General features: G+C 40.8%; 2 protein-coding genes and 1 long non-coding RNA gene across 6 annotated transcripts; 2 read left to right on the forward strand and 1 right to left on the reverse strand.

The window, feature by feature from the left end:
- Window positions 1-34,755: 34,755 nt before the first annotated feature.
- Window positions 34,756-68,446, reverse strand: LOC143885377 (MAG2-interacting protein 2-like). 2 transcript variants are annotated; one of them, XM_077389524.1, is made up of 12 exons: window positions 68,068-68,446; window positions 67,905-67,953; window positions 67,535-67,708; window positions 65,392-65,596; window positions 64,949-65,172; window positions 63,808-64,759; window positions 58,249-59,485; window positions 55,272-55,631; window positions 53,382-53,853; window positions 52,349-52,948; window positions 41,708-41,973; window positions 34,756-37,644 (listed from the first exon to the last, which is right to left on the reverse strand). In XM_077389524.1, exons 1-12 carry the CDS (start codon window positions 68,149-68,151, stop codon window positions 35,011-35,013), a joined length of 7,257 nt encoding a protein of 2,418 aa, XP_077245639.1. In that variant the 5' UTR covers window positions 68,152-68,446; the 3' UTR covers window positions 34,756-35,010. The 2 variants fall into 2 exon arrangements, with proteins under 2 accessions (XP_077245639.1, XP_077245638.1); XM_077389523.1 differs by having other exon boundaries at window positions 53,205-53,853.
- A 21,231-nt stretch (window positions 68,447-89,677) lies between these two features.
- LOC143883652 (uncharacterized) lies at window positions 89,678-102,923 on the forward strand. 3 transcript variants are annotated; one of them, XR_013252465.1, is made up of 4 exons: window positions 89,678-90,380; window positions 100,687-100,730; window positions 101,151-101,242; window positions 102,733-102,923. It is a non-coding gene; the product is annotated as an uncharacterized LOC143883652 (long non-coding RNA). The 3 variants fall into 3 exon arrangements; XR_013252466.1 differs by lacking the exon at window positions 89,678-90,380 and adding an exon at window positions 99,244-99,344; XR_013252464.1 differs by lacking the exon at window positions 89,678-90,380 and adding an exon at window positions 99,336-99,423.
- An 8,874-nt stretch (window positions 102,924-111,797) lies between these two features.
- Window positions 111,798-112,678, forward strand: LOC143883653 (putative F-box protein At1g19160). Its single transcript, XM_077386987.1, has one exon. It carries the CDS (start codon window positions 111,798-111,800, stop codon window positions 112,536-112,538), a length of 741 nt encoding a protein of 246 aa, XP_077243102.1. The 3' UTR covers window positions 112,539-112,678.
- Window positions 112,679-118,951: the final 6,273 nt, after the last annotated feature.

Consider the following 118,951-nt stretch of genomic DNA (forward strand, 5'->3'; position numbering starts at 1 on the left):
CTAAAATCTTGGTGATGATTTTGTACAGATAGTTGCAGAGGGATATCGGGCGGTACATATCCGGGGAGGACGCTTCATGGGATTTTGGAATTAGGGAGATATAAGTAGAGTTCAGACCAAATGGCATTTTCCCAGCGTGGAAAAAGTAGGAGATAGCATCAGATATATCATCCCCTATCAGGTATCAGAAAGCTTTGAAAAAATTTCCATTAAACCCATCAGGCCCGGGGGCCTTACTACCATCAGTGCATCGAATGGTCTCTTCAATTTCTTCACGAGAAACTTGCCTTGAAAGGGAAGAAGCTTGATCAGAAGTGAGGAACCTTTTAGGATCAGGGGTGATAGGCTCCAATAGCACTCTCTACTTGTTGAGAAGAGCATCGTAATACTGAACCAGAGTGTCTTTAATGGATTCTGGATCAGTGGATATGAAACCTTCAGAGTTGGCTAGAGCATGGATGCCATTGCAATTTCTTCTGGACTTCATGGCTGAGTGGAAAAAGGAAGAGTTTGTGTCACCAAGGTTTAGCCAGGATATTCTGGCCTTCTGCCTGTAAAGAGATTCCTCGTACTTTGCTATCTGAAAGTAGTTTTCAGTAGCTTTTTTCTCTTCAGCTCTTAACTCTGGATTTGTGGGGTCTTCTATTAGCTTGGATTGGATGCTGTTAAGATTATTTTTTGCTAGAGGAAGTTGAATACCAACCCGGCCAAAGACATTTGCATTCCAAATCTTGATGCACCGTTTAACTTCTTTCAGCTTTCTGGTAACCCTGAATAACGGATTTCCTTTGAACTTGGAGGCCCAAGCTTTCTCCACCACTTCGTACAAGGACAGATCTTCCAGCCACATATCATGAAACTTGAATGGTTTTAGGTCATGGGAGTTTGGTTCGAGAGTTTGAATGATAATGGGGCAATGATCAGATAACCCAGGATTTTTAAAATTTGCCAAAGAGAGGGGGTAACTGCATAGCCATTCTTCATTAACCAAAGCACGATCCAGCTTCCTAAGTTTCAGATTTTCCGGGGCAGATTTGTTTGTCCAGGAGAAGGTGTGCCCCAGGGCCTTGAGATCCGAAAGATGGCAATCAAAGATACAAGAGTTGAAATCTTCGATGTCGCCTTGTATCGGACCAGACCCACCATATCTTTCTTCGCAGAATCGAACAATATTAAAGTCACCTGCTACCACCCAGGGCTTGTTTATTGAAGAGGCTACAACTCTCAGGTCATCCCAGAGGATTCTTCTGTCGCTTCCAGCATTTTTAGCATAAACCATGGTAACAGAGATTCTGATACCCGAATGAAAGTAAACAATGTCCCCATGGATATGTTGAAGGGAGTCATTATGAACTATGAAATTAATTTGAGATGGATTCCACAGAATCCAGATACGGCCTCTATCAGTGTGGTGATAGTTGGCATACCTGGACCATCCCTCTGCAATTTCATTTGAGTATTCTTCGAACATGTCTTCTGTGGCTTTGGTTTCTAGAAGGCAAATGAAGGAGAGCCTTTCTTCATGCAAAAGACTTTTGATGTCTCCTCTTCTTCTCTTCGAGCAGAGCCCCCTAACATTCCAACATCCTATCTTGATCATTGGGAATGGTTGATGCAATGGGGGCATTCTGAGATGCAGAGACAGAATCCTTCAAGTTAGAGCTTTCAGATTGCAAGCTGTGATCCTTGGAAGAGTTTTTTTGATTTGTGATTAGGCCTGGGGACCAGTTTTTTCGTAAATTTTTGAATCTTTGAGAATCTTTCAAAACAGAATCCTCTTCTGAATTTTCCATTTCTCCTTTGCCAGATTTCTCTCCTTCATCCTCACTAATCACTAGTTCATCTACTTCCCCTTCGTCAGGAAGCATAATTTCATTTTCTTCGTCCTCTTCCGATTCTAATTCTTCATCACCTTCATCCTCTTCTAATTGTAAAGCAGAGAACGGGTTGTGGGTGGTCATCTCTTGAAGAACAATGGCTTTTTCAGGATTGACACTCTGGGTGGGATTAGGGTTATTCATTGAAACAGAATTTTTGGAGGGAGAGGCTTGATTTTGGGTGATTTTTTGTATGGGCCTCCATTTTTTTTTCTCTACAACGGCCTTCTTTAAATTGGGAACTTGTTGGGGGCAGGATGAAGGGGTGTGGCTAAAAGTTTTGCACAGGAAACAGGATTGGGGTTTCCAGTCATACTCGATTGGCTGAGAGGTGAGATCAAAAGAAGTTTTGATGGGAATGGAATCAGGTAAAGGAGCTCCAGCTTCAACCTCGACGCACATTCTTGCAAAACTTAGCCTAGATTCGTCTGCTGTTTGGCTATCCATGAAGAGGGGAGTTCCTATGCCGCTGGCGATTTTGCTTAAAATTCTGGGAGTCCAGAATTTAAGATGAAGGCCTGGCAACCTGATCCAGATAGGGATGGATTTCAGGTTTTCTTTTTCTATTAGCATGTCCTTTGCCCATTTCCGGAGAATCAGAGGCCTTCCTCCATAGGAATGAGACGGAGCTTCAAGAACTTGAGAGCAGTCTTCCTGGTTGGAGAATATAAAGAGGAAAAAACCATTACTCATAGCAAAAAGCAGCAAATCTCCTTTCAAACTTCATTTCCGCGCTAAATGATCCCTCAGCGCCAGATAGTAAGGTCTTCTTCCCAAGAAATATCCCACAAGACAATTTTCCCATTTTATTTCAGCTTCTTCGACTTCCTGGTCTTCAACTTCAATGACTATCTTTCCTTCTTCATTTTGATTTGGGGGTAGGAGATTTAGTTTAATGGGTTTTGTTATGCCCAAAATCGGTTAACAGATATGGCAGTGACGTAAGAGCCGAGCTGGGGGGAAGTAGAGTCCGGATGAGCTGTGTGCTGCACAGGAGCACGAGGTCAGAATGACTGACCCGGAGTGTACTCCGGACAGGCCCTTCGACACTCAAGTCAGTATGAGCCGGAGTGAAGAGGGTGTTTTTAAGAGTGGTGGGTGAGAATTTCAATACCCGATTTATGAGCTTTGGAAGCCTTTTTATAAGGAAGGTTTGGGGTAGGTAGGGAGTTAATGCCTCCAACGCAGGTGTCGACCAGCTATAGGTTCGGGTTCACCTACCCCGAGGGAATTACCAAACTACCCCTGCTGGCGAGGGTCCTGCGGTGGGCCCTCCTCTAGCCACGTGTTGGAAGCTAACAGGCTGCTGCGCTGTCGCACCCCATCAGTTGCCCCCCAGTTCTCCAAGTTATTATGGTGACTTGGGGAAATATGGTGGGGTACGCTTCTGATTGAGAGTGGTCGAGGCTTGTCCTGTGCCAGTCCTGAATCTGGAGCAGTCCGGATTTTGGAGCAGCCCGGAATCTGGGGGCAGTCCGGATTCAGGAGCAGTCCGAAAGTTGGGGCAGTCCGGGTTCCGGAGCAGTCCGGAAATTGGGGCAGTCCGGAAATCGGAGGCAGTCCGGAATCTGGAGGCAGTCCGGAAATTGGGGCAGTCCGGGTTCCGGAGCAGTCCGGAAATTGGGGCAGTCCGGAAATTGGGGCAGTCCGGAAATCGGAGGCAGTCCGAAATCTGGAGGCAGCCCGGAATCTGAAGCAGTCCGGAAATCGGAGGCAGTCCGGATTTTGAAGGCAGTCCGGAATCTGGTGGTAGTCCGGAATCTGGAGGCAGTCCGGAGTTTGAATCAGTCCGGAAATTGGGGCAGTCCGGAAATTGGGGCAGTCCGGAAATCGGAGGCAGTCCGGAATCTGGAGGCAGTCCGGAAATTGGGGCAGTCCGGAATCTAGAGGCAGTCCGGAATCTGGAGGGAGTCCGGAAAATGGAGGCAGTCCGGAGTCTGAATCAGTCCGGAAATTGGGGCAGCCCGGACTAATCTTTGTCGTTTAGCGACCCAGTCCAGCTTGGGCCGGACTGATTTTTGTCGTTTTGCGAAACGCGTCATATCCAGTCCGGCTTGGGCCGGACTGCCTTTTGTCGTTTAGCGACCCAGTCCGGCTTGGGCCGGACTGATTTTTGTCGTTTTGCGAAACGCGTCATATCCAGTCCGGCTTGGGCCGGACTGCCTTTTGTCGTTTAGCGACCCAGTCCGGCTTGGGCCGGACTGCTTTTTGTCGTTTTGCGAAAAGCGTCATATCCAGTCCGGCTTGGACCGGACTGCCTTTTGTCGTTTAGCGACCCAATCCGGCTTGGGCCGGACTGCTTTTTGTCGTTTTGCGAAAAGCGTCATATCCAGTCCGGCTTGGACCGGACTGCCTTTTGTCGTTTAGCGACCCAGTCCGGCTTGGGCCGGACTGATTTTTGTCCTTTTGCGAAACGCGTTGTATCCAGTCCGGCTTGGGCCGGACTGCCTTTTGTCGCTTAGCGAAACGCGTCATATCCAGTCCGGCTTGGGCCGGACTGCTTTTGTCGTTTAGCGACTCAGTCCGGCTTGGTCCGGACTGATTTTTGTCCTTTTGCGAAACGCGTCATATCCAGTTCGGCTTGGGCCGGACTGCCTTTTGTCGTTTAGCGAAACGCGTCATATCCAGTCCGGCTTGGGCCGGACTGCCTTTTGTCGTTTAGCGAAACGCGTCATATCCAGTCCGGCTTGGGCCGGACTGCTTGGAACTTGTCTCGAAGTTTGTGCCCGCCATTAATACAAGACACGTGGCACCCCTCGGGCATCCTCGAGACGTGCGCCCTTCATTTAATGCACACCGCCTCAGAGAAATCTATATAAGAGTGGGTTTTGCCTTCTCACTTTCACTTTTTACTTCTCCTCCTTCTCCCCTCTTTTTCCTCTGTCGGTTCGGCGAAGTCCAGTTCGGCGAAGGTCAGTTCGGGCCGTGTAGTTTTTGTGAACGGCGGTGGATTCGGGAGCATTCAGTGTGATCCGGTAATTTTTCTTGAGCGCGTCTCATTCATTTCTTTTCCTGCTTTCATGTCTAGTAGCTCTAGTTCTGAGTCCGGTTCGGGGGAGTCGTCTTCTAGTAGTTCAGGGTCTAGATCGTTGATTAGGATCGAGGATAGGCCTACTTGGTCACCGGCCCCGAAAATGGCGAGTGTGACTGTTATAGGTAGTGATGAGGAGGGGGAGGACGAGGCGATATTAGACCTGAACACCACTCCGCTTCTAACGGATAGTTACGTCCCACAATGGGGGAGTGTTGGTAGTGACGCCGGCGAGGCGTCCACAACGTTTCAACCAGGCCGGGCCGTTGAGGTCGTAGCATGGGCCCGTATGGATGCCAACCCTACCTACAACATACAGGCTCTCAATGAGGAGAACTACCTGGATGAGTCCGCCATGGCAGTGATTAGGGATAAGTACTGCATCCCATCCAGGTTTGGACTGAGGGAGGCGACGGAGGGAGATAGAGCCTGTAACGAGAGCTCCGACATTTGCATATATGACGAGTCACTGAGGGCCGGACTCCGATTTCCTCTACACCCCTTCTTCGCTTCGGTGCTTCAGCATTACGGGCTAGCTCCGGCCCAAGTGGCGCCGAACTCGTGGAGGCTGCTCACGGGGTTTGTATACCTCATTCGGGGCCGGCTTCGGAGGGACTTGTCAGTACCGTTGTTCCGCGCGTGTGCGCAATTGAAGAAGCACAAGGGTGGGGGTTGGATTTACATTAGCCAGCGTCCGGAGATAAAAATGATCACTGGCATTCCCACCTCCATACACCTGTGGAGGAACAGGTTCTTTTATGTCGAGGACACGGAGTCCAGCGAGCCTTGGCCGGTCCCTTTGAAATGGGGAACCCCGGATACAGTCGCGATGAGTCGCAAACCGTTTCTCGAGGGTGAAGATGCGAGAACCCTCGCTCTACTTCGGGAGGTGCTGGACCATGAGGGGCCTGTTGATTGTTCAGACTTCCAAGGGGAAGAGGTTTTGGTTGGGTTGGGCCTTAGTACTGCGACCCGGGCACGTACGTAGATAGCCTCCTTTAAAATTCGTCTCTCCACCCCTTTTTTTTTTTTTTTTTAATTTCTTTTGTCTCTGACTGGTTTCGTTTTCACCTATCTTTCAGAGATGCAGCAGCAGTCGTTAGTGGATAAGATGAGGAAGGGGGCCTTCGGGACGGTCCGTCAGGGCCAGAAAAGGAAGGCCCCAGAGACGGCGAGTCCGGCTCCGACTCAGGACGCACCGCCCCAGCCCAAGCCCAAGAGTTCGGTGAAACTGGTGAGTTCATCCGGCCGGGGCGCAGGGTCCTCGAAGACCGTGGCGACGTCTGCTGGCACCCTTCCGCCCCCGTCGAGGCACGGTGATAACGTTTTTCGGCCGAACTGGGCCGTCCAAAAGACTGATTCCGGCCTTGGAGAGAGCCGGGTGGCTGTAGAGATTCAAACTAAATGTATTCTTGACAAAGACAAGCAACAGGTTCTCCACGAGCCGCCGGCTACGGCCGAAGAGGCCGTATTCTCTTCTCTTTATCAGGTAAGATGGCTGACGAGTACGCTTACTCTTTGCTCGTCTTCTGCTTTGTTTGCTTGTGTTAACACTTGCTCCTCTGTATTTTTACAGATCGGAGTGTACTTCAATGATCTGCGGGGGAAGAGTAAGAAATTCTCTGATGCTATAACTAAGTCTGAGGAGGAGAATGGGAAGTTGAAGAAGGAGGCGAAGGAGCTGAAGAAGTCCGTAGAAAAATCTGCCGAAGAGATCAAGCGGCTGAGAGAAGAGTTTGCCGCTCAGCTGGCCGCGCAGAAGGAGGAGGCGACAGAAGCCCTCAACGCTCAGAGGGAGAGAGCCCTATCGAGGCAGGCGACTGCCGTTCAGGAGAAGGAGGACGAACTCCTTCTTCTATCTAGTGAGGCCTACAAGATAGGGTTCTTTGACTGCCTTGGGCAGGTCAAGGATTCCAATCCGGGCGTTGACCTGTCGAGGATGGTTATACCTGATCCACCGACGCTCACTGGCGAGGAGCCGGCCGCAGCTGACGCACTCTTGCCCCCGGGGGCAGATCCAGCGCGGGATGGGGGCGATGAGGCGCCCTGAGTTCTTTTCCTCCCCTTTTTTGGCGATTTCTTGATTCCTTTTTGTAATGGCCCCTTGGAGGCCCAACTCCCTTTTGTAATGGTCCTCTGAGGCCCCAACATATGAATGGAAAGAACTTTTGTTTGTCTAACTCTTCAATGCTTGTCCGTCTCTAGTTTATACTGCTTTTTTGTATGATGCGTAACTATCGCTCCAGGTAGGAGTCATGGACTTAGGAGTGGACTCCCGGTTCTTTGCGGAGACGAACCGTGGCGAACCAAACGTCGAGTACCCTAGTTTTAGTGAACTGGGTTTCGAAGGAGCTTTGGTTTTTTGCATCCGGGCTGGTTCCGGACCAGGAGTGGGCTCCCGGTCTTTGCGGAGACGAGCCGTGGCGAACCAAACGTTGAGTACCCTAGTTTTAGTGAACTGGGTTTCGAAGGAGCTTTGGTTTTTACATCCGGGCTGGTTCCGGACCAGGAGTGGGCTCCCGGTCTTTGCGGAGACGAGCCGTGGCGAACCAAACGTTGAGTACCCTAGTTTTAGTGAACTGAGTTTCGAAGGAGCTTTGGTTTTTGCATCCGGGCTGGTTCCGGACCAGGAGTGGGCTCCCGGTCTTTGCGGAGACGAGCCGTGGCGAACCAAACGTTGAGTACCCTAGTTTTAGTGAACTGGGTTTCGAAATCTGACGGACACGAAGGCATTTGCAAAAAGAAAAGGTTCTTTCATTCACATTCAGGAGATATTTACAAAGTTTTTTTTTTTGTGTGTGTCGGCTACTTTGCTACTGATGATATTTGCGAAGGTTCTTCGAGTTCCAGGCATGAGGTAATAGTTGTTCCTCGAGTGTTTCCAGTCTATAACTTCCCGGGCGAATCACCTCTTTTACTCGGTAAGGCCCTTCCCAGGTTGGGGAAAGTTTTCCGGCCTTCTTGGGTTGGGAGATAGCAGCTTTCCTTAAGACAAGATCTCTAACTCGAAACTCTCTAGGGCGTATCTTCGAGTCATGGTAGCAAGATACTTTCTGCTTGTAGGCGGCGACTCTTATTCGGGATTCTTCTCTGGCCTCCTCTAATAAGTCAAGATTCGCGCGGAGCCCGTCACCGTTGAGCTGTTCGTTGAAGTTGGAAATTCTAGCGGACGGGGTGCCTACATCGACAGGTATTACCGCCTCTGTTCCGAAGGACAGGTTGAATGGGGACTCACCCGTTGGTGTGCGCGGGGTGGTGCGATAGGCCCATAGGACGTGATACAGCTCATCTGACCATCGACCAACTTTTTCGTCCAGTCTTTTCTTGATCCCTTGCAGCAGGATTCGGTTTGTGACTTCTGTCTGCCCGTTGGTCTGTGGGTGTGCTACGGAGGTGAACCGCTGCTCAATTTTCAGGTCGGAGCAAAACTTCCGAAAGTTTCGGCAGTCGAACTGTTTGCCGTTGTCTGTTATCAGGGCGCGAGGAATCCCGAATCTACAGACTACTGATTTCCAGAAGAAGTTCTATACATTCTGTTCGGTGATCTGGGCTAGAGGTTCAGCCTCCACCCATTTGGTAAAGTAATCAATAGCCACCACTACGAAGGTGCGCCTTCCGGAGGCCGGTGGGAAGGGGCCCAAGATATCCATTCCCCAAATAGCGAAGGGTAGCGGGCTGACAATTGGGGCCATAGACACGGCGGGCTGATGAATGGTGGGGGAGAACTTTTGGCATTTCTCGCATCTCTTTACCAGGGTCAGCGCGTCTTGTCTCAACGTTGGCCAGTACAGGCCTCTAAGGAGGACTTTGATCGCCAGGGCTTTGCCCCCCAAGTGCTCCCCGCAAATACCTTCGTGTGTCTCCTGCAGGGCATACGTGGCGTCGCTGGGCCGGAGACACTTTAAGTATGGGAGAGTATAGGATCTTTTGAACAAGTTCTCGCCATCAAGTGAAAAACGGGCTGCTCTTTGGATCACCTTGCGCGCTTCTCTCTTGGCCTCAGGCAGTTTCCCACTACGCAGGTAGTCGACGATCTCATCCATCCAGCAGGGCTCGTGTTCCACCTGCATTATCTCAGCAGCCTTTCTTTCGATAGTGGAGGCCTGTAGGAACTCCATGCATATATTCCCGAGAGTCGTGTATCCGGATGCGGCCAGCTTGGACAGTACATCTGCCTTTGTGTTGTCCGTTCTGGGGATTCTGACAACCTCAAAACTTCTGAACTTGGAGGATAGTTGCCGGACCTGGGAGAGGTATTTAATCATTCGCTCGTCGCGGGCTTCATATATACCTTGGATTTGGTTGGCGACCAACTGGGAGTCACAGTAAGCTTTCAATCTCTGGGCTCCGGTCTGGACTGCAAGATTCATTCCGGCGAGGAGTGCTTCATACTCAGCCTCATTGTTGGAAGCGCGAAAGCCGAACCTCAAGGCGTAGTCTAGTGTGAAACCGTCCGGCCCGGTTAAAACCAGACCGGCTCCGCAACCAGCCTTGTTTGAGGATCCGTCCACGTGCACTTCCCAAAGTGCTTCGGCGATTGAAGGATCATGCTCAACTGGTGGCATGGGGATGGTTCCTGCTCTGGCTTCATCTTCTGCTGGTTCTCCGGCTGTAGTAGCACCTTTCGCTGCTGGGGCTTGGGCGATTTCAGGTTCGGCGATCTGCTGGGGGATGGAGCACTCAGCTACGAAATCTGCCAATACTTGAGCCTTGATCGCGGGCCTGGGCATGTACCGGATGTCAAATTCACTCAATTCCACGGCCCATTTAACCAATCGTCCTGAAGTATCTGGCTTGTGGAGGACTTGTCTAAGCGGCTGGTCAGTTAGGACCTTTATCGTGTGAGCTTGGAAATACGGTCTCAACTTCCTGGCCGCCATTACCAGCGCGTAAGCCAATTTCTCGACCCGCCGGTACCTTATTTCGGCGTCGTGCAAGGCTTTGCTAACGTAGTAGACCGGTTTTTGTTGGCTGCGCTCTTCACGAACTAGGACCGCAGCCAGAGCCAGGGGGCTTATAGATAGATACAAGATTAGCTCCTCACCGGGCTCCGGTTTTGTCAATAGCGGTGGAGAGGACAAATATTGCTTCAGCTCCTCGAAGGAGGTTTGACATTCCTCTGTCCAGGGCGAGGTTTTGAGGCCTTTGACTGCGTTGAAAAAAGGGAGACACCTCTCTGCAGATTTTGAGACGAAGCGCCCTAGCGCGGCTATCATCCCTGTCAGTCGCTGCACTTCTCTGATGGTTTTCGGCGGAGCGAGCTCCACCACGGCCTTGATTTTTTCTGGATTGGCCTCTATCCCTCTCTGGCTGACCATAAACCCCAGAAACTTCCCCGAGCTGACCCCAAAAGTGCACTTGGTGGGATTGAGTTTCATCTTATTGTCTCTCAGGACTTGAAACGTTTCTTCTAGATCGGAGACATGATCTTGCGAGCTTAGGCTTTTCACCAGCATGTCGTCAACGTATACTTCCATGTTGCGGCCAATCTGATTCCGGAAGAGTTTCTTTACAAGCCTCTGATACGTGGCCCCAGCATTCTTCAGGCCAAAGGGCATGACACGGTAGCAGTAAGTCTCCTGATCCGTTACGAAGGAGGTCTTCGGGATATCTGACTCATACATTCTGATCTGGTTATATCCAGAGAAGGCGTCCATGAAACTGAGCACTTCGTGACCTGCGGTGGCATCGATGAGCTGATCGATTTTTGGGAGCGGGTAGCTGTCCTTTGGACAGGCTTTATTCAAATCCGTGAAGTCGACGCAGGTTCTCCATTTCCCATTGGCCTTTTTCACCAGGACTACGCTTGCCAGCCAGTCCGGGTACTGGATTTCTCGGATGAAGTCAGCTCTTAGGAGTCTCTCCACCTCTTCTCTGATCGCCATCTGCCTTTAGAGAGCGAAGTGTCTCTTCTTCTGCTTCACCGGCCTGCAGGTCGGGTCGACACCTAATATGTGCGAACTGACCTCCGGGTTGAAGCCGGGCATGTCCGTGGGGGCCCATGCGAAGACATCCACATTGTCCTGGAGGAACTGGGTGAGGTTGTGCCGGACGCCGTCGTCAAGAGAGGAGCCGATCTGGACTACCTTTTCGTCATCTTTCTCGCACAGGGGGACGGGGACAAGGTCTTCGGCGGGCTGAGTTCCCTGAGCTTCGTCCCTCAAGTCCAGTAGCTCGATTGGCAACGACTCCGTCGCATTTCTGCCCTTAAGCGCCATTGCATAACATTCCCGAGATTACGGCTGGTCTCCTCGAACTTCTCCCACGCCATTGGGCGTTATGAACTTCATCTTCTGGTGATAAGCGGACGCGACGGCGCGGATCAGGTTCTGGCCAGGCCGTCCTAAAATAGCGTTATAGACCGAGGTGGCCCTCACTACTAGGAAGTTGACCATGGCGAAGGCCTGGCAGGGCGGTTCTCCGACGAGGACAGGGAGCTCGATTTGTCCCTCAACCTTGACTACTTCTCCTGAAAAGCCGAAAAGATCTGAGTTTGCGGGCTTTAAGCGGTCGTCACCTATCATCATTCTTTCGAAGGCGTGATAGTACAGAATGTCGGCTGAGCTCCCGTTGTCTACCAGGATTTTCCTCAGCTCCCAGTTTGCGACGAGCATAGTCAGGACTAGGGCGTCGTCATGTGGTAATATCAGGCCGTCAAGGTCCGCGTCCGAGAAGGAGATCTCATTCTCCGTCTTCGCTTTCTTGCTGCATGTATGCACGGCATTGACCCGGCGCGCATATGCTTTCCGAGCAGCGGAGGAGGTGCCTCCAGCCGCCGGGCCGCCCATGATTGTGCCAATGACTCCTCTTGGTTGGGAGCCGTGTGCTTCTGGCGGTGGACTGGGCGGCGATGGAGACTGTCTTCGGACTGGGGGCGGTTGAGACCGCCGAGGGCTTCGGCCCTGGGGACCCTTCTCCTTGGGGTCACTCCCGCGGGTGTCACTCCGGACATATTTTTTCAAGTAGCCTCTGCTGATTAACTGCTCGATCTCCTCCTTCAGCTGTCGGCAATCGTCTGTATCGTGTCCGTGGTCCCTGTGGAACCGGCAGTACTTCGATTTGTCTCTCCTGTTTCCCTTGGAGATCATTGGAGTTGGCCATTTTATGAACTCTTCTCCGCTGATGGCCGCCAGTATATGCCTCCGGGAGGTGTTGAGAGGGGTGAAGTTTTCTTCCCTCCTGTGCGGGGATTTGTCCCTTCTAACGACCTTGTCGTCCCTGCGCTGCTTAGCATGGGGCTTGTCTTGGTTCCTGTCATCAGAGGTTCTCCTCCGACTCGAATCCAGAGCTGCCAGTGTCTCTTCTACAGATATGTACTCCTCTGCCCCGGACATTAGGTCTGCCAGGGAGTGAGGATTCTGGCGGGCCACTGCTCGGCGGAAATCATTCGATCTAGCACCCGCGAGAAGCGCGTTCGTAGCGGCCGAGGGGTCCAAATCTGGCACTTGGAGTGCCTCCCTGTTGAAGCGGCTGACGAAGGCTTTGAGAGGTTCATTATCCTCCTGCCGCAAGGTCATCAGGGATGCTGCTGTTTTCCTTGGCCTGCGGCTGCTCATGAAGTGACGAACTAGGTCTTCTCCGAAGTCCTCGAAGTTATTGATGGAGTTCGGTCGGATCCTTGAGTACCAATCCCTAGCTGTACCTGTGAGGGTTGTCGGGAATGCTCTACAGAGGAAACCGTCTGACGCACCGTGGAGGAGCATCAATGTCCGGAACGTCTCCAAATGGTCGACGGGGTCAGTGGTCCCATCATACTGCGGGATAGCTGGCATTTTAAACCCCATTGGTGCTGGGGCACTCATCACATCGTCGGTGAACGGCGTTCTGCTCGAGAACGCCCTAGACACAGGCCGGCCTTGATCCTTAGCCAGCTCTTCGATTCTGTGGCCCATCTCTTCTATCCTTCGCATCACCGGGTCGTCTTTATGTTCTGGTGACCTGTTTCTCCCCACGGATTGGCCTGCGGCAGAGCCGGAGTGGCTCTCCGGGCTCCGACGACGGGACCCTGATTTCGCCTGTGGCGCGCGCTCCTTATGAGCTCGGCGCCTTTGCGCAGAGCGAGACCTAGACCTCCTACGGCGGTGCGGCTCTGTCTGCGCATGCCTGGCTATGGGGTGACGGACTTGTCCGGGGGAATGGTGAGTCCGGTCTTCACTACGACGCGACGACCCTCCCCTGTGGATTTCTGGCCTTTCGAGGACAGGTTGTGGAGCTTCCGGAGGAGGTTGGGGAGGCGCCTGGAGCAGCTGCTGATACTGACCAACGAGAGCGGTCATCTGTTGGAAGAGAGCTTGGACTTGCTCTGGAGTCGGCATGGAGTTAGGATTTACGGAGCGAGGCTGGTTTTGTTCAGCCGTGGCGGAGGCTGCCACTACCAGCGAGGCGAGTCGCTCACTCCGAGTCCTGCCGGGTAGCACGGCTCGGGTGGTCCGTGCGGTTGGCACCCGCGCACTCTTGCGTCCTGCCATTTTTGTGAAGTGGTTGGAACAGCATTTAGTTCAGTGGTCCCACGGATGGCGCCAATCTGTTATGCCCAAAATCGGTTAACAGATATGGCAGTGACGTAAGAGCCGAGCTGGGGGAAGTAGAGTCCGGATGAGTTGTGTGCTGCACAGGAGCAAACGAGGTCAGAATGACCGACCCGGAGTGTACTCCGGACAGGCCCTTCGACACTCAAGTCAGTATGAGCCGGAGTGAAGAGGGTGTTTTTAAGAGTGGTGGGTGAGAATTTCAATACCCGATTTATGAGCTTTGGAAGCCTTTTTATAAGGAAGGTTTGGGGTAGGTAGGGAGTTAATGCCTCCAACGCAGGTGTCGACCAGCTATAGGTTCGGGTTCACCTACCCCGAGGGAATTACCAAACTACCCCTGCTGGCGAGGGTCCTGCGGTGGGCCCTCCTCTAGCCACGTGTTGGAAGCTAACAGGCTGCTGCGCTGTCGCACCCCATCAGGTTTGCAGGATTTTGGTTTGGAGAAAAGAGTATTCCAGGGTTTGGATGGAACATTTGATTCCTGATTTGGGAAAGATTGATTTTGAGAGGGCATCTTAGAACGATTTTGAAATGAGGGGTCCCTCCCAGAACGGGAAGCCTTAATGGAAGCAGATCCTACAACTTCGCCAAAAGCATCTAGAGGAGAGGAGGGATTTTTTCTGTGGGTCCCACTTTTTATGGGAGCGGAAACCAAGGATTCAAAATTTGATTTATGCGGGCTTTGGGATCTAGATTGGCGCCTTTCCCCAGGAGATGATCTATTGACCGGATACATTTGATTCTCCTGGATATTACCCAATGACTCTTTCTCTGGGCTAGGTAGAACCGCTGGATCTCGCCGGAGGCTTGGTTTTGCCGGGTTAGATGGGTTCAACAGAAATTGATTTACAGTAGGGGCTGGCGGAGGGAGGAATTCAACGGTGGTTTCAGGATCTCGATCAGAAGGTGGAAAGCTCGAAAGAGAGAGGGAGGGGTTGCGAGATTTACCCGTCTTTTTGCTAGACATTTTTCCCACAGGAGACATCTTGGGGAGAATTTTATGAATCCTAGTTCCAGATTTGAAATGGGTGGATGGATCAAAATCCACAGAGGTATCTGCTTCATTGCCGTCTCTGAGATTTGCTATATTTTGGAACAGATTCTTTTCAGATTTCTTGAGATTTTTAGATGAATCTCCCTCTTTTAGAGCATCAATATGCTGGAAAAAACCTGGGGCTGGGTGTGCTTGCTTTGGCCACCCATCTCCCTTACCAACGGAGGGTTTTCCACGATCAGTCTGGTCCATGGCCGAGAGAAGTTGCAAGAAAGATGCTCCTTCGTCTTTATTTGGATGGATACTAGAAGGGCTTGGGCCCTCAACGCCTGGATCATTTTTTGGCCCGTAGAAGGCTTCCAACTTTAAGCTTTCTTGCTCAGAACTTCCATCATGCTTCTTAAGGAGAGTTTCTAAATCAGATTGAGATAGGAGGGAGGAGCATTTTTTGTTGCTGGTTTCAACCTCTGTTGTTGGAGCCCAAAATCTCCCTTCTATTTTATCGGCAGAACCCTTGAGATTTGCGAACCTGAACTCTTCCTCAAGCTCAGCTTGAGGAATAATTTTTTGAGAAAAAAGGGGGTTGCCTGGGTCAGGGGGTTTAGAGGGTTCGGTCATATCCATTAAAGGGTCTAACCTTTGCACAAAGACTAAAGAAAATATGGGATGGTGAAGAGAACAAGAGGATTCGTTGTGAAGCTTACTGGTTGGTGGAGGAGTTTTCGCCTGTCAGGGAGATCTTCTCTTTTCCATTAGGGAATGTATAAGAAGCTTCCAAAGAGGGTTTCAGCAAGGATGAGGTGATACAGGAGTACCAGGCTCTTATATGGAGCAAATCTAATTAAAATATAACGAAGAACACTCCCACGACGGTGAGTTCGCCTTCCGAACAAACATCGTCAAGCATGTGCAAGGGCGTGAGGCATGCACAATCTGAAATCCCGGTACAATCTGAGGCGTTGACAGAGATTTCTGCTCAAGCGCCGATGGTTGCATGTAAAGATGAGATGCACACGCAGGTAAAACCTTCGACTCAATCGTCAAACATGGAAAATGAGCACCATGAAGGAATTGAAGGGATTAACCCTCTGAGCACCGAAATTCTGATCTGTTCAGGGGAATCATTAACAGTGGATACATTGGACAGAGAATTACATGAAAAAAAATCGAAGATTGCCTACGGAGTGGCGAGATAGAATGTGATGTTGGGGAAACATCAGTCGTGAATAATCTTTTTGGTGGAGGAAATTGAGGCCATTGAAGATATGGAGAGAGACTTGGGAATTCTCTTCGACGAAAATACCACGTAATCTCGCAAACTGGTTACGGAAGTGATAAGAAGGGACAAGGTAGGATCATCATCCTCTAGGGGAAATGTGAGGGGGATGAGGTAATTGAAGAGGCTGCGATGAAGATTGCAGCTGGGAGAGTATCTATCAAGTATTTCCAATGAAGACAATATTTTGGAATATCAGGGGACTGGGCTCCGAAAGAAAGAGGCTGGCGGTAAAAGATCTATGTTGTCTGAGAAGGCCGGACATACTTGTGCTTATTGAATAAAAAATAATGGGCACTACGGATAACCTAGTTAACGAGTTATGGGGAAGAACTAACCGGGAATGGTTGGCCAAGGAGCATTGGATCGGAGCGCACATGGTTACGATCAGATTCTCCAACCGGGCTTCGAATTTGCGCTTCACCATGACTGTGGTTTACGGTCCGGCGAGGGCCAGGGAGAGAAGAACTCTGTGGCCTGAGTTTCAATACATCAGACAAAGATTTACGGATCCATGGATTGTAGGTGGTGATTTTAACACTATCAGATTCCCGGAAGAGAAGAATCCAGTTGGGAGAATCACCACCAGTATGCGGACACGATCAGATTTCATCCTTGATCAAGATGTGACAGATGTGCCATTAGAGGGGGACAAATATACCTGGTCAAATAATCAGGAGCATCCGGTCCTTTGCAGATTGGATCACGTGCTCGTCTCCAGGGAGTGGGAGGAGCAGTTTCCGCTAATCTGGCAACGTGCACTGCCAAGTCCGATTTCTAACCATAACCCTATACTATTTGAAACCTCAGAATTCTCGGGTGGACCCCATCCTTTCGGAATGGACATGGAGCTATGTGATTCACAAACCTTTGACACTCAGGTACATGGATGGTGGAACGAGAAGGCATTCGCTGGTTGGAGCGGTTTCGTGGTATGCTGAAAGCTCAAGCACCTAGAAAACCAAATCCGCGAATGGTCAAAGCAGGAGCGCATACCTAGGTCACTGAAGAAAGAAGAAACTTTAGTGACACTTGCTGAATTGGATAGAAAGGAGGAGGAAGATGATCTGGGACCCGACGATAGTCAATTACGGATGACTTAAGGTCGAATACGGAGAAATCATCTGCAGGGAGGAGATTTCCTGGCGCCAGAAATCTCGGGCTATTTGGCTTAAAGAGGGAGATAATAATACTCAATTCTTCCATAGGGTGGCCAGTGCTCAGAGATGCACCAACCACATTGGCAGTCTAACGGTGGTGTTGGGGGGGAGGGGGGCGAACTTGTTGAAGACCAAATACGCATCCGGGACACGGTGGGGATGTATTATCAGAACCTCTACACTCGAACCAAAACATGGAGGCCAAAGATTGAAGGGTTAGAGTTCAAATCGATCTAGAGAGAGAAAGATCTGGTTAGAAAGAAGTTTTTCTATGGACGAAATCGAGACAACGCTCCAAACAATGAACAGGGACGAAGCACCCGGACCAGACGGGTTCCCAGTGGCCTTCTACTACCGTCACTGGAATATTATTAAAGAGGATTTCCTGAGGTTCATGAATGAATTTCACGACAGGGGCATTATCAATAAAGGTAACAACTTGACATTCATAACTCTTATACCGAAAAAGATGTATGAAGATGGGCTTTGGTGAACGATGGAGGGGCTGGATGAAGGCATGTATATCCACTGCTACTTTCTCTATCCTCATCAACGGCACTCCTGCGGGTTACTTCACCAGCTCCCATGGTCTACGGCAAGGTGACCCGCTCTCTCCGTACTTATTCATAACGGTTACTAAAGCCTTAAGTCTACTTATTAGTAAGGCTGAGTCGTGTGGTTACTTATGCGGACTCAGAGCATCAGATCAATCTATCTCTATTCACATGTGCAATTTGTTGATGACATGCTTCTGCTGCTTGAGGAGAACATCAACTGGGTTAAAAATGTCAAATACATGTTTTGGTGGTTTGAGATCATATCGGGTCTTAAGATTAATTTCACTAAAAGCTTGGTGGCTGGAATTAATCTCAAGGATAAATAGAATCCTATGATTTGAGCACACTGACGAATTTTGATGATGAATATCCCTTGATGTTATAATATCCTGATGTTGTTGATGAAACGCCGCTTGTTGATATGCCGTCAAGAGAGCTTATAAAAGCCAATGGATCATAGATCCTAGAGAAGACTCAAGCTTCGATGGACGAGTAGTAATGAGTCACTACGGACCAATGCCGAAATAGGCAAGAAATGGTGGGTCACTATGGACCGATGCCGGAATGGGCAAGAAAATGGTGAGTCACTATGGACCGATGCCAGAATTGGCAAGAAAATGGTCACTATGGACCAATGCAAGAATGGGCAAGATTGCCGGAATGGGCAAGAAATTGGTCACTATGGACCAATACCGAAATGGGCAAGAAATGGGTCCTTATGGACCAATGCCAGCAGGAAATTCTTTGGCGTTGAATCAGGGTATTCAGGAAGAACAGGTTGTTCCAGCTTGATACCGTCAAGAATTCTTGACTATTGCATGGGAACAGATTCTCTTTTGATTCATCCTATTGGCTTTGCTCATCCGAAATGGATATCTTCCAAATTGGGGAATATCAATGAAGCCCCTTTAGTAGCCCATTCATAATACTGAGATGAGAGTCCAGTTTACTTCCACATATTACGGGTAACGTAGGAGACATCTCTATTTTTCCCCGGGGGATCTTTAGAATTACCACTGCTTAGCTTTCAATTCGCCTCTGACCATCAAATGAAATGTGAAATGGGCAACAAATAAGAGAAAAAAAAAAGATTGGTGGTAATTAATGGCTTGCGGCAAATACGAAACTTTGCAAAAGAAAATTTGGGACATTGGAAGAATTTTTATTTTTATTTTTTTATCAAGAGGATGTGTGCATATCAAATATGGGGGTATGCATTTTTCGCATATGATAAGGCAAGAGGAAAGTAGCAAAAGAAAAGGAATTGGAATAGGTGCCACCATCAAAATCATATGGATTGGAAAAAAGTAAATGATAAGGGAAGGGGGTGCCATCACCAAATCAAGGTTTATTGCGTAAAAGCTGTGAGTGAAAATACCAGCTGTCAAACCCACTCATTTCTGTGGGAAGTTGCGGATTTCTTTTTTAGCATCTAAATGATTTCCGTCCCCTTCTCTTTTCACATGCCTCGTATCATCATTTCTCAAACAAAAAAAATTTGAGGGTTTGCAACGATGGTGGCGGAGAAAGATGGACTTGAAGGAAGAGATCATGCCATGAGAAGCAGTCCTATCAATTGTTTTCATTTTTTTTTTTTTGGTACAACACTTGGTCCTCTAAGACAGAGAATAGGTGTGCATGCTCTTCTGGGTTTGGGATTCGAAGAAGAATTGTTGAGGTCAACAAGGGCTGATGGTGTTTTAGGGTGCAGGATAAAATAAAGAAATAAAGCAATGGTTGAATTAAAGTTAAAGAAAAATCAATGAGATCGAACGAGACCAGGCGGACAGCTGACAGCTATAGCGGCCGTCTGCCGGAGAACGAAATCAATATTGTTGTGGTCAGGCCCGGATTGGATTTTCTTGCTCTGATACCATGAAGAATTTTGGAGATTTTCACTAATCTTGGATGATTTACAATAGAGCTCAAGGTGTGCTTATATTGAGCACATACATGATAAACATAGAAAGAGATCAAGCAGACTATGGAAAGAGATAATGATGGAATATTCTAATCTAATCTACTTACTAATTAAATCTAGCTGCCTATTCTAGTGGGTTGCCTCATTAACCAACTTGCCTAATCTCCCACAAGAAGATCTAACGGTGAGATCTACACCTAATCTAACGGTGGATCTCACATATTCTAACAAAATCTATGTCGAAACTTGCCAAAATGCTTAGATGTACAGAATCAAAACTAGTAATTTCTGGAAGAGACATGGGTGCTTTTAGAACATATATGGTGTTTCATCTGAAGGGTAAATGGTCATAGAATGTGCAGGAGTGATAGTCTCAATGCTACTTTCGTAAGTCAAGGTATGCCCTGACTTGACCTTATAGATGCTATTTAATGTTACTAAGGACTTCTTGTCCCTTTTGTATCTTTCATGGTATTAATAAGGGAAAATGACCAAATAGAAGGGGATTCTTCTGACTATGACATTTCAAGAGGGCTGTTTTCTAAATCACCAATCAAGAGTGCATATGACTAAAATGCCCTTGACTCTCTCTCTCTCTCTCTCTCTCTCTCTCTCTCTCTCTTTCCCCCTATCAAATCACCTATTTGAAATGATTACATTTAGGAGAAAACAAATCCCAAAACCCACCTTTTTCCCTCTTCTTCTTCTTCCTCCCACCTACCAAAAAAACGTACGTATGAAAAATCCAAAAACCTCCATTTTTGAAACCCAAAAACCTCCATTGTTAGATGCCAAAAGCTCCATTCTAATGCTAAAAACCTCATTTTTAGATGTGAAAGCCTTCCTAACCCTTCATTGCATTGCACAACGCCTCCATTTTCAACAAATATTGGAAAAAAACGTTATTGGATTTGGAAATCTTAAAAATCTTCACTAGAAACCACCATTCCATTGCAGAAAGCTTCCATTGAATGGAAATGTGTGTATTTTTACCCCTCTCCCTTCTCTTTCCATTATAAGGCATGTTTATAAACTTGAATGAAAGTTTTTCATGTTAAACTACTGTCTTCCATTGCAGAAAGCCTTCAATCACTATTTAATCTTATTTAAATTACTTTAAACATTTTATAATCATTGTTATTTTACTGTAATCCACTAATTTCTTAAGTTAAACCAGTATTTCACTACCATAAACCAGTACTCAAGTGGGTGTTTATAAGTGGTTTATATAGGTTCTTTGGGTAAGATTCCTCCGTAGTGGTTTATAATCGTAAGTAGTGGTTTATTAAAGGTTACCAGTGATTTAGAATGTTTATAATTGGTTTATAAGGATTAACAATGGTTTAAAGTGTTTATAAATGATTTATACAGGGTAAGAAGTAGTTTATAGTGTTTATAAGTGGTTTATATAGGCCTATCAGTGGTTTAGAGTGTTTACAACTGGTTTATATAGGGTAAACAGTGGTTTATATAAGCCTATCAGTGGTTTAGACTGTTTATAAGTGGTTTACGTAGGCTTATCAGTGGTTTAGAGTATTTATACATGGTTTATACAGGGTAAGAAGTAGTTTATACTGTTTATAAGTGGTTTATATAGGTTTATCAGTGGTTTAGAGTTTTTACAACTGCTTTATATAAGGTAAACAGTGGTTTATATAGGCCTATCAGTGGTTTAGACTGTTTATAAGTGGTTTATATAGGCTTATCAGTGGTTTAGAGTGTTTATAGATGGTTTATACAGGGTAAGAAGTAGTTTATAGTGTTTATAAGTGGTTTATATAGGTTTATCAGTGGTTTAGAGTTTTTACAACTGGTTTATATAAGGTAAACAGTGGTTTATATAAGCCTATCAGTGGTTTAGACTGTTTATAGGTGGTTTATGTAGGCTTATCAGTGGTTTAGAGTGTTTATACATGGTTTATACAGGGTAAGAAGTAGTTTATACTGTTTATAAGTGGTTTATATAGGTTTATCAGTGGTTTAGAGTTTTTACAACTGGTTTATATAGGGTAAACAGTGGTTTATATAAGCCTATCAGTGGTTTAGACTGTTTATAAGTAGTTTATGTAGGCTTATCAGTGGTTTAGAATGTTTATACATGGTTTATACAAGGTAAGAAGTAGTTTATAATGTTTATAAGTGGTTTATATAGGTTTATCAGTGGTTTAGAGTTTTTACAACTGGTTTATATAAGGTAAACAATGGTTTATATAAGCCTATCAGTGGTTTAGACTGTTTATAAGTGGTTTATGTAGGCTTATCAGTGGTTTAGAGTGTTTATACATGGTTTATACAAGGTAAGAAGTAGTTTATACTGTTTATAAGTGGTTTATATAGGTTTATCAGTGGTTTAGAGTTTTTACAACTGGTTTATATAGGGTAAACAGTGGTTTATATAACCCTATCAGTGGTTTAGAGTGTTTATAAGTAGTTTATATAGAGTTACCAGTGGTTTTAGAGTGTTTATAAGTTGTTTATTTAGGATAACCATTGGTTTAAAGTGTTTATAAGTGGTTTATATTGGCTTAACAGTGGTTTATAGTATTTCTAAGTGCTTTATATGGGGTAAGTAGTGGTTCATATTTCCTTGTCATGACTTAGTAGGTCTTAGTAGTGGTTTATGTTGTTTTATGGAGACTTAGCAATGGTTGAAGTTGTGCATAATTCAAAAATGGGTGCTTTACTTGTTAATTGGAATGGTTTTTTTTTATTGGTTATTTTGACAATGGTTTAATTTTGTGTAAACAGGAGAACAGTAGAACGAAGAGCTTCTTTTATCTTACACGTCGACGGCTTTGTAAAGGATGCGGTATCATTTGAATACGTAGGAGGGAAGAAGTTGCCATTAATTGTGGGTCAGAAAATAAAATTTAGAGAATTTGACACTCTAATTCACAGGAAAATTGGGACTAATCGAAGTCATGTTTCTTTATCCATCAAGGGTCGATATATTTTAGACCCATATCAGATCATCTTATATGATATTCGAGATGATAACGACCTTGATCTGGTGATGATGCTTTTTGATAGTACGGTTATTAATTCTCTGAGCTTGTATGTAACTAAAGAGTACAATTTTGGAGGAAACAATTCTCCTCACCCTACGGATGTCGGTCTGCTGTATCGGTGTGGAGATCCTCCTGATGAAGGAAGATAACATACATCGGTAAATTATAGTAGAGAGCAATTGTTGAGTGCTATTCATATTCCTTCCTTTCATTTATGAATCAATTATTTTATCTCTAATTGCTACCCGATGTGCAGCTACGAAGTGGACTTGAATCAGGATTTTGATGATCCCAATTTTAATGAGACCGACACCACTGAGACCGAGTTTGAGACAACCCACCCAAGCCAATACGTGGAGGAGTTGTCTAGGAATTTTGGAGGTGATGTTCATGCTAATGAATTGATTAGACCGAACGATGGCAGTAATAACGATGATGATGACTTTGGTGATGATGAAGGGGACTTCAGTGACGGTGAGGACATGGGTGATGAGCAGGATGAACCTACTAATTATCTAGGCAATGCTTTGGGAAATACGTATGAAAGGCAGCCGATGGAAGCAGATGAAATGGTTGTAGGGGCTGATGAAGTAAATGAGATTGTGCGACTTGAGGAGTTCACGGTTGGGGCAATGTTCCCAAATCTTAAAGTCTTTGAAAAGAAAGTCAGAGACTATGCAATCCAGCATCACTTTGTGTTTGTCCCACAGGAGAAAAATCCCACAAAGTATGGCGTTAGATGCAAGGAGCGTAGTTGCCCGTGGCGTATCACAGGGACCACTTACACAGATTATGTTAAGGTAAAAACATTTATCCCCCAGCACACATGCTCAGGCACAGTGAAAGGGAACGATCATCCCATGGCCACTGCAAAATGGGCTGCTGAAAATTGTGTAGCCTTATTCCCCCGACCAGAAGACGTGAAGGCTACTTTGATAAGAGAGTACATCAAGGTCCAGTGGGGTATAACATTGTCCTATCGAAAAGCCCACATGGCGAAGGAGCTTATACACGAAATTAAGTGCGGAAATGCCGAGGCGTCTTACCGCATCCTGTCTGCGTATACTGAGGAGTTGGTAAGAAGGAATCCTGGCACAATAATACGGTTGTGCCGATCCCGAGAGTTACGGCCAAGAGGGGATGATACTTTCGCCCGTTTATTTTGGTCATTTGGCCCTAGCATACGTGCATTCAACCGAACAGTTATGCCCCTCGCCCTAATTGACGGGACCCATTTGCGGGGGAAGTACAGGGGGACTCTACTAGCCGCAACTGGGATAGACGGCAACGGTGGGTTATTCCCGCTAGCATTTGCAGTAGTCGAGGCTGAGACGTATGAAAGCTGGGTATGGTTTCTGCATTTGTTCCGTCATAATTTCATTTCAGCGGGCCGAGATGTCATCACGATTGGGTCGGACCGGATGAAGGGGTTGCCTAGAGCCGTAGCTGAAGCTTTGCCCAGGTCACACCATAGCTATTGCATCCATCACCTCAGTGCCAACTTCCATTCAACCTTTAAAAATGAAAAGCTCCGGAAACTCTTTATGACAGCTGCATATTCCCTAAGGGATGGTGCTTTTAAGGATGCGATGGAGAGTATTAAAAGTCAGAGTAAAAGAGCACACCAATGGATATCGGACATTCCTAAAGAAAATTGGGCGAGCGCGTATTTTGAAGGATGCAGATATAACATGTTGACAACTAACGCAGCTGAGTGCTTCAATGCCGTTTTAAAGGGAGCAAGGGAGTTGCCAATTACAGCACTTGTCGAGCACACAAGATGGAAAGTTTGTGACTTCTTTCAGTTCCGTCAGAAGACATGTAGCAAATGGACGACTCGTTTGACACCAAAAGCGGAATCCTGGTTGGCGGAAGCACGTAAAGAAGCAGGTGCTTATACGCCGTGGCAGTGTAGTTGGACCGAATTTCAAGTAACGTCCAGGTATCACGTTGACCAGGTGGACTTAGCTAAGCAAACATGTACGTGTCGTATGTTCCAAACGATGGGAATTCCGTGCGGGCATGCGATAGCAGCCATGGAACTAAACCACCAAGATCCATACTGTTACTGCCAGGATTGGTATCTGGCCGATGCATATCGGAAGACTTATGATGGAGTAGTTTATCCCACGTTAGATCGATCGCAATGGCCAGATCCTTCCCATACTTTGCCGTTGGTATTGCCGCCAAAAGTAAGACGACAGCCAGGGCGACCAAAAAAAGTCAGAGTGGAGAGGGGACTGCAAAGAGGAGTGCATCATAAGTGCGGTACCTGCGGGCAACTTGGACATAATAAGAGATCGTGCAAGAATCCTCCCATCGTAAATCGTCAGCAAAACGAGGCTCCAATCGGGCCTTCCGCACCAATGGAGAACAGGTATGATCAATCTAACATGTTTTTTTTACTAGTCCTCGATACAACCCGTGCTGGCGTTAATCGATTCGTGCAAATTTTATTGCAGGCCTGGTCTATCCTGCCTGCCTCCGTTTTTTCTGTAAGTATGAATTGCAGGCCCGGCATTTTTTGGAATACATAAACATTTTTTGGAATAATTGTATGTTTTTTTGGAGTACATGTATGTTTTCTGTAATGGGGTGCTATAATTAATGAGAAATTTTTTTTTTACGAAGCAAAGGAGCACTTAGAATTGTCAAAACCTGAAAGCGACTGATCATAGAATCTACCTATCAGGTGCTTGGCCAGCATACAAACTACATTATCCAAATTATCATCCAAGAAGATAAGCTTAATACATCATATGTCAGTATATATAAAGCGTCTGAGCAAAAAAGTATCCATCATCATCAGAGAACTGAAGCCATCTACTGCTCTGGAGGTGGTGGTGGAGGATATGAGGAACTGGCAGGCTGCTGACCCCACTGACCACCGGAGAGGTACTGGTAATAGGTGGTCCACTGTTCATCAATGTGTGTAGTAAGAGTCTGAAAGCGACTAGCCATCTCCGTGTCAACGTGAGTAGTGAGCGCCTGGAAGCGACTGGCCATCTCCGTGTCAACGTGAGTAGTGAGCGTTTCGAAGCGACTGGTCATCTCCCTGTCAACGTGAGTAGTGAGCTTCTCAAACTGAGAAGCCATGGATAGCTGAAGGGCCTCCTGCATAGCGGTGAAATCCTGAGATGCCCGTGGTGCCACAGGTGCCTCAGTATCCTGATCCGCCTCTTCTTCTTCATCTTCTTCTTCTTCTTCTTCTTCTTCCTCTCCTTCTTCGTCTTCTTCTCCAGCTGCAACTTCAACTACTTCTTTGTTTAGAGCCATGCGTCGGAAAGACTTATCATCAAATGGAGCGGTAGGAATGATGGTCGCCTCACTATCCAGAGCAATGCCAAAGTTGTGGAAGATACACGTAAGGAGCATGCCATATGGCAAGGAGGCTCTGGACCGCTTAAGTGTTTGGAACATAAAACGGAAGATGATATAGGGTAGGCAAACCTTGCGACGCTCAAGAATACAATAGATGAGGTAGGCCTCTAAGGGCCTTAGAGCATCGGTCATGCCCCCGCGAGGAGTGAAGTTGCTGAACATGAAGTTGTGAAGCATCTTAGCTTCAGGAATGAGATGGGAGGCTTTCACTATCATGTTGGATCTATAACTCCGGGTAATCCGACCATACACAGTGTCGTGATCAAGATCATTAAGTGAATGGATCTCATTTCCAGGCCAAAAGTAATGCTCAAAACCATCGGGACTAATCTGAAGCATCTCAGCAAGTTCATGATAATTGAGTCGTATCGTTGTTTTCTTGACGCGAGACTCAATTTCGAAGTACGAAGGACTGATTGTGAGATTGGCATAGAAAAGACGTACCAATCTAGGATAGATAAGCTCATCAAGATGAAGAAATTGTGTCAATCCAAGAGCGTCAAACCGAGCTTGAAGGTCGAAGTGTTTGAGGACATCGGGCTCTATGAAGCGTCCGGTGCGGACACCACGATTAGCCATTTTCGGCCATGCCTTCTTCGCTTGTGCAGAGGAGAAGTAGGAATTTGGAATAAGCTCCGGTTCGGGAGCCGGAGCCGTAGCTTTCTTAGACCGCTTCCTCGATGGTCCTTCATCGTCCTGGCGTTGGGTAGAACCTCTAATTTGGACATTTTTGGTTCGAGGCATCTTGAGAACAGTTAGGGAATAAGAGAAGTTGTAATGGAGGGTAAAACGGAAGATGGGAAACCTTATATTTCTGAAAATGGAGAAAATGAAAGAAAATGGAAGAGAAATTGATTATAATGGAAGAGATGACGAAGAAAATGAGGAATGTGGAAGAAAAATAAGAGAAAATGGAAGGAGAAGGAGTGTGAATGGAAGAAAATGGACAAAAGGAGGAGGAAATGGAGGAATAGGAAGAGAAATTGGGAGTTTTAGCAGGGATGACGCATTTTATCGGTTTTTGGGTAAAAAACAGGGTTGTGGAGGATGAAGATGATGAATTAGGGTTAGATTTGAAGGGATTGTAAGGGAGAATGGTTAATGGAGTTAGGGTTTGGAAATGGTTTTCAGAGAGAACGGAAAACGAAGGAAAATTAGAAGAGGGAAATGAAAAAAAAATGCACGTTCGACGGTTTAAAAGCGGTTAGATAAGTGTCGGAATTCTGAGACTATGTCTTGGAATTTCGAAATTTTTTTTTAAAACCGTCAGAGTCGCTGCGGAATTCCGAGACATAATTCTCGGAGTTCCGACCACATAGGTTTAACATTTTCAAAAAATTCGAAGTTTACTGCGGAATTCTGAGAAAAAATTCTCGGAATTCCGACCAGAATTGTGAAAAAACAAAACATTTTGATATAGTATCTGCGGAATTCCGAAATAAATTCTCGGAATTCCGACAAATTTATTTTTTCCTACGGAATTCCGACTAAATCTCGGAGTTCCGACCAGTACTAATTTTTTTTTTTTTCCTAAGATAAATATCATATGTACCCTAATGTGCTATATTGGATTTGATTGACCGCCTCCATTATGTCCATTATTTTGGAGCCTTTTCCATCCATCCTATCCCCATGAAAACAAATAAATTGAATTTGTTTCGAATAGTGTATCTCACTGCAAGCAGCATATGTGAACTCATGACCATGCGCAACAATGAAATCCTAATCCAACTAATTATTAGATGCCAAGGTCTTGAAAGTTACATTCGATTTGAACCTGCATTGGAGTTGGAAAATGGAAGAGACTGTCTGATCCTTACACAATGGACAAATTTACACACATTAGAATTTGGAACTGAAGAAATGGAATAAGTGGTCTGACAATCACCATAATACATTACAATTTACAGAGGTTACAATTTCGAAATGATATGTCTCGAGAGCGTCGACCCACCATAAGCACTCGGCCTCACAATCAGCATAACAATCACTATCACTGCCTTCTAAAAGTGGAACATAAGGTGCCTAACCCTTCAATGGTTCCCTCCGTAACAATCACCTGCAACACCACCACCACAGCCCCTACAAGTTGACAATCGTGCCACACCGGCCATCTAAAAAATCCTCCAGTAGTTGTCTTCTCATGACCATGATCTCTGCCTGACTGAACTTTGGCGGCACATCACGTGCCAGGCAATCCATCTCCTTCAGCACAAACAACCTACAATCATTGCTGGAAAAGAAGAAGACATCATCAACCAAGCTCGTGGAGCGCAAATAAGAGGCACAATGAATTTAAGTTTCCTAACCCCTGATTCTAATGAAATTTAGTACCTATTTCTCTGTATGGGCCTCTTGTCAAATTCTTCCACTAGAAACTTACTTACATCCACCTTCCACTTTTCTAAGTATAGCCCCTCGAGGTATCGAACCTATGAAACAATCATTATAGGGTAACAGTTTTATATACTTACAAATTTAAGGAAGGAAGGTCAGACTCGAACTCACCAATGGTAGAACCTCTGTCCAGTACTTCACATCTTTCAAGGAGTTGTAGATGTAGAACTTTTCGTCCACCATATCAAGGACCAGAAGAATCCAATGCTGAGGGACATGCACCGGGAAGAGGACTCTTTTTAGGCTATCCGGCGGGCATTGATTCAAGCGCCAAACGTACTTCTCAACGAAGTCGAGGCCGGCGTAGCCCTTGTCAGTTAAACAATCCTACAGAAGCAATACAAGCAAAGTGATTCGTGAGCAAAATACATTCAAAGCTTCCTAAAAAATTATAAAAAGCAAGTTTGGGAATGAAAAACGATTTATTCTTACGTAGAGGTAGGTGCTGATGGAAACACAGGCTCTTTCTCCAGGTTTTCTATTCCGTTCATCCCGGACGTTCAGATACTCGGCGTATACGTTCATAAGCTACGTAAGATAACATATAGATATTAGAGACGAATATCACTAGTGAAAGAAGTCAGTATTACAAAAAATAACCAAAACACTTACTGGAGAAGTTAACCACGCTACGGGATCGTTAAGAATAACCAAGTCTTCCGCACACATGTACTCGTTGTTGATCTCTATGACTCGGTGGCTGCAAAACTCTGGATTGTTTAGCATTTACAAAGGCTAGATAACTATATTACAGAAGAGCTTCAATCCAATTTACCTTTTGGGAAGTGCAAGAAGCGGTCCGAGCAACCGATGGTTTTGCGGCTCTGTCACCGTCTGTTTATTGTTCGTCTTCTTACGCCCAATACCTCTATACGACGAACTAGTGTATTGAGAGGCTTTCTTCCTTCTTAAACCCAGCTTCACTACTCTCTCAATACTCCAAACTTTCGGACCCATAGGTTTTACTGGAGTGTCGTGGATGGAAATTACTACCGGCTCTATTCCCTCCCGTCGGTCTTGGCTTCCAAACACGACCAACTGCTGGTCGTCCCCTCCATCCGGACCTTCACCTTCAACCACCTCCGGTGTATCCTGGCTGGGAATGATGACCAACTGTCGGTCATCCCCTCCTTTCATCACCTCCCCCCCTCCTTCATCTCCATCCTGGCCTTCGGCCTCCTGCTCCCCTTCAGCCTCCTGGTCCCCTTCAGCCAGCTTCCTCTTCAACTCAGCTACTTCATCTTCCAACTCAGCTACTTCATCTTCAAGTTGTCTTAACCTCCCCACTATGAAATTTAATTCAGCCCTGCTTATAGGCTTCTCTTCTCCATCCACTTTATTCTTTTCCTTATCAGTTTCTTTTTTTGTCCATCTTCTTCTCTTAACAGCTACGTTGCTCTGAAAATGTAAATGTGAAGTTAATAACATATGAAATATATAGTTATTGAAAATTAACTATAAAGACCGTACCAGTAGACTCAGAGACGCTATCGTTTCTTCCTCTGAAAAGTGAATGTCTTGGAGACGATCCTTGTCTCCAACACCTTTTCTCTTATAAACCTACGAAGATTAAAGGAAATTTAGATAACTTGAATACAATGACCCCATGTAAGCAAGAGAGTGATGTTCCTTACCACTGATATCGGAGTAGAACGTTTTGCGATCAAAACATTGTCGACATCTAAGACATCATCTTCTACGACGGACTGCCGCTGTCCCTCTTCTCGAGGAAGAAGAGGATCGTCGAGATTGTCTACATCATCTGCTACAATGGATAAGAGACTCTCTTCTTCAGGAATAGGTAGTAGGCACTTCAGAACCTGAAATCGAATAGTTAATTTCGGTTAGAATAAGTGAGACCTAGAGGAGTACATAAGCTTTAGGTCTCACCTCCTTCTTCTTTAGCTTCCTATCACGGATCAGGGTAATGAGAGTTGTCTGCTCCTTCATCCGTGTATTGATCCTCGCGGTCCACTTCAATAGGCGTGGACGCGCATCTGGAACTGAAGGTTCCCACAGGGTAGTATGCTCGAATAGCCACACCTGGAATGAAGACGTACGATGATTAGAGAACAAAAATTTAACTTACATATCGCTTATATGGTACATACTATATGTACTCTTTACATGTAGCAGAATAGCACAACCGTTGATATATCCCATCCCCTTCTTCGAATATGAATCCAATGACTCTATGAGGAAGTCATAGACAGGGTATGCCCAACCAATTCTTCTGATGGTCTCTGCTTCTAAGTAGGAGAAAATGCAAGATTTCGTCTTATGATCCGTGGAGTCGGCATGTGCAAAAAGCACAGAGCAGCAGAGGAGTAGCAAGACATGTCTGACTGTCGCCTGGATCGATAAAATCTCGTCCGACATAGACTCTGCCCTAATAACCTTCGCAATCTCAGCGAATCTTGTCGTTGGACTGCCAAACCTCCAACCTTCGACCTCTTCTGTCGAATGCCAGTCTATCCTTATTCTCTCCCCTATAAGGCTTAGACCTAATGCTAATGCTACATCCTTAACCTCAAAGGGGACTACGATGCCGCCTACTCTAAATGCCCTGGACTTGGGTATCCAGGATCGCACGAGGGTGGTCAAAATTGCCTTGTGCAATTTTACACCTTCTAGGTTAAGCAAGCCTCCAAATGGGCTTCTACTTAGGATATCAGTATGTACATTCCCCAACTGCAGGGACTGGAAGAAGTCGTAAAACTTGGAGGGGCAGCATCTTGACGTAACATAAGACGGCTGGAAATAAAGCATTATTAGATATATAGCACATTAGCAGAAATACAACACTTAAAAGAATAACAGGAGGCATTACCATGATTTCACGAGATGATTACTATATGCAAAAGATGAATATGAATCCAAATAATCAGATGTGGACCTGTTCAAACACAATGTGAGGAAACAAATTAACAAATATCCATTTAATTTCTTAGAAGCCTATTAAGGTGTTGAGCAAATCTCTAAGGAGAATTAAACCCCTAATTTATCTATTAAACCACTGTTAACTTGAAAAATTAGGGGTTTAAACACCTGATTGCTTGCAAACTCAAACCCAATATAGCAGTGAAATGTCTATTGTATTTTTTAATAGCCTAGTAGGGTGCTGACCAAATCACCACGGAGAATAAACCCCTAATTTATCAATTAAATCACTGTTAACATAAAAAAGTAAGGGTTTAAACAACTGATTTGTAACAAATTCAGCCCCTATAGAGCAATGACATGTCCATTCATTTTATTACAAGCCTATTAGGGTGTTGAGCAAATCACTATGGAGAATAAACGTGTAATTTCTCAATTAAACCACTAATTTCTCCTAAATTAGGGTTTTAAACCATCAATAGTTAGTTAAAACACCTTATTTATCAATTAAACGACTGATTTCTCACAAATTAGGTGTTTCAACAAATAATTTCTCAGAAATTAGGAGTTTAAACCACCGATTTCTCAGAAATTAGGTGTTTAAACCACTGCTTTCTAGCAAATTAGGGGATTATAACCATCAATAGTTACTTAAAATCCCTCATTTATCAATTAAATCACTTAGATTGGTTTAAACCACTGATTTTTCATAACCCTAACTGAGAAAACGACTAAATCACTGACTTATCAAAACCCTAAATGACAAAACCACATAGAGACTGAGAGGGAGAGAGTGACACTGAGAGAGATGGGTTACCAACCTGTGAGATTTGCCGTTGAGATTTGCCGCTCAAATTTACCTAGAGAGAGATAGAGAGAGGTCGAGAGATAGAGAGAGAGAGAGAGAGCGAGAGAGAGAGAGAGAGAGAGAGAGAGACTTGCCGGAATTTTTCCGTCCGCCGGCGACGGTATTTGCAGCGACAAAGAGAGACAGAGAGAGAGAGTAAACAGTGGTTTAAAGTAAAAATAAAATAAACAGAGTAAAAACAGAGAGAGAGAGAGAGAAAGAGAGTAAAACTGTTTTTTTTTTTTTTTACTAAGGGTATTTTTGTCACATACGCATCCAAACCAGTCAACATCACTTCTGTTTTGTGATTTAGAAAACACCCCTCTTGAAATGTCATACTCAGTATAAACCCCTTCGATTTGGTCATTTTCCCTATTAATAAATACATGTCGCCTTTCAAAAAAAAAACTAGCCATTTCTTATTTGGGTTTGCCCCTTGGTCATGGAATTCCGAAAGCTCCATAGTGGGATACAGTAATTGAATGTGTGAAACTGAAATTAGCCACACGGAAAAAATATTATCTATCCTTCTGCGGCAGAATCACTCTCATCATGTTTAACATCCCGGTGAAGGTGGCCAAGCGAGTCAATAAACTCCAACGGGATTTCCTATGGGAGAGTAGGGGGCAAGGCAAAAGAAGTAGCCATCTGCTAACATGGGAAAAGGTTTGCAAAGCACATAAAAAGCATGGGCTGGGTATTGGGACGATTCGGCTAGGTAACATTTCGTTACTGGGAAAGTGGTTATGGCGGTTCACGGTAGAGAAGAATGCACTATGGCACCAGTTAATACGCGACAAGTATGGGTGCGGTTGGGGCGAATGGGAGAGCGGATCTCGAACAAGAGGTAAAGGATCTGGCGTCTGGAAATCTGAGTGCACGATCATTATTCTCTCTCAATCTGCAATTTAAAGCAGGAAAGAGGGATATGATATAATTTTGGGTGGACTTATGGTTGGGAAACATCCACTAATGGAAGCCTACCCAACTCTACATAGGATGGCACGCAATCCGGAAGCACGAATATCGGATTACCTTTCTACGGGCCCTAGACACGGAAATCAGGTGTGGGATATCAAGCTTCGCCGCAATCTCAAGGATGACGAAATTCCCACTACATTATTGTTATAGAAATTATATGAAAGCTATCCATCGCCAAATACCAATGATAAATGGGTCTGGAAACGAATTCCCAAGGTGAATTCTCTGCACGTTCATTCTTCCGACAGAAAACAGGTGGGAATGGCTCTGGTTCTCGGCGGGCAAAGGTTAGGAGTAATATTGCACCCCCTCCATTAAAAAAAACGATTCCCAAGGTGAATTTTCTGCACGTTCATTCTTTCGACAAATAACAGTTGGGAATGGCTCTGCTTCTTGGTGGGCAAATGTTTGGAGTAATATTGCGGGCCCCCCGGGGCGCGAGGGTCTCGAGGTTCGCATGGACCGTGGTCCACAGATGCATCAACACGGGAGAGCGTTTGCAAAGTCGCGGGTTTCACATGCAAAGACGCAGGAATGATGAGGAATACTTGGATCACTCGCTAGCTCCTTGCCCCTACACTTTCTGGATCTGGATGGCTGTCTGTAAATCCATTGGGGTGCATTGGGTTATTCAGAACAGCATATCAAGAATCATACTAAAACCTTTTCTCCAATATCACTGTGTTCCAATGGCGTAGCATTTCCCCCACTGAATAAGGTAGTCCTTTCTTGGATCGATTCCACACGATAATTGACAATTTGACATCCAACAGGAGGTGCTGCCATGATCTACACGTTTTGAAATACACGACAATTCCGCTCCAGCCATATATGCCATATTATCACATAGGGAATGGCCATATTATTGCATAGGGAATGGCCGTCCACAGTGATTCCCCAAGGCATCCAGTGAAAGCTCCTCTCTGGTAGTATGCCAACGGATAATGCCTAATTGGATACCTCCTCCCGACGGCTGGTTTAAACTAACTTCAATGGTTGTTCTTTCAGAAATCCTGGGCGGGCATGTATTGGCGGAGTCCAGGAACAGTGAAGGACATATTCTCATGTCGTACTCCAGATCCATGGGGGAATGTGAAGCGAATGAGGTGGAGGCGAGAGCACTCCTCTTTGAGCTGCAATGTAACGATCACAACAACCTTAGATCTCTGGTGATTGAGGGCGATTCTACAAACACCATAGCCTGGGCTACTAGTCGCTGATGTGGTCCATGGAGACTTCATCACATTCTTGATGCAATCCGCTATCTGATCCATATTATTCACCCTCAGATCACTCACAGGGGGGAATAATTCCCGTATTTGTGCCCCGGGGACAACGTAAGGTGTGTTGGTTGTTTTGGGGACAACTTGTCCCCTCTATGTACCTCACTTATTTAATGGAATAAAATTTGTTATCTTTAAAAGAAAAACCTACTCAAAATGACCAAAAAAAGATCTTAAATCTACTCAAAGTGACATAAGAACAAACAAACTCCCCTTTCTCCCATTGCACAACGTATGTAGGACCTAATACAGTCCAATGGCCGGTCCAATTCAAAATGGATAATAACCCAGATTAAAAAGCAGGATCCCACAAAAAAAAAAATGCCCACTTCAAAAAAAAAAAAACTGAAAAGGGTCCGACTGGAAAGAGATCAAGTGCTAGCAGGACACCAAGACATCTAGGCAGAAAGAAAAAAGATTCATCTACTATGAACTTCAACTACTGTGGAGCTGAAATGAAAAAACATTACCAATAGGCGGAGCACACACGGTCTGGCATTCCGTTTGGGGTAGTATGATTCTTTGATGGTGGGCTTCAGCCAATTCTGATATGTACATGTAAGTTCCGAGTTCTTAAAGATTGGATACTCTCAATGAGTATCTCCATACTAATGGTGAGAGTCATGACCTGTTTTTCTACATAAAGAATCTAGATAAGCTTGAATCCATTCTTAAAACAAGGTATTTGAACAATTAACAGTTGTAAGATTGTACAACTGGTGAAAGGTGGACAGTTAATAAAATGTACTGCTCAGCTTACTGTCATTGTGGCATCTGATCAACTTATGCAGGATGCCTGTGGCCGACGTAAACTGAAACCCACGCACCCATTTCCTAAATAGCATCATTCAACAAACTCTTTAGTTATCTAGCCCACGCCTCCTACTTACCACTGAGTTCCATTTGTCACCAAATCATATTGAGGTTTCAACTGTGGCATTTGTGTCCCTGTGAGGGCTGACAGAGCAGATTGAAGCAAAGTACCCAACTTAACTCGTAAGCTGGAAATAGTGTTTACTAAGGATCTACATGAATCCATCTCTGAAAGACCCAGCTCACTATTCTGTTGTTTGCGAACCTCTCCTTCAAAATACCTTCTAAGACTAGCCTCTGCAACATTGATGAGACTGAGAGATGCGTGCGTGTGCATGAACTGGCAAACAAGAAACCCTGCTAAAAGGAAATGTCTTGCAATCACAAGCTCAGATACAAAACATGGAAAGAGAGTTCTGCCAAAAAAATTGCACCCATTTCTGTCTATTACACTTCCTTTTGTCCCTCTGTGCTTGAGCAAAGATAACAGACTTTCCTGATATAGATGCGAGAGATGCCCTGCTGAGTGGCACAAATAAGAAAAAGTCGAGCTGTAGGAAGGATCAGTAGCAATGGTGGATACAACTCCTGATGATAACATAAGAGCTAAAAGCTCGTAATCTCCACTTATTGTGTCCAAATTGCCTACGAGTTTCAGTTTGGCCTCTACTGAACCTAAGCACTTAAACCAAATAACTTCATAAGGCAGTAGCAACATTATTTTCAGAGCCATGAAGGAGTCAATCCCGATAATAAGCTCACACAAGCTCTGGGCATCATCCTCGGCCAGCAAGACGCCTTTGGATTTACACAATGAGCCGTCAATCAATTTCATCACAGCAGAAAATTGGGACAGACCCGCAATTTTTTTGATAATCTCCGCCCAACATAGATGGAGGGGATGGATAGAAATGGGTTCCACTTTCTTTTTTTCATTCTCGACTGGTTCTTCTTCTTCTTGAAAGTGTTCCCATCCCTCGTCCCAGTCATCACTACTAAAATTATTGCTACTAAAAAGCTCTTCCTCTTTTGTGCTAGTAAAAAGCTCCTCCCACTCTTCTAAAATGGCTCGCAGAGAGTCAAAATGTGGTTCAGAGGTAGCAGATGCAGATAAACGAAAAAAGCAAGATACTGCCGAGTCAAGGGTCGAAAGATCATCTGGGGTAATTTCTATGCTGGGTGAAATAGTTGTGACCAGTTGAGTTGATTTAAGGGCAACCAAAGTATTCGTAAATTTACTAGACATATCGGGTTGTGTCACCCCACCCTGAGCTGTCTCACGGCTTTCAGTACATTGTGACTCATCCCAACCTTCCCATGGTTGAACATCAGATAGAATTTCAGCAGGAAGACCTCCGAGATTTCTCCCTGCAATACATTGCATAAGCTCCAAGATATAGACCCGTGTGTGACTCTGCAGTTGCATGTTACCAAAAAATTTGCTCAACCTTTCCCAAACCGCAAACCTAACCACTTTGAGATCATCTAAATTGCTCTCCAACTTACTAAGCGACGAGAGCAAATGATGTAAATTGTGATGGTCATTGGAATCAGCGCCCAATTCTAACAATGCTGACTCTAGTGTACTCAAATAAAGACGGGAGAGACTCTGAGAACCATCAGGATTTCCGGTGCTGTCCACTTCTTCAGAAAATACCACAGCAATGGCCCTAAACCCACAACCAGAAAAGGCCATGGCCCTGCAGAAAGTTGAAATGTCCGCAGTAAGTCCACCCATAACCCCAAGTTTGATATAGTTCAAAACAGTAGCCCAACCCTGATTTGCTGAGACTTGATCCTCCACTACCAGCTTTCTAAAATCCTTCAGACATTTTGATAGGCTTTCTGGATTAAACAAGCTATGTTTTTCTTCAGCTTTTTGATGACCTACAAACTCCTGGATATCATCGGCCAGTCGGATCCAGAAATTTAAAACCAAGAGGAGACAATCCAGCCATTCTGATTCACTTGATGGATCTCCACAACTAAGTTGAGGAACACTTAATTTATAGTACTTTCCCATAGTATCCAACATATCTGGTTCTGACATGGCTCTTATATAAATCCTGCAGGAGTCATAGTTCTGCTCAAGTTCACTTACAAAGGCACTGACATCGTTAGGGTTTATGTCATGGGGCTTCGTTTTGATTTCAGTCGCTAAAGTTGTCAACAAACTTTGAACGTGATGTTTGTAAACAGCCTGCCAAGATATAAGACCCTCGGCCTCCGAATCTTTACAAATACCAACAAGGGTCTCGACCATTTTTGCTACAGCATCAACACAAGATTCATGCATTTGATTGTAAACTTCATCATTGAAATGCTCAAAGTTCAAACCACCTAATCCAGCAATATTTTTGAAGTTCAACATTTTGATAAAAGAAACTCTTCTGCACTCTTGCTCGAGAACCTTGTAAAATTGAGATGACTCTAAAGCATAGGTACGTCCTGGATTGTAGGGTATCTTTAGTTCTAGCTCTTCAACTCCTTTCAATTGAGAGTAGCAGTCGGAGAGTATGCTATATATGTAAGCAAGACGCTGCTTGTTACACCCATCAATTGCAGGGTAGACATTTGATGAAATCATATTAATGATTTCCACAGCGCAGCTAAGAACTTCCTCTCTATAATCTGAAATTTCTGCTTGTATATCGTCATTTCCCCAAAGCTCAGAAACAAGAACAGAACCAATGAACCGCAGTAGCACCTACAAAAGAAAAACAATGGGGACATGTCAACTGATAGTTCAAATTAATTGTGTGGATGGGTGTGCGGTGTGTGTGTGTGTGTGTGTGTGTGTGTGTGTGTTTTTGAGTGGGGGTGGTGGGGTCCTATATGAAATGGTGGAAAATTTTTAATCTTGAAACTTGCGGGTGTCAATACCAATTTCATAAGATATGGGACTCAGTCCTATATAAGTCAGTAAAACGTGATTTTCCTATTGGATGCTTCTTAGCCATAATGTGACATACTTTCACCCGAGATAATTCACAACTTGGAAACTAAAAGTTTATTGCCATGTAAGGTAGATACACTGTTCTGATACCACCAACAAAAAGGGTGAACTGCCTAATCAACCATTACACAGATGATGTGATGGCTAGCAGGAACCAAACTTTTTGGTAGGTGGTAAATGATAGAAAAAACCCAATCTTTATATAGCATCTGTGGTTGTAACCAATGATTGGGAATTTCCTTGCGCAGTTTATGGGCCAAATATACAACAAATTGGTATTGCCAATCCTATCCTAAATTTAGACATTTGTTTTTTGAAAAGTGATATTTCATTGATATTAGAATAACACTGGGACCAGGAGTCCCGTCCTGTATTACAAAATATCATATGGAGGATGGAACGGGTATACCAAGACCAAGTAGAGGAAAACATTAAAGCAAGACAAGATACAATAGCATATCTTTTTCTTCCCTCATTAAATCCACAAAGGTCATCTAGCTGCCATAGGATCCCAGGGCCGCCCCAACACAGGGATGCACATCTAGAAAGCGCATTTCTCCAGCTCCTCCAGAGTTTGTTGGAGGTGGGAAACCGGCAAACCTGTGTCCAAAAAAACAGGGTTTTTTCGGATAGAGATTCTTTCTTCCATGTGTCTAATAGCCACCTCCCTGGTGAGCTCCCAAATCCGTTTCCTCGCAGCCCTTTCCTCACTCATGAGTAACTTGAAGAAAGGGTGTTTATACAAAGGCGAGTGGGTCTCTTCCACTGAGGCGAAGCCGCAAAGTCTGTAGAACGTGAAAGGGCAATCTTTAGCGTCTTACTTAAAAAATTTCCAATATTTCCTAAGCAGATCCCCTGAGAGCTCTTTACGGGTGGGATCGTTAATGGACGCCCTCTCTTCGTCATAAGTCATCATTCTCATCCTGTAAAGGATTCTTTCCAAAACCAAAATCTCCATGAATAGATTCCTACTTGGAGCCCCTGGGCATGAGTGAGATCCCTGCTGCGGAGAATTTTGGTTGTCCATTTCTACCTACTCAAAGTTGAAGATGAATCTCCCAAGAGACCAGAGGATCCCAAACGTCTCACCTGATTTTCTAAACTCCTGGGATTAAACCCCTTTTTTCACTAGCAAGTAAGAAGGCTCCTTTGTTAAGGTAATCCTCACTTTTTCAGTTTGAGTGCTTTAATTCTGCCACGCGCAAAAGCGGGGTGAGAAATACCAACATAGATATTACATAGCACACCCCACCATCCAAAAGGCTATGATACCAAATTTCTACAAAATACAAAATACTTCTTTAGACCCAATCCTAGCAAAAATTGGGGAAGGGCCCCCCACCCCCAGGACAGCTACTATTCCAAGGGCAGGGGTTTAAGAGATATCCTATTCTTAGAATCCAACCGTCCAAGTTTTCTCAATTTCCGCTTAAGGGCAAGGAGGTCAAACTTCCGAAGGCCAAAGCCAGCAGGTGAAAGATATCTCTGACCAAGAACCTTTTTCTCTGATCCCCGCCCACCTACCGACAGGGTTGTTTTAAATTTCGGCCGCAACGTTTCGTTTCGGCCGAAATATTTCGGTTTCGTTGGAAAACGAAACGAAATCCACATTGAGTCGGAAAAGTACCAAACTTCGCCGAAACGTTTCGGAAATTTCGGCCGAAACGTTTCGTTTCGGTGAAATTTCGGAAATTGCAGTGAAACATTTTGGTGAAGTACAAAATTTCACCCGAAATTTCGGTGAAATTTTTACAAGATTTCGTACCGAAACCGAAACCAAGATTTAAAACCTTGCCTACTGACAATCCAATCTTGGGCAACACGCCATTGTTTGATTGGACAAAATCAGGATTTGAATTTGGCAGGGGGCCCAACGGTTCACCGGGCAACACGCCATTGTTTGATTGGACAAAACCAACAAAATCCTTTGTGGGATAATTTAATGCAACCGGCCACCCCTTATGGCCGGGGGGCTTGAGACTAACTGAGCATTCCACAGGATCCTCTAGTATTTCAAATCCAACTGGGTAATAAGATCAAAGATCCGGATATTAACAAGAGTACCTGATAGACGCCAATGGGAGGTTAGGATTTTAGCCGATACGAAATTCATACAGTGTTGGTGATTACCTTCCATTTTTTTCTCCAGAACCGTACCGAACAAACTCCCTAAGGCCTCCACCGTTGAAGTGGCCCAAGCATGTAAAGGGATACCATAAAAGTTGACGCAAAGAGCTTCCTCACCCTGGGTATAATCCTTATGCCACGCTAAGAGAGACAAGAGATGATCTCCCAGAGCCTCGGGGCCCCTGGATAGGATTTTATGGGCCTGCTTTTCCGATTCAAACATAAAGAGGAACTCATCCTTAGCCAAAGTACTGGGCCAGTATAGCGATGGAATTTCCCAGTGCTTTCATGCACAGAGCCACAGATCCTCTAGGGTCCCTTTAGTATCTCTTTTTCTCCCTATCAGACATGACTTTAAAGAATCCATTCGAGCATCCACCTTGCCACCTGAGATAGATAAGGATGAACCCCCCTCGCTCCACATGTAATAGGGCATCACCACTATCAGGCCACCTCCCGCTCTCGCTATCCGCCTTAAGGGAGGTTGGTCGACTAACAACGGTCACCTGATTTGGAGTTTTTTTTTTTAACTGCGAACACCAACGGCATTTATCCCGCCACTTAAAATTAACATAATCACATGAAGGGCAAAACCAGTCTTCCTGTCGCCTACCCACTCCCTTCTTAGCTTCCCATTTACGGTTTACCCCCCTCACATGTAGATTTGACCTGATTTTATCATGAAGGGAAGGGGGATGGAGAGAGTGATTTCTTCTTTTTGTGTTGGCATCGACGGCATCTACTTCTCCACCTGAAGTTACAGTAGTTACAAAGGGAACAAAGCCAATCCCCTGGACGTTCCTCCCACATTTTTCCAGGCAACTCTCAAGTCTAAATTTAGACATTTTTGACCGTTTATCTTATTTGATTTGTTTTTAATTTCTACATATAGAACAAACCGACAAGGGTGCCAGCCTACATAACGACAGCTTTTTGTCTCGATGTTTTCTCATCCAATGTATATCTCATGAGATTTATTATTATTTTTCGGTTATCAGGAAAAAACTGAAAAATTAAAATATTAAATATATGAACTTTATAAAAAAATTTAAAAAAATTACAAAATTATTATAAGGTATTTTTTGCAATAAATAATAGAAAATGAAAATGTCGTGATATTTCTTAAAATTTGAGATAAATTCAAGGTTTTTTTTCAAATTATCAAAATTTTGAGAAAATTAAAATATTTCAAAATATTAGGAGATATTTGTGATAAGCCTAATATTTGTGATGAGTACACCGGTCCCTAAATATGTGCGTGTGTGTGTGTGTTGCAAAATTATTATAAGGTATTTTTTTGCAATTGTCAAACAACCAATTTACTCCAAAAGCTTAAGCTGTTAGAGAAGGCGTTATTTAATCTTTTATACTTTAACACCCCCTCATGTGTGGCCCATCTTTTTAGGGTCGGCCTACACGTGGTACATGTGGCCCCTCTTTTGGGTTGGCCATTAGATGTGAATTTTTAATATCAAGGAGTTTTGATCTCATGACCTTTGCTCTTATACCATGTCACACAACCAATTTACTCCAAAAGCTTAAGCTGTGACAAGCCTAATATTAGTGATACCAGCTCCTAAATATGTGTGTATCCCAAAATTATGTATGTGCGCCTACATATGCACATATGTAGGCACACACACACACAGAGAGAGAGAGAGAGAGAGAGAGAGAGAGAGAGAGAGACCTCATTGCAGTTCAAGCCATAGGTATTGGCTAGATTTAGCATTTCCTTCAAAATGGACTTCTTCTGCAGCTTTGCCGAATCAATAAGGGAGAAAACGACACTTTCAATGTAGCTGCGATCTCCAGATAAAAACCGTGCAGTTTCCACCCCTGGGATTATTTGCTCAAGCGCCATTGCCTGATCTGCTAACCTTTTTTGCTCTTCTAATTTTGATTTCCATTGTCTCCAAAATGTGGGTTGTACTTTGTCCATTCTTTCTATTGCATCTGACCAGTATGTGAAAAAATTAAGAGAATGTTAGCTCGGTAGATATCCACAACGGAAATATGAAAAGGTTGGATTCCTAGAATACTATAAGCATCTATGAATTTTCATGAAAACGTACCATCATAAAATCATTAATGACCTGCTTTTGGCTCTAGAGAAAATATAGGCATTTACATGCATCATTTCAGTTAACTAGATGTCAGTATGAAATTGACGGACATCAAGGGCCCCGTCAGACCCAAAAATCTCACAAACAAGAGTTCTTATTGATGTAATATAAAATTAATGATGTGAAAATTGAGCCCTATCCATGTTGGTTTTTTCTTCCATTTTTCAAGAAACAAGAGTTCTGATGCGCTTCCCTATAAAAAAAGGATTCATTGAACTTATCGAACTAACCACTCATTGATGTATTGTTTCATAGAGATGCAAATCAAGAAGTAATTTTAGTTTTCCTGAATGGGCCCACCTTCCTTTCCAGGAAGGCTTTTGGTTCCCTTTGCTGATAGAATCACTTGACTCAAAAACCCTTTAGAATCTACCTACTATCTCTCCTTTAAAAAACATGAATAATATTTTTAGATATAGTTGTTTCCCACTTGGAGTAGATGTTCCTTTAACTATACGTAGGAGTCGTTAGGTTTAATAATGAATTTAATAAAAGGTTGAAATGGATGGGATTAAAAGATGATAAATAGCTACAATTTTGTAGTAGACTTACAGGGTTTTTTCAGTCATGTATAGTTGTTTAAGAGAGTTTTTTTAGGAGGTTTGGCTTTGGTGTACGAGAATTATTGAATTTGAAAAGTGGATCCTCTTTACATAAACATGAATAATATTTTTAGGTTTCCAATTTGGAGTACTGCTTTGTCTCTAATTCTATTTAAGAGTCGTTATATCTTAGAAAAGATTAATTAGGGTTTAAATGGATGAGATTAAAATATGAAGAATGGCAACGATTTTGTAGTAGACTTACAGGGTTTTTTAGTCATAAATTGTTGTTTAAGAGAGCTTTTTTAGGAGTTTTGGCTTTGGTGTCCGAGAATTATTGAATTTGAAGAGTGGATTCTCTTTCTTTGGGAATGAATTCTCCATGATTCGAGGGGTGGGAGTGAAGGTATACCCCATCTTTAAGTTGATTTTTCCCTATAGCGCTCCTTTGAACTTCTATTTAATGTGGTTGCTTCTATCCTTTTCATGTTTTCTTGCATCTCTAACACAGTTAGAGGATTCATTCTGATCAATTTGCATCTAGAAGTATGAGCGCAAGTTCATACTCGGGATGTCGTTTGAGTTGTGATACCCCTGAGGAGAATACCGAGAGTCTAGACTGATTTGAACAAGCTCATTGAATCGAGCAAGCACTCAAGCAGTGGTAGAGATTAACCAGAAGCTTGAAAATCTCATGCAAATCATATTGTTTGGAAGGAATTCAGCAAAACAAAATATAATTCTGGGACAATCATCGACATTAACCCTTCAACATTGTGGGGACCCAGTTCAAAATCACAAATGAGATGGAGTTCGTGATCAAGCTCAAAATGAATTAAAGATTGGGATCTCATCATGATATAGTTCAAGGTTGGTGGTGCCATGGTAAAAACCATGATACACTTGGAGATTTGGAGTCAATCCATGAGTGAGGATGGATCAATGCCAAGGTAGATGAGCCACTAGATTCAAATGACTTGAATATGAGGAAAATTCTCTCCAACCAGGGGAGAATAATGTAGATTGTGGGCCCTATGATACTCCGAATAGTATGAGACTAAGTGATGTGATCCACCATTAGGATTTATTTGTTCATGGACAAACCTTGTGTTTTTTTTATTTAGGCTTTATTTTGAGTCGTGATTCAGGCTTTATTAATCCTAGGTGTGGCAGATGTCCACATCAATCCTATGCCCACTTTATTTACTTATTACGAATGACCCACCATCACTTAACCTCACTTACTTTTCCTTGTATCCCCATTTGTTCCTTCAGGGGCCCAGCACTTAAAACCTTCTTTTATCCCTTGGAGCCGTTTTCGGGCCCACCACTTATCCCATCTCCCTATTCAATTTTGGAAAACATGGAAAAGCACCCTCCCTTTAGCCGCAAAGTAGCCATCTCTCTCTCCCTCTCCCTCTCTCTCTAATCAACCTACCTTTTTGGTCGACATCATGCCATCTCCTCTCCTCTCCTCTCCTTTCATCCATTCACCTCACTCCCTTTCCTCCATCTCTCTTTACCCCTCTTTCTCCCCACTTCTTTTCCCTTCACACGGCAAGCTCCCATAGTGTGATGAGCGGTGCGCACAAGACCCGAGAACGAATTCACCGTCGTATGGCCGACCGACGATTACTAGCAATTTCGGCTCCATGCGAGTTGCGACCTATAATCTGAACTGATGATAAGTTTTTGGAGTTAGCTCACCGTCATGGGATCACGACCCTTTGTGTCAGCCATTGTAGCACATGTGTCGCCCGGGGTATACGGAGAATGAAAAAATGACCGGATCCTCACCTTCCTTCGGCTTACTAGGGACAGTCTGTTCAACGTTCCAAACTCAATGGTGGCAACTAAACACGACGGTTTATGCACCACATGTTCCCGTTCTCGAAGGCACCACTCTCTCTCTCTCTCTCTCTCTCTCTCTCTCTCTCTATATATATATATATATATATATATATATATATATATATATATATATATAATATCTCCAATCGACCTCTCTTCTTGGTTGACTCTCTTCTCTCCCCTCTCTCCCGACCCAAATCGACCTACCTTCTTGGTCGACATCTCCCCATCTCCTCTCCTCTCAGCAATTCACTTCACTCTCTTTCCTCCAACTCTCTTTATCCTTCTTTTCCCCAGATTTTTTCCCTTCCCACCTTCCCCACTCTGTTACCACTTGTCCCCCTTTTTGCTCCTTACATACTACAAACATTTCCTTTATTACTTCTTTTTACATTCATTTTCTCTCCTTTCCATTCTCCCTTCACGGTTGGGATTATAAATCCCCTATTCACCCTAATCTTTTCTTCCTTTTAATTTTCATTCTCCTTTTCTTAATCTCCATCATTTTTGGACCTTGATCTCTTTTTTTGTTGATCTTGTTCCTTTCTGGATCTTGATCATCCTTTCTCTTACTGGTCTTGATTGTTTTAGTATCTTGACCTCTCTTATCTTAATCTTCCTTTATCCTGGTCCTTTTCCTTCACGCCTCCTTGTCCGGTGGCAAAGATCACCCCTTTTCTTCTCCACTCTAGCTATTTTTCTTTCCTCTCTTGGAGGCTACGTACATATGAAAGACCAAGGTTGAGGCCCTGTGCACTACCCAGGTATGGATTTCTGTTGCTTTCTTTCTCCATTACAGCATACCATATTTTACCCTTTGTGCCTATTCTATTACTTTAAAGCCCTTTGTTTGCCTTGACCAACCGAACCCCTTGTTACCCCTTAAAACTACATACCACACATAACCCTCAACCCTTATTCCAGTCATGGTTTTAAAGTTCGACTGAAATCCGAAATTTCAGATTTCGGTGGAGACCGACACTGAAATCACACTTAGCCGAAACGGTATTTTATTTTGGCCGAAATTTCCGAAATTTCATTTTTTCCGAAATTTCACCCAAAAAACCTCTTTTTAAAAAAATTATTTTAATATTTTACAGAAATTTCGACTGAAATTTTATACCAAATAAAATACTGTTTTCTTTGTTTCACTGGATTTCGGCCGAAATTTCGAAATTTTGATTTCCGGCGGGTCCGAAACCGGTATCGAAACCGAAATTTAAAACCTTGATTCCAGTAACCGTTCAAGATTTCTTTTGAGACATAGTTTAGTTTGTTATCTAGATCTGATTTTTTTTACATTACCGTTTAGAGACTTGGTTATTATGGATTAGTGGGCTGATTTCCATGATTTGAGATATATTGTTTGGAACTCACTTCGCCGAATGATTCTTTGATGATGAAAATTTAAAAGGATATGAATCTGTATTAAAAATTTTGGTTGTTATTGACTATTACGTGTTGTTTTTTAGTTTTTGAGAATGCATATTGCTATTACATTGAGCCAGAAACTATTTCTATGCTCCTAATTTCCCAAAATTTCCATGGATTGGGACATTTTGGGTGTTTCCTTGGATTTTCATCAGGGCATTAGGTTAGGTTCAGGGTGCAGAGTGGTGATCGTGTGAGATTTTGGTTGGATTTGTGGTGTGGGAAGGAATTATTGACGGATGCATTTCCAGATTTATTTTTGGTGGCGTCGACTAAGGATGCTATGGTTAGGGATTGTTATGTTTGGATGGAACGAAGGGTTATATGGGCGCCTGCTTTTAGGCATAATTTTTTTTATAGGGAACTAATATCGGTTTCTAGGCTCTCTGATGTTCTTGAGAGTTGTTATATTAAGAGGGATGGGGTGGAGGGGAGGGTGTGGATTTGGAACACTGAAGGTGAATTCTCTTCCAAATCTTTTTACAGCCATTTACTACCCTCTCCTGTTGCTTCTGAGATTGCCAAAGTTTGGTCTATCCCAACTCCCCCTTTGGTTGTTGTTTTTGGGTGGGCGGCCATATTAGGGAGAATTCAAACGATTGACTTTTTGAGAGATAGAAAGATGATCATTATTAATTTATGTACTTTTTGTAAAGAAGATGGAGAGTCGGCGGACCATTTACTTCTTCATTGTAGTTTTGCGAGGAAGGTGTGGGGAAGGGTTTTGGGGAGGTTTGGTGTGCTTTGGGTTTTTCCAAGGGACATGGCCCAGGCTCTAGAGAGTTGGCAATTTGCTCCAAGGGGATTGAAGGGGAAAATTCTTTGGAAGTTATCTTTTCTTGCCATTATATTGTCGTTATAGAGAGAAAGAAATGCTAGAACTTTTAGAGGCATTTCTAAAAGTGCTATCTTTGTTGCTTCTAAAGCTACGGCGCTGACTATATTTTGGGCGAAGTCATTACCTTTATTTAATTTTGTATCCGCATTTGATTTATGGTATGGATGGTTAGAGGTGTGCTCGAGTGTTGAAAGGAATAATAATATTGTACAAGATTGGGAACCTCCGGGGTATGGCTTGTGTAAGCTTAACTTTGATAGATCAAGTTTAGGTAATCCCGGACCGGCGGGTATTGGTGGGTTCTCAAGGGATGATAAGGGTGAGGTGATTTGGTCTTTTGCCGGGCCTATTAGGGTTGCTGATTCGAATGAGGCGGAAGTGCGGGCTGCGCATCAAGGAATAAAGCTTCTTGAAGGGGATAATCTTAATAATGTTGTAGTGGAAGGAGATTCCATAAATGTTATCTGATGGTTGTCGGGTTCTCATAAGTTTCCGTGGAGGTTTGCGGATTTTTTTAATGAGATCCTAGATATTATCAGAGATTCTCATGTTGAGTTCAATCATGTTAGGAGATCGGCAAATGAAGAGACGGATTCACAAGCTAGGAAGGGGGGTTGGTTTGGAGTCCTTAGAGAGATTTGATTTTCTTCCCTCTTGAGGGTGTTATTTCTTTCCTTGTATTGTTTATTTCTTATTTGTATCTTCTGATCATCTCAGTCTTTTTTTAATGAATCTTACCATTCAAAAAAAAAATTCCCCAAAATTTCATCTGTGAACCCCAAATTTGACCAAATTGATATCGGAGCTCAAAGTTCTGATTCCTTGTCAATTCCAGAACCATATGCCATCTAGGCTTCGATCATATTTTCCTCGTCTAGTTTAGTCGCCTTTGTCAGTTAGAGCATCTTTAAGTAGGAATCAAGTCTCTAGTTCCGTGTTTAGGTCGTATGATCTGTCCCAAGTTGGTTATGTGTCAGTTTTGTAGTGTCGCATTGTCTTATTTCCTATTTAGGTGGTCTTAGTACCTCCTAGTCTCCGAAGGGTTGTCCTGCACATCTATGACACATAACAAGATAATGGCTGACAGGGCCAATGCTCCTCATAAACGGAAAGGATGAGTCCCCGAAGGGCCCGGTAAGAGAGAGCACGAGGTACTTTAGATGGACACTCTAACATATTGGCCAACATTAGGGTCGCATTGCACCGAATAAGTGGGCATATAGGGTTTGTGCTCCTCAAACACAACGTGACCCCAAGGAGTCAAGGACTACTCTCCCATTTCATCCACCAGAGCCAGAAGAGGCAGGTAGTCAGAGCCAGAAGAGGCAGGTAGTCGAGGGTTAAGCCTAGATGACTCCTTTGAAGGCCTGTCAGATCCCAAAAATCATTTTGAGCCTACGAGGAGCAATGAGGATTTTAGGATGGACCCAGCCACCATTTTGAGGATAGACTCAAGCCTTAGAGATATCGAGAGACAATAACGTTAGAGTATATGTAGAGGATTTTAAGGGTCAAATCATTCAAAAAAAGATTTTAAGGGACACCTCGGCCATGACGAGTTCCTTTAATGGGTAGCTATCATCGGCCACTTCTTTGAGTGGAAAGAGCTCGCAGAAGATAAAAAGTTTAGATTTGTTACCATGACACTCAAGGGTGCTTCCCTTTTTTGATGGAAACAAGACCAAACCATGAGAACTCAAAGAGGAAATGTTAAGATTAGTAGTTGGACCAAAATGAAGAAAATATGAAAGGTAAATACCTATCATCTGATTTTAAGGCCACACTCTGCCATAGACTACTCGGCCTTAGGCAAGGAGCTCGACCCTCAATGGAATAACACAAAAGAGTTCCATATCATGACAGCTTGTAATGCATTGGTTGAAGATGAGGAGCAAACTACAGTTCGATACATCAATGGGATGCAATTTCGGGTCCATTGGTCGGTTTCTGTGTACACCCTCCTCAGTGCTGATGGCGCCTTCTGATTATCCTTGACTACGAATATGACCCATCATTTTAAGCGAAAGGATACTGACAAAGGCTTGTCTAGTTCATCGCCTATGGATCCTATGACTAGTCGATTCAATCCCGCTCTTCCTACTAAGAGCAATGTTACGGAAGTCTCAGCAGATGAGACAAACGCGGGGTGTGGACTTCTAGGACCTAAACCACATACTACCACCTTTAAATATTTTCACTTTTCAGTGAGGGGAACTGGGTCACAGGTCATATGATTGTCCAATTAGGGGCATTCAATCCTCGAACAAATATAGCAGAACCCGTAATGGTGAGGACAGCATCGAACCTGAAGAACATGCTCTCCAAGACAAGACTGAGTGTCGGAGGAGCGAGAGGGAGAGCACGAAAAGGCTATTCTTGATGAGGATCATGTGGGGACCCTGTGTGATTCATCGTGATGTTGCAACTCAACGGACGGATGAATGGTTAAGAAATAGTTTTTTTCTACACCCTGGCACAGAAGGCAAAGATATGCACTATTATCATCGATAGTGAAAGTACTAAGAACTTAGTCTCAACCAAGTGGTAGAAAAGTTTAAGCTGAAGACTAAAATGCTAACTCGCTCATATGAAATCGCGTGGATCAAAGGCAGAGTAAAGGTCTCAGTTAGAATCCTATGTCTCCTAAACTTTTTCATTGGAAATCCTTTTAATGACTCAGTTTGGTATGATATTACAACATTAAAGGTGTGCCATATTCTATTGGCAGTCCTTGGCAGTACGATTGTAAGGTCACCCATGATGGTGAAAAAAAACACCTATTCCTTCATTAAAGACGACAAAAAAAAGAAGTTTATTCTCATAAAGGATGTCCCTAGGCCGTCAAAGGATGTGACGACATCTTTAGTGACAACGAGTGCATATAATAGAATTCCAAGTAAAGGGCTAACATTATTGGGGATACGGTATAGGTTTGAGGTAGCTTGTCATGGATCTATTTTTATATCTCTTGAGGACTCGCACCCTATAGTTCCATCATTTGGTACAATTGCTTTACACATTCATCAGTACTATTGGCCCCAGTTAAGATGCGATGTGATCTAGTGCAGGACGAGGCGGTTGGTTAGTCAATTCGAGAACATAGTTACATCTTTGATCAGAATCATTGGTAGGGTTGAGTTCATCTTTCCCATTATTGTTAGGGTCTTTGTCTCATTTCTTGCAGATTTGTGTAGTTAGGAAATCCTTGAATCATTTCTGGAAAACTTTATGGAGCAAAATGAGGACTACACTTCAATTTAGTAGTGCTTATCATCATCAGACAGATGGACAGACATAAGTATTCAATCATAGCCTAGGAAATTTATTGAGATGCTTAGCTAGCGAAAGACCTCGTCAATGGGACTTAATTTTACACCAAATTGAGTTGGCTTATAGTAGTCCCATTAACCGTTTCACCGGAAGATAACAATTTGAAACAATCTATCGCCACCCATTCCTCACTTTTTAGATTGTACCCCTTTATCCTATCCTAGGAGATCTAGTTCCCTGGCTGAGGACTTCGTTCAACACATCAAGGAAGTACGACAAGAGGCGTTAGAGTGACTGTGAGACAATAACAAGAAGTAAAAGGCTGCTGCACAACACAGAAGAGGACATTCCTTTAGCACGATGGTTCTAGAGACAAAATTCCTTCGACATGATCAAGTTCGCAATTGGAGCTCATCATTCGTGCCTCGGAGACTTGCCGGCCTCTTATCAATGCTATGACATTTTTGGGAGTTTGCATCTCGGACGTTAGTATGACGGCGATCCGCTGAGGATTTCACTAGAGATACCTAGCTCGTTGGTGAGGACGTCCTTTGATTGAGTGTTCGTAATTGGATGTGATACAGATATGACAACTTTGCAATGACATGCTTTAGCACGAAGCAGTGAGTCGAGTAATTTCCACATGGGGAGAACTGATTAGTAAGCCAATTTCCTTGGTTTGGGATCTATCTTAGGAACTCACTTGGCCGTTATTTAGTTTTTGGGAATGCATGTTGCTATTGAATTGAACTAGAAACCATTTCTACGCTCTGAAGTTTCCATAATTTAATCTGTGAACCTAAGTTTTCACCACCAAGCCACCTAATCATAGCAGCAATTCAGCATTCCATTCAACGTTGAAACACCAGCTGCAACAAACAAAGAGGGAACCTTGATGCCAATTAGAAACCACTCCTCTTTAGGTTCTCTTGGACCCAGCCAGGGGTCTTTATTGGTGGTCAGCCTCTTTGTATTAGCGTACAAGAAAGAGGCCAATATCATTTGTAAGTGAACTGTCCGGATGACGGCGTCAATATTGGGCCCTATCCATATGATTTGGGCTTAAGAATAGTAGTCCTGGTCATTGATAGTTTAAAAGAAATTTATTGAACCTTAATTGAATTCAAGAGTGAGTTGGGGTTTATTTTAAGTGAGGTCTATCAACAATAACATAAATAGGATTTTGAAGGTTTTAGTCTTTAGGTCAAAGAAAGAGATAGAGGTTCTCAATCATTAGGATTAAAAGCAGAAAGGCATATGATTTTGCAGGAGGCTATGGGGTTGTTTAGACTTATATATGGATATCTCGAGAAAATTTTGTAGGAGGCATTGTTTTAATGTTTGAGAATTTTTGAATTGGAGAAGTGAATTTTCCTTTATTTTGGAGTGGATCTTCCATGCTTTGGGGTGGATTACCTTTGTCTTTACATTGATTTTTCCCTCTTGCTCTGTGTACCTCACTTTGATGCGATTGCTTCTTTCTTTTTCTTGTTTTCTTGCATTTCGGACTCAGGTTGGAGGATTCATCATGAATAATTTGCATAGAAAATCCAGCAGTAATTACATATTGTCAGATTATGTGCCTTGGCTTGATTAAATGTTTCCAACCCGCTACTTTATCTTTAGGGCCGGGTCCCTCCATATTGTCCTACGTAAGCATCCATTGTTATCAGGGCAATCATCTCTAGATTCATCACGATTAATTTGTATAAATAGTCCAGTGGTAATTAAACATTTTTAGATTATGTGCCTTGGCTTTAGTAAATGTTTTCAACCCACTACTTTATTGTTAGGGGGGAGGTCCCTCCATATTGTCCTACATAGGCATCCATTGTTATCAGGGCAATCATGTATAGATTATCATGATGGACCTAAACTCAAAATTGTTCTCTTCCTGATAAACCCCCATAAACATTGTCTCAAAAAACTATAAACTCCCATAAACCCGATGTGTTGTGCAACTCAAGGTTTAAGATTTCGGTTTCAGTTTTGGACATAGCCGAAATACCAAAATTTCGGCCAAAATTCAGTAAAAAAAATTAATTTCAAACTTGTGCCAAAATTTCAGCCGAAATTTTAAAAAAAAAAAAAAAAGAAGAAGTAAATTTCAGCCCCAAAATTGCCGAAATTTCGGTTTCAGGTAGTTTCGGTTACAGTCTTGAACAAAATCCGAATTTTGGTCGAAATTTAAAACCATGGTGCAACTGAATGAATCAAATAACTATGGAACAGTGCAAACAGAAAGATAGAAACGCTGATGTGTAAAAGATCACCTGAACTCAAGGATTCATGTTTCTCTTGAAACTTTTCCACCAGCAGCTTTTTTCTCTGAGCAGGACTTGAACATTCAAGGCTGGAGTTGTGCAGTGAACTATATGTCATCCCTGTGTTCATAATACTGCAAATTTCTTGATATCCTTCCCTTGTAGTCAGCTGATCCTCTATTATTTTTACTCCGTGAAAAGCGTCTATGAGATTTAACAAAAAAGAGCATCCAAGAATATCTTCCTCTTCAGTAACAGGCGGTTCCATTATTGACTTTGCAAGAGAGGCAATCACATCATCACTGGGAGCTATATCATTCCTAGCCAACCAAGACAGGATACTCACTATAGCCTCTGTTCTCACACTCGCGTATTTTTTTCCATGAGTTTTTGAACCCAAAATTGTCCTTTTGCCATATTCCGCTTTCTTACTCAATTCAAGCAACCAAGGAAGTTGTAAAGCAGCAAAAGACAATATTTTTCCATTTTCTCGCAAAAGAGAATCCCAACTAGTTCCACTTGTAGTCTCTTTTCCAACGGTAGAGAGTATATTTTTGATGTGGTTAAAGTGAACTTCTTGATCATCATTACCTTCCTCACCGATCGTACCTGTTAAAGTATAAAAGATTAAATAACGACATCTCCAACAGTTCAAGCTTTTGCAGTAATTGGTTGTTTCACATGGTATCAGAGCAAAGGTCCCGAGTGTAGGCCAACACTAAAAAAGAGGGGCACATGTGCCACGTGTAGGCCAACCCTAAAAAGAGGGGCCACACGTGAGGGGGGGAGTGTTAAAGTATAAAAGATTAAATACCGCCATCTCCAACAAATTAAGCTTTTGGAGTAATTGGCTGTTTCAAAGTACCTACTATCATTTCAGAACGATCTCTTAGGCATATTATATCTTGAATATTGTTGGTGGGTAGTGAGATAATTGACGATCCTTGAAAAGAGAAGTTTGGAGGATTTGTCCCTGATAATATCATTAACTTCTCACACTGAATTTGTGTATCTAGATCTTTCCATGCATGTAGTAATTCACCTATGGATTCCTCATCACAATGACTCAAAGCAAACCCTAGAAGCTGCTTTCGAGAACTTATATCCATATTATCGAGGACAGGGCTTCTTGCTATGGCAGCACATAAGTCCCAAATGGACCCATGTCCCTTTTTAGCCAAAACAAGACACAGATCAAAAGCCAGCTGGAGATCACCAGTAACGGCAGCTTCTCTCGCCACGGCTTCTTGCACAGCCGCTATATCATCCTGGGAATTCAATCCGAGAACTTTGGCGATTTGAATGAGTTCGTCTGTGTCTAGATAGGCCCCACTTTGATTTGCAATAACCATATTAATAATTTCCATTGGATTTCTTATTTGCCTGAACTGCATTGGCAGAAGAGTTACTCCAAGGTTTGGAAGTTTAACAGTGAGAGCATCAATAATATCAGCCTCTGCTTTAACATTTTTGCTATTTGGGAAGAGGTTCAAACACTCCTTAGCCTTCCAGATCTGTACCAAGCCAAACAATGTTCTGTCAGAACATAAATATTAACTTTTATAATGCAGATAACAAAATGCTACAGAAACAACAAGATAAAAGTTCCAAATTAACATTGAGAGTACAAAAAATAACACATGGCTGTTTTCTTAACCTCATATGAAATATAATAAATAGCATTCAGGATGTCAATGTAAAGCTTTCATAAATGCAAACTTTGCAGAACGTGGAAAGACCCCCGCACTCAAAATCATAGAAGCAAATTGAAGCCTGAGTACCCCAAAGCAATTGTAGTTCAGGGGATATTGATAAGGCACCCTGAGCCTCAAATATCTTGGCATTCTACTCGCATTGGGAGGTCTGAATTGGCAGTTTGAGAGCCAGTGGTGGAAGGACCTGAAACTTGCTTAGAAGCATAGAGGAGGATAGATGTCTCAGTCTCTAGTGAATCCAACTTGCCGGTTTATTGTGTGGCTGCTAACATTTAGGAGTTTTGATGTATATTATAATTTCTAAATGCTCGGCATTAAATTCTTCTACTGTGTGGCTGCTACCATTTAGGAGTCTCACACTTTGCTATTTTCTCTTTTCCATTGGCACTGGCTATTTGACTTTATTTAAACGAGAACAGAGGTCCTCTGCATATGCGGTTTTGGTTTTTTGGAAGGGGTGCGAGGCGGCAGAGTTCTGGAGCCTACAAACTTGAAATTTATCACTGCGCATCGTTCCTTGTAGAGCATTAAAATATTCACTCATAAGATGAACTTCGAAGCACAAGCATGTCCCAATTTGGGAGAAATTATAGCAACTCAACTCATTTAGTGATGGTACAAAAAACACACTAGATATTTAAGAATATCCACAATCCAGAAATAACAAAAAATTGCAAAGAATAAAAGATAACTGGCATTAAAGGTGGAAGTAATGGAGTCGTAGCCGGTGGGAAGGAGAGAAGACGGGAGCAGGTGATGCACTGTCAGCCCACAATTGAAGGACTTCAACCGTGGGCTGAAGACTTCGAGGGAAACAACTCTGAAATTCAATTCTGAATTTCTCAGAAATTTAAAATTACCTGATTTCCTTAAATTTTTGGAAGATTGAACTTGTTAGAGATTCTCCAAAAGGTGCAAGACTAAAAAGTATAGGTGTTCTGAATTTTCGGAATGCGGTTAATATGCTGAGTTCTAGAATTTTTGGGATATTAAGAAGGTACAGAATTCTGAAATTTAAAAACAAGATTTCTAGCAAGATGCTGAAATTTCGCGGTATTTATTACCATGTTAAATTCAAGTTACAAGTTACAACCCTTGCTTGCATCAACAAGGTTAGAAGGTACGAAATTTCTTCACATGTGTTCAGAATTAAGAATTCAGATAACAGTTGTATGCATAGAAATTAATATGATGATAGAAAGTAAAAATATACACACTTCTGAACAAGCAAGGCTTGAAGCTGAGAAGAAATATTCCCTTGCGGCTTGAATAACAAGATTCTCTGCTTTCTCTGTTGCCAAAGCAATGTTACCAGTACCCTTTAAATAATTCCGGGCAAGAGAAAATTTTCCAGCCTTTAGAAGTCCTCTACAGAATTCCATTAACATATATTCTATGTCCAGAAAAGGAAATGCCTTTTCCTGAAGGCACAGCATATCACGCCACATATTTGCCCAGTCATTATCTGATCTGCCAGGCTGACGACGCCCAAATTTTGACAGAATAAGACGAAGAAGCTGTTTTACACCCTTTTCATCTGAAGAAGCTCCTAAAAAGAAGCTCATTGGTTTTGGCACCTGTAAATTAAAAAGTAATGTTAGGATTTCAATACGATACCTTAATTAATCCAGTATATTCGACAGTTAAGCATTAAAAAACAAAAAAATAAAGTTTATAAACGACCATTGACATGGCATGCTAAGTGAAGTACACAGACACGCCAATCACAAGATTGTTTGCAAGTCGCATAGGGTCCGCCACTACAATGAAGAATTCAATCCCAACAGCTTCTTTACCAGGTAACAATATATTCATATTAGTTTGCCTACCTCATTACCAGGTAACAATATATTCATATTAGTTTGCCTACCTCATTCCATGGTTCTGAGATTAACTAAAATATATTTACTAAATTTCTTTCAAAGGACACGATTTTCTAAAAAGTTGTCAAGTTGGACACATGGTTTAAATTTCCACCGAAATCGACACGAAACAACTGAAATGTTTCCATTTCCATCCCCACCGAAATTCATACCGAAACTGTGCTGTGCTGTGTCCGGCACGACAAGCGTGTCCACACGTGTCGACACTCCTTTCGACACTTTTAAATGTACTGCTAGAAGTGTCAGACTTAATGTGGGTGTGTCAACATACCATGTCAAGTGTGACATTCTGATTTATTATTGAATATTCTGTTTATCTTTACCGCGAGCCTTGGCACAATGGTAAGGTTGCCCCATTGTGACCTGGTGGTCACAGGCAAGGTTTTAAATTTCGACCGAAATCCAAAATTTTGGGTTTCGGTGAACCCCGAAACCGAAATTGGGTAAACTCGGAGCGTTATTTCAAAATTTCGACCCTAAAAAAAAATCTAGATTTTATTCTTTATTTAATATTTTCCCGAAATTACAGACTTTCGTTCGAAATTTTGTACGAGATAAAATATTATTTTATTTTATTTCGTCAGAAATTTCGAAATTTCGGCTAAAAGTTTGGTTTCGATGAGGAACGAAACGCATTTCGAAACTGAAATTTGAAACCTTGGTCACTGGTTCGAGTCACGGAAACAGCCTCTCTGCAAAGCAAGGGTAAGGCTGCATACATCTAGCCCTCCCCAGACCCCACAATGGCGGAAAGCTCGTGCACTAGGCCGCCCATGTTTAAACTCTTCTTTATAAACTCCTCTTTTAGCTCTTTTTTAACTAATATTTGATGTTATATCCCCTTCCCTAAACCTAAAACCCATATCCTATTGATCTCTCTTTCTCGTTGCATATTGGAGACTAAAGACAATGGATTAACTTGATGAATGCGTTGTTATTTGTTTATCTCATGTTTGTTTTTGCTTAAAGTTGATTAATCCTAAGGTTTATTAGTTTGTTAAATGAATACCGTATTTAAATTGTTGCAAATTATGAAAGTAATATGTAATTTTATATCTATGTACATATATGGGTGTGTCACTATTTTTAGATTTTTAGGAGTTGCCATGTCAGACACCTCATATCAGTGTAGAAACTCGACACATGAATCCGTGTCTACAAACCATGATTACATATACTTTCTGTTTTAGCCGTGTCCCCATTTCTAAATTTTAGGGGTTTGCCGTGTCCGACATTCATGTTCGTTTCGACACGCGACACTCGTGTCCATGTCCACAAATCATAGATTTGTGAATATTACACCATTTCCAGAAGTTTCGTCATAAAATTCCATCATTTGCATATATTTTCATACATTTTTACAGGATTTCCACCGAATTCCCAACCAAAACTGAAAAGCTTTTGTCTCCGTCGCTACAGAAACCGAAATTCAAAACCCTGGTTGGACACATGTCATCATATCTATTAGAAGAAAGCCTTAAAATATCTTTTCATCTTGGTATCTATAGATAGTTATATATTTACAACTTTATATTTACACATGTCATCAAATCTATTAGAAGAAAGCCTTAGAATGTCTTTCCATCTTGGTATTTATCGATAGTTATATATTGGTCTCTTTCAAAAAAAAAAAATTTTCTCTTTCAAAAAAAAGTTATATAATTTTGGTTTACAACTTCATATTTACAGATTTACTTATTGCAGTAATTTTCCTCTCATATTTTCTATACAGTTCTGACAGATTTACAAAACAATATATCTAAAATCTTCAATATCACCATTTACCATTTTCCTATATGGACTCAACAGCATAATATATTTAATTTCTAGAACCTCATGTCACACATGTGCCTGTGTCTAGGTTGCACGGTTGTCCAGTATTAGCTGTTTTTTTTTTTTTTTTTCGAGAATTGTCCATTATTAGCTGTTGCGTGAAAGACTTTGTTTAGGACCATGATGCCAGCTTTTATAAAAGTTCAACTAGATATTAGAGCATCAAGTTTCAGATTGGGAAATTTTTTACAGCTAAGAAGCTTAATATAGTTCCATTCATACACAGTTATAATTGATACACTTATAGTCCATAACCAACTTGCAGTACCAGCATAGTAGCAGATGGTGAGTGTCAAAAGAGCATGGGGAATTATGGTTTTGTAAGGACAATGAAGTAAACATGCCCTGAATTCAATTCAAATTTTGATACAGGGACTACTAATCTCGAGAGAAAAAAGAAATGAAAAGGCAAGAAACCATTCTCAACTTAATTCAGTAGGTAAAATTCATGGATGAAAACAGAAGGAAAGATACAAGCCTGGTAGTATGCCAAAAGCGTTCCCGCTTCTACGTGGCCTTCGGCAAGTTTAACTCTTTTCTCTAAGCTCTCAACAGATATATCCATATCAGTTAGGTCCAGATGTTCTCCACTATTTCCCGATGAAGAGATTGTCTTATTCAGCCTCATCAGATCTTCGTGTGTATCTGAACTTCCAAAGTAGTTGTTTCTGTTAAATAATCTCGGAGATCCAAAACCTCTTATCCCAAGTCTTGGACTGAAATTCTTATCAATTGGAGTGGTTTTACCTCTAAGGGCTATCTGTGGAAGCTTTGACAAAATGGAAGCCATTGCATTCCACCTATCGGTAAGTGTGCACGCATATATGCAGTAAAGGGCGATTTCTATAGCTTCAACTTCATCCTTAAATATCCCATCAAGTTGGAAATTCCCGCATCCGTCCTCAATCACCTTCAAACATATGTCTAACTTATTCAATGCAGCAATCTCTTTTAGCCATCTAACAAGAAAAGAGTCACTATGCTTAATATCTTCAGAAATCTGGTCTTCCCTCATCTGATCTTTAGAAGACCGGTTTTGCATAAATGGGATAGCTTTTTCACGCAATCTTATCACTACTGTTTCCTCGTTAACTCCCTTAAGCATCATCTTAAACTTTTCATAATCTGACAGTTGTTCCCATGCAACAAGACTCATGGAAAAACTTATTTCTTCATCACATATATCAGAATAAATAAGCTGCGACAAGTATGAGATATCCTCACGGTACCGCTCCAACTCCACAATACCCTTCTGGCAAGCGATTTCCACCATAGAGAGGCAGTTATCCAGTAGCCCACTTAAGCTATCAATATCTCGAGCTCTATTCTGGTACCACAGAGAAAGTTCGGCCACTGCAGGCCAAACAAATCCTGGGTTGTGCTTCATGATTAGTTCAGTTCTCACTTGGACATTGCTCTCATTGTTCTTCGATGTTCTGTCAAGGAAAGTTATCATTTCCTCACATTCTACCCAATCTTTGTCCCTCAGAGCAACAGTACTGAGAGCAGACCTCCCAGGAAGAAGCTGACCATAAGTTTGAACAGGGATTGTTTCAGGAATGGCAGCTAAAATGACCAAAATGAAAGGAGACAGCGAATATGGATGACGCTTGAAAAGGAGGTTAAGGGCTCCAATCTTTCCACTTTCAGCAAGATTGACAGCAGCTTCATTGAGAGGCACAATCTGGAATTTACCGTATTCCTGTGAGGAAAACCTGCACCAAAAAGTATCACTGCATTATACCAGGATATAGGTGGTTTTAAATTTCAGCTGAAATACCAAAATTTCCACCGAATTTTCAGATTTCAGCCGGGACCGACACTGAAATTTTAAAAATTCCACCATAATTTTAAGATTTACACTGAAATTTCCACTGAAATTTTAAAAATCTCCACAGAAATTTCGGTTTCAGTTGTGGCTGAAACCGACATTTAAAACCTTAGTCTGGTCTAAGGACATATCTAAGTATACAGCAATGTTTGTCCCTGATGGCTAAAAGCAGTATCCAGTTGCACATCCATTTATCAATCTGAACGGCATTCATCTATATCTCAAATTAACAGTGATTTTCTTCTCCATTTCAAAAAAACAGTGATTTTCTTCTGTTACCATAATAAAGGCTACAGATCTATATGGCAATGAAATATCCCACATTAAGGAAATTAAAATCATGTATAACATCAATTATACATCAGAGGCTGCATAAAGAGTCTTGAACGCTATAGGTAAAATGTTAAAAGTTATGGAACTTATTTTGTAAAGGTACATCGAAGCGTTGTTTACTTTGCGTTGTATTGAGAAGTAGTGATCCACTGTTCAAATGTGAGATACAAAGGAACTGGCAGGGTGAATGTGGTGCCATATCTTATTTTCCCAATCATGGATGAGTTTTGTAAACATGTAATCATGATGGATTTAAAGCATAGTTGAATGCCTAAAGGTGGAGTTTAAGTGGAATGACAAAGCACTAGCAATAGTGTAGAAGTTAATGCACAACTAGGATAAGTACCCGGATACTTCTGAGTCCAATACTACAATAATGAGTGTAAAAGCGACATACAAACACCATATTCATGCTGCATTTCTGGTCTATTTGAGGATTGTAGTGGCTACTAGGAGATGAGGGTAGTCAATGAATCTTTAGAAGGTTTTTTTTTTTTTTTTTGACCTGAAGCTTTATTAATCAAGAAATAACCAAGATGGCCAAAATGAGGCTTTGGTCTTTACAACAGGTTACATGGAATTCGATAATTTAAATTGTTGGTCGGTTTTATAATTAGAAAATCTATGAGAAATTTACATTTATGGATTGGCCGCAGCTGAAAATGAAATTTTGGTGGCATTTTCGGTTTCGGGGGAATTTTGATTTAAATCTTATAATTTCAGCGGTAATTTTTAAATTTTGGTTTTGGTTTTAAATTTCGATCCCGGCCGAAATCCGAAATTTCAGATTTCAGTCGAAATTTAAAACCATTTCTACAGTATACAAGTCATTTTGAGCTAGTTAAGAATGATAATGCAAAACCTTGCTCAAACTGCAGAACCTAAAATATGTTAACACAGGTACAAGTGGAGTTTTTGTACAACTGCCAAGTGTTATTTTAGTCACTTTGATGATTGTGACACTATATGGGGATTGACTAACCTGGTTAATGAAAAACCTTTCTCTTGGAGAAACTGTGTGCTTAGTAATATATTGCTTCTTCCCTAACATCATTAATGTTATTGGAGGTTAACATTGAGGACTTCAAGATTCAAGAAGAAATCAACCATCTGGAAAGCAAATAAATAAATTTCACTTCAATATATAATAGAGGCAGAGATTGCCCTACAAGAAGAGATCTTCTATAAACATCCTGCTTAGTCAACGAATCAGCAATATTGTTGACTACTCTCAGGATATTAACAAAACATAGCATTCCTCTCCCTACAAAGATCTAATAGTGTGTCAATCTGAAGGGGCAGACTCCACGGTCCTGGACATTGGTGGTAAGCATAATAAATGACATTGATCGAGTCACTTCCACCTGTTGGAGTATTATATACCATAGCTTCATTGTGTTTCTGCAATTATCTTTTTAATTTTTCAATTCATTAAAGGCATGGTTGTAATTCCCTGAAGTCAGAGGTTCGATCCCACCTTACCCATCAAAAAATAGGCACGGTTGTAATTATGATTCTTTTCCTGTGATTAATAATAAAAGAGAGATGTGAAACACCCACACAGAAAACTATCTCACAAATTCCATCCACTCTTATTTTCTGTCCTCCACTCTTTCTTCTTATCAAAGCAAGATATTGAATACTAGAGGTGAATCACAAGTTCAAGAAAAGATACACAGATTTATTCTTTTCTATTAAAATAAGCCAGATACAAGGATTTTTTTTCCTGTGTCTGTACAGCCTTTCAGCAAATGTCATCAGCCATACGGCCACCAACCCTTGTGGGGAACGCTAGTAACATATCCATGATGGAATCAAGAAACTACCCAGTCATTTTTTTTTTCAAGTGTAGTGGGATACTATAAAGAATACTTCTAGGCCGCTGATCTGACATAAGGTAGATGTTTACTAAGACTAACTACTTTACAAAAATGTGTTTCTATTTCATAAAAGTATGGTAAGACAATAAGGGAGCAAGTTCTTTTTGTGTGTGTGTGTGTGTGTGTGTGTGTGTGTGTGTGTGGGTGTGTGGTGGGGGGAGGGAGGGAGCGAAGTAGTTACCATTCTTGGATGTCGCAGGCAAGCAAATCAAAAGAAGGGTTCAACAGTATTATCACGCTATGTGTGTGTGTGTGTGTGTGTGTGTGTGTGTGTTTTTTGTGTGTGTGTGTGTGTACGGGATTTGCTAGGCAATTTCGTGGCTGGCTTTGGCATGAGAAAACAGCCACCTCATATGAATACAAATAAGACAAAATCTGCTAAAAAAGTGAGTCTGTGTGGCTGTTCTCTCATGCAAAAGTCAGCCGCGAAATGGCTTTCTGCCAAATTGCCTAGCAAATACATATATATATATATATATATATATATATATATATATAGGCGATGATAAATTTGCACCCTCTGTAGGATAATTCTCACCCCTTTAACGTGAAAAAGCGTTAAAGTCCACCACATACCCTCCTTTAAAGGGGTGCGAATTATCCTACAGGGGGTGCAAATTGATCATCTCCCTATACATATTATCACCCTATATATATATAGCATAAGAGAAAATGAGAGAATGATTTGAATTTCTCCCAAAATTCTATGAGAATTACACATCACTGTTTTTGACTTTTTTTAACAAAGGCACCCATTCAACCCACATATTTTCAATCCTACCCCCTCCTTTGTGCTTTTTAACAAAGGAACCCATTAAAGCCACATAATTTCAATCCTACCCCCTCCTTTATGCTTTTTAACAAAGGAACCCATTAAAGCCACATAATTTCAATCCTACCCCCCTCCTTTATGCTTTTTTAATTATGGAAACCTCTATAGATTGGAGGGCTAGGATCAGCCTATGGAAATGATTTTACGAGCACAACCTATTGATGTTGTGTTCCATCACATGAACGGTTTGGAACTTTGGATCAACCTATGATGTGGTTCGTACAGTTCTTTGTCGGCCAGTGCATCGCACGGGGTTTTTTACTGGTATATATATATATATATATATATATATATATATATATATATATATATATATATATATAGAGAGAGAGAGAGAGAGAGAGAGTTAAGTGAAGCTACACATACGTGTAGCTAACTTAGCTACACCGACGGCTTAAAATTCAGTGGGCCCACATTGTTTGGGTGATCGAAACCATTCATTTGATAGGCCCTCACATTGATAGGGTGTGCCCAAAAAATCAGCTCCATTGGATGATCCCAGCCCTTCAAACTGTGGAGGCAAAAATGGACAGATTTGTGAAGGTTTTTACACGTCCATTTTTGCCTCCACAAATCGTAGGGTTGGGATGATCCTATGGAGCTGATATTTTGGGCACACCCTATCTATGTGAGGGCCCATCAAATGAATGGTTTGCATCACCCAAACAATGTGGGACCCACTGTATTTTAAGCCGTCGGTGTAGCTACACATACGTGTAGCTACACTTTTCGCAGAAGGCATTTCGGGGCTGGCTGATGCATGAGAGAGCAGCCACATAAGCTCACTTTTCAACAGATTTTGTCTGATTCATTTAATTCATCTAAGGTGGCTGCTCTCTCATGCAACAGCCGGCCCGCGAAATGCTTTCTGTGATGGTCCCTAGCAAATCCCATATAACAATACTTCCATCCTGTTTTCCACATTTTAACCAGTTTGTCTTTCCTCTAAAATGTCTGTATTTCTACTCACTTTTGTTTGATTTTTCCATAAAATAAAGTTATTTTCAAGAAAAAACAAACAAAAAGAGGGTGGAGTCATTTCCCATGAGTCTGTGTGACTGCTGAGATCATTAGGCACATCCATGTGAAATATGCAGGAGGAACTTTTGAAAACTTCAACTTTGTCATCTACCAAGAATAAGATCATGAGATGTTACCAACCTGCCCATGTTTATCCCGACAAAAGTCTCCAGCCTGTCTCTACATTGCAATAACTGAAGCCTAACCATCCGAAACTTCCAAATTGCACTGTTGCCATCTTCGGGTTCTGAAAATCTGTATTTCTCAGTGATCTGAAGGCCATACGAAAGTAAAGCCTTCGCAGCATCTTCAGTTGGTCCTATTCTATTGAGACATTCTGATAGTACAAACATTTGATCCTCAATTTTTGATAGAAACATTTTTATTTCAGCAGTTCCTTGATCAGAATGCAGCCACTGTGATTTGAAAACTTCATCCTTTTCCAGCCCATGACGACTAGCAAAGTCTAAGGCAGCCGGGTATTGTTGATTGCTGATAAAAACATTATACATCTCGGAAACAGATCTCTCTGAAAATGACACCAAACTCCATCGCAATCTAGTAACGCCCAGCTGATTTTGCAGGTCAATTGAGTGTCCTCCCTCGGACGATTTAGTCTCCAAAATAAAAGTGAATCCCTGGCACTGCCGAATATTTCCTAAAATAGGCATAGAAAATACTGGATCATTCTCTATAAGTTTCATACCCCTAAGAATGTCAAGCATGGTGATAACACCACTCCTCTTTGCAAGAACAAGAATATTGTCAGACCACCATGTGAAGTCTACAATATCATGAGGGTTTTTCCTTGTTCCAGGTGACAATTTATCAGTGATTCGAGAGTCGCAACTCTTTCCGAAATCAACAATGGAAAGAGAACATGTTTCACCATCCAGGTTGAAAATATTTAAGCTTCCTGTCAAATCTAGAGCAGCAACATACTTGCCCTGTGATGAGACTAACACTTTAGGGGTTGTGAGGGTTCCTATATAACCTTTTGTCGTAGAAAATAAGCCTTCAAAATGAGGACTGGAGAACAAATGCTCTAGTTCTGAATTGCTAGTTATGCGCCAAAGGGAGACACAATAGAACCCTGCCAAATAAAAATCTGACACCTGTCAGAAAGATTTCCATCTCCAGTAGCTTGTAGACAGGACATTTTCCCAATCAAGTAACTTGAACCAGATAAAAATAAACATTAATAAAGAGCATTATCTGAAAGAGAACCAAGGAAAAGGATCCAATTGCATGACCAAATCAAACTAAGACTGAAAAGTAGTACCAGAATTGTCTGCCGAGTTGTCTGAGACACTACCAGCACCAACAACTAGGACTAGCAAGGAAAGATTTGGATGAAAATCCAGGCATGACACATTCTGAGGGAATTGCTTCTTTGCTGCCAAGCGATTATTTGAGTTGGGCATAGAGGAAATAATTGCATTTGGATCCTGACCAACCTCAATATCATGGAGAAACCCATCTGATGTAAGAATAGTGAAGCTACACCTGTAGAAAACTCCATTCCCTTAATAAATCATTATAACGTTCTCCCTAGTCCCTACCTTCTCAAGCATAATTAAACCCACAACAAGGATGATAAAAAAGGCAACTTTTGCTATGTCTCTCCCTCTGGGTGTGAGAGATGTCATGTAGAGGTTGAGATGCCACTCTATAGGGCTTTTGGGCGACTGATGAAAGAAACCAAGGGGGAAAAAGAATACTTACAAGCAAGAATTTTTTGAGTTGGGCTCATCCGGCACAATCAAGCCAATAATTGCTGAAGATAATTTAAACTGACTCTTAGTTATCCTTGTTATCTCCTCCCCATTTGATTTTATAAAATAGAGTGTATCCATGCCATCAATAACTCCAAGAACACCGTGGGAATCTGACCAAGCTCCATGAAAGAAAATAGTTGACCTCGCATTACCTGCTTACATTGAATACATGTTAAACAATGTCGTATCAAATCTAATGTTGTAAGGGACCATAAAACTAGGAGAAGGATAATCAAGAGCACAAAGCTAGCAAGAAGTGATTTATCATATATTGCTGAGCATAAAACTAGCAAATCCCGCCTTATCTACTCTGAATTTATTGCAATTATAATCAAAGCTCAAAGTATAGTGTGAGAATACAGAATGATTTTACCGCAGATTCTACCAAGAATAAAAATTCTCCCTTCAAGGAAAAGAAAAAACCAAATCATGTCCATATCATCAGTAAAAAAATGATCCTTCAAACCAAACCATGTCCATACTATAAGTATGAACAAATATTGAAAGGAAAAGCATCAAATTAAAGCAGGGAAGTTGTGACAAAAAGGCCAAAAAAATGGTCAACCCCATGATCACGAATGACAATAAGCTATTCAACAAAAAAGGGCTAGTTCAAGAAGCTTATGACTCCCACTGAGCCATTAGTAATAAAAATTAAAAACCAATGGAGTGACTACAGCACTAAGAGTCTAAGACCATGCTACCTAGACGCAGGTCAGGTTACTCCTATACTGAATACGAGAATGGGTACATAGTACACTACTTCCCCAATTATATATTATGGTGAGGATAGGTTTATTTGGGTCACAGCTCCAGTGCATAATACGTTGAAGGAGGTTCTTTTGAGTTGCTCCGGTGTACAAAATATAGTGCAAGTTAGGCATATTTTAGTTTCCTAATTACAAAATTAGAAAATTAGAAATACTTCTTAAATTTTTGGCGTAGGTTTTTTACAGAAACTGGAGCATTGTGATTCTCGAGCATCCAAAGATATTGTACAGAACAATGATTTTACCATCCTAGATCGCAAATGACCCATGATTGTGGTGCAATCAACCCACCAATGATTTCAGCTCAGAAGCCTTAGTACCAAAAAATTCTTTAAGGATTCAATACTAAGCACTTCCCTTGGTAGTTAAATTTGCAGAGTATAAATAAAAATAGTGTGACTTATTTTTAACTATTGTAGTGTACAGGGGGAAAACATAAAAGGGCAGCCCAGTGCACAAGGCTCCCACCATTGCGGGGTCTGGGGAGGGCTAGAGGTACACAGCCTACCCCTGCTTTGCAGAGGCTGTTTCCGTGACTCGAACCCGTGACCAACATGTCGCAATGGAGCAACCTTACCATTGCGCCAAGGCTCGCCCTCTCAGGCGGAAAACATGTCAACAAAAAAAAAGCATACTTGCAATGTCGCAATACCATGTTATCAGGGTAACTTGTAAAGCACTGAATAACTTCATATTAGCAGGTGAGAATGAAATCATGACAGTTAGGTCCTCATTAATGCCTACTTCATCTAGAGAAATATTACAGAAGGAGGGGGAAGGCAACTGCAATTAATATTGATGCTTCATCCCTGGAGAATGGGGCTAAGCTACTCCCATATATATCACAAGTAATGATTGCAACTTTTTAACTACAGTCATACAACTTTATGTTGTTCACTATGTAATGATTATTCTATGCTCTCGGTCATATAACTCCTCTAAATCCCACAATGAGGCTATTCAAAACACGTTTAATCAATTATTTGACAGCATCAAACATAAACACTTCATTATGCAAGAGTTACTAGCTTTTGGATTAGCATCAAGTGACAATATAAAAAACTTCTCTCTACAAATATATACCCATCTTGTAGGCAAACAGTTTTAACTTTCAAGCCGTCAACTAAATGGGACATCTTGAAGCCTAATTTCTCTTGTAGCATCATTATAATTTGAATTTACTTAGTAGTTGTGACTATTATAGTAGTAACAAGTTAAACAAGTCTTCCTATCAAGAAATAAAGGAATATAACTAGAATAGCGATTTATACTGCTAATTTCGTATATTTCTCCACGAAATCATTTGGAAAAAAGCCTTACTGGTAAATATCCCACATGGCTCCATGTAGTTATCATCTTTACGCAGGATTGTTATCTGATTTCTGGCAGCTACAGCAATATAATCGCCTCGTGGGGAGATGAATAGCGACTCAGACTTCTTCAATATTCTCGGGCGCTTATATTCATCCCATTTCTCTTTAAGCTGATATATACCTTCATCACATAATGAAACACATCATTAGATCATTTTTAAAAAAAAAACTAGCTAACAGTCAATTAACCATAGGAAAAAGCACAAAAAAGAAATTAATAGCACACCAGCCATGCTTTTTACAGGAAGATTAGAATTTAGAGAATAACAGAACTTAATTTGATATTTTGCAAAAATGTAAGATAAGATAAAACATACCTCTAGCTGAAAGCAAAGAGAAAACACTGCCTTTTGCATCTTCATTTGTCTGAATTTCAAAAGAAAAAGGACAAAGATACCAAATTAAAAAGAAAAGAGGCGAAAAATGATATATGTAAGAGGAATGGAATTGAGATTTAAGAAGAAAAGAAAAGATTTTTACTTGTTTGTGAGAAAAATCCAAAGGAAAAGATCTGGAGGCGTGGTAACAGGTCTCGTAGAGCACCTCTCGGACGGTTTCTTCCATGGGAAATAAAAAATTTCTCTGTTCGAGATTTTAAAACCCTAGACTTGCAATTTAGAATAAACAGACTAGAGATTTATAGGGATGGGGTTGGATCTCATGGTTTTGCAATTTTCACAAGGGCATTTGTGGAAATTGATGATGAATATAGTCAGTCAAAGAAAATCTAGGGTTTGAGGGTTCCGATTAGGGTTTTGACAGAGGAGAAGAGGCCAAATCTCGTTTGAGCGATTTGAGAAGACGATGGTTTTCTTCGAGGGCTTCTTACAAAGGACCACTTATGGGGAATTCTAAAACAACACCTCTCCTTTAAAATTAATTAAGATATAAAAAAGGGTAAAACCGTAAAAGAGAACGCCCGCTTCGTAATATCAAAAGACCACCAGCCATCAAGTTGATAAGGAAAACTCAATTGATAGGAGTTTTTGGATGTAGAAAGTAGTTTTTTTTTTATGAATTTGTTTCAGGAATTTTAAATTACGTGGTTGGGTACACACCTACTTCATTTTTATTTTTTTAATTATAAATACTTCAACCGTGAATTGTGGCTTTACAATGGAAGAAAAAGAAACCCCCTGTGGAAGTGCCTGCTAGAAGTAGATAATAGGAGAAATGAAAAAAAAAAAAAAAAAAAAAGGCGCAAAACAAAATTGAAACCCAAAAAGGGAGTAGAAAATGGAAGAAATGAAAAAAAAAAAAAAAAAAAAAAAAGGTATAAAATAACAAAAACACTAAAGAATCAGAATCGTTTTGATTCTTGATTTTTTTTTATTCTTATTCTGATTCCAAAGAATCAGAATCGTGTTTAGCTGACAAAATTGATTATATTTAGATGAAGAGTAGGGGTGGCAAAATTGGCCGAACTGAACCGGAACTGAGCTGAAACCGAACCGAAAATTCGGTTTCGGTTTGGTAAAACCAAACCAATTCAAATTTCGTTTCGGTTCGGTTCGGTTTCAAACTGATTCAAATTTCAGTTCGGTTCGGTTTGGGGGTCAAACCGAACCATTGCCCTCGAGTTCCAAGGAATATGAGCAAGGGATGGCGAAATTGGCCGAAACCGAACCGAAAATTCGGTTTCGGTTTGGTAGAACCAAACCGATTCAAATTTCGGTTAGGTTCGGTTTGGGGGTCAAACCGAACCGAAACCGAACCATTGCCACCCCTACTGAAGAGGGTGTTTCTCGGCGTGATTTGTACCTTGTAATTATTTTCTCTTCTTTAATAAGTATTGTTATCTTCAAAAAAAACAAAAAAAAAAATGCCACCAACTTAATAAATCTCTTAACAAAATGCTATCAATTTAAGAACAAGATTTTTTTTAATTGCAAAAGTAATTATTGTTTCATTATAAGTCTTTTGATTCCAAGAGAGCAAGAGATGGGTGCAAAGTTTTATTTGACTTTCAGCTCTAAGTGCAATTTCTGTCCCAGTTGGAAATGAGAAGAAAGGATGTTATGTCACTGTAGTCAGTTTCAGCTCAACTCCATCTTTTTTTCTATATGAAACTCATTTAAATATGCAACATCAACTGTTTCCACATTAATTTAAATGTTCAAACAGATGTACAGAATGTTCAAAGAGATTTTTCTCTTTGGCATAAGTCACGAGTTTGCTCCCTGGTGACGAGTGTTCGAATCCCCCCGGACTTATCCTGATGCACGTAGTCTGTGGGCCACTGTGTGCATCCGTACGGAATAGTCCTACTCCCGAAGGGGGTGGGGACACCTGCATCATAAAAAAAAAAAGAGATTTTGCTTCGAGAATCTGCCCTTGCTTTACCGTGTTCGCACAAAACCCTGAAAACTTTGCGATATGCATATATGATATAGGGAAGCAATTATAAAGAGAAGAAAACCATGGAAATTAGGGCATGAAAGGGCTATCTTTACTCAACATGCATAGATGATACAGCAAAGACAAATAGTTTTGGGAACGTTGCCAAATACACCATTACCTGTTCTTTCTGCTCCTTAGCTACCTCGCTAGGGTTAGGGTTAGGGCATTTTGAAGCACAGGCAAGAAGGATCATTCTATGCTAAAAAAAAGAAGCCATTTTCTCCATTGCGGAGGATTTTTTTTTTTTGGTTTCCTTGGAAACTAAAATTATAGGTTTTATCTTTCCTTGTTTTTTTTAAGAAAGTTTATTCCAAGATTAAAAAAATCCATATTTGATGAGCTTACCAAATCATGAAAAACTAAAGGAAAAAATTTTCTACAAAAGAAAAATACCTACATCCAACCATGCCCTCTGTCTTGTAAAATAACTTCAATATTTTCAATTTCATATGAAACCAAAAAATCTTCCTTATGATTATTTTAGGGAAATGATATCACCACTACCATATTTTGATGATCACACTCCTCACTTTATTAAAAAGTAAGTTATAGCCCACACCATAGGATGATCCAAACCTATTTAGGCTGTGGCCCATCTAATGGACGGTTTGGATCATCCTATGGTGCGGGCCATATCATACTTTTTAATAAAGTGACGAGTGCGATCATCAAAATACAGTAGTGGTGATATCATTTCCCTTATTTTAATACAACTAGCCTAAATAGAGGACACTGACACCCACTTTGGATTAAAAACATTTATGATAGAAATTTTTTTATTCGGTTTTTTTTTCTTTGCATGATCCTAATGGAAATGATATGATTATGGTTAATTTAGAGGGATATTAACATAAGTTGAAGGTCACTCTAAAACTATGTTCAGTTGCATTACTTGCCCCAAAAAAGAAATGGAAAAGAGGTGATTTTCCGTCACCGTTTTCCTACCTTTTTTTTTGTATTACTTCAGTTAATAGGGAAAATGATGTCATATCCCTATCGGCTAACATGGATTCTTTGTCCGTCCCCATTTTCCATGTTTTGGGTTTCCCATCGTGGAAATCTCTCTCTCTCTCTCCATCTTCAACCTCCTCCATGCCCTCTTCATCATCGGCTCACCGTTGCCTCTAGCGGCATCGCCTTCCTTGATATTCTTACCACCATTGCCTCCTCGCCCTGGTCGTTGTTACCTAATCGTCCAACCAATTTCTGAGAACCATCTATTTGATTGGAAGATACCGAAAACAAGAAAGGATTGAAAGGAAAGGGAATAACGAAAATGAAACCATACAGAATCACATCATGAAAGAGGATTTTTGCATAAATGTAAATGCAAGCCCTTCCTCGCTCTCTGCCATTTTGTAGCTTCCTTTCCATTTTTAGGACACGCTAGATTTCTACAAGAATGGAAGGGGGATTTCTCTAATATGGTAGAAATGTAAATGCCGAACCCCTTCCCGTTCTCAGCTTGCTTTCCAGCTTCTTCAGCCGAAGAAATGTAAATGCAAGCTCTTGTGATTCCTTTCTTCTATAAATGTAAGCTTTCTTTGTCTTCGTGAAATTTCAGTTGCTTCATCGATAGATATATAAGGACGAACTCTAGCAAAATTTCCAGCTTCTTCCTCAATGCCCCCTCTCCTTTTTCTTTCATTTCTTTTCCTATCAATAGAACATATATTTATTGTGATTTTTTCTTTTCCTTTTCATTTTTTTCACGTCATTTCGAAGGCTTTCCGACCCACAGAATACGAACGGAGCATAAGTAAAAAACTGAATAAGATTGGTTCAAGTTATATCTTTTGTGTGTGAAAAAGGTCATAACTAAAAATAATTTTTTTCTTTCCAAACTTTTCCATAAAATCCTTGCAATCCAAATCAAGCCTTAGTGATAGAAAATAATTTATCTTCACACACCGTACTGAGTTACCATAGGGTTTTCATTTTCTATTTCGTAGGGGTTATGTGACATGTTCATATAGTTGCTAGGGAAAAACATCTGTCTAAACCCTTTGAGGCAAATAAAATCAATCTGGGTTTGATCCACAAAAGCTTGACATGAATGGCAACAACAAGCAGCTAACACCAATGACCAACCAAACTTTATGAGGAAGGTTCTAGATCGGATAGTAATGTTAGAGTATTCTAAAAATAAAAATGGTCTTGAAAAGGTTTTATAAAGAAAATTGCATTTTGTTTGTAAAGTGGGGTGCTTTCATAAAGAGGTGAAAAGTGCTTTATAAAATAAAAATAGCCCCACATTAGAAACTCAAGAAGTTGGAGAAGGGTATGTAAAGCTTCTCCTACTTCTTTCTCTTGCTTTGTTACAAAATGGGTTTTGGAATGGTGGACTCGCGGGATGTTGCAACGCATCGTTTGCGCACATGTAGCGTGGGAAGTGGGCAGTAGGGCGCTAGTGGAGCTTTGGCACACTCTGCAATTTGCACACCGCATCCTTGCAAGGAATGATTTGAGCATATAAATTTTTCAGATTGGATCTGGACTGTTGGATCAAGATTGGTGTAAACCGATAGTGATCGATCACGGGTGTGATCGATCACGGGTGTGCTCCAGCGGCTAGTCCAGGAACGTTTGTGATCTGAAGCGTCGGATCATGGGTTACAGCTAGTGGGTGATCGGGTGCGATGTGAGTCGTCAGATCACTTCCCAACGATCGAAAGCTGATAGGGTGCAATCCACAAAGTGGAATGATAATCTAGCTATTACAGAGGGTGGACAGAGGCTTTACACAAACCAACAATCATTTCATGATCGATCTGGACTGTATAATTGCAGATGGGCACTATCTAACGACCAAATTTAATCCTGCTATGGAAAGGTGCTCGGTAGGCATGCACTTCAAATAGAAAAGCCACTAGAAGTTCTATAAAAAGAGCAAAAATAACCCATTTACAGTAATATATGAAAATCCAAGTGTGGAGTTCAAAATTGAGAATTTCCAAGCAAATTTCATTCTCTTGAAGCCATTCTAAATTTGCTTTTACTCTCTTTAGAAATTTTCTTTGGTGTTTTGTTGTTTTGCACAGAAACAAACACCAGTATCTTGCAAACTCAACAAACATTTGGTGAAGAATTCACTGGGCTTCATAATATCTTGGAGGTGAATTCATGGTTCCCCTTGCACACAATTGGTGGGGTGAATATCATCTTAAGGAAAGCAACTACGCGCCTTGAAGCATCTCATATCCATTTCATTTCCACCATCTCCACAATCAATTTTTTTCTCCAACAATCTTAATACAATAATTGGAGATCTTCATGGCATAATTTTAAGAGGGCAAGTCCATTAATTGGATACAATGGTATGCACTAATTTCATTGGATTGATTATTTAACGTAAGGTATGCTTTCTTTTAATTAAATTTGATTTTGAATCATCAGTGTTATGAATCATGTTTAATTCAATGTAGTCAAGCATTGGGAATTGTTTTTATTGGATATCATTATGCTTTGTGATATCTTCATAATTTCCCTCGATAAAGAATTGTGTCCACCACTTTGGAAGACTATAAATATAGTATATTTCTTGAAGGAGGTTTAAATCTATTGAAAAGTTGACTTAATGTCAATATTTAAAAATAAGTACAGTTCAATACTCTTACCTCCTAGATGGTTTTCTATTGAAAATTTGACTTGATCGAATGTCAATAGTTAGAGAAAGTAGAGTATAAAACTCTTACCATCTCTTACACAACAATTTGGTGGAAAATAAGAAAGGGTATAAATAATACTTTCTTGGATAAAAGATTTTTTTTTAAAGGAAAATCTAATTAAGGTTATATTTCGAGCACATAAGTGTGTTTGCTTTGAATGATCACTTTCAATTTGAAATGTAATTTATGACATTAATTGTAGTTGAAAAAGTGAATAGATTTTTGAATTAGAATTAATATCTACGCATGATAAGCATAGAATGTTAACATATTATTTCTTGGCTTGGAAATCAGAAGAGATATAAACATCTAAATGTTCTAATAAGAACAAGTGTGGCTTGTTTTTTTTATGGGCAAAATTGGCCAAGTTGGTGCATATTGAATGAAGATACACAAGAAAACAGAGAAATTTAAAAGCAATGAAGTTCAAGATTTAGATTATTGAAGATGATGTTTGGTTCTTGACTTAGGTGTGATGAGGGATATCTATAAAAGACAAGGGCCCATTTGACTTGTGAGTCAATAAAGAATGGAAGCATTCTCTTCGCAGGCAATTTGTCACTAATGAAGTCAAGTGATACGGAATGAAGGAATTTGAATTGTTTCTAATGAAATTCCTTGGTCTTTTCGATATATGTTATCTGTAAGAAACTAGAATTAATTTAGCCTTTGATAAGTAATATTTATTCAATGATGACTTGTATTAGAACAATGGATTTTATAAAGTTGACATTAAACAATTAGTTTTTTTTGAAATGGTAGCCAATAATATTACTAAAAAGGACCAAAATGGTCAGTATAGAATGAGAGAAATTGAATACAATAGTGAACAAAAAGGACAAGAGGGGATATCATGGCCGGAGAGAGACTCAAAGAGCGCAAGAGAATCCTTGAAAATTCCATCTCTAACTAAACTATCTGCCACCTGATTATACATGATTGAACACGATCTCCATAGACCTCACCTAACAAAACATTCCATCAAATAACCAATCAAATCTCGATGGAGGATTGATTGAACCCTTAAGCCATCTAATGACATTAGATGAATCTCCTTCAACCACTATATTATTGAGGTGGTTTTTCTTCACCAACTCCAGACCTTGGTATACTGCACGCACCTCTGCGTATGCAGCATCAGCTCCAATAGGCCATGCAAACGCCCGAAGCACCACACCAAACTCATTTATGAGGAAACCCCCAATCCCTGCAGGACCAGGATTCCCAAAGCTAGATCCATCAAAGTTTAGCTTTAAGGAACCTGGCGGAGGTGAAATCCAATCTTAAACCTTTATCTGTATTCTTTTTATGCTAACACAAATTTCCCTTCATCTTTCCCATACGTCGTAGGCAGACACAAACTTGAATAAAGTGAGGGATTTTACCCAAAAAATAGTCAAAGCAATCACTTTGACGAAAAGGTATGATGAACTCTTGGACTTACATTTGAACCCCCTAGCATTTCTTTCCTTCAAAATGACCCATAGTGGCAAAGAAAGAAGCAATACCATAGAATTTTGCCTCTTTGTTTCCACGGGTTAGCCTTCCGCCCGGAGAACAATTCTAAAAGGATACACGAAAGACCAAGATATACCAAATCTGCTTATCAACTTACCCCATATGTCTCTAGGAAACTTGCAATGTATGAATAAGTGATTGACGGAGTCCCCCGCCTCAATACAAAGAGCTCAATGATTAATGATAAGAATCTTCCTTTTTCTAAGGAATTCAACTGTCTGGATTCTTTCCTTAAGGGTTCCCATCCAAATGTGTCGACTCTAGGGGGATCGGGATAGTCCACACTCTAGCCACCTTGGAGGACACTGGACTAGTCACTAGATAATGATAGAAAGACTTGACTGTAAACTCCCCAAATGTATTCCAGATCCAAACTCTCTTGTCTTCCCCGTCTTGTTTTATGTAACCCCTTCAAGAATCTCCAGAAATCTCACCACGGACGGTAGCTCATGGTCGAAGAAATTCCTTCTAAACTGCGGATTCCAAACTACTCTACCATTATACCTTTCCATATTTTCCTCTACAAAGCTATCCTTATCTATAGACACCACGAATAAATTTGCACATATTTTTTTAAAGGTCTAACCGGGCACCAAAATTCATGCCAAAACCGAATTCTATCACCCTCATACACCCTGAACTTAACTCCAACTGAGTACAAGTGATAAAATTTCAAATTATCTCTCCAAATGGTAACTACTTTGTATTTAAAGTAATCACCTGAGGATCAATTCCCCGGAATAGCCCCATACCTACTTTCAAAGACCCTCACCCAGAGATGAGAGGCTTCCTTGCTAAATCCCCATAGCCATTTACCCAACAATGGAATGTTTGTTTCCTTGACTCTCCTTATCCCTAAACCTCCTCCTTTAGTTGTCTTGCACACTTCCTCCCACTTTACTAATGGAATACCATATTTGTCTTCGGTACCCCCTCCCATAGAAACCACATTTGAATTTGTTCAATTCTTTTCATAACCACTACCAGGCATTTAAAAACTGACATTTGGTAAATCAGAATGTTGGCCAATTCAACTTTGATGAGAGTAACTATTCCCCCTCCAAACACCATATTTCTCTTCCATGTATCCAACCTTTTTTCCACAATGTGATCCCATTGGAATTTTTTTGCTTTTCCAATCCCAAGAGAAGTCTGAGATAAAAGGAGGGGAGAGAATCCTCCTGACAGCCCAAGATATCAGCTAGCCCTTGAAAAATACCTTCCTTCAAATGGATACCAAAGGCCTTAGACTTGTGAATTTGGACCTTTGGCTCGTTATAGCTTCATAACAACACAAAATTGCCTTCATGTTCAACACTTTCAATAAATCAAGAGAACTAAACAAAAGGATATCATCTACAAACTGCAACTGAGTGTGGGAGCCGATTTTTTCCGTCGTTGCTCGCTCATCTAGGAGGCGCAGAATCACCACGTCAAGTGCTCTTTTTTAAAGAGTGGGACTGTTTGTTTGTCTGCGTTTATTGTGAACTATGGATCGTGAAATTCCAAGGGTGGTCCCGAATTGGCAACTAATGAGGAGTGGAAAAATTAGGTTGCTAACAAGTTTTAACCTTTCTAAAAACTCAAACCCAATTTTGAAGATTAAGAGATCCAGATGAAATTCAAGCACACAAGTTAAATCTAAAGGTGCAATGCAAATGTAAAGCAAGAGAGTAAGAGAGAGTGCACCCGAGATTTAAAGTGGTTCGGTCCTCCAAACGCGAGGCCTACTCAACTCCACCAACCAAACTCGTTGATGGCTTCATTATGTGATCTTCTTAATTTCGGCGAAGATCAATGCCTATTACAATTCCAACCGTCTTTAACCTTGGTGGCGATCTTCACCACGGAGAGTGGGCTCTGCTTCTCCGAACACTCGCCCAATACAAGTTTCTTGAATAAGAAAGAAAGAACAGAAAATCCCTCACAAGGGTTTACAAGATTTGTAGAAGATGTACAAATTTGAGCCTAATGATCCAAATCCTAATCTTAGAGGATGAGAGGCATAAACAAGCTTTAATCACTCTTAAGATGTCCAAATGAAGTTTTAGAGTGTTAGGATTGATGATTGGGAAGTTTGGAATGCCCATATATATAGAAAAACCAAATATGACCGTTTCAGGGGCATAGTGGTAAATCTGGCAAAGTTACCAACGGATATATTTCTTCCCGTTATAGTGGTCTCGGAGTTCCGGGAATACAAACAGAAATTGGAAAAAAGCTACTAGACCATTTCTCGGAGCTCCGAGGAATGTCTCGGAGTTCCGAGCTCAGAGTTCCGAGAAGCCTATGTCAAGCAGATTTTCAATTCTTGTTTCTTGGCTTCCAACTTTACACCAAGTTGGGATTGTTGTGAGGGTTCCAAAGTGTTGGAACACCACAAGGACAATCACTTAAAACATTTAGGGTGTGTGTTTATTTACTTTATTTTTGCCTCTTAAAATCTAAATTTGGATTGGATCTTATACAATCTAAATAGACTTCGATCTTCAATACGATTCTTCAAGTCTTCATTCGTCTTGGATCTCCGATGTCTTTGGCCTTCATAAGTGGTCTAATGAGAGGTTCTTGGCCTCAATTATGATCTACAACTTAGACAAGCAAACACATTAGTGATCTTAAATCACTTGTGTATTGGAATCATCAAAATAAGATGGGAATTGCCAAGGTAGGAACCATTGGGCTTACAATCTCCCCCTTTTTTATGATGACAAGCACAAGAGATTTTCCAATAAAAGCATGCATATATTTCCTTACACTAGATTTCTCTCCCCCTTTGGCATCTATCAAAAAGATGGGGTAAAAGAAAATTAAAGGGATAAAATTTTCAATTTTAAGCTCCCCCTTTTTCAAGGAAAAAGACAAACATAGAACTCCCCCTATTTAGAATTTTTATTCAACATAAGAGGGGATATCAAATTAATCATAAAAAGATATTCAATTTTAAGCAAAAGCCCCTAATCTAAGAACATATGAAGTGAATCATATGGGGGCTTTGGGAACCCAAGATTTCTTGGTTCTACCACAATCCCTAATTTTAGATGCACATTGGAATTGGTAATGACCATTGATTCCACAATAATGGCATCTAACATGAGGGTTAGATAGACTAGTCCTATCATAATGATTAGGTCTATGACTAGTCTTCTTCACGATTATGTCAATAATTTTATTACCATTTAAAAATCCATAGAGACATAATCTTAACCTTTCATTTTCATTATGAAGTTGGGTTATTTGATTTAGAAAATCATTAGTTTCATCTTCATAAGATTTGGAAGAGCTTGCCACATTTTGTAATTGGCAAGATTTCTCATCCAAAATACCCATAAGGGTTTCAATCTCAAGTTTAAAATTTTCAATTTTTACTTTAGCTTGAGATATGGAAGAGGAAGATTCATTTCTCAAAACATCAAGTTCATTTTCTAATTTGGAAATAGATTTCTTTTGAACTTTATTTTTTGAAATTTGAGAATACAAGGTTAAGCATAATTCATCATAAGATATTTTTTCACTATCACTACATGATAAACTACAAGAGGAGTTAGAGTTTACCTCAACTTCATTGGAGAGTGCCATGAGGCAAAGGTCATCTTTATTATCTTTCCCTTCACTTGAGCTCTTTCCCGAGGTGCTAGTAGCATCCCAACCGGCTACAAGAGTCTTTTTCTTCCAATTCTTCTTTCCCTTGTACTTTGAGGAAGATGACTTGAGAAGTTGACAATCCGGTCTTTTGTGTCCAATCTTCTTGCAATTGTAGCATCTTAAAGCTCCCTCAACTTCACTTTCTTCTTTCTTCTTCTTTTTATCCTTTTTATGCTTCTTTCTCCATAAGCTTTTAAATTTCCTTAAAGCTTCTTCCTCATCGCTATCCGCATCACTTGATGATGAGTCCGTCTTAGAGGCCTTTAGAGCTAGAGATCTACTCTCTTTTTCTTTCCCTTTTGGCTTCTTCTCCTCTTATCGGCTAGTGAGGAGCATCTCATGGGTGATGAGAGATCCTACAAGCTCCTCCATAGTTAGCATCTTGAGATCTTTTGAATCTTGGATGGCAGTGACTTTTGGGTCCCAATAAGGAGGAAGTGACCTAAGCAACTTACTCACAAGCTCATCAGTAGGATAAGATTTACTAAGATTTGCTAATTCATTAGATATTTTAGACAATCGGGTATACATTTCGGAAATACTTTCATTTTGACCCATTCTAAACATTTCATATTTGCTCGTTAACAAGTTTATTTTGGAATCATTAACTTGTGATGTTCCCTCATGGGTAACGGCAAGTGTATCCCAAATAAGCTTGGCGGAATAAAAAAGAGCTACTCTAATGAACTCCTCCATTGATAAGGCCCAAAACAAAGAGTTTATAGCTTTGTAATTTAAATTTGCATGCCTTTTATCTTCAACATTCCATTCTTCAAATGGCTTGGAAGGCAAAATGTATCAATTTTCAACAATATGCCAAAGTTCCACATCTATCGAAAGAAGATAGATGCGCATCCTTGTCTTCCAATGTCCATAGTTGGACCCATTAAAGAAATGAGGTCTAGTTGTGGAATGGCCTTCCGGAAGTCCGGTTCCATTTATATTTGGCATTTCACAAATAGAAAGTTGCCAAAGATCTTATGATCTTTCCCTTGTTTGAAATTTTAAAGAAAAATTTACCAAAGATTTTAAGAAAAGAAAATCTTTTAAGAGCCAAGGCTCTGATACCAAGTGCAATTCCAAGGGTGGTCCCGAATTGGCAACTAATGAGGAGTGGAAAATTTAGGTTGCTAACAAGTTTTAACCTTTCTAAAAACTCAAACCCAATTTTGAAGATTAAGAGATCAAGATGAAATTCAAGCACATAAGTTAAATCTAAATGTGCAATGCAAATGTAAAGCAAGAGAGTAAGAGAGAGTGCACCCGAGATTTAAAGTGGTTCGGTCCTCCAAACGCGAGGCCTACTCCACTCCACCAACCAAATTCGTTGATGGCTTCATTATGTGATCTTCTTAATTTCGGCGAAGATCAATGCCTATTACAATTCCAACCGTCTTTAACCTTGGTGGCGATCTTCACCACGGAGAGTGGGCTCTGCTTCTCCGAACACTCGCCCAATACAAGTTTCTTGAATAAGAAAGAAAGAACAGAAAATCCCTCACAAGGGTTTACAAGATTTGTAGAAGATGTACAAATTTGAGCCTAATGATCCAAATCCTAATCTTAGAGGATGAGAGGCATAAACAAGCTTTAATCACTCTTTAGATGTCCAAATAAAGTTTTAGAGTGTTAGGATTGATGATTGGGAAGTTTGGAATGCCCATATATATAGAAAAACCAAATATGACCGTTTGAGGGGCATAGTGGTAAATCTGGCAAAGTTACCAACGGATATATTTCTTCTCGTTATAGTGGTCTCGGAGTTCCGGGAATACAAACAGAAATTGGAAAAAAGCTACTGGACCATTTCTCGGAGCTCCGAGAAGCCTATGTCAAGCAGATTTTCAATTCTTGTTTCTTGGCTTCCAACTTTACACCAAGTTGGGATTGTTATGAGGGTTCCAAAGTGTTGGAACACCACAAGGACAATCACTTAAACATTTAGGGTGTGTGTTTATTTACTTTATTTTTGCCTCTTAAAATCTAAATTTGGATTGGATCTTATACAATCTAAATAGACTTCGATCTTCAATGCGATTCTTCAAGTCTTCATTCGTCTTGGATCTCCGATGTCTTTGGCCTTCATAAGTGGTCTACTGAGAGCTTCTTGGCCTCAATCCAAGTAATCTTGTCTTTAAGCAATTATGATCTACAACTTAGACAAGCAAACACATTAGTGATCTTAAATCACTTGTGTATTGGAATCATCAAAATAAGATGGGAATTGCCAAGGTAGGAACCATTGGGCTTACAGATCGTGGTCCGGATTTCACAAGAAAGAGAGAGAGCTTCAGAGTCGCCACCTAGTTTAGGGCCTAGGACCCGTGTCTACTTTTCTGATGAGACGTGGATAGAGATGCATGTTTCATTGAAAGGGCAATAACCACAATTGTACTCTAGGTCGGGTGCTTAGAACGCATAATTTTGCTCTGTTTGTTAGGGCTTGGTCTTAAAGAAATCTGAGTAAGGGTTATGGTTACATTCGAGGAAGGTGTTAGGTAGCCCGAATGCCCAGGGTAAACCTAGTCTCTCGACTTGATTTGGCATTTTTGGATAGATTTATCAGAAATCTTTACTTCTTATCCTTTATTATGGTTAGGCTTAATTCCTGTGCGTAAAATAAAGTGGAATTGCAAAGAAAAGAAGAAAAATCGATTTGGGCGTTAACCGGATTGAAGTCATGCACTGCTTGTTTCGAGTCCCAAGAGGATCTCTCAGTTGACCTCCATCAGGATAACTAAAATAAATGGAAAATGACGAGGCGTAAAGGAAAGTAAACATTGGGTTATAATTCCCTTCGTTTGTCCAACACCATGGAGCACCAGGGCTCTCGTCTCTGTCTCTTTTGTCTATGGTGGGACCAGACACAGAGTGGTGGGATAAGGAGAGGGAACATAGCCCTATTTATAAAGAGGGGTAGGGGGTTTACGTTACAGGACCCAGGGCAAAAGGGGCCCTAGATCCTGAAACTACCATGTACCAAGTTTTATAATAGAAGTGCTGAAAGGCGGGAAATAAATGTAATTTTACTAGAGGAGCAGGGGTGCTTTCTAAAAATTCAGCAGTTAAACAACGCTATTCTGACGAAGGGGCTTCAGGATCTCCGATAATTCGACAGAACAATGTCGCTATTCGGACTAAGGGGCTTCGGGCTCTCCGAAAATTTGGTAGAACAACGGCGCTATTTGGATGAAGGGGCTTCGGGTTCTCCAAAAATTCGGCAGAACAATGGCGCTATTCTGACAAAGGGGCTTCGGGTTCTCAAAAAATTTGGTAAAACAACGGCACTATTCTGACGAAGGGGCTTTGGGTTCTAAAAACATTCAGCAGAACAACGACTCTAGTTGAAGGATTTTGCTTCGAGTCTTTGGAATTTCGGTAGAATGTCTACACCCAGTGTGAGCTACCTAAGAATTTCTATGCTTTCTCTCTCTCAAGTAAAGAAAATAGGGTTTTCTGAAAAGCCAGAAGAGGTATTAAAACTAAAAAACCAAATCCTAAACCAGTAAAAACCTTAAGAAAACTAGATTTTAGAATTCTCTCTGGTTGAAATCTGATTTTTCTTTACCCCCTATTTATAGGATTCGGGGGATTTTCACAGATTGCAAAGCGAAATTGGGAAAAACCAATTTGCTTTGCGAAATTGGTCTGACACTTGGGTGTCAGTGTCAGTACAGCAAGAATTTTGCCAATAGCAAAATTGCATGTTTGAAGGGGGGTATTTTGGTCCAAAAAACTTGGTTTTTTTACATTTTTTGGAACTTTGAAAGACCGTAGTTTGTTCATTTGGACTCCAAACCGTACGCAGTCAAATCCATTGGATTCGTTGTTTCAAGGAGAATCCAACGAGCCTAATCTCAAGAGTTGGGTAAAAACATAGGTTTTTGACTCAAAGTTAACTTCTGGTCGAAATGCTGTGTGAAAATGGGCTTTTGGCTGTGCCGTAAAAGGCGGGTGCCGTGTAAAGACGGGCTTTTCGTTGTAACTCTAAGATAAATTCATTTTTGATAAATCCTTCACGTTTTGTAAACCATGGAGAGATTGAGAGAAAGAGAACATGGGCTCTGGGACTCGTCATGAGACTCTTCCTTGCGACAACCTATCATTAGTTCCACCTTGATAAAATTGGGAGTCTACAGATGCCCCTCTCTGGTAGAGGTGCAAGGCACATGAATGGCAAAGTGAGGAGACAACAAAATTTTGTCACTAGGGACTAATGATAGGGTTGCAAGACTCACGTCAGGTCCTTAGGCATGCAGCCTTCACCAGGGAATCTTGCTGTCAAGTCTTTGAGTGGAAACCTCTCACTAACGGCTTTGAATTTTTAAAACAAGACTGTTAGAACGAGTCTTGGGTGAACGCCTCTTCTAACAGCATGGAGGGTCTTCTGAAGTCAGTTCTGGCGTTTGACTTGGGGAGGGACCTCGAGGGATGTCGTTTTGACATCCAGTGCTGACACTGATAAAGGGGATGCCTGGGTGGTTTCCGGTGTTTTGATACGACAGATCGTACACGAAACTTGATTGAGTAGAGCAGATGCATGATCGTCATTTGCTCTTTGGATTCAAATGGGAGGTTTGATAGGATGTAGTACTGTGTTTTAATGGGCTTTGGATATGGAAGAAGCCTTTTAGGCGTCTAGGTTTGATTGTCTTGAGGGTTGGCCAAAAGACTAGCGTTCGCATGGATACGAACACTTACAAGGGTGGGGTGCTATTCTAGCATCATGTGTATGGCTTTTTTAGGATTATCTTGATATTGGGGATCTACCACGTAGAAACGGACTCACTCTGGTTTTGGGGCTACTGCGTAGAAACGGACTTACCCTGATGTTGAAGACCTACCGTGTACAAACAGACTTACTCTGGTTTTGAGAGCTACTACGTAGAAACGGACTTACCCTGATATTGGGGAGCTATCGCGGAGAAACGGACTCACTCTGGTTTTGAGGGCTACCACGTAGAAACAGACTTACCCAGATGTTGAAGAGCTACCGCGTAGAAACGAACTTACTCTGATTTTGAGGACTACCGTGTAGAAACGGCTTACCCTGATATTGGAGAGCTACCGTGTAGAAACAGACTTACTCTGGTTTTGAGGCCTACTGTGTTGAAACGAACTTACCCCGATGTTGGAGAGCTACCGCGTAGAAACAGACTTACTCTGGTTTTGAGGGCTACCGCGTAGAAACGGACTTTCCCTGATGTTGGAGAGCTACCGCGTAGAAATGAACTTACTATGGTTTTGAGGGGTACCGCGTAGAAACGGACTTACCCCAATTTTGAGGGCTACCGCTTAGAAATGAACTTACTCTGATTTTGAGGGCTACCGCGTAGAAATGGACTTACCCTGATATTGGAGAGCTATCGCGTAGAAACGAACTTACTCTGGTTTTGAGGGCTACCGCATAGAAACGGACATACCCCGATGTTAGAGAGCTACCCCGTAGAAAGGGACTTACTCTGGTTTTGGGTACCTCAGGGTAGGTGTTCTCAGAAGACTTTTGTTTGTTTGCTCAACGCAAGTAATTTTGTTTTACTCCACTGGGGATTGATCGATTTTTTGCTGGGGAAACTAGTAGCGCCTGTCCTTTGCTTAAGAACCGAATGTGGATGACTAGGTAGGGATATGGGCGTCGTTAGATGCCCGATAAAAGGAATTGGGGGTCTGCCAGACGGGACCTGTGACGACATGACCTAATTGAATGGTAAGGGGAGGAATCCCTGACACAGGATTTGAGAGATATTTAGAACTGATTTACGAGGTATCTTTGCTGGAGACCCGATTTCGAGAACCGGGCTTCAAACAAAGATTTAGGAGAGTGGGTGGGGGGGGCAGATTTTCCATGTAGGAATGGGGGATATTTGGCTGTCTAGAAGCCTTTGTGAAGACTGTATGTTGTCTTGACTCTAATGGGGAAGACTGTAGGAGTTGACGTAGCTGAAAGGGTTTTTTGATTGCCTTGATTCGGTTGAGGGTCAACCGGAGTTGACTCTGTTGGAGAGGGTTTGACTATATTGGGGATTCGACGTTCCGTCGACTGGGTGAGTGGAATTACCTCTGATGGGGGCAGTGGACATGTGCTAACCGTGTCGAATTTGGTTGGGACAAACCAAGATCGACGGGTTTTGTTGACGAGATTTGTAAAGACAGGGCTTGATTGGCTGATCGGCGTAGGGATCCTTGAAACGGGATCTGACCGGTTTGAGATAGTTCTAGAGGTAGTTGACGAGGTATGTTTGTTGGAGACCCAGTCTCGAGGACCAGGCTATCAACAAATATTTTTTGGAGAGGAAGACCATAAAAGCTGGATCCTGGCAGGGAAGACCATAAAAGCTGACGTGGGTTATAGGGGTCTTTTGATTTGCCTCGATTCAGCTGAGAGTTAACTGAAGTTGACTCTGCTGGAGAGGGTCGACCTTACTGGGGAGTTGCCGTTCTATCGAATGCGCAAGTAGGTAGTCGACTATGATAGGATCAGTGGATGGCTACCGACTGCATTGAATTTGCCTAGGATAAACCGTGATTGATTGGTTTGTTTTATGCATAATTGTACATGCAAGAGTCCTTATCAGGGAATGATTGAAAGGCATTTTTCTACCTTGACTCTACTGGGGAGGATTGTCAATCATAGATTGCATTGACTTTGTCAAGGATAAACTGCAGTTCATCAATCTATTGAATGTACGTCAGAAAGGAGAGGATTCTTTCGAAGGCCTTGAAGTGACTCTATTATGACGGAGAGTTTATCTTGAAAAGTTGGGCTCTGCTGAGGAAACTTGAGGTGGCATTGGGTTGCCTTGAAGATTCCACTGGGGATGGAAGAACCTTGGTAGTAGATTAAGGCCATAATCTTAAGCAAAAGTTTGAGAAGGACATGCCTTGTGATTTGATGAGTTGGATAAACTCAAATGGGAAAGCATTTCAATTGCGTGGCAACTTTGCCATGGACGTTTTGGAAAGTATTTTGTTTCCCGCTGTGGGTGATTGGACAAGCATTGGGTTGCCTTGAAGCGAAATTAAGAGGCATTGGGTTGCCTCAGGTACTCAGTTGGGGAAATTTCAGGGGCGATCGGATGCCTTTGATTGATTTTGTTATGACATATAGCTTATTTGGAATAGTCTGGGCTCCACTGGGGATGATTGGAAAGGCAGTAGGTTGCCTCGGAGACTCTGCTGGAGAGGATTTTTGAAAGGCATTGGCTGCCTGGAAGATGATTGGGAGGGTGCTATGCAGACTCCATTGGGAAGTGTAGACAATCCTTGATGAACCATGATTTTGAAGAGTTTGACTCTGCGGGGAGGAAACTGACATGGATTAACGGGATGATGTCCCTTAACATTTAATGAAGCAAATTTGCTATCACTAAAGGGTTGCCTTATTTTCTAACGAAGCATGACCTGAAGGTGAGGACCCTTCTTTGAAAGGGTTTGACGTGTCTTCGTCGAGAGCTAGGAGTTCTACCGAGAAGCTTTGGAGAGTGACAAGAGGGCTACTTGACCCGATGTTGAATCACAATCTGTAAAAAAATTTCGCAGATTGTGAAATTTTTTCACGATCTGCGAAAATTCGGTACTGATATATATTTGAATCATGTTCATTTTATTCATTTCTCATTCGTTTTCACCTTTTTTGCTCTGAGATTTTAAGTTCTCGTTTGCGCTTTTTCTAGTTTTCTTCTGCTTTTAGCCAGTATGGTGAGACACCATCTGCGAGGGGGAGGGATGCGGGGCAGGAGTCCTCCGAGGACGAGGGGCAGGATTGTGTCCCATGGTATCGAGGGACGCTTCTTCTGCTTTCAGCTGTCCATTTGTCGTAGCTTTTCCATGACCAACAGGTATGTCCTTTGGACTTTCTTTTGTGATTCCTAGATTTTAGGATGACTTTCATTTTGAATTTTCTTCCAGGTTGGAGCAATGCTTTGATTTTATTTCTTTCTGAATTTCCGTACAAAGCCCTCCTACCATGACTACTCAGGGGTCATTGAGAGAATTCCGGATGAGGTAGAGATCTCTCCCAGTCCAGTCCCGGGTCTTTGTTGAGAGAGAGAGACTCCACAAACTCCTCCTTACCCAGAGAGCGTAGGGCCTGACTTTGTGATGGCCCTCGCAGAGCGGTGGTGGGATACGACCCACACCTTTCACTTCCCGATCGGGGAAGTCGGCATAACTCCCTAACCTTTTCCGCACTCTCGGGCCTTCCAATGGGGGGGGGGGGAACTAGCTATCCTGACCCCTGTTTTGGAGGCAGAGTTCAGGGAGACTCTTGGGGTGCCAGCGATCGACAGGTGGGTCGGCTCGGGGAGATTCCTCAGGCTTCTAGATCGATGGTGCGCATGAGTCAGTTAGCGCACTGGCTGGAGACACCGGCGGTCATGGACGACAGATATTATCGCCAGATTGTGATGAGTTTCGTGATGTCCCTACTAGGACAGAGCCTCTTCAGCGGAACGGGCAACACAGTCCACAAGGACTTTTTGACCATGGTCCACCACATAGATCGGTTGGCAGACTACGATTGGCAAGGGGCCGCTTACTCCTTCCTCATCAGAGAGATGGACCTGATTTCTAGAGGCGAGACGAGGTCCATTTGCGGGCTTTGGTACATCTGGGTGGTACGCTTCTACCCTTTTCACTTTGCTTTTGAATTTATCTACTTTTGTTGTTTGCTTGTTTATTGCTTATGATATGATTTGTTGAGCAATTTCCTTATTTGCTTGCTGACCCTTGTGCAGGCATGGGCCTTAGAGTCTTTTGGCCTTCTTGCCCCCGATTTTAGGGAGCCAACCAGAGTCTACTTCTCGAGCCAGGTCCGCTGGGGGCCAGGACACGGCCCTACCTTCGGGGGAGGAGATCCACCGAGCTATTGACCGGATCCAGCCTGATGCTGTGAGTATTTTATCCGTTTTCATTTCACTACAATACTCTTTTCGCCTGCTTTGAATTTTACCCATGTCTTTGACACATGGCCCACGTAATGACAGGTCCGGTGGAGACCTCTGGATGACCATCCAGAGGTCCAGAGGGAGGAGTTTTCACACTCCGAGCTTATATCCCGGAGGATGGTGGTGTTCCACAGCCATATGGGACCGGCGCTTTACCTGCCGGACCGGATAGCCCTCCAGGTTGTGGGGCATGAGGTCCAGCGGATCTTTCCACATCCCTTTGGCAGTTTGAGGGTTTTGGATTGGGTTGAGGAGCCCCAGCTGCAGATCTTGCAGACCACGGGCTACACGAGCCCTGATGAGTACTTCCTGCCCGGGTATTACGCTATTTGGGCAACCGTGGAGCTGATGTCTTCTTTAACATCAGGACATGTATTCTTCTTTGCCTATCCCTTTTCCTTTCAGTTCAGATTTGATTGTTCTTGCATTTATTTTATTGGTTTACATCAGCCTGTTTTCTGAGCAACTTCTTAGTCGAATCCATCACAAAATGAAAGGAAGTCATGACTCAATTGTAAACATATCAACATGCAAATCAGAGCATCATGCCATAAAGAACAAGCACCAAGAACTAAAAGACATAAACTATACTTACAATGAAATTGAGAAGGTTTGGAACCAAATGTTGAGAGGAAGGGGCTGATCTGATGATGAGGGAAACAAAATTGACGAGCTCGCCGGAGATGATGATAGTTGTGGTGGATCAGAGGAGATTGTGATGATGGGGTGAAGTGCTCGGAGACTTGGCCGGATTTCGGCAAGAATTGATTGTGGACAAGCTCCCTCCCTCTCTCAAACCCTCTCTCTTATGTCTCTCCGCAGACTCTGCAACTCCCTCTCCGGAATTTTTCCAAAAAATAAAAACTCCTCCCTCGATCTCTCTCTCTCAGCTCTCTCTGCAACTCTTCCTCGATCTCTCTCTCTCTCTCTCTCTCAGCTCTCTTTCTATTTTTAGATCTCTCTCTGATCTTCAGATCTGATATCTCTTTTCCTTTGTTGAAAATCAAGGAGTAAAAATCAGAGGGGAGAAGTGTAGACACCCCATTTTGACCGAATCCTAATGTGTCGTTAGATTAGAAATCCTGTTAAATCGGCATTTTAGAGTCCCAATTGGTACTTTAAGATAGGCTAAGATCCCAGGTAGGTCCATTTAAATTTTCATCGGAATCTGTTTCGATTTGCCTGGTAAACGAGCAAAGTTTGTAGTGTAGTATAGTGTAGGAATAAGGGTGGCGATTTAGCCAGAAAAGGGGGTGCGCTTGAACCTGGAAAGCCAGTTCAAATTTACTGCAAGGGGCTGTCCAGGAAGATATGCGAGTGTGTAGATTAATGTGCAGCATAATGGAGGGGTGCATTATCCGGGAGCAGGGCAATTTGGTAAATAGGGAAGATTATTTTCTTCCTTTTCAAGTTATGTTTAAGGCATAATCTGGATTAATAAAGGTTTAGGAGCTAGGATTAGTTGAAGGGAATCTTTAGGAAGCTTCATTGGAAGCTTCCTAGGTGGTTAGAATTTCTTTGATCTTAACCCTTGAACAAAAAGGTGATTTGAAGGGTTAAGATCAAAGGAGGAGAAGATATTTTCAAAAAACTTCTCTTTTGTTATTTACTTGGGCCACCCCCCCCCCCCCATAGTGTAAAAAAGAGATTCATGAATATAAATACAAGTGGGCTGTCGATGGGGCAAAAGGGGGCCAAATATCGTTTTCCTATACATATAATCACCAAATGAAGGCAAAAAGGAGGAGATCCCCATTTTTTCGTGTGAAAACACAGAGAGAGAGAGAGAGAGAGAGAGAGAGAGAGGGAGAGGAAGGAGAAGAAGAAGAAGAAGAAGGAGAAAACCCTCTTCCCCGGACTCATTTCTCGCCGGAAATCCGGCCAATACCTCATCCCCGCCATCCATCACAGCCACCACCTCCATTGAAACCCACCTCCGTCCATCATCTCGTCCGGCTACCATTTTCTCCAGTGAGAAATCCCCAATCCAACCATCCCTACCCTAATTTCCTACTCCCTCCTCGCCTCTGCAATCTCCTCCACCGATCCCATCTCCACCATCACCTTCTCCCCCAAACCCATCTCCATTATCCCCTCCATCACCGAAATCCGACCAAACCCCCTCAAACCCGATCCCATCCCCTTCCTCCATTTGCAGACCTTCATTGCCCCACCACTACCTCCACCCTCACTTCCAAAACCCATTCCCATCTTCAACCTCCAACCGGATTTAGCCCAAACCCATTCCACCCCCATTTCCATCGATTGGATCTTCTAAACTCTTGCCGGATTCCGGTTAAATTCTAGCCAACCTTCATCTGTCGCAAGCATTTCTTCTTTTTCCTCCGATTAGATCTGTATTCTTTTGATCTTAACTCTTTTAAATCCTAAATCTTAGATCTAAATCTCTAAACCCTAGGTTATCTCGTCCAAATTCTAGATCTAGATTTCAAAATCTTTGATTTGATTCTTCTTCGTCACCTACCAGTCCAGCTATCTTAGAATATTCTCTTTGAGGAAGAAGAAGAAGACTTTGGGAGTTGAATTGTCTCTCACTACTAACAGATTTGATAGGCTGATGATCAACTAAGAATTTCTCAATTTTTTAGAAGTTCAGGTAAGTTATTCTCCTTTATTATTTGATTTTATGTCGATTATGACGATGCTCTGTTATATTTGAGGTAGATAATGGTGTTTCTTTTCTATGTGTTTTGATAGAATAGCAATTGTGTGGCTTTGTCTGTTAGAAATCTCAATGGTTAAGGAGACAGCACTAGGATCATTTTGATGATTTTGCTCACTGATAGAATCTGTTAATTGTATGGTGATAAAAGCTTGAATGTTTGATTTTATTAAGGATGAAATTGCTGTTTTCTTTACATGTTGAGGGAAATGAATTGAAATTCCTTTTGGTGCGATTGTTAAAGATGTGCCTATGCTATTCACAATGATTCATTAACATTGTGTAGAAGACCCTATTATGATTCAATTTCTTAAGTATAACCGGAAGTTTCATATAAAAATTGATTTGTTTGAATTTTATTGGTTTTTAGAATGTAACAATCTAATAGAGGAAAGGCCTGGATAATCTAGTAGTGTGGGTTTGCTGTGTTGAAAATATTCTGTTGGAAATCATATTGAAGGTGTTGGACAGATATGTTAATTTGTTGATATCTTGTTGATGATTAAATTGTTTTGGGAATTTACTTGTGTCTAGAATTTTAGATACAAAGTCATATGTCATTTTAGTTTATTATACTGAATCGGTTTGATGTACTGAGAGAAATGATATCAGCAAATGAGTTTTGATGATCAATTGAATTGATGCACGTATATACTCTGTGGCCTTCCTATGCATAATTAGTTTAAATCATTGTGTGTTCATGTTAGATTTCAGTTTCAGGTTTGTATTAGGGGATATTGTGGAAATTGTTTTGTCATTTGTATGGTTATGGTTCTCAACTTGCCTTTTCTAATTTGATTTTTCTTAGCTGGTTTGGTTTCTGTCCAATCTATTTATAGTGTAGTCCCTGTTCTATAGCAGCCTTCATATTTGTTCTTGAAATATGTTAATGACCTGTGCACCTTATTATTAGGAGGTAAGTCAAGTTCTATAAGGCAATGCCTTGTGAATCTTATTGATGAAAGGTTTTGTTCATGTATCTGTAGTGCTTTCATCCTCGTTTGTTTGTGCATATAGACTAAAGGTTGCCTCTCATTTTTAAGTAGTGGTGTTTTGTTGGATTATATCCTTGATGATTGTAGTATGGAAAATATTTTTCATGACTTGTTGATAATTAGAATATTAAAGAAAATGGTGATACAGGGAGTAGTATAGTGTTTAATTAATAGAAACTCCACTTTGTAAGAACAAGGGAAATTTGGTTCAGGTTGTGATACTTAATGGTTTAGTTCTTCATTTATATTGATGTGCATGTGAAATTTTATATATTTCAGCCCAGAATCATAATGATATGTGTGGAAATTTAAATGAATGAGATACAAAACTTGGACAAATTTTTATTCCTACAGGTTTATCGTGTATGCATTGTCTAAGTATGTATCATTAAAAAAGAGATTTAAAATAATTGTGTTAGATTCTTTTACAGCTTATCAAATCGTGTATATGATTTTTACTGTCATCATGTATTTATTCCTTTATTGATGTTCACATGAATGGAATAAGTGTTGTTATGTTTAGGGAGATAAATGTAACTAGTTCTGTCCATCATGGACAGTCACATTGCAATTTGATATCTTTGTTGATTGCTCACCCCAATAAGGCATATCCGGGTGTCACTCTGTTGATCTTAAAGATCAACGCATTTTGCAACAACTTGCAGATTTATCTCTGTTTTCTTTTATCAAAATCTTAGCCACATAGTTTCCTTATTGGCTTGTTCTCAGCTCTTTCATGTATATTTTGTACAAAATTAGCTTGCCATGTGTATGAAATATTTGAACAGGGTAGTACTCACATTGATCCCATATTTCAGTAGGAAGGGTCAAATAATACATGCATTAAGTTTACTGTTGCCATATCCTTTGCTCTTTTGACATCATTGTTTCATTTGTAACATGTGTGCCTTGCCGACAAGGATGAGTTAATATGTCAGTCTCATTTATATTGCCTAGAAGTTATCTTTAGTTTAGAAATTTTTAGTAAGAGATTAAGAGCTTAGCATCAATCTTTACGCTTAAATACCAATTGTAGAAAGTTAACCCCTTTAGTGCAGGGGCGATGAAGGCGCTAGCCCAAGCCCATCCTTAGGGGACTTGCTCAGTCCAAGTAGTGTTCCCCTCCTTTGTATATAGTAGACTTGCATATACAGACGTCGGTGCTGTCGTTGCAAGCTCTATCTTCTTCTATCGCAGCCCTCAGCCTGAACCTTTGGGGAATACAATACCTATCTCTAATATCCCCTAGTCTGGACTCATCAAGGATATTCTCCTCGTAAAGAGCCTGAATATTATATTTGGGATCGGTGTCCATCCGAGCCCTAGCAGTGACCTCGACAGCCCGGCCCGGAAGGAATGTGGTGGACGCCTCGGCGGCGTCACTATCTGCACTCACCTCTGCTCGGAAAGTAGCTATCAGTTGGGGGCGAGGTGGTATTTAAATCCAAAATCACCTCGTCCCCACTATCTGCGACCTCTACGCTAACATCAGAACTCGCCATATACGGTCGGGAATCCTGGTCGGATTAGTCTGGGTCCTCTTTGACGAACTAGACCCTGAACTACTAGAAGATGCAGACTCCCCTGAAGAGGACCTAGAACCGGACTCAGAACTTGAAGCACTACCGGACATAAAGAATGCTGAAAGAGAAATCAAATAGATGGGCGCTAAAAAGAAGATTACCGGCCTGAAGAGAAAGGCTCCTAAACTTGTGGACGACTACAACCACGGGCTAGCAGGGCCGGACAGGCAGAGAAGGTAGAGCAAGAAAAAGGCAGAAGTAAAAAGTGAAAGTGAAATGTGAAAGGTGAAAACCTCCTTTTATAGCCTTGAGACTGAAGGCGGTTCGCATTCGTGAACCAGATGATGCCACGTGTCCCTCATTAATGAAGGGCACACACTTCGAGGCAAGGGCATGAGTAAATGCACGCGTGTATAGACTACGCGCGTACGATGTTGTCCATGAAGTGCTTGAGTATGGGATACCTTCAAAGTGATTGTGCCCGTCTTAAATATATGCCCGGCCATGCCGGCCAAAATATGACGAGTTAACATCTGTCCGTCCCAAGCCAGCGAGGATATGACGTATTCACTAAACGACAAAAAGGTGTCCGTCCCAAGCCGGCCAGGATATGACGCATTCGCTAAACGCAAAAAGGTGTCCGTCTCAAGCCGGCCAGGATATGACGCATTCGCTAAACGACAAAAAGGTGTCCATCCCAAGCCGGCCAGGATATGGCGCATTCCCTAAACGACAAACATCTGCCCGGCCCAAGCCGGACAAGATATGACGCATTCGCTAGACGACAAAAAACTGCCCGACCCAAGCCGGACAGAATATGACGAGTCTGCTAAAAGACAAAGATCTGCCAGACCCAAGCTGGACAAAATATGACGCGTCCGCTAGAAGACAAAAATTTGCCTGGCCCAAGCCGGACAGAATATGACGCGTCTGCTAAAAAACAAAAATCTGCCCGGCCCAAGCCAGACAAAATATGACGCGTCCGCTAGAAGACAAAGATCTGCCCGGTCCAAGCCTGACAGAATATGATGCGTCTGATAAAAGACAACAGTCTGCCCGTCCAAAGCCGGACAGAATATGACACGTCCACTAAAAGACAAGAATGTGCCCGTCCTAGGCTGCCCAGATGGGTTGGCCGGACATATTTCACTCCAAGTTTCTGCCCGTCCCAGGCCGCCCAGATGGGTTGGCCGGACAAATTTCACTCCAAGTTTCTGCTCGTCCCAGGCCGCCTAGATGGCTTGGCCGAACAGATTTCACTCCAAGTTTCTACCCGTCCCAGGCCGCCCAGATGACTTGGCCGGACAGATTTCACTCCACGTTTCTGCCCGTCTCCGTCCAGATGGCTTGGCCGCACAGATCATTTTGCTTCATTTTTCCAGCCGCTCCGGAGCACAGCCTCATACTTCCCCAAATCACCACAATGACTTGGAGAACTGGGGGGCAACTGATGGGGTACGAAAAACAACGACCAATTGACTGTCGACACGTGGCCCTTAAAGGGCCCACCACGAATTCGGCACTTGCCCAGGGGTAATCTGGTAATTACCTGAGGTAGGTAAACCTAAACCCACAAAAGGGCCGACACCTGTCCTGGGGTAGGTAATCCAACCACCCCAGGCCTCCCTCTATAAAAGACCTCTCAAGGCTCAAAGCAAAGATATAACTTCAAAACTACCACTCTAAAAGTTTTTGGCTCTGTACTCCTGCTCATACTGACTTGAGTGTCGAAGGGCCCGTCCGGAGCAACGACTCTGGGTTGGTCTTCTGACCTCGTGCGCACTTGTGCAGGATTCAATTCCTTCACTTCAGCTCATCGGGTCCGCCAGCTCAGCTCACAGGTCACTGTCGTATCCGTCACCGATTTTAGGCATAACACCCTCGTCTTTGACATTTTCTTCTAAGCTTTTCAATCGGACATCTGGCCGAAGTCGCTGATCAAATTGATGTGGGAAAAAATTCATGTAAGTGAAAGAAATATAACCCAAAAAAATAAAATAAAGGTGAAGTGTCACCACTTTGGTTTGTAGTCACCTCTCAAGCCAGAAGATACATACACCATATTTGAACAGAAAACCTATGGTTCTAAGGAGAAAAATAAAGCAGAGGTGGGTTTAGATCGAAACACAAGAAAGGGAAACTCAATAACTGATGTGAGAATAGATGAAGTCAGCGTAATTAAATGAAATGCAAGAAAAAAAAAAGAACCCAGATTGTAAAATTAAGAATTGTGAAAAATCTACGAAAAATAAAATAAAATTCAACCCTCTCCAAAAGCAAAGACAAAAAAACGTACCATGCTAGGTCCAAAAACCCTCAATCATCACTAAACCCAAGCCACTAAGACTTCAGAACACAAAACCCACATACATAAAAAAGGAATGGATTTCTGGGTGGAATTTCTAGTAGGGATTTTTGGGCCAAATTTCTGGTAGGGGCACTATATAGAGTAGAGAAGAAAGAACGAAGAGATAAAACGAAAAAAAATCCCAAAATTCTGTCCTGTTATGGATAAAGGATAGAGATGTACAGAGTAGAGGAGGGAGACGTGGAAAGCTACTTGTATAGGAATACATAGATATCAGCTAAGGGGACACGTGTTTGGTTAAGTCGAGCATGGGCTAAAAAATCGATCTGAAAAAAGATCTATAAATTAGGGAGGAATGATTTTACCCTCGCATATACGCATAGTTAAATAAAGCAACGAAGGGTTAAATGGTAAAAATGTTAAAATACGACGTGTTAAATTGACAGAGTTTACAGAAAATTGGAAAGAATTCTTCCTTTTCTCTTCTGGTTCAAAACATCTCTGACATTTGAGAGAAGGATTTATTTGCCGATTTTGTCCTCTGCTATATGCAGTAACTATATAGTTGAAAATGAGGCAAAGGTCATTGTAGGAGAATTTAGAAGGGCATCAGACGTAATTGGCTAATGCTGACATGTAATTCCAGGAGAAAAAGAAAAGAAATTCCTTTTTCCTCTAGCTATATAGTAGTACTAGCAAAAATCCTCGCCACGTGCCGACAAAGAATTGTACAGACCACATCATAGGTTGATCTAAACCGTCCATGTGATGGAACATAACATAAATAGGTTGTGCACGTAAAATAATTTCCATAGGCTGATCCTAGCCCTCCAATATATAGAGGTTTTCATAATTGTTGTTCCTCTTAAGGTGCCCAGAATTCGTCAATATTTTTACAGGTGTTCTGCAGTCGTAATATCAAACTTTTCGTAATTTGACCCCCACATAGTGAATAAGGAAAAGTAGTTTTTTCGTCATCGTTAGGGGTGCAACTTGGGTCTCAACCGGACCCAACCCGAGGAACCCATATTTTCCAACCCAACCCGACCCAACCCGGTTTGCAATTTCCTCAACCCGACCCAACCCGATTTCCAATTCGGGTTGGGTTGGGTCCGGTTGACCTGATTTGATATGGTATCAATTGTTGACCACCTCAACTCAAACCGGGTTGTTTTGGATTTTGAGAACCAATAGTGAGTCACCAATAATCAGTTTTTAACTAACAATTGGTTCTCAAAATCCAAACCAAACAGGGACTAACAATTAACAAAGGGAAATGTTATCCGCACTACTATATTTTGATGATCACACTCCTCAGTTTATTAAAGTATGGTATGACCCGCACCATAGGATTATCCAAACCGTCCATTGTGGACTGTGGAGACTATTTCAATGTTGAAAAAGAAAAACACATACATAACTTCTTCAGATGGAACCCAAATTCGGGTTTCGGGTCGGGTCAGGTCGGGTTACCCGAAGCCCAACTCGACCCGATTTCCAATTCGGGTTGATTTTTCCCAACCCAACCCAACCCAACCCAACCCGATATGCGAAAAAGCTTAACCCGACCCAACCCAAATTTGGGTTGAACCCGACCCGCGTGGGAACATCCAAGTAACAACGATAGTTTGAAATTATATATAGTGCTAATGTCCTCACTACCATATTTTATAATGGCATTACTCACCATATTTTGATGATCGCACTCCTCACTTTATTAAAATGTACGGTATGGCCCGTACCATAGGATGATCCAAACCGTCCATTAGATGGGCCACTGCTGACATAGGTTGTGCCCAAAAATAATTTTCATAGGTTGATCCGAACCCTCCAATCTATAAAGGGTTATAGGTTGATCCAAACCGTCCATGTGATGGAACACAACATCAATCGGTTGTGCCCGTAAAATCATTTCCATAGGTTGATCCTAACCCTCCAATCGACATAAGCTGATCCTAGCCCTCCAATCGATAGAGGTTTCAATAATCGTTGTTCCTCTTCAGGTGCCCGGAATCCGTTAAGATTCTGCAAGTGTCCTGCATGAGTAATATAAAGTAGTTCTTTCGTCATTGTCATGTCTTTACCTCTTCTTGGTAGTTTTTTTCGTAATTGTCATAGACAGGTACTCTGTGTCGGTACTTTTCGTATGTAGATTACAATTTTACCCTCAAATAATTTCTCATAGAGATAGATGTTAGATATCAGCAAAGGGGTTAATGGCAAAAGAGTAATGCTGACGTGTAAATCTCATATCAAAAGAAAATAAACGACCCAACCCGAATTCGGGTTCAACCCAACCCGCGTGGGAACATCCAAGTAACAATTATGGTTTGAAATTATATATAGTGCTAATGTCCTCACTACCATATTTTATAATGGCACTACTCACCGTATTTTGATGATTGCACTCCTCACTTTATTAAAATGTACGGTATGGCCCGTACCATAGGATGATCCAAACCGTCCATTAGATGAGCCACTGCCTACATAGGTTGTGCCCCAAAAATAATTTTCATAGGTTGATCCAAACCCTCCGATCTATAGAGGGTTATAGGTTGATCCAAACCGTCCATGTGATGGAACACAACATCAATCGGTTGTACCCGTAAAATCATTTCCATAGGTTGATCCTAGCCCTCCAATCGATAGAGGTTTCCATAATTGTTGTTCCTCTTCAGGTGCCCGGAATCCGTCAATATTTTGCAAGTGTCCTGCATGAGTAATATAAAGTAGTTCTTTCGTCATTGTCATGTCTTTACCTCTTCTTGGTAGTTTTTTGCCGTAATCATCATAGACAGGTACCCTGTGTCGGTACTTTTCGTATGTAGATTACGATTTTACCCTCAAATAATTTCTCATAGAGATAGATGTTAGATATCAGCAAAAAGGTTAATGGTAAAAGAGTAATGCTGACGTGTAAATCCCAGATTAAAAGAAAAGAAATTTCTTTTTTCTCCCGCTATATAGCCTACTAGTAAGACCCGACGTGCGATGCGCAACACGGCAAAAGAAAGGAATATGATACCAAACAAATAGTTAAAAATATGTAGAAACAATAAGCAAAAAAGTATGCATAACCACTTACTAAGTAATGAAAAAAATGCAAAAGAAAATGTTTTCTAGGCCGACAAAGAACTGTACGGACCACAGTATATGTTGATCCAAACCGTTGATGTGATGGAACACAACATCAATCGGTTGTGCCTGTGAAATCATTTACATAGGCTGATCCTAGCCCTCCAATCAATGCACAGGCCGACAAAGAACTGTACGGACCACATTATAGGTTGATCCAAACCGTCCATGTGATGGCACACAACATCAATCGGTTGTGCCCGTAAAATCATTTCCATAGGCTGATCCTGGCCCTCCAATCGATTGAGGTTTCCATAATTGTTATTCCTCTTCGCCCAGAATCTGTCAATATTTTGCCAGTTGTCCCGCATGGGTAATATCAAGTAGTTTTTTTGTCGTTGTCATATGTCTATACCTCTTCTTAGTAGTTTATTCCGTAATTGTCATATACATGTACCCGTGTCGGTACTTTTCGTATTAAATGACAAATCAATTGACAAATTTACCCTCAAATAATTTCTCATACATATAGATGTTGTTAGATAGTAGCAAAGGGGTTACTGGTAAAAGAGTAATGCTGACGTGTAAAGGTATATGGATTTGAGGGCAAAGGAGGTATTTGAAACTAAAAGGCGTGGGAATGTGAGGGCATATGAGGCATTTCTCTATTTCAGCTGAGGTGTTAATTCGACAGAATTTGGAGAAAATTCAAAAAAGCCTGGGCTTTTCCTCTCAGGTTATTATAATAGATATATATCTGTATACTATATAGCAGAAGAGAAAATGATAGAATTTTTCGATTTATTTGTAAATTATGTGGTTTAACACGTCATAGTCCTTTATATTTACGGTTTAGTGCCCTCACAAGATCTCTTTATGTTTCTACAGGGGAGGGTAAAGTCGTCCTTTCCACCAATTTTGGATGGTCTCTGCAGCCTAAAAAAGAAAAAATCATATCTACTACTGACAACTGCTCCTATTTACACGGTTTTCACATGTATGTTTCACCTACTACAGATATTTATCTTCCTCTTGAGAAAAAGGTTTGACGGTTTTCTGCACTCTCGAGAAAAAGGGTTTGTTTGCTTCTTGCTTTCTAATTTTTTTCTTCTTTTTAATCCATGCTCTCTACATAGTTTGAGCTGTGGTATTTTTCCATTTTTTTCATCTTTTCCTATTTTAGGGTTTGGCTCCATATTCTTCTTTTTTTCGATTCTAGGGTTTGGCTTCTGATGATAATTTTTTTTTTAATCTGCTGTATTTATTTTTACTATGGATACTCTTTTATTCCCTCCCTCTCTCCCTCTCTCTATTTGTCTTTCTCAGTCTCACTTTTTACTAGATTTTGTTTTATTCTAATTTTTTTCTTCTTTTTAATCCATGCTCTCTACATAGTTTGAGCTGTGGTATTTTTCCATTTTTTTTCATCTTTTCCTATTTTAGGGTTTGGCTCCATATTCTTCTTTTTTTCGATTCTAGGGTTTGGCTTCTGATGATAATTTTTTTTAATCTGCTGTATTTATTTTTACTATGAATACTCTTTTATTCCCTCCCTCTCTCCCTCTCTCTATTTGTTTTTCTCAGTCTCACTTTTTACTAGATTTTGTTTTATTCATCTGCTTTCATCTAAGATGACGGTTTTTGGCAGATTTTATAGGGCGATGATATATTCTCACACACTCTAGGATAATTCGCACCCTTGTGGTTCTCTGCTGCAAAAGTGAGCCACGAATGAAACAATTTTCTTTTCCAAACAATTCTTGCAATCCAAACAGGGCCTAAATTGGAATTACTTCTTCCCATGATTTATATAAAGGAATAGTGTGATTTTGGTTAATTTAGAGGGATTTTAGAATAAGTAAAATTTGAATAGGATTAATCCAGGTTATTTTTTTCTTGGTTGATAAGCTGTATGTTGTTTTGCTGTTATTTAATTGCTCCCTCCAGTTCTTTGCATATCAGCACATGAAAAGGCTCCTCTTCATTTGACAGGATATTCAAACTGCATCTTGATGGTGGGTAAACCCATCAACTTTGTTTTTTTTTTAAAACTTTTCTAGGCATCTAAAGCACTTTTATGTTACAAAGCACACCATATTCCCGTCCTAAATACATTTAATTTTACATCTTTTGAAGAACTTCGTATATCTGCTATCCTCCATATATCTATGATCTTACTAAATTGCAAATATTCCAGGATCTTATTTATTAAGAAGGCTTTTTTGAATTTCTCTCATATCTATGTATGATTTATTTTAGTTCATGCATCTCAGGATCACATATTTATGATCTTTTCTTCATCTTCTCAATTTAACTAATGTTAGGGGCCTTGATTTCAGGCCTTGCAAGGACAAGAAGATGCATGTCGCAATAGTAGTCGAAGGTAAAATATTTCCCACTTTCTTTGATCTTCTTCCAATTTTCTTTGTTTCTTTTTTTCAATTCATTATAACAGAACACCCATTTGGAAAAATATTGGATTTTTGGACTGGGTTGATTGGCCTTTGCTCAATTTATTGCTCAATTTTAGCAAAGTTCCTCATTACTTGGGGCACTTTTGTCTAATTTGATAACATTTCTGTTGCTTTCTTGGGATCTTCTCATTGCATTTTAGATCAAAGGGATCTTCAGATCCCAATTTCTCCGCTGAGATTGAGGTGGGGATTTTGTGTTCTCTCTATTTCGTTGGTAGTTTTACACTTTTTCTTCACATTTTATATTTATTCCTCCAATTTTCTCTGCTGAATATGGCTTTGTGGATTTTTGGAAAATTTATGCTTTTGGTTCCTGATATATGCTACAGGGGACTAAATTCTAACTAGCTATGGAGCCTAACAAGCATCAAGAATGACAAAAATATCTACAAATGTCCACTTGGGTGAAACTGTTGAAGCTGTAAGTTTTGGGGGACATCATCATTTTACACATTCTTCCTTTTATATTTTATTTTGAGGACAAATACTTCTTTCAGGTTAAAAGAATCGACATCCTTTTTTTTTTACATTGTTGCCTACCTCAAGTATATTGCTGAATGAGTATGCTATTACATGAACCACATTACTTCAACAGCTCCATGCAGAGCAAGAGTTCTTCAGCGCGATATTTGATAGAAGGTGGCAGCACATTGGTGGCCTTGAGATGGAGGATAGAAATAGTTTCTCTCATATGTAATCAATATACTTCATGTTTTAAAGTTTTTTCCCCATTGGAATTCAGTCTCTGTCAGCAAGTTCTGCTAGCATATTTGTGCCAAAATTATCACACTATCAAATGCTATTTGTGAACTTTGACCATTCATGTTCAAGATTGGTTTAAGCATAAATTTTTGTTTTCTCCTTTCTCTCAACATTGGTTTTGTTGGTTTCTCTTCATCTAAGATTTTTGTTTTTTTTCTGATTTAAGATGTTTTTTTTTGTGAATATGATGATTTTTGAGAAAAGTGTAGATCGAGTAGATACACTTATCTACTCAGTCGGCTTAAAAACAGTGGGCCCACATTGTTTGGGTGATCTAAAGCATTCATTTGATGGACCCTCACATAGATAAGGTGTGCCCAAAAAATCAGCTCCATAGGATCATCCCAACCCTATGGAACATGAGTGCATTGTTATTGTTTCTATAAATTCATCTATAAGGGTGTTTGGATTTGCGGAAATGTCTCCTCCGCATCACTTACTGAAAAAACAAAAACATTATCATTTTTTGGAAACTTTCTTTTAAAGAATGATTATATCAACCTCAAATTGAGGGTGTTTATCCGGCTTTCGAATCATAATACTTTCTAAGACAACTTAGACTGAAATGGATTTTCCTACTTTTTGCCTTTCAGTAGAATCTTTTTGAATAACTAACCATCGTTATAAAGCTTGAAGGTATGAGCTGAGTTTTAAGTTCATTTATTGTTTCTTAGTGCATGCCTATATACCTTGCGTTTTGTGTCAGTTCATGCATAAATTTCTTGCTGTATTGTTTGAGCTTTATTTTGGCCACTGCACTGTATGTATGCTTCCATTGTGAGATTGACATGGAGCTCTTCCAGCATGATATATAAAAGAACTTCACCAGTATAAGTAGCCTACTTTCATCTGATTGGAAATGGGTTCCGTTGAAACTAGCCAAGAAACTTCCATTTAGTTTTTGTACATGGGTATCCCCAATGCCATTTAATTAATTGGTGATCATTGTTCTGCATGCTTTATAATCTTTTGGCTTTGGATCTCCACAAACAAGTCCACTCTTGATATAATTTGCCTTTTTCCATGTCTTTTGCTCTATTCAAACAAAAAACTCTGTTCAATTTACCATTGCTTTGGTTTTTGCATTATTGGATTGGAAGGAATCTTGATGTTCAACTTCATGTTCAACTCGCTCATGTTCCATTTCAGGAATCTACCAATGGCTGATTGGAGGGAACGTAGTGGGGCTTTATCGGATTCAAGATCTGGTTTAGCCAACGATGTGTGCTTCTTTCATTTGTTGCAATCATTCGATACTTATGGAACCTCTACTGTGTTATGTTATTGGCACCCATGTTTTTTTTTGGCAATTATATAATACTGTTTTTCCTAAAAATAAATCTTTCTTTTCTTAATATACATTCTTCTAATGCTATCAACATCTTCCATAATCACCTGCCTTGATAACATTGACTCCAGAGGCAGGTTATCTTTAAGCTATTCACCCATCCTAAGGGAATGAAGTGCAGACTGCGGACCACAATATAAATGTTAGAATACGATACACCAAATTATGTATTGCCATTACTCATCATGTTTGCAGGTCTAACCTCACTGTATTTCCTACAACCCATTCATGCCTTTTCTTTGTCGAGACCGATACATTTCATTTTCCCATCTTTTTTCCCAATTCTCTGAAATAAAATCTACTAATTTTTTCAATCATATTTACCATTCAACCCACATATTTTCAATCCTACCCCCTCCTTTATGCTTTTTAACAAAGGCACCCACTAAAGCCACATAATTTCAATCTTACCCCGCTCCTTTATGGTTTTTTAATAAAAATCTATGGGTGATCTTAACCATCCGATTTAAGAGGAATTATGGAAACCTCTATAGATTAGAGGGCTAGGATCAGCTTATGGAAATGATTTTTGGGGCACAACGTATTTATGTTGTGTTCCATCACATCGACGGTTTGGATCAACCTATGACGTGGTTCGTCCAGTTCTTTGTTGGCCCGTGCATCGCACGTGGTTTTTTACTAGTATATATATATAGCCGACAAAGAACTGTATGGACCACATCATAGGTTGATCCAAACCGTCCATGTGATGGAACACAACATCAATAGGTTGTGCCCGTAACATCATTTTCATAGGCTGATCCTAGCCCTCCAATCTATAGAGGTTTTCATAATTAAAAAAGCATAAAGGAGGGGGTTGGATTGAAATTATGTAGCTTTAATGGGTGCCTTTGTTAAAAAGCATAAAGGAGGGGGTAGGATTGAAAATATGTGGGTTGAATGGGTGCCTTTGTTAAAAAAAGTGATGTATAATTCTCATAGAATTTTGGGAGAAATTCAAATAATTCTCTCCTTTTCTCTCCCGCTATATAGTATACTAGTCAAAAATTCTGTGCGATGCACGGGCCTACAAAGAACTGTACGGACCACATCATAGGTTGATCCAAACCGTCCATGTCATGGAACACAACATAATAGGTTGCGCCCCAAGAATCATTTCCATAGGCTGATACTAGCCCTCCAATCTATAGAGGTTTCCATAATAAGTTGTTCCTCTTAAATCGGATGGTTAAGATCACCCTATAGCTTTTTTTATTAAAAAAACATAAAGGAGGGGGGTAGGATTGAAATTATGTGGCTTTAATGGGTGCCTTTGTTAAAAAGCATAAATGAGGGGGTAGGATTGAAAATATGTGGGTTGAATGGGTGCCTTTGTTAAAAAAAGTCAAAAAAAGTGATGTGTAATTCTATTAGAATTTTGGGAGAAATTCAAATAATTCTCTCATTTTCTGTTCTGCCATATAGTAGACTAGTAAGACCCGATGTGCGATGCACGACACGGCAAAAAAATAGGAATATGACACAAAAAAATAGTTAAAAATATGTAGAAACAATAAGCAAAAAAGTATGCATAACCACTCACCAAGTAATGAAAAAAATGCAAAAGAAATTTTTTTCTAGTTTAGAATGCCCATATATATAGAAAAACCAAAATATGACCGTTCAATGGCATTGTGGTAATTCCAGCAAAATTCCCAACGGCTCAAAATATGACCGTTATAGTGTTCTCGGAGTTCCGAGAAAAAATCTTGGAGTTCCGGGAATACAAACAGAAGATGAAAAAAAGTCTACTGGACCATTTCTCGGAGTTCCAAGAATTTCTCTTGGAGTTCCAAGAATTTCTCTTGGAGTTCCGAGAAGCCTATGAAGAGCAGATTTTCACTTCATGTTTTTTGGGCTTCCAACTTAACACCAAGTTAGGATTGCTATGAGGGTTCCAAGGTGTTGGAACACCACAAAGACAATCACATATAAATTTAGGGTGTGTGTTTATTTCCTTAATTATGCCTTTCAAAATCCTAAACTAGGATTGGATCTTAATACAATCTAATATAACTTGATCTTCAATGGACTCTTCAAGTCTTCATTTATCTTGGACTTCGATGTCTTTGGCCTTCCGAATGTGATCCAATGCGAGCTTCTTTGGCCTTAATCCAAGCAATGATGTCTTTAAGCAATTATGATCTACAACTTAGACAATCAAACACATTAGTGATCATAAATCACTTGTGTATTGGAATCATCAAAATAAGATGGGAATTGCCAAGGTGGGAACCATTGGGCTTACAGGGTGTATCCACACTCATTTTCTTTTTTCCTTTTCTTTTGGCTTCTCTGTATCAGTTTTAGGCATTATTTTTTCTCTTCTGGGTTAGTTTTAGGCATTTTTTTGGGTATTTTGATGTCTATTTATTGATTGTGATTTTTTCCCTCGGCATCTTCTCAAGACTTTTTTTTATTATCACTTATTGTGTTTTTAGGTCAGTTCATGTCATATTTTTTGGTCTTTCAATAACCTTTTCACTATTTTGTTGTTCCAGGATATCTTGATTGAAGAAACTAATATGGTGTTTTATTATGGGAGGTGATGGCATCGATGGTCTTGGAAATTTCAATCATTATTACAATCCATCTATGAGAAAAAAACAGCTTGGCTTATCATCTACAGGATAATTTTTGTGCCATTATGTTATAACATCAAATACAGTGTGGATTATTTAGCATGGCTTATTACATTGTGAATTCTCTTGGAAAAGTTCATGAATTCCTCTTTCGTATTTTCCCAGGACCGTGCCCTAGCATTCACGAACAGGTTGAAAGAGAGGTAGTTATGTTTCAATTAAATTAATTTGCGATTCTGACTCTTTTTTTTTAATGATTGACATTTCTATTATGTCACTCCATATATTCCTAATTTTCCTCTCTACCCCTCATGAACCACTCTCCTTCTCATTCTTCCTCTTCTTATTTTGTTTTTTGAATATATCTGTATTTATCCATATGGGAGTTCTGTAATTCTTTGGCATTTCTCTGTTCATTTTCTAGCAATGCTTATATGGGTTTTTATTCTGCAGGTGCGAAATATAGGTCATTTCGTATCCACAGGAGGGGAAAAGAGGTAATGATTATGCTCTTGATTTTTCATTTGTTGATACTTCTTTCACACATTTTTCATTTGGACTCAAATTTAGTGCAATTTTCGGTCCAATAATCAGTTGAGGACTCCACAATAGGTTGTCGTTATCTAAAACGAACAGGGCCTTAATGTGTTTTTTTTTTTTTTTCGTTATTCACTGTAACTATTTTCTTTCATGGGTTATTATTTGAGTTCCTGGAAAGAAAATGACCAACTGATTAAAGAATTTCCATGTATTCACACAGATAATAACACAATCATTAGATTTGGATTAATTTCTCTTTTCTTTTCTTCTTGAAATTAATTGCCTCTTCATAATCTATGCCGAAGGTAAATGCTTTTCTCTACGGCAGCGATCCACCGTTCTTTGATGTGTTTTTTGTTCAACTTTATTCACTATAATTCTTTTGTTTTATGGATTCAGATTAGGCAAACAATAAATTTATCATTTCAACCTACGCAAGTGATTTTGTCAGGGAAATGGTAGCTATTTGTTGATGATATATAAATATTCATTTTTATATTATATGTGCCCCATGTATTTGTCTATATGCTGATGATGATTCCAAGTTTTTCTTGATTCCATCTATTTGTACAACCGCTCCTTCTTCTGCATTCTGGCTGCGCGCTGGCAGCTTATTGCTGGTAAAGTAAGTTGCAGTTTTATTTTTTTAGCATCACACTGCCCATATTCTTGCACATTTAATTTTTTTCTCAAGCACAGTGAACATAATATTACTCTTTTAGGTCACATTTGGTAACCATTTTCAGCAGTGATTCTGTCCTTTTGTGCTCGGGGTTTTTGTTACTTCTTTGGAGGACTTCGTTGATGTTTCTCCATGGTTATATTCAGAATTGATTTTACATCTAAAACTGATTACTGGATACAAATGCGGCCCTCTGTCCCACCTGTGTAACCGTATTATAATACTAATTGCCTCTGCTTTTTAGTGCTCTTTCATTTTATTTTTTGTGAACGAAGAGTTCTAATACCATTCTATATAAACTGGAATCTGACTTCCCTTGGTGGTGCATGTAGGATGTTGCCATATTAGAATTTTTGGCCTTTTATGGAGATGATAAATATATTGATCAACACAGATATGTGCTTGGGAATACATGACATGCCGTCTAAAACTGATTACTGGATACAAATGCAGCCCTCTGTCCCACCTGTCTAACCGTATCAATTTCTTTTAGGTATTATTTTGCTATTTCCTGTTCTTTTTCCATGTTTCTTATCCAGTGTTGCACTTCTTTACAAATACTTTATAAAATCTGTATTCCCATTATTTACCTCATTTATTTTTGGAATCATTTACTTTTCTTTGTCGTGGCGGGTCTTTACTAGTCTACTATAATAAGCCGGGATGAAAGAGGAGAGTTTTTTCGATTTTTTTGAAAATCACGTGAGAATTACACGTCACATTTCTTGACTTTTTTGAACAAATGCACCCATTCAACTCATATAATTTCAATCCTACCCTCCCCTTTATGCTTTTAACAAAGGCACCCATTAAATCATATAATTTCAATCCTACCCCCTCCTTTATGCTTTTAACAAAGGCACCCATTAAAGCCGTATAATTTCAATCTTACCCCCCTCATTTATGGTTTTTTAATTAAAAAACTATAGGGTGATCTTGACCATCCGATTTAAGATAAGAGGAATTATGGAAACATCTATAGATTGGAGGGCTAGGATCGGCCTATGGAAATGATTTTTGGGGCACAACCTATTTATGTTGTGTTCCATCACATGGACGGTTTGGATCAACCTATGACGTGGTCCGTACAGTTCTTTGTCGGCCCGTGCATCGCACGGGTTTTTTTTACTAGTATATATATATATATAATGGAATGTCGGACTCTGGGGGGGGGTGCCACGTGGCACCCCCTCCACAATTCGATTTTCTACATGTTTCTACTGTCGTTTCCCATCTGTTCTTTTCCCCATTTTCTACATGTTTCTACTGCCGATTTCACGGAATGTCGCACAACGTGGTTGTGCCACATGGCAACCCTCCTATACATGCAACTTCTGAGTATAGCTCTATGCGGAATGTCTGAGGTGGCGTTATAACTCTACCGCTACCGCACCATTTTCCCTGTCTTTTCTTATTCCTATCTAACTTTAGATAAAGAGGAAATTAGGCGTCTCTTCCTAAAATCTCTGAAAGTCTCTATCTATGGGAATTGCAAAAATGGAATTTCGAAAGTCTCCCTCACAATATTGATCAACAAAGGATTTCCTTCCCATCACACCTTTTTATTTCTTTTTCTTTCTCCACAACCTCTTTCTACCCATCGTCTAAACACGAAAAACCCACTATCCCTCTCTCTACCCTGATCGCTCTCGCCATGCCTCTCTCAATGCACTCAGCGGCTCCATCATGTCTCCTATAGCTCTGCCCGGAGTACCTTAGATTTTGGAGATTTTGTTAAATTCTTCTTTTGTATTTATGTTTTCTAGAGTTTTCTAGAGGAAGTCTAGACTGAAGGGATCCCTTGTAGAAAAGAGGTGAAAGGGCTCCCCCATTGGATGTACGTCACCATCATGGTTGACTTTTTAGCCGTTATTAATGCATGATGGTGAGCTGTAGCCAATGAGAGAGCCCTTTCACCTCTTTTTTGCAAGGGCTCCCTTCAGTCTAGAATTCCTCTGTTTTCTAATACAAAATAGCATTGCAAAAGAGGAAGAAGTGAAGAACCTCTCTTCTTTCAACTTTTATGGGTTTATATTGGTTTTGGTTGGAGATGAGCACCTTTTGCCTGCTGATTTTCTTCTCTATTTTTGCATTTTAGAATTGTGTATTCTGTGCTTTATGACGGTGGATTTTGTTTCTTTTTCCCTTTTAGATTTTCAATCAGGAAATTTGTGATGTGTTTTTTTTATTTTGTATTTGAATGCTTATGTATTGCGATTTCATTTTTCCCATTTTAAGATTACCAATGGGTTTAAAACTATGTCTGCTTAACCATCATCAAATCTTGAGAATCATTAGATTCATCAACTGACGTCCATTGATTAACTTCAATAAGGTTCAATCAACTAAGCTTTGCTTCTTCTTGAGAAGATTCGTAAAATTCTGATTTTGTATGTTACATTCCATACTACAAACCGTATCTAAATGACAAATGGGGTAAAAAAGAATAAGGTCCTCTGCTGCTGCCTTCTGTTACATGGCTGCTCAAATTTTCAATTTCATTCATTTCAAATGGTGGATCTTCTATAGTCTTAGAACTGTAGTTGAAATATTTTAAAATTTTTATTTTTATTTTGCTAAGATGGGATTGGAACTGGGGCTTTGTCATTGCAAGGGGATATTGAAGGAGAAATTGGATGAAGACATTTTCAGTTAGGTTTTGCTTTGTTAGTAGAAATCTTGCTTTACCAATGAAAGGATTTATATTTTATATAGGAAATTCAAAATTCAGAGAAGGATCGATGCAAAAATGCGAAGTAGAGAATGAAGTTCGCTGGGTATAGTTGGATTGAGGTGGGCGGCGTGGTTCATTTGTTCTTTACGGGAGACAAATTGACATACACTGGGATGAAATGCAGAAAATGTTGGATTCCATAAATAAGCAACTAAAACAGGAACGTATGATTGAGAATAAACCATTTACAGGTCCTTGGTGATTGGGTACCCATATCTAAAATGGAATCTGGGTAGATAAGTATACATGGTGTATGTGAATTGGAAAGAGATGATGAGCTGTTGATCTTTTCTTTGCCCTACAAAGCATAGATATCCATAGTAACAAACGCTTCAGTTCTTAATTTATTCATTGCACGTTTATTCTATATACAATTAAATGTCTTTATAAATCTGATCTTCATTCAGTTGTAAAACAACTTCTATATTTTATAATACTGATTTCTAATCTTCTTCTTATGAATATATCTTCCTTATGAATTCTTATTTTTCCTTTTATTTTTTTTTAAAGCAGACTTTTTTTTATGCACCTTTTGTTTTCCCTTTTTGCAAGCATTCTTCTACAGGTTTCTTGCACAACCGGTTCCTACTTGAAATTGTTTTGTTCTTGATTTTAGTAGTCAGATTTTCCATTTTATGTTCTTTAGTTTCTTCTATATTCATCGCATATAGCTAAACAATCTTTTTATTATGAATTATCATTTTTAAGAAAGATGCCATATCCTATCATATCATCTGATTGGATTGGGTTACTTAGAATATGTTTGTTCTAATGTGGGGAATTTTGCTTTCACTTTTCTTTTTGTCTTAATTCTTATGTGGGTTGTTGGCATTACTGATTTCTTAGTGTTATTGAAATTTAGGTTACTGTTCTGTTTCCTTTTTCTAATAAATGCATGGTCTTTATATTGTTATAAAAAAAAATTTTGTATGATTAAGATATTGCATTTTGTTAGTTAAACTACCACTATTATTTTAAGAAAAGTTGAAACTAAATCTACACAGGGTAAACACTTGAGTTGGCAAATTTCTGTGAAGCAGTTTTTTTAATTTTAATTTTCTTGGTAACTTTTATAAATCATATTGGCCGCTGATTTTCTTGATTTTTCACATTTTTTGTTTTTTTACATAAGTTTTTACACACAACCTGCATTTCCAAATTGCATCTTTTTTTTCACCCCGTGCATCACGCGGGACTGAAACTAGTCCCAAATAAATATTTATGTCATATACGTCTCTTGCTAATCTTTCGAGATAGCTACTCCAAAATGTGTACTTTTAATTGCTTAGATCAACCTCATTTTGTTCAAACTTTTTCGGTTTTTTCCAAGCATTGGTTATTAATAATTCTTAAAAAGCACTGATATATATATATACATATATATATATATATATATATATATATATATAGAGAGAGAGAGAGAGAGAGAACGGTTTCTACACACATGTGTAGATAAGTTATCTACACACTAGCTTAAAATACAGTGGAGGGCATATTGTTTGGGTGATCCAAACCATTCATTTGATTGACCCTCACATAGATAGGGTGTCCATAAAAAATCAACTCCATAGGATCATCCCAACCCTACAATTTGTGGAGGTAAAATGGACGTGTATAAACCTTCACAAATCTGTCCATTTTTTGCCTCCACGGTTCAAAGGGTTAGGATGATCCTATGGAGCTGATTTTTTGTGGACACCCTATCTATGTGAGGGCCAATCAAATGAATAGTTTGGATCAACCAAACAATGTGGGCCTTCACTGTATTTTAAGCTAGTGTGTAGATAACTTATCAACACTTGTGTGTAGAAACCGTTTTCTCATATATACATATAAGGAAAGTGTTGGTGAGCTTAAGCTCACCAAACTTATGGTGAGCTTAAGCGCCCAATCACATTGGGGCCTACTTTGTTAGGATGATCCAAAGCATTCATTTGAAAGGCCCTTACATAGATGGGGTGTGTACCAAAAATCAGCTCCATAGGATCATCCTAACCCATCCATTTGTGGAGGTCAAAATGGACAGACATTATTTGTCCACAAATCTGCCCATTTTTGTCCTCCACAAATGGAGGGGTTAGGATGATCCTATGGAGCTGATTTTTGGTACACACCCTATCTATGATAGGGCCTTGCAAATGAATGGTTTGAATCACCACAGAAAATGTGGGACCCATGTGATTGGGGCGCTTAAGCTCACCAACACTTTCCTCTCTCTCTATATATATATATATATATATATATTTCTATTATTGTTCAGGAAAAAAAGAAATATGTTTAGTACTTTAGTTCCATTATGTCCTTGTTCTATTATACAATTATCGCACAATGTACTTGCTTGATGTATTTCTTATTGACTACTTGTTAATTGTTTGTGACATGCAGCGACAAGCTAGAGGGACAAGTTTGGATGCTTACATCAACCCAGGAGGATTCATTGATCTCCCACATGATATCATTTTGAACATCTTGTCTCGGGTGCCTGTTTTGTTTCTTGTTAGACTCAAGTCTGTATGCACGTTTAGGTATAAGGTAATACAGAGCACTACTCTCATTTACATGCATCTGGATCGGGAAATCAAAACTTCTAGTTATCTTGTCGAAAATCCTAAATATGAAAACATGTTTGTCATGGAGGAAGAGGCAAATATTGTCAAGGTAACAACGATTGGACATTCACTAGGTCAGGCCACTTTTTGGTGCACGGTTAATGGGTTACTATGCTATTCCACATACCCAACGAATCAATCATATAAGGAGGTTATCAACATATGTAATCCTATTACCAAAAAATGCATAATATTTCAACAATGTGACAGAGCTCCACTTACGGGGTTTGGATTTGAACCGTTGACCAAGCAATATAAAGTGCTTCGAATGTTGAACGTCATTTCATCCGATCATATGGCTCCATTTAGATGTGAGATACGTACTCTTGGCAATGGGTTTTGGAGACAGATTGAAAGTGTGCCTTATCAACCTGAAATGCAGTTTATTTTTGTGTGTGTGGATGGATTTTTATATTGGATTGTAGCGTCCATCTCACTCAAAGTCCATACTTTCATTTGATCTTAAGGATGAGAAGTTTAAGATAATCTCAGCTCCAAATGATTCTATTGATGTCGTTGTAATAACTTTGGGAGAGCAGCTTGCTTTTGTGGATCGTACACCACCTAGTCATCAGATATGGGTACCCACGAACAAATTGAATGTTGTATGGACCAAAGTATTTACTCTCACTGAAAAGTACCCAAATGATTTTCTTGGGGTTAAAGGTCCATGGGTAAATGATAGAATTATGACTATAGGGGAAGAAAGTAAACTTCGCGCATACAATCTTGACCGTGAGACGTATACCGACATTGAGCTTCCATTTGACATTGAAAGCACATGGATATATCGGCGCATGCATCTCGATTCCAGGACCTTTGTCTCGCCAATTGAAGTTCATGTAGAAGATTAGTTCTAGAAGCTTATCTCCATTCTTTTAGATATGGTGGTTTTAATGTCATGGAAGGTATTTTTCCCAGTATGACTTTACTATTGTTGCTTCTTTCATGTTTCATCTCCTGAGTTATATATAACATGTATAATTTCATTCGCTTTTTCTTTATCTCCAGACGTACATAACATGTTGTTAAGTCTGTTTTATTTTCTTCAAAGATTAAAAAAAGTTTGTATACTATACATTTAACCATTTGTGTCATGTTTCAGGCTATTTGGTGTTTGTGTCCATCAACAATCTTAACATTAAACAATCAAATGTTCTATTGTGATGACAAGCTCTTCTTGAATCTGACGCACTGATGAAAATCAATACAGTTTCTTTTGGACACAAACAATAATCTTTCTTTCTCAGACAATAATCAGTCTTTCTTCACCACAGACGATGGATATATGTCTCAGGGGGATATAGAGTGGGTATGCAAGCTTATGCAGAGCTACCTCACAGAAATAGCATTAGATCCTAGCTTAACTTTTTCAAATTTCATCAGCCTTGCTGAGTTGAATCCGGAGCAGGCAAGGGTGATTGGAGATCGCATGTTTTGAGTGACAGGTATATACTTAAAAGTAAGGGTGCAACCCATGTCGGGCGGGTTGGGTTTTCCAAAATCCTTGTCATGTTTCAGGCTATTTGGTGTTGTGTCCATCAACAACCTTAACATTAAACAATCAAATGTTCTATTGTGATGAGAAGCTCTTATTGAATTTGACGCACTGATGAAAATCAGTACAGTTTCCTTTGGTCACAAACAGTAATCTTTCTTTCTCAGACAATAGTCAGTATTTCTTCACCACAGATGATGGATATATGTCTCCGGGGGATATAGAGTGGGTATGCAAGCTTATGCAGAGCTACCTCACAGAAATAGCATTAGATCCTAGCTTAACTGTTTCAAATTTCATCAGCCTTGCTGAGTTGAATCCAGAACAGGCAAGGGTGATTGGAGATCGCATGTACCGAGTGACAGGTATATACTTAAAAGTAGGGGTGCAACTCGTGTCGGGCGGGTCGGGTTTTCCAAAACCCTACCCTACCTGGGAATTATCTCGGGTTGGGTCTATTTGGTCTATTTTTTACCAGAAAACAAATCTTCACACCAAAAATATCTAAAATTATGTCATCAAGTGTATAAATTTAAGGACACTATATTTTCATATAACAGACATGATCACCCCGTTGAAAACAATTGTATCAATATATTGGAAATAATTTGCTATGTTATTCACGAGATATTTAAGAAAGTTGCAGTACACCCATATTGAAATACAAGGTGACAATCCAAGAGGGGGTTGAATTGGCTAATTAAAAATTTGGGGCTTAATTAAGTGGATTATTAAAATCAATTTACTAATTAAGCACTAGTTAATATAACTCTTGTTCAAATAATCAATATAGTGAAATCTAGGGATTAGTTGTTACTTTAAGCTTATATACCCTAACCCTTGTTCAATAAACCATAAATGCAATTTAAAGGGTAGAGATTACCAATCACCAAGTGCAAAGAGAGGGAGAAGAGAAAGCATCCACAAGGCACAAGATTTATAGTGACTCGGTCACAACTTGACTTACTCTACTCATCCAAGTTTTCCTCCTTGGGATTCTCCACTAACCAATGAGATTCTTCAACGGGCGAATCTCAAAGCCGTACACCAACTTCTTCTTCAAAGTGATCACACCCTTTCTGCACGAAGCCTTGCGAGGGCACCTTCCTCTTACAATGATTCACCTTTCTTAACGAGCCGAATCGAAGACCCTCACAAACAAATGAAGGAATAAAAGAAAATAACTCTTTTTGCCTCTTAGATAGGCTGATTACACTTTGAAAGCTCAGAAACACTTCAAGGAAGATAAAATATAAAGCTTATGGAGTACCTCTTGATAGAATGTATAAATACAAGTTCAAAGACGTTTTAACCTTTCATATAAAAGTTTAGGTTCAAGAAGATTGGATTTAATCTTATCAAAAATGTTGTTTAGAAAGATTTGGATAGTGTATATATAGCCCATAAGGAAATATGACCGTTTGGGGGTAAAACTGTAAAATACAGGGTTGAAAAAGTCACCTTGTGCAAGCCCCAACGGATCTATTTCCATATCGCGGCAGTCGACCGAGGCACAGCGGTCGCCCACCCTTATCAGGCTCTCAGTTTGAATTTCAAATTTCACACCGGCACGGTCGACCGGCCCTAGGGCGGTCGTCCAGCGAGGGCTACCTGTTTGAAATTACTTTTCGGCTCAAAAACACTATCGCGTTCGACCGGACTTTTGGCGGTCGACCTCCAATCCCAATCTGGATATTTTCTGAATTTCCAGAAAACATATCCGTGGTCGCCCGGCTTACCCCGGTCGACCGGGCCGATAATGTTTTAGATGCCATGGAGTTCCTGGTAGCATCCCGCGGTTGCCTGGCATAGCCCGGTCGACCGGCCCTGAGTAAAATTCCATTTTTAACTTTTAAAATCCAGGGGCTTTGGGCTTTGGTCTTGGGTTAAAGTCCTAAGTTTTCAAATACATTTTTGGGTGTGTGTATGGTTTCCAAAGATATAAAAAGTTTATTGTGAAAACCATTTGAAAATCTTTTGGAAAGTGCATTTAAACATAAAATCAAGAGGACTCCAAATACATTCTAAAAGTAAGAACCTTGAGTCTTCTTGGAATGTTTTTGCTCTTTGCACTTTCTTGGACTTCTTTAGATTGAATGAACATCTTGAACTTTATCTTGGCTCTGGTGACTTGTCCTCCAATCTTCAATGCATGTCGAGGTACATGAGGAGTCACCATGACATGTTCAACTCCAAGCTCCTTCTTGACACTAGTTGGGGAACTTGTGGGATCTTCATGTTGAGCTCCTTGACTTGATCATCTCCAAATGGTGATGACTCCAATGTAGGTGCAAGCTCTTTGTTCCTTGTTTTTTTCATCCACAAGCTATATGTTGCGTTGAGTTGTGTAATGGCGATTATGACATGAAATTCCTGTATATGACACAACATCTCAAGGCAACACATTAGTCCATAAGAGCTAATCAATTTAGTTTGCTAGCATCAAAACAAAAAGGTAAGGTGAATGATTAACCCATGGGAACCCTTGGACTTACACATATGAATCGGATCAGGTTTCAGGTTTTGAGGTTTTTTCTTTAAACATGGCCCTACACAAGATTACGTCGGGTTTTCTTTAAAACCCTACCCTACCCAAGACCCATGATTTCTAAACCCAACCCATGTTATTTTCAGCCCGACCCAAGTTGCACCCCTACTTAAAAGGTTCAATTTTTCTTAAATTTACATCATACTTTTTACTTTGAAAAGATTCTTTGGCAGTTACATCATTTGTTTCTTGAGTACGTCTCATTCACTTTGTTTCTCATCATGTTTCCTGTTTTATCCTCTTCTTTTATTTTTTATAATCAGCGGAAAAGCGAATTAGTGTTATGCACATTGCTTATATAGTCTTACATGTTTATACTTCTATATGTTAGTATTCATCATCTTGACATATTGAAATAGTTTCAAGGCTCCATTTTCATGTGCTGAACCTGTTTTTAATATGGGCATTTTGCATATCTGTTTATCCTTTTCATAGTTACAAAATTCTCTGAATAATAAAAAAACTTGAAAATTTTCCTAAATTTCTATCCTCCATTTTAAAATTTAGAAAGTTCTTAATAACCAAAAACTCTGTTATTTTTCAAATTAAATGCAAATTCTCTGAATTAAACTCGAATTTTCCAAATTGAATTCACATTTCACTAACAATCAATCGAATTCTTATACAGAGAATGCAGATGCGGTTAAAAGAACTTGGGAAACCTTCAGTATGTACTCCATAATCTGATAAGCCTCCCCTTCCGAAGAAGTCATTTATCAACTCAGTATCCAAAAAGCTTGGGCGACCCTACCCAGTCGTGCACGCTGATGGAGTAAGTCCTTATGGAAAAGGCCAGATGAAACCCCGCTTATGTATTGCCTAAGTGTTACACTGATAGAGCTGTATGTGCTTCACAGATAGAGCATCATCACTTTCCACTGCTTATATGGAAATATTTGAGGACAAACCAACCATTTTCTTTTTATCTACCAACGTCATTCCATGGATATAGCTGTAATTTATCTGTCCAATGCGGTCCAGTAAACTCTCATAATAGTAAAAGCTCGTAAAGAGAAAGGTGTTGCTGTCACCTGCTGTGTCAGGATGGTCCTGTATGTATGGAAGGTAAAACAACAATGTTGTTATTTTCTTGTTAATAAACTGCTTGCTCCAAATAGAGCATTAGAAATCTTTCTGATACTCTTATTTTCCCTTATATTCCAATGGCAATTTTTGAGTTGTTTAAAATCACTGAGCATTAAAAAGGAAAAAAATGAAGTGCCCACTGCGCAATTAATTGTGAAATATGGTTGATCAAACTAAAAACCACTCCGATGATGACCAATCAATTGTCAAACACACTAAATGTATAAACATATGTGGTTGGACAATGCAGGAAAAAAACTATTTGCATAACTGTCCATATTCAGACATAGCTTCCAATTAATTTTGGGTCCCCTGCTGGGTCTTTACTGGCTTTGGTTTAAGACATTTTTATCACCTCGGTTCGGTTGAATTGTATTGATCTCTAGACCTAGCTGTGTCATACTTAGGCCAATTCATCACAGATATGTGCATTTATAATTATTCGATCTATTTGGAATGCACAAAAGTAGAACACAATAAAACAATCAGATTGTGGTAAGATGGGAGCATTTCAACATCTGTAACTGGCGAGAAGATTAAATAGAGGCCTTAAGTGCAGTATCTGATGGTAGAAACATAAATATAACTGTATGAACTCTTAAATTCATCCATACAGGCCATCTTAAAGTTAATGCTTGATTAATGGATAGGCTAGTAATAACCATTTCTTCTCGACAAGGCCCGCTCTCGGCATTACGTCTCTCTCGACGTTAAGCTTGCGATCACGACGTCCAAAACCACGGTGGGTATCCCCTATTCTATCGGTCACATTCTTCAACACTGGCAGACGGTTTCCTCTGAGAAGTGGGTGGTTTAAAATTAATTTTGATGGAAGTTCTTTGGGTAATCCGGGCGCTGCGGGTATTGGAGGGGTAATCCGTGATGACCGGGCCAATACTTTTCTATCCTATTCTGGTCCCGTGGGCATCTAAGATGCGAATGAGGCGGAGCCGAGGGCACTCCTTTTTGGGTTAAAATGGTACGTTCGGCACAATTTGGGTCCGTTGACTGTGGAGGGCGACTCGGGTAATGTCATTGTGTGGGCAACTAGTCGATGCCCTGGACCATGGTGTCTTTCGCACATTCTTGACGAGATACATGTTATTGTTCGGTTCCTTCGCCCTAGAATTGTGCACAAGTGCCGTTCAGCCAACTAAGTATAGCTAACGGCCTTGCTAAAGAAGGTGCCCTTCTGGACGTAAATCGTGTGATGTACACCGGCCTAGTGGATGACATCCATCAATCCTGATGGATTGTTCTTAGAAGATTACCCTCACTTATAATTAAAAAGTGAGGATTGTAGATATATTTAACATTTTCTTGTATATTATGATTTTCCAATCTAATTGTTTCATTTTCAAGTCTCATCTCTTCAATTTGATCTTTCAAATGGTTTACTTCAAAAGATGAGCTACCTTTTTGTTCTTCTTCTTACTTCAAGGATTTGTTTTCATCTTTCAATTTTTCATTCTCTTCTTCCAAAAGTTTTAGTTTTTTAATTAATTCCTCACATCTGGAAGATACTAAGTTGTCAAATTCTTTTTGCAATTCTTCAAATTTTCTAGATGAAGACTTGAGAGAATTGCAAAGAGTTAAATTGATTTTTCATTTGTTTTTGCAACTCTTCATATATAGTATCATACACATCTTGAAGTTCTTCAATTCATCTTTCAATTTTTCATTTTCTTCTTCCAAAATCTTAGTTTTTTATCATATGATGAACTGTGCTCAACCTTGCACT

The sequence above is a fragment of the Tasmannia lanceolata genome, unplaced genomic scaffold, assembly GCF_043159265.1.
Source record: "Tasmannia lanceolata isolate RefF3 unplaced genomic scaffold, GAP_Taslan_0.1 ptg000008l, whole genome shotgun sequence".
Classification (NCBI taxonomy): Eukaryota; Viridiplantae; Streptophyta; class Magnoliopsida; order Canellales; family Winteraceae; genus Tasmannia; species Tasmannia lanceolata.

Excerpts from the sequence above, each read along its gene's own strand:
- LOC143885377 (XM_077389523.1), bottom strand. The coding sequence starts at position 68,151 with ATGGAAGAAACCGTCCGAGAGGTGCTCTACGAGACCTGTTACCACGCC. Across the intron at positions 67,954-68,067 it reads TGGATTTTTCTCACAAACAA|ACAAATGAAGATGCAAAAGG; the intron begins GTAAAAATCTTT and ends TTTGAAATTCAG. Across the intron at positions 65,597-67,534 it reads GCCATGTGGGATATTTACCA|GTAATGCGAGGTCAACTATT; the intron begins GTAAGGCTTTTT and ends CAATGTAAGCAG.
- LOC143883653 (XM_077386987.1), top strand. The coding sequence starts at position 111,798 with ATGTACTTGCTTGATGTATTTCTTATTGACTACTTGTTAATTGTTTGT.